Raw genomic sequence first — 144179 nt, 5'->3', positions numbered from 1 at the left:
TCTTTTAAAGAATGAGGAAAACCAGCCTAAAGCCGAGTCATGCATCCCATGTCCCCACAGGCGTCTGAGCGATGTATTGTGTGATACAGAGTCAAATGCAGCATTCAGGTCTAATCACAGCTGTGGACCAGCCATGGTTTAAAGTCTATATACAAAGGGCCTGATCCACAAAGGTAAACTGAGATGAACGTCTAACTTTACGACTTCCAGTATTCACAAAAGGCATTTACTACTCGCAAATGTCCTTTGTGAATACTGAAAGTCGTAACGTTAGACTTCCAGTATTCACAAAAGGCATTTACTACTTGTAAATGCCCTTTGTGAATACTGAAAGTCGTAAAGTCAGACTTCCAGTATTCACAAAAGGCATTTACTACTTGTAAAAGCCCTTTGTGAATACTGAAAGTCGTAAAGTCAGACTTCCAGTATTCACAAAAGGCATTTACTACTTGTAAAAGCCCTTTGTGAATACTGAAAGTCGTAAAGTCAGACTTTTGTCTAACTTCACCTTTGTGAATCGGGCCTATAGAGATTACCTCGCGCCACATTGGTTGAACATGATATTACCGGAACCTTGTCCCAGTGCCCCAGATGCCATAGTGCACAGGCAAGCCTTAGGTACACACTCTGGTATTCTGCAGACTTAGGAGGTGACTGGGCAGATATTATGGGTGAGCAGATTTTGGACATACAGAAGGATGTCTGGAGGGGTTTTTCCCAGGGCTAAAAAGAGTAAAAGTCCCAACAAAATGTATCGATGTAGCGGTATTGTTGGCTGAAAGAGCCAGAACTATGTGCTGGAAGTCCCAACAACCTCCCCAACTGTCAGCGTGCACTACACAAAGCACGAAGACAACCCATGACTGATCAACGAGATACACTAGTAGCCCACTGATAGAGCACTCAAAGAGAAGTATGAAGATGACACAAAGCCAACCTAAAGAGAATACTTGGAAAGAAATGGGGGAACACAGACTAAGAACTTCTTGAAACTAGATACAAATTTGATAATCTAGGGAATGTTACAGACATGACGCAATAAATGTGTAGGTGGGGATACTACACCATACTGAAACATCACATCATGAGTGTAGGAGAGTAGGATCTGCCTCTTATGGTTACCCCCACTTTTTTGCTGCTGTAACACTGTTTTTCGACTTTAGTCTGGCTGGGGACCTGCTATTCAGGACCCCAGCCTAGCTGCTTCCCCTCTAAATTGATTCCATGTACTTTAGGTACACCACAGATTGGATTCTGGGGTGCCCTTATAAGTCCCTAGTATATGGTATACTATGTACCCAGGGCATAGGTACCCCAGAGGCCTACCAGGGGCTGAAGCATGTATTATGCCAACCCTGGGAAGCCCTCCAAAATGACACCACAGGTCTGCTACTGCAGCCTGGGTAAGGTGGTTTATGTACCCCTTACAGAGATATAGGTTCACTATATGTCACCTATCACTGCACATAGACACCTATCAGTCACTCCTATGGCAGGCCTTATCAATCCTGAAGGCAGGGTGCTTGGTTATATGTGAGAGGGTGCCCAGGCATGAGCTGAGCTCCTCTGCAGCCTTCCGAATCCATCCTTCGGGGTTGTAAGTAGTTCAGCCTGACGATATACTTTTAAGTGCATTATAACCAAACGGTAAATGCTAACTTTGGACTGGGTGCACGGAAACATGTTGTGTTTGGTGTCAAACACCTTGGAATCATACTCCCACACCAGCAACAGGTGTGGGAGTATGATCCCACCCTTCTAGAGGGATAGACATGACAGCACCCGTATACCCGGTGCCAACTTAAAAGAGCCCTGGCAACCCAAAATGGATGCTGCAGCCACAGACACAGGTATGGCCTCCTGCTGCTGACCGACACTCCGCAGGGGAGGCCTGGACAATAGGTTTCCTGTCACAGGGAGGTGTAACCACCTCCCAACCAGGCTGATGTGTATTGGGGCTGGGTGGGAGCACTCTGAGTGTGCTTTGAAGTCCTGCACTGGGGGCACATTTGGGGTCCCTGTGCCTAGTCCAGCTCAAACCAGTTCAGGGGCTACAAGCTCCTGCTCTGGCACGGAACTGGAAAAAAGGAAATGGGTGTAGCCACCCCTCTTCCCAAACCCTCCCATAGGTGGGTCCCCTAAGTTAGTCCAACCCCTTTCTTAGGTATAAATAAGGAACCCCTGGCAACAGGACTTTAGATATCCCTGGACAAAACTCTGCAACTGAATCCTGGAACTTTGATGCTCTACTCAAGATTTGAGGACTTAAGAAATCTCCCTTGGGGTCAAGGAGTAACTCCCCTGCTTGGCAGGCACCAACAAAGCAATTGCTGGTCTGCATCTCCGAAGCTTCCGACGGACTCCGAAGTATCTGTAGCCCAGGAAGAGGAGTTTCAGACTTCTCAGAGGTCTACCCGAGTCCCCAGCAAAGCTGAGACCCGCAGCCCTCGTGAGTAACGTGGAACCGGAACTCCTGGTCACCGTGCACATTTGCAAATACATTGACTTCTTGACGTCTCTTGAAGTCATGCTTTGGGTTACATGTAGCCCAAGCCCCGAGCACAATTTGCACTGAAGATTGTGGGCCTACACTCCACGAGTGTTACGTGAGTCCGCTTCTTACATTTCCGCTTGAGGCTCCTTCGCGATCCCTGGTCCGTCGACTGGTGGGTCCCTATGAAGGCAACTCTGATTTTTCTTGGGCTTCTCTGATTGCTCCAGATGTGCCCTGACTCCCCACCACGTGGTGAGTCCCTCAGACCTTGCTGGTCTGCACCGAAGCATCTTTCTCCTTTCTGCGTGGGCTGCTGTTGCCAAGGCTTGTTGTGTCCAATCTGGGCACTGACGCTGCAGCACTTGACATCCTTTGTGGGACAGCATGAATCCAGCTCCTGGTCATCCTCGACACCTCCTAGTCCTCGTGGCTGAAGAGTCAAGCTTCACCTTTTTCAACTGATATCACCCGACATCGGTGGGCATTCGTCTATCGAGCCCCTGGTCACTGGCTAGTGACCCAGACTCTGTCCCCTCTGCTTTCAGGTTCTTTTCATCTTTGATCCAGGCTTGGATATCTTCGGACACTTCGCATCTTCCCGGCAGCAGCACTTCTTCGCCAGCTTCCATAGAAAATGACGACGCGACCCGACACCATTTAACACTTATGCATCCAGCTTCCCTGGGTGAGGTAACTCGAGTACTCCAGTGCTCCCGTGGGTGTTGACCCTAGAACTTCCTAAGTCCAAAAGGGTTTGGTCCTAGTTCATCTCTAAGTGTCCCTAGTCTTTAAAAATCTAACTGCAACTTTCCCCATAGAAGCTAACGGGAGCTCGCGGCTGTGTTCTCATACTGCACACGACCCCCGTGGGTCCCCTGTGTCACTACCTTGGGTGGTGTCTTGGGGTCCCAGCGATTCTACAGGCTCTAGGCCGTGTGTCTAGTTAAGTTGTGGTTCTTATACCACTATTTTAGTATATGGTTTGGCTCGTCCCTAGGGTCTAACATGTATTTGTGCTATTTTACTGTAATATTTGAAGTGTAACTTATGTGTTTGGACCTCTAGCCTCATAAAGAGACTAGTAGGGTGTGTTCAGTAATAAATACATATATTTTATATATATACGTGGTGTGGTTGCCTTTCATTTAGCCATTCAAGAGATTATAGACTGGTAAAACAAGCTGCTTTACATTCCTTCAAGACTTAGCCTGAAGGCTGCTCTCCATAGCTACCACTAGGATAGCTTTCAATAAAGGTTGTCTTTAACCTAGCATCAATAAGGGGTTGTTTGGACTGGTGCAAGGTGCCCACTATAACTAGTGGACAGCATATACCAGGCCAACTTCTCACTTTGGTGTGCAGCGTGTGGGATTCCAGCTTGCTATTGTTTTACCAGATAATCTCAATTGAGTGACTAACTGAAAACCATTAAAGGTACCTGAGGTACATATAATACGAGCTTTAGAATACAGTAAGACCTACTGAACTTAGAGTTGTGGGTTAAGGGCTTAGCACACCCTTTCTACAACTCAAGAGAGTTTAGTAGGCCACACTAGAGTAGGTAGTGCAATACACCACACCTCACTAGTAATGTCTTCAAGGCCAGGAACTAGTGGGTCCCTGCCAGAAGCCAGTGGGCTCCTAGCCTCCATGTATGACAAACTCCCATTCTTGGAATTGAGAGCATTGTGCAGTACTAGGAGACTGAAGACAGGCAAAAGTGTAACCACCCAACGCCTCATAGAGGTACTGCGATTGGATGATCTCAGAAGACCTATAGGATCTGAAGGGGTAGGCAGAGTGGGTGGGGTAGCAGATGAGGAAGGACCTGGGGTGAAATTCCCCATGACCAGACCTCTAATGCTGACCAGGAAGATGACAATGATCTTGACCTGGAAAATCCAGCTCCCCTAGAAGATGAGGGGGGGAGCCACAATGGTCCTCTCTTTGTCCTTTCTGGAAGAATTGGTGGTGGGCCTAGAAGGTCTAGATCTTCCTCAGTGGAGTCTAACAATTCTGGTTCATCTATAGGGACCTCTATCTCTGCTCAAAGGAGGGAAACCTCCCAGGAGAGGAGATAGAGACTGCTGAAGTATGAGGAAGCCCAGCTTAAGATCAAAAAGCAGCAGATAACCCTAGAAAGGGAGTCCCTAGAGCTCTACAGAGCTAGAAAAAAGATGGGACTAGAGTCCCATGATTGCAGCAACATCCCTAGTGATAGTGAAAGGTCTCATGACCATAGAAACCTAAACAAGATTGTCCCTCCCTACCAGAGTGGGGATGACATCCACAAATGGAGTACTGCGCTGGAAAGGGCCTGTAAAGTTTAAAGGGGCCCCCAGGAGCAGTGGGAGCAATCTTGTGACTCACCTTAGCAGACAAAAGTAGAGATAAGCTCCTCACTGTTAGAGAGGTGGATGCTGATGATATTCCAGTCTGAAAAGTGCATTGATTGAAGGGTTTGGCCTAACCACTGAACAATATAGGTTAAATTTCAGAGATACCCAAAAGGCCCAAAATCAAGACTGGGTGGACTTTGTAGATTGTGCTACTAAGGCTCTGGAGGGTTGGTTACTTGGCAGCACGGTGCATGACTTTCAAGGATTGTACAATTTAATTATGAGGGAGCAGATCCTTAATAATTGTCGAAATCAGCTGTTGCATCAGTACCTGGTGGACTCTGATCTGACCTCTCCCCAAGAATTGCGAAAGAAGGCAGACAAATTGGTCAGAACCAGGGTGAAGCAGAAGGTTCAGAACCAAGGTGGTGACCAGAAGAAGCAAGATTCTAAGAACTCTGACAAGGGTTAGGAGAAGGGTAAAGACCAGAAGTCTTCACAAGGTCCCCAAAAATCTTCTTCAGGGGGAATCCCGATCTAATAAAGGAAAAGGCCAAAAGAAACCATGGTGCAAGATCTGTAAGCAGAAGACTCACTGGACATGTGATTGCACCAAGTCCAAAGACTCAACTCCAACCACCATTGCCCCTAAGGAAACTGTTCCCCCTAGTGCAGCTACAATTGGTGGTGGTAATACTCACAATAAGGGTGTAGTAGGGTTAACCCTGGGTTCTGAGATGGACTCTGGCCTAGTCAGAGTTCCAACTCAGGCTGTCCTGATCTGTGATGGAGGCATGGATATGCCCTCCTTTGTGAGTCCCAGTAACTTGAGCAAATACAGACAGAAGCCTTTGATTAATGGAAAAGAGGCTTTGGCATTCAGGGACACAATGGTGACAAAAGATCTTGTGGATCCTGGGCAGATTTTACTTGGTGAAATGTACCAAGTGACCAATGCTAGTAATGTCAGAACAGACCATTCTCTGGCAGTTTTTAACATCTCCTGGGGAGGGGTAACTGACCTTAAGAAGGTTGTGGTAAGTGCAGACCTACCTGTTGAATGCTTGCTTGGCAATGATCTGGAAACTTCAGCTTGGGCTGAAGTGGAGCTCAGGACACATGCAGAAATGCTAGGGATCCCTGCTCATGACTTTGCTGTGACTAGGTCACAGGCCAAAATGTCTAACACTGGACAGGCCCTGGATTCTGGAAAAATTGACCAGGTGCCTCCCAAGAGGAGGGGCAGTAGGGTTAAGGAAGTGCCTTCCCCCATGACTCAGAATACAGATCAGCCTCCTGAGGGAGATGATCTTGAGCCTGAAGAAGGAACTGTCCCAGAGGAGATTGAACCTGACCAGGTTGAATTATTGGGGACAGGGGGCCCTTCCGGGTCTGATCTGAGCCAGGAGCAGAAAACCTGCCCCTCTCTTGAACCCCTCAGAAAGCAAGCTGCTGATGAGGCTACTGGGAATGCTAGTGGCACCCATGAAGTTTATTGGGATGATGGACTCCTTTACTAAGAGAGTAGAGACCCCAAGCCTGGTGCATCCAGGAGGTTGGTTATACCTTTGAAGTTTAGGGGTTTCCTATTGACACTAGCCCATGATATTCCCCTAGCAGGACACCTAGGCCAGAACAAGATTTGGGACAGAATTGTTCCTCACTTTCACTGGCCCCACATGTCTGAGGACACAAAGGAGTTTTGTCGCTCCCGTGTAACCTGTCAAGCCAGTGGCAAAGCAGGTGGCACTACAAAGGCCACCCTGATACCACTACCTTTGGTGGGGGTGCCCTTTGAAAGGGTAGGGATTGACATTGTTGGTCCCATGTGTAGGAGAGTAGGATCTGCTTCACATGGGTACCCCCACTTTTTGCTGGTGTTTTACTGTTTTTCGACCTTAGTCTGGCTGTGGCCCTGCTAATCAGGCCCACAGCCTAGCTCCTTCCTCTCTAAAACGGTTTGCATGTACATTAGGTACATATCTAATTGGATTCTGGAGTGCCTTATAAGCCCCTAGTATATGGTATACTATGTACCTAGGGCATAGGTACCTCAGAGGCCTACCAGGGGCTGAAACATGTATTATGCCACCCCTGGTAAGCACTCCAAAATGGCACCACAGGTCTGCTACTGCAGCCTGGGTAAGGGTGTGCTTGCACCCCTTACAGTGGTATAGGCTACCTATATCACTACCATTGCACACACATATACAAACTATAAGTCACTCCTATGGCAGGCCTTAACAATCCTGAAGGCAGAGTGCTTGGTTTTTATGCATGAGCAGAGCCCCTCTGCAGCGTTCGGAGTACCTCCTCTGATCCTGTTTGTGGTACAGCCTGACCATATACTCTTAAGTGCATAATAACCTTGCGGTAAATGCTAACTTTGGGATGGCTGCACGGAAACATGTTGTGTTTATTGTCAAACGCTTTGGAATACTATCCCCCCACCAGTTCTGGTGGCGGGGGTAGCATTCCACCCTTCTAGAGGGAGAGACATGTTCACGGTAGGACTTTCTAGAGCCCTGGGATCACAAAATGGATGCCTCTGCCACAGACACGGGTCTGGCCTTCTTCTGCTGACCGAAACTCCGGCAGGGGAGGCCTGGACAATAGGTGTCCTGTCCCAGGGAGGTGTAACCACCTCCCCAGACAGGCAGATGTGTATTGGGGCTGGGCGGGAGCACTCTCTGGTGCTTTGAATTCCTGCACTGGGGGCATACTTGGTGTCCCTGTGCATAGTCCAGTTCAAACCGGTTGCAGGGGCTACCTGCTCCTGCTCTGGTGCGAAACTGGACAAAGTAAATGGGTGTAACCACCCCTCTTTCCAAACCCTCCCATAGGTGGGTCCCTAGAGTATGTCCAACCCCCAAACTTAGTATAAGTATGGGAACCCAGTCCTTGCGACTTTAGATTACCCTGGCCGAAACTCTGCAATATATATCCTGGACCTTCGATGTTCTATCCTGACTAGAAGACTGAAGAAATCTCCCTTGGGGTCAAGGAGTGACTACCCTGCTTGGCAGGCACCAAAGAAGCAACTGTCCGGTCTGCAATTCCGATGCGCCCGTTGGACGCCGAAGTCTCTGCATCACCAGAAGTGGATTTCCTGACTTCCCCGAGGCTACCCTGAGTCCACAGCAAAGCTGAGGCCCGTGGCTATCGTGGGTGACGAGGAACCGTGACCCCTGGGCACCGCGTACTATTGCTGGTACATAGACTTCTTGTTTATCCTTGAAGTTCTGATTTGGGCTTCGAGTAGCCCCAGCCTTGAGCACTGACTGCACCGAAGATCTCTGGCCTCCACTCCACGAGTGGCCCGTGGGCCAGGTTCCAGTGCGACCGCTCGAGGCTCCTTCGCGATCGCTAGCCCGTTGGCTAGTGGGTCCCCGCGAAGGCAACTCCTCTTCTACTTGGGCTTCCCTGGTTGCGCCAGATGTGCCCTGACTTACCCTCGCTGGGTGAGTCCCTCAGACCTTGCTGGTCTGCACCGACGACCTTCTTCTCTTTCCACGAGACTTGCCGTTGCCAAGGCTTGTTGGGTCCAATCTGGTCGCCAACACCGCAGCACTTGGCAGACTTCATGGGACAACTCGAATCCAGCTCGTGGACATCGTCGACGCCTCCTGGACCTCGTGGCTGAAGAGTCAAGACACCCGTCAACTCACCTGAAGCACCCGACATCTGTGGGCATTGGTCCATCTTGCCCTCGGTCACTGGCAAGTGACCCAGACTCTGCCCCCTCTGCTTTCACGTTCCTTCCATCCTAGATCCAGGCTTGGATCTCTTCGGACACTTCTCCTCTTCACGGCAGCAGCAATTGTTCGCCAGCTTCCATTGTAATCGACGACGCGACCTGACACCAAAAGACACCTATGCACCCGGTTTCCCTGGGTGAGGTAACTCGAGTACTCCAGTGCTCTCATGGGTGCTAGCCCTAGAACCTCTTAAGTCCAAAAGGGTTTGGTCCTGACTCGATTCTAAGTGTCCCTAATCTTTAAATTTCCAACTGCAACATTGCCCATAAAAGCTAACGGGAACCCGCGGTTGTGTTTACACACTGCACACGGCCCCCGTGGGTCCCCTGTGTCACTAACTTGGGTGGTTCCTTGGGGTCCCAGTGATTCTACAGGCTCTAGGCCTTGTGTCTAGTTCAGTCGTGATTCTTATACCACTTTATTGGTATATGGTTTGGCACGCCCCTAGGGCCCAAACGTGTATTTGTGCTATTACTGTTGATTGCTAACTTGTAAATTAAGTACTTCGAACTCCAGTCTCATAGACTAGAGGGGTGTGTGTTATCCTAAATACATATATTTTAAATATATACCTGGTGTGGTTGTCCTTTCATTTGATCATTCAAGAGATTATAGACTGGTAAAACAAGCTGCTTTACATTCCTTCAAGACTTAGCCTGAAGGCTGATCTCCATAGCTACCACTAGGATAGCTTTCAATAAAGGTTGTCTTTAACCTATTCACCATAAGGTGTTGTTTGGACTGATACAAGGTGCCCACTAGAACTAGTGGACAGCATATATCAGGCCACCTTCTCACATGGATTACAGAGGATTGAATGCAGTCACAAAGACTGACGCTCACTTTATACCTAGAGCTGGTGAGCTCATTGATAGGTTAGGGGCTGCTAAGTACCTGAGTACTTTTGATTTGACTTCAGGTTACTGGCAGATTGCCCTCACTGATGGAGCAAAGGAGAGGTCAGCATTCTTCACACCAGAGGGGCATTATCAGTTCAAGGTAATGCCCTTTGGCTTAAAGAATGCACCTGCCACCTTCCAAAGGTTGGTTAACAGGGTCTTGTCTGGGTTGGAACAGTTCAGTGCAGCTTACCTGGATGGTATAGCTGTATGCAGTTCTACCTGGGGGGATCACTTATACCACCTAAGGGAAGTGCTTCAGGCCATGCAGCAAGCAGGCCTGACTATTAATGCATGGAAGTGCCAAATAGGGCAGAGTTCTGTGGTATACCTGGGCCACCTGGTAGGTGGGGGCCATGTACAGCCTCTCCAGGCGAAAATCCAAACTATTTTGGATTGGACAGCTCCTGTTACCGAGACTCGGGTCAGGGCATTCCTTGGCCTGAAAGGGTATTATAGAAGGTTTGTTCAAAATGATGGGATCATTGTGGGGCCCCCCAACAGAACTGACTTCTAAGAAGAGGCCCAAAAAGGTGTATTGGACCCCAGAGTGTCAGATGGCTTTTGACACTCTGAAAGCTGCTATGAGTTCAGCACCAGTACTGCTGGCCTCTGACTACACAAAAGAATTTGTGGTTCAGACAGATTTGATTTGAAAAAAGTTTTGTATAGCGCTGGCTAGACCCGGAGGTATCAAAGCGCTTTACATGAGGATCAGTGAGTTACAGGTTACAAAAATAATATTAGTTACAGTTACAAAAATTACATCAGTTACAGTTATAGGAAATTACATCAATTAAAGTTACAAGTATAGGCATAGGAGAACATGAGATTGCACAATAACAAAAGGTTATTAATGCTTAGTATAGCCTAGACAACATGCTTTATGAGGAATGGAAGGAAAAGGGGGAAAGGTAAACAGGGGATAGAGTCAGGTAGACCAGAAGGGGTAAAGTATTTAAGGGGAGACAAAGCAGTCAGAGCAAAAAAGAAACAGACAGACAAGACCGTGAGATGGTGGGATTAAGGAAGGTATGAGCAGATGCAGGGGGGAGAGTCTAAGTAAATTAGCCATCCTAGGGGTGTGTTTAGGCAGCTCTTACCTCCCTGCTGGAAAATCAGCCATTATGAATTTGGAAGATTTGATGCACTCTGGAAAAAAATAATGCCACACTCTACAGGATGTGGTCATATCTTTGAAGAGTTACCCTGCTCCCAATGGTCAGGAGTGACCTCCTGCCTGACCCAGAGAACTTGGAATAAGTATCTGAGAAAGGCAAAGCCTTTCAGATCTGCTGCTTTAAACTTACTGAAGCAAGACATTGCCAAGCTGAGAAGATTACTGTGCAAAGATTTCTAAGGCCTGATCTCCGAAGACTGAACCACCTGAAACTACAGCCCTGTCGATTATCTTGCTGAAAAAGAACTAAAGAGTGTACTCCCTGAAAGCTACAGGCTAAAAGAGCTTATCTGGAACATCAAAACGTAAATCTGCACCTTGAAGAACCACCAGTGGATGTGTAAGGGTTTTGTACCAGTGGATTGTGGGAACTGAAGTCCTCAACTTTCAAGGACCATCTTGGAGATTTCAGACACTTGGGGTGAGTTTGAGACACTTTGGGACCCTTTGGGGAACTTCAGGAAGAAGTTCAAGAAGTTTGGCGAACTTTGGAGCAACTTTGGAAAAAAGCTCCATACAGACCGACTAAACCTGGCCAGCCAAGTCGCCTGCCTTCAACCGCGAGCCAGCCAAGCCATCTAGGTTAGTCCCGCTAAAAGCTCAGTAGGTCTCACTTCCAGAGATTGACCGAGAGTGGAAGAAATCCAAGGCCGGTAAAACCTCACCGAATCCGGCCTGGTGAAGAGTATCGAGGGACCTCGCGAGAAAAAGCTCCGTAAAAGTTCTAATTCTCAATGAAGAAAAGGTGATCAGGAGCAACTGCGAAAGCCAGGCCGCCTTCCTTCAACCGCATGTCGGCCTGGATCCTGGGTTTGCCCCGCTCCGGAGGTCGGACTTCCATAAGTTTCACCGAGAGCTCATTGCAAGGCAATCCGGCGAACCCTCATCGATTCCGGACTGGCTGACAGCTTTGAGGGACCCCGGGAAGAAAAGCTCCAGAAAAGTTTCTAAGTCCGAAGGTAAAAACTGTAACTGGGACCTACCGCGAGGGGTAGCCGCTCAGGGCTCCATCGCGGTCGGCCTGAAGCTTTGACTTTGAGCCGGTCTATTGTGACCAGATATCCCAATAAGGTGCTATATGTTTCTAAGTGCTGTATAATGCTAAATCTTTGAAAATTCATATCTCCGGTTCCCTACATTGGATTTTTGTCATTTTGGTATCATTTTAAAGATAAAAAAAATTCCTATTATTATAAATTGGTGTTGGATTTTTATTATGTGTTGTATCTTAATTATTTACTGAATTGGTGTTTTTCAATGCTTTACATACCTGTCTTTGAAGTTGAGCCTGCCTGCTCGCAGCCAAGCTACCAAGGGTTGAGCATGGGAATAATTTTCTAAGACCTATGCTAAGTCCTATCATGTGTTAGTGGTCTTATTGCCAGTGGCAGACCTACATTTGCCCCTACCAATATTCCACTTTCCAACAATTAGAATATAACTGCTTAGGGATGCCTTGAGGCCAGGGGGGACTCATATGGTGCCACAAATTAGGAACAGCTCAGACAACTTACATACAGGTATTGTAAAGGATTGCTCCATTGCTTAAAATGATAATGAATTTTTATGGTGGCAAAGTTGTCCCATGTTTTGTAGGAAAGGTTGATTGTGTCAGACTAAATCCTAATAGATGTAATAGTGGTATGTGTTGTATTTAAAAAATAATATATTCACTGTATGGCAATGCAGAGTCTCATACTATGGAGTTAGCTGAATAATGGTTGTATTTTATATAAAATGTTGCCTGCGAATAAAATGCTGGACAAATAAAATGCTGGCCGATTAAGATGCTAACTTCAACCAGCGAATAAGATGCTGGCCGAATAAGATACTAACTTCAACCAGCGAATAGGATGCTGGCCGAATAAGAAGCTACCTTCAACCAGCGAATAAGATGCTGGCCGACTAAGATGCTAACTTCAACCAGCGAATAAGATGCTGGCCGACTAAGATGCAAACTTCAACCAGCGAATAAGATGCTGGCCGAATAAGATGCTAACTTCAACCAGTGAATAAGATGCTGGCCGAATAAGAAGCTAAGTTCAACCAGCGAATAAGATGCTGGCCGACTAAGATGCTAACTTCAACCAGCGAATAAGATGCTGGCCGACTAAGATGCTAACTTCAACCAGCGAATAAGATGCTGGCCGAATCAGAAGCTAACTTCAGCCTGCAAATAAGAAGCTGGACGAATAAGTTCCCTTCCATTTCTGGTGCTCTGCAGAAGTGTAAAGATCTTCTTAGAGTTTCTAGTTGCTCAAATGGGTGTAAGTTCTGATATTTATATATGTTTCTCTTGTCTTCATTGCTTGATTTTGCTCGCGAGAAAGTGTCACTCACAGTCCTTGAATATCACTCATAATTACACTGAAATTATGAAAATGTCACAAATAAGCAATCTGCAACCTTGGCAGCCATGTGGGTGTCGTTGTCATCCTGAATTTATCTGTAACATGTTAATGTGTAACTCCACCACGAGTGCCTATAAGTCATTTTACCTACTTCCATGCTACTCTCATCCCTTATGTAATTTACTTTGCTCTATTGTAAAGCGCTCTGACATCTCTGGGCAAAGATCGCGCTAAATAAAAATGCATTAATAAATATGTGTCCTTGTGCGGACAACACTCCGTCCATCATTTCTTTTGGTTTTGCTTTGTTCGCCATAAATTGGCAAGGTATGCTCAGACGTGAGTCCCTTGCTCACTTTGCCACTGGATTCAAACAAGCCTGGCTGAAGACGGCTGAAATGCCAGAAACCGGTCCTAGGAAGCTTGTTTCCGGTCCAGGGAAGACATGGCTTGGCAGTTCGGGCTGGACTGTTCCCATGAGGCACAGGGTCAGACTGATTTGCATATGGCCATGTCTGAACTGGGGTGGCAGAGTGGGCTAAAGAACGGTGATGGATTAAACCCAGATCAGTTGACTGGGGGTGAGTGCTTGCAATGTTCAACACTCCGTCCATCATTTCCTTTGGTTTTGCTTTGTTCGCCATAAGTTGGCAGGGTATGCTCAGACGTGAGACCCTTGCTCACTTTGCCACTGGATTCAAACAAGCCTGGCTGAAGACGGCTGAAATGCCAGAAACCAGTCCTAGGAAGCTTGTTACTGGTCCAGGGAAGACATGGCTTGGCAGTTCGGGCTGGACTGTTCCCATGAGGCACAGGGTCAGACTGATTTGCATATGGCCATGTCTGAACTGGGGTGGCAGAGTGGGCTAAAGAACGGTGATGGATTAAACCCAGATCAGTTGACTGGGGGTGAGTGCTTGCAATGTTCAACACTCCGTCCATCATTTCCTTTGGTTTTGCTTTGTTCGCCATAAATTGGCAGGGTATGCTCAGACGTGAGTCCCTTGCTCACTTTGCCACTGGATTCAAACAAGCCTGGCTGAAGACGGCTGAAATGCCAGAAACCGGTCCTAGGAAGCTTGTTTCCGGTCCAGGGAAGACGTGGCTTGGCAGTTCGGGCTGGACTGTTCCCATGAGGCACAGGGTCAGACTGATTTGCATATGGCCATGTCTGAACTGGGGAGGCAGAGTGGGCTAAAGAACGGTGATGGATTAAACCCAGATCAGTTGACTGGGGGTGAGTGCTTGCAATGTTCAACACTCCGTCCATCATTTCCTTTGGTTTAGCTTTGTCCTAGTGCGGATGCTGGAGCAGAGTTTTCTGTTGAAAATTTATCGAGTTTAAAGCTCCAGTTTTGTTTATATGTTATGACTAAAATCACTGATTTTAAAACTACTAATTATTAGGTTTTGTTAAGAGTCTTGACTAATCAACATTACTTATGAGAAGAGACTACACGTGGGAATGCATATATGTTGCTTAATAATAAATGTGCGGTTTAACTAAATAAGTATCGTAAAAGTGCTATTTGTTTTGTGTTTGTGCGTTTAAAATAACGTGTGCTAATGCTTTATTGCGTTGCAGAAGGCTAGATAAGTACATACACATAAGGGTATTAGTGGGGTTTAACACTGTACAATTATTATGATGTGGTAACGTTGTTTTGTGTTTCTTTTAATTAAGATGGTCCGTTCTGGCCTAAAACAAGATGGCTGCCATTTACAGCCTGCGCTCGAGTGATCGAATTTTGATGAGAGGCTTTGCTGAACATGGTCGAGAGTCACCTGACCACAGCTTCTGCCTGGGTGAAAGTTTTCCGTGAGGACAGCAGCTTTGGAAAGATTCCAACTGTCCTTGGACAAGGATAAAGCCACAATGAACAATGACCAGTCTGCGGTAGCTCTGCTAAGATATCAAGGAAGAGCATTTACGAAAGAAACATTTGCAAACTCGAGTTTCCTTCTTCCGTCTTTTTATTTTTGTGATTTTTCCTGAGCGGAGGTTTTCTAAATGTAACCAAGAGACTTCCTTTCCTGCTCGCTCTGCTCAGTGGCTCAACGGATATCTGACATTTGTTTGTAACTTTTTGTTTGTTATTTTTCCTATAAATATGTTAGACTAGAGAGGGTTCGTGTTCCATTGCGCTCATTACTTCCATTGCGTTCCTTGCGGTTCATCGCGTTTTGGACTTCTTCCTGAACTTATGCTGGGGACGGCGGCTCGAGAGACTTTACCGAGAGACCTGTCCTGACCCATTTAGCTAGAATAGGTAACTATGAGAATAATGATTTTGCTAATGATTGATTTTCCATTTGAATTAATTTTAGATAAACAAGCGTTTGTTTGAATTTCAGTGTCGGGTGTTTATTCCTTGTCATTTATTGAGTTTCAAATGTATTTCTTATGTTTAAAATCATGACTCAAGGCAATGTCATTAAGGTCGCATTGACCTCATTGTAGATGCAGATTGGTTCAGGTTTTCTCTCCTATATTCAGTGTGGATAGAGTAATAGTGTGAATTTAGTGTGTGATGGGCCCTAGTTTCCTGGTAGCAGTATGATGGTTTGATCATTGTCTTGATATGATTAGATTGCTTGTACAAAGGCTTTTGATTTATTGATTTATTGGATTAATGTTGGTATATGTACTAATACTATATGTTGAGGTCGTCGTGTTGAGTTCTATGTAGTGTGTACGGCTTCTGGAACTTGGGAGCTGGTGACGGTTCCGTAGTAGGGCAGAGGGAAGTAAGTGCTGCTCTCGGGAAAAACGGGATTGTTGGCCCTGTACGAATGCGGGGAAAAACGTGTGACAATTGAAGTTGCGCGTCACATTGTCTGGGTTCGGAATCAGTGACATCGTCGTGTGTTACTATTAGGGACATATTTTCGGTATAAAAGGAGTGTGTATGGTAGCGAAGGTTATCTGTGAAACTCTGGTCTTAAGTCCCAGGGATCCGTAAGGTTCGCCGTTAAAGCTTATCGCGGGAGTAGTAATAGGTATTCTCTGAGCTTGTCTGAAGGACTGTGCAGAGGTAAGCTGCTTGGTTAACGTGTGTTATAATCCTGTAGTGGGACAGACTGTTTGCTGTTCTTCGGGAAAGGCAGGATTCTGTGTGTATGTGCTATATGTTTCTGGTGTGAAAGTGCGTGGATGTATGAGCATTTAATTGATTGTAAGACTCTTTGGAGCAGTCCTAGAGGAAACAGTTATTGGATGCATGATAGAAGGGCAGAGTAGAGGGATGTGCTACTGTGTCAACGAAAGTAATTATTCCGTAGTGGAGCAGAGGTAAGCGCTGTTCTAGAGAGAAGCGGGATTCTTGTGAGAAAGATTTTCTTACTATTCTGTGGTTAGCGAGGCAGACAATGGAGATGTTTATATGTTGTAACTAATAGATTTTGTAGAATCTGAAACGAAGTCTACTGAGAAGGCTTTGTAAAGGAGGGGTAGACGAGTGACAGAAGACAGGAGCAGAAGCAACTGCAGCGACTGCTGACGTCATTCAGACCGCGCTGTGATTGGGTAGTGGATCAGAACAGTGCTCGCGCTAGGATTGGTGCGTTGGTGTGAGCCGCGCAGGGATTGGAAGGAGTACAGAGTGACGTAGACGCTCCAGGATTGGTGCGTTGGTGTGAGTCGCGCTGTTATTGGACAAAAATTTGTACAGTTGCGGAAGGGACTAGAGAATATTGGTAAACGTTAAAATGTATTACCAACCGGAGGAAAAAAAGAAAAAATCTTTGTTCGGTAAAATAAAGAGGTGGTTCGACAAGGATAAAAATGTAATAACTAGAGAGGGTGAATTGTTACCTCCGACGAGAACTCCTGCATCCTTCATGGTTGCGAAATATGGGTATCATACCTGTATATGGTTGGACAATTGGGCTAAGTATACTAAGGATGATGGTGTCTTAGCGTTCCCGGAACATGGTTCATTTAATCTGGCCGTGTTGAGAAATTTACGGGAAAAAATTATGTGTCTAGAGCCTAGACCAAGGCCGACACAGTTCGAGGCATTAGTGGAATGGGAAGATGAGGTGCATGAGCGAGAAAAGCAGAGGAGTGGAGGCAATTATAGGTACTTTTTTGGGAGGAAGTATGATCGTGAGACTCATCATGATCGAATGAGGAGATGGCGAGATGCTAGTATGTCAGAAGGATTATATCCTATGAGGACTGTTGAAGAAGCGGAAGGGAGGAAAGGTGCAGAAAAGGTGCCTGATACAGAAGTGAGAAGGTATGGAGTTACTGATTACGAGGATGAGGTCTTGGATGACATGATTTACAAGAGACCACCTCCGTATAGACCAGAACCAGAAGAGAGCACGCCAGTTTCTACTCCTGTAAGAGATACTTTGCGAATTATTAAAACTGAAGTTGTGACACCTGATCTGAAAAGTGGTAGCTCTTTCGTGGAAAGGGAGAGAGAGAGAGAGCGAGAGAGAGAGAATCGAGTCAGTGAAGAGAAAACAAGAGAATTAGCCAGAACAACATCTGAGCTGACTGAGAAAATCCGAGAGCTGACGAAAAATCTTGAAGCAGTTACAGTGCCTGTAACTATTGGTCCGGTTGTGCCTATTTTTGATAAACAAAGAATGGGTGAAAATAGTTTGACAGTTCCTTATGTTGGAAATGGTTTGGTTGGTACTTGTACTTTGGAGGAATCAAGAATGAGAACAGGAGGAAATGATTCGAGACAGTTGAGACATGACACATGTAGTGGAGGATTAGATGTGCAGCCTAATTCAGGATTGAATACTGGTTGTTTGGGAGGAACAATTTTGGAACCACAGAGGATGACAGAACAAGTGGGTGCAGTGAAAAAATCTACTGAAATAACAGCTGTAGATTTGAATGATTGGTTGAAAGTTCTTCAAAAAAGGGATAAAGATTCTCAGGCAATTGATGTAGCCAGGTTGCGCATAGAATTGGAGGAGCTAATTGCAGGGACAATTCCTACAGATATACTCAAAAACCGTTCTGATGGAGAGTTGTTATTTATGTGCAAAAGCATCACCTGGAGGGCTAAGAGTACACATGACAGGTTAAAGGCGATAGCGAATGAACAGGGAGTTGACATGGATAAAGTGAAAGCTTTGCAGAAGCCTTGCAGGGTGGATTTTACAGACAAAGATATTGAAAATCTAAATGGTGCTGGCAGAACAGGACAGATTAAGGAAATGATTGCCTTATTGAGAAAATGGGGTGATATAGAAAAGTGGAAGGATAGGTGGTACAAGAAAAGGGAAGATTCAGTGGACAGGACTTACTCAGCTTTCCCTGTGAGAGAAAAGGAGAAAACCGTAGATGCTTATCCTATGAGAGAGATTCCTGGAGGAGGATATGTACATGTCCCATGGACTAGACAGGATATTTTGTCATTTACGAATGATTTCCCTCGACTGAGAGAAAAGCCCGTTGAGTCGTATAGGCAGGTAGACAGGTTTGTGAAATTGTCAAAAGTGCTGTGGATTGACCTGAATAGTCTGTTTGATATAATTGTTCCAGCAGACTTGTGGGCTGAGTGTAAAATAGTTGTAGATTGGCCTGCTAAGGAGTATCCAAGAGATCCGAAAACAGGATCACCAGATCCAGAGGTTATGAAAAAATACGAGCAGGTAATTGTATTCCTGAAAAATAAAGTACCCCCGAATGAGACAGACTGGGTTAAGATAGATCGAACAACATCAGGAAGCAAAAGAATCAGTTCATGCTTTTTACGAAAGGCTGATACTGGCTTTCAAACAGTTCAGTGGAGATGAACACCTGGGTGATAAGGATTTGAGTCATTTTGTATACAGATTTGTATATGGCCTGAGACCTGAAATCAGTGAAAGGATACGTGAGCATACAGTTGACTGGCAGAGTAAAAAGATTGATGTAATCTTGAGACATGCAAAATACTTCAGTGATGAGAATGAGGCAAAACAGAGAAAGCTGAAAGAGAAAGCAATGTGGGCACAGGTGAAAGTTGCTGAAAGACAAGAAGCACAGTTGATGGAACAGGCAAATAATCCAGGAATTAGACCTAGATATGCGGGAAAAGGAAAGGGGAATTTAGAGGAGGCTAAGAAAAAGTTTCCTTGTCACAACTGTGGACAATTGGGGCATTGGAGATCCGAGTGTACCAATCCACCATTAGTGAGTAATGAAAATAAACCCTTAAATCAACAGGTGCAGAACGAGGGGTGTAATCAACAGCAGCAACAGCAGAAGGTTGTCAGACAGTAGAGTCAAAAGCCAAAAGCGCCCTTGCCGCAGAATAGAGGGTCCCAAAAGTATAACCAGGACTCAGGATTCTACAATGATGAGCAGGTAAACAAACCGAGACGTTCTAACCTAGTACAGCAGTACTGGTTAAAGAATGAGGGGAGTGAGTCTGAAAGTGACTATTGACGGTGCCGAAGAGAGGAGGAAGAGTGCATACTTGGTGCAACTCTAGAAATAGACCAGGCAGGACCATTTGTAGATGGGAAAATAAATGGGGAGAGTGTTACTTTTTTGGTAGACACAGGAGCGACGAGATCAACTGTCAGGTCAGCAGATATTAGAAATCTTCCTCTCTCGGACGAAGCAATCCAAGTAATTGGTGTAGCCAATACCCAGATTAAGACTCGTCTTACCGAACCAGTAAGGGTAAGAATAGGGAAATTTTCAGACATGCACAGATTCGTAGTCTGTGACACCAGTCCAGTGAACTTGTTAGGTAGGGACCTATTGTGCAAAATGAATTGTACAATTTTCTGTACTCCGGAAGGAATAGCTTTTGAGACACCAGATGAGGATGTTTTGTACCGGATGACTCTAGATAATAGAGAGAGTGAGATTGTTGGTACATATGCTGTGTTTAATCCAGATGATTTGCCTGAGGAGTTGAGACACACAGTGAAAACAGCAGTTTGGGATTTTACTGGAGAAGATGTGGGATTGATGAATAATGTAGATCCAGTGAAGTTTTCAGTGAAAGAGGGAATTGTTTATCCTAATATCCCACAGTACAGATTGACACCAGAAATAATTGAAGGAATAACTCCTATAATTGACAAGATGATTCAACAGGGTGTTTTGAGAGAGTTACTGAGTAGCCCGTGTAATTCACCGATAATGGGGCTGAAGAAACCTAATGGAAAGTTCAGGATTGTACAGGATTTGAGAAAAGTTAACAAAATTGTGGTGGTGAAGTACTGGGTATTTTAGACCCAGCGGTGCAGGGGCACACACCCTATGACTTCTGGGTTCACCCTGTTCCAGACCTACAGAAACACAGAGTCTTCTGGGTGAAGTCAAAGATTCGTTTATTGGCTGCAGACCAATTACAGGTATCCTAGAAGTACAACAGCGTGTATGTTCTCAGGAGACTGCTGACAATCATAGGAACGGACTTCATCTTAAATACCCTTTTTCTTGCCTCAAGCATACATTCCTAGGTTTTATGATACGGCCATTACATGTATACATTTCAAACGAAAAAAGCAGAGTCATGATGACCATCCCACATTCCAGTTCGGCCAGCCCATAATGATTTACACAGTAAGGTTCAGATCCCACCTTTGATACCAACTGACCCCCCAATAAACATGAGCATCTCCTGTTTTGGGAAACAAGTCATAAAGCAGGAACCAGCAGGTGTGAAAGAGATTAGCCGGAGGTTTGTGTAGAATGAAAGGGTTTTATGATGGGTCAAGCCCTGATGCTAATCACAGGTGGACGGAGGAAGGGGAGCTCGTGAGACCGGTTTGACCCGGGGCAGCAGAGCCAGCTGCCCAGGTCACCAAGAAGTCATGGGAAAGCACATGTACTGCGAGGCCCGTATTTGCTCCATTATAGCCTATGTGAGGGCAATGACAAGATGGCCACCGCTTCCAAAATGGAACCCGCGTAGTGAAGCAGAATAGCGTGTACACAGTGCATTCATAGCTAGAACGATATATAAAGCACTCGTACATGCCGCATTTACCATTTGCGGTTTGCTAATACCGAGATGGACAGGGGTAGGACCCTGTCCCCTACACGGTCCCGAATATTAAAGTACGACAGTGGCATGTTGTCCCATTGTGCCAAATCCTTCAGTGATTTTGTATCAGATTCCTCATGATGCTGAGTGGTGCACAGTGATTGATTTGTGTCATGCTTTCTTTTCAATTCCATTGCATCATGACAGCCAGCCGATTTTTGCATTCCGGTTTGGCCAGCGTATTTTAGCATGGTGTCGTATCCCACAGGGGTATACAGAGAGTCCTTCGATATTTAATCAGTTGTTGAAAAAGTCATTGGAGAGTTTGATCATGCCTGAAAGCTCAGTGCTAGTGCACTATATCGATGACTTACTTGTGGCATCGAAGACACGTGAAGCTTGTGAAGTGGATACTATAGCTTTACTGAATCATCTGGCAGATGGAGGGTTAAAGGTATCTCCAGCCAAATTGCAATTTTGCAAGAAAGAGGTGCATTATCTTGGACACAATATTGAAAAGGGTCTGAGAAAGGTGACTGATGACAGGATCAAAATTATCAGAGGAATGAGAGCCCCGATGACCCAGAGAGAAGTGAGGATGTTTCTGGGGATGCTGGGTTATTGTCGTCAGTGGATAAGTAATTTTTCCCTTATAGCGAAGCCACTGATTAAACTGACCAAAAGTGAGGTGAGAGATCCGTTGGAACTGGATGGAGAACAAATGGCGGCATTTGAAGAGTTGAAAAGCAGAATGTGTGAAGCTCCTGCTTTGGGAATGCCAGACTATGAGAAAGAGTTTGAGTTGTACTGTAGTGAGAGAAATGGATGTGCACTTTCAGTGTTAATTCAGAAGCATGGACAACTGAGAAGGCCGATTGCGTACTTCTCATCGACACTTGACCCTGTAGCTGTGGGTTTGCCAGGTTGTCTGAAAGCGGTAGCTGCTACATGCAGAAGCTTGGAACAGAGTGAGGGCATAATAATGGGATATCCTGTAAGGGTGTTCGTACCTCATGATGTGGCAATTCTTTTGACAAGAAGCAGGACTCAGTACATGTCACATAGTCGGCTGACTAAATATGAGAAAATCATTCTGGGAGCATCAAACGTGACTCTCGAGAGATGTGTGAATGTGAATCCAGCAACGTTGTTACCAGAGGCTGACAATGTGAATGTTGGAGATGATGTTGATCATGATTGTTTGGATGTGCTTGACTACTGCACGAAACCAAGACCAGACATAAGAGATTTACCGTTGCCTGAGAGTGATCATGTGTTGTTTGTGGATGGATCATGTCTGAGAACTGATGATGGTGTGCTAAGTGCAGCATATGCGGTGTGCAAGGTTTCAGAAGTTATGGAAGCTTCGCCTTTGAAAGGAGTAAGATCTGCTCAAGTGGCTGAATTGGTGGCATTGACAAAAGCTTGCAAGATTGGGAAGAATCTGAGTGACTATGATGACTGATAGTCAGTACGGATTTGGGGTCGTTCATGACTGTGGCCAGCTTTGGCTACAGAGAGGTTTCTTGACGTCGAGTGGGACTCCAATAAAGAATGCTGAGGTGATTGGAAAGTTGCTTGAGGCGATACAGCTGCCTAAAGAACTAGCAGTTGTGAAATGTGCTGCTCATGGACAAGGAGATGATTTTGTTACTCTTGGTAAGAGATTTGCCAACGACATAGCACAGTATTGTGCCAAAAACAATCATTCGATTAATAGGGCACGAGAGAGGGAAATGTCTTTTTGTTCTGTGATGTTTACTAATGTCCTGGAAACGTGGGATGAAGTGAAACAGTTGCAGGATGAGGCAGGAGATGAGGAAATGAGAGATTGGATCAAGGCAGGTTGTGCCCCGAGAGAAACAGACCATGTTTGGATCTATAGAGATGGTAGACCAGTCATGCCTAACTCAATGCTGTCGACAATGGCGAGAATGTATCATGGCCAAGTACATCTGGGGAGGGACGCAATGATTAGGTCTTTTAAACAGACCTGGTACAATGCAAAGTTAAGGTTGATTGCAGAGAGCATCTGTCAAAGATGTTTGATTTGTCAGCAGTTCAATACTGGGAAAAAGACAGTGGTGAGCCTAGGAACAATAGGCAGAGAAGGAGGTCCTTTTACCAGAATGCAAATAGATTTCATTGAAATGCCCCAAGTGAATAAATTGAGGTATGTTCTAGTGGTAGTCTGTTTGTTCTCAAGATGGGTCGAGGCCTATCCGACTAGGAGAAATGATGGAATAACAGTTGCAAAGTTACTGTTAAGAGAGTTGATTCCTAGGTACGGGTTCCCAGTGACCATTGAGTCTGATAGAGGTGGACACTTCTATAATGAGCTCATGGGTTTAATTTGTGAAGCATTGAGCATACAGCAGAAGCTACATTGTGCATACCGACCAGAGGCTTCTGGAGTCGTTGAACAGATGAACGGCACAATAAAAAATCGAATTGGTAAGATGTGTTTAGCCACTGGAATGAAATGGCCTGATGTCTTGCCTCTAGTGCTGATGACTATTAGGTCTACTCCAGATAGAACCACAGGTTTGAGTCCGCACGAAATCTTAATGGGACGTGCGATGAGTCATGCATTTGTGCCTGTCAACAAGTTGATGACAATAACTGAAGACATGATTTTGGATTACTGTAAAGGCCTGGCTGACACAGTTCATTCTGTGTTTCACCAGGTTGGAGAAGACGCTACCACACTTGAGAAGAAGCAAGCCCATGATCTGAGTCCAGGGGACTGGGTGAGGATTAAGGTACACAGGAGAAGAAATTGCTTGGTTCCAAGGTGGGGAAGGCCAAGACAAGTCATTCTGACTACTACGACTGCAGTAAAGTGTGCCGGTGTGAAAAACTGGGTGCATGCGAGTCATACTCTGAGAGTTCCAAATCCAAAAGATGGGACTGGTAAGGAGTATTTTGAAGAGTCAGATTCCAGTGATGATGCAGAAACTGAACCAGTGAGAAGGGGGAAAAATCCTGAAAGAGGTGAAGGAGAAAGAGAGTTGAGTGATTCTTTCCCTTTTTCAAGAGAGGCTTCAAGAGAAACGTTGGGAGTCGCAGAGGAGAGATCAGATTCTGTAAGAGTGCCTGAAGTTCCAACAAGCAGCAGAAGAGAAAGGAGTAATTCCACAAAAACTACACCTGAATCAGATGAAGAGGTTGAAAATCCACTTGAGATTACACCTGAAGAAGCAGGGTCAGTAGAAGATAGAGAGGGACAGATTGCGGAAGACCCCCGAGGAGGTGTAGGGAACACTTCTGATAAGCTAGGTGAAGGGACAAGTAGACAGCAAGAAGATTGCGTGTCGGAGACCCGAGGAGGGACAGAATTAGGGAAGTCTCAATCAGTGGTAAAAAATACTGTGGAGCGAAAGAAAATTGTTGAAGAACAAGAGGCAAATGAGACAGAATCGGATGAGAGTGAGAATGAGAAATCAGAAGGTCGAGTTCTGAGAAAGAGAACTTGGATCGGAGAAAGAAATAATAAGGAGGTGAGACCAAAAAGGATTGTAAGAGGAGATCTTTGGCCCAACAGAATAAAGAGACTGAGGTACAGACTGACACGAGCAAATTCATCAATAGCTGAACAGGTGAACGAGGTTTCAAGTCAGAATCAAACAAAGGGTAAAAAACAAAAGGTCTCAAAAGAACCAGAGGAGATCAAGAGAATCAGAAAACCTAACCAGAAGTATAGGTCACCGGAATGGACGTATGTGGCACTGTCTGAAGGTGAAGAGGCAGAAAGTCAAGGAAATCCAGAGGGGACCATACGAGAAGTGGTTGAGGAGAAAACTGTTGGAATTCTAAAAGTTATCCTGACTGACATTGGAGAAGAGTCGGATGCACAGGATGTTGTTGATGATCTAATACAATTTGATGTTGTTGAAGAAGGAGTGAAAAGTGATGAAAATCCAAATTGAATGAACAAAAAGGAGTCACTTGGAGAAGAGTGAAAAGAAGAGAGTCTGAAATTAGCTGTTTGAAATAATCTGGAGTTCTAAAACTCAGTAGTGGAGTAGAAGAGGCTAAGTCAAAAGACACTGCCAAAGTAGTAAAATGGCTAACACAGAGAATAATCAAAGTAGATGTGCCTTTGTGAAAAGATGGTGTAAAATGTGCTGCTGCTGTACTGGATTATTAATGCTATTATGGGGTGTATTAGCTTTATTAGTTACTTTTAGAGTTACAATAGACGCTTTTGGAATACATACTGAGAATGTGACCAGTGTAGAGAAGAGTTCACAAAAAGTAGTTCCAACTAGAATTAGTAACATTTACGTACATAAAGATAGGTCGATTAATGATTTTTCTAGCAATGTTTTTTCAAAGTTGTTGTACGAATACGTAAAGACAATGGAAGTTAGGGATTGCTACGTTTGTATGCAATTGCCTGCATCCGTTTCAGAAGGTGTTACTTATCACCATTTACCAGCTACGTATGGAATTTCATGTAGTGTGCTAAGTAGTGTTTTTTATTTGTTAAGGAAAATAGATTATGAGATGTCTAACAAAGATAACATTTTTGGGCAATTGCCTATGAACAAAAAGCTGAATCCAGCTAAAGAAGCTAACATTTTTGGTGAGATTTTTATTGAGAAAGAAGAATTAACCTTAGATTATGTTTTTAGAAACAATTTAACTTGCAGTCCGAAAGAAGAGGAGAAGGCTTTCTTAAACATGGTAGAGGAAAGAAGAATGAGCATGCATGAGAAGGCAGGGAAATATAAAGTGAGTGAGACAATTTGGGACATTGAGATGGGAAAGGAGTTGAAGAATGGGGCCAGTCCGACTTTGGCTTTAGATGCACCACAGAAGGGTAAACTATGCATTACCAGGAAGAAATCCCAATATGATACATATTTTGTTGGGACTAGTGAGTGTCATGATACATACTTCATTGCAACAGGATGGGGTTTTAAAGATGGTGAAGATCCAGTTTTCCCAGGAGTGTATTATGTTTGTGGGAACAAGGCTTATTACAAGTTGCCTGACGATTGGTATGGCACGTGTTATGTGGGCCTGGTCTTTCCAAAGATTTTTCATATAGATAGGATAGAAGATGTAGAACACATTAATTTACTAGCACGTTTTAAGAGAGAAACTTGGTCAGAGATAGTGGGTGACATTTTTGGTGCTTTAATTCCAGCAGTGGGAATTTCTCTGAATGCATATGGGATTCGGAAACTGTCAACAGTGGTGGATCGCTTATCGACAAGTACCGCTGGAGGGTTTCTTTTGGTGAATACGGAAATGATTGCCGTACGTGCCATGTCTATGCAAAATGGACTTGCCCTTGATATTCTATTAGCTAAAGAGGGTGGAGTCTGCGGAATGCTGAAAGTTCAACATTGTTGCACTTACATTCCTGATGAAAGCAAAGATCTAAAGGTCTATATCAAAAATATTACTGATTTGCATGAGGAATTAGTACCCCTGGAAGCTGAGAGTATCTGGACTAAAATAGCTAATGAGATAGTTGCTGATGAGAGTTTTATTGCTAAGAAAGGTAGTACCATTATTGGTAAAATATTGTTTCCTTTGACATGCATAATTGTTGCTTTATTGATACTAAGATTGGGGTGTTTGTGTTGTAAAAACAGGGGAGGGAAAAAGTGAATAATCAGAGGGAATGCTGAAAAGAAACAAAAGAGGTCAAGGAGAGACCCACAAGAAATAGAATTAGAAGAATTGAGGGAGAGTGTGTACTTGGAGTCGAAGAGGGATGATGTGAGAGAATCTGGTGTTTAATGTTGTGTCATAAAAGACATTTTCATTTTCTCCTAAAAATTGGGACTCATTTTTCTTTTTGGGTGGTTTTTGTGGTGATAAGATATCACCAAAGGGGGGGTTGCTGGAGCAGAGTTTTCTGTTGAAAATGTATCGCGTTTAAAGCTCCAGTTTTGTTTATATGTTATGACTAAAATCACTGATTTTAAAACTACTAATTATTAGGTTTTGTTAAGAGTCTTGACTAATCAACATTACTTATGAGAAGAGACTACACGTGGGAATGCATATATGCTGCTTAATAAGAAATGTGCGGTTTAACTAAATAAGTATCGTAAAAGTGCTATTTGTTTTGTGTTTGTGCGTTTAAAATAACGTGTGCTAATGCTTTATTGCGTTGCAGAAGGCTAGATAAGTACATACACATAAGGGTATTAGTGGGGTTTAACACTGTACAATCATTATGATGTGGTAACGTTGTTTTGTGTTTCTTTTAATTAAGATGGTCCGTTCTGGCCTAAAACAAGATGGCTGCCATTTACAGCCTGCGCTCGAGTGATCGAATTTTGATGAGAGGCTTTGCTGAACATGGTCGAGAGTCACCTGACCACAGCTTCTGCCTGGGTGAAAGTTTTCCGTGAGGACAGCAGCTTTGGAAAGATTCCAACTGTCCTTGGACAAGGATAAAGCCACAATGAACAATGACCAGTCTGCGGTGGCTCTGCTAAGATATCAAGGAAGAGCATTTACGAAAGAAACATTTGCAAACTCGAGTTTCCTTCTTCCGTCTTTTTATTTTTGTGATTTTTCCTGAGCGGAGGTTTTCTAAATGTAACCAAGAGACTTCCTTTCCTGCTCGCTCTGCTCAGTGGCTCAACGGATATCTGACATTTGTTTGTAACTTTTTGTTTGTTATTTTTCCTATAAATATGTTAGACTAGAGAGGGTTCGTGTTCCATTGCGCTCATTACTTCCATTGCGTTCCTTGCGGTTCATCGCGTTTTGGACTTCTTCCTGAACTTATGCTGGGGACGGCGGCTCGAGAGACTTTACCGAGAGACCTGTCCTGACCCATTTAGCTAGAATAGGTAACTATGAGAATAATGATTTTGCTAATGATTGATTTTCCATTTGAATTAATTTTAGATAAACAAGCGTTTGTTTGAATTTCAGTGTCGGGTGTTTATTCCTTGTCATTTATTGAGTTTCAAATGTATTTCTTATGTTTAAAATCATGACTCAAGGCAATGTCATTAAGGTCGCATTGACCTCATTGTAGATGCAGATTGGTTCAGGTTTTCTCTCCTATATTCTGTGTGGATAGAGTAATAGTGTGAATTTAGTGTGTGATGGGCCCTAGCGTATGATGTGTGACTGCGTGTGTGACTGTAGATTTACTCTGTCCGTGGAAGCAGGGAGAATTTATATGCGCCGATCTGCAGCACGGACAGTCACAGTCCAGCAGTGGGAGGTGCCCTGCAGTGGTGCTGCCCCTGGGTGTCCTTGTGATTGATTATGAGCTCTAGTGCTGTCAGTCTCAGTCCAGCAGGGGGTGGTGCTGCAGCTTCTCTTCATGGTGGTGATGCACGTCCACAGCACTGCTGCCAGGACATGCTCCAGTGAGCCGTGAAGCACAGGGGAGGCTCGTGCTCTGGGCCTGAGCAGCGCCTTGGATGGCTCTGCCTCACTTCTAGGCACACCAGGACTTACTGCTCCTGCTTCGCGTCCGATCAGTGCAGTATCCGATTCTGGGCACGCGCAGTATTAGGAATCTGTATCAACATTCTGGGCGTGCGCAGTGCAAGCGCTTTACAGTATCTCATGATCTGAGCATGCTCAGTACTAACTTGTCTGGGCACGGGCAGTGAGTGATGCGCTTTCTGGGCACGCGCACTGCAGTATCAGGCACCTGTACCAATATGCTGGGCTGCCCAGTTCAAGGGTTAAGTAGTGTCTCATGATCTAAGTGTGCGAAGTACGTAACTTTGGGCATGCGCAGTACGGCGGAGCTTGGTTCCTGTTTCGGGACGCTCCCTCGCTGCAGTCTCATGATCTGAGCATGCGTAGTACGTGATTTAGATTAAACTATCTTGTGGGCATGCGCAGTACAGCAGAGCCTGTTTCCGGAAGCTCCTCTGCAGCCCTCTCTCTGCTCGCGGGATCTGCACAGGATCCGCACGGGATCCGCCCTGGATCACAGCAAGAGAAGGGACCGGTTTTTAAAAACCATGAACCGGGGCTACATTAAATGCAGCTTTTGAGCCCAGCTTCATGCCGGGCAATGGCATTGCTGTAGGGTAAGAGCCGCGAACCCACCCAGCCCTGGATCACAGGCGCCTCCGTCTGGTCCCAATCCACCCTCTGACCCAGGGGCCTGCTGGATGCACTGACCCCTCCTAGGACAGCCGTGGAAACGTGCCTGGACCCCCCTGTGCAGGAGTCCTAAGGAGGGAAGGATCAGCCTGACTGAGAGCCTGGACCCCCCCCCCCCCCCTCCCAGTGCAGGAGTCCTGAGGGGGGAAGGATCAGCCTGACTGAGAGCCTGGACCCCCCAGTGCAGGAGTCCCACGGAGGGAAGAATCAGCCTGACTGAGAGCCTGGACTCCCCAGTGCAGGAGTCCCACGGAGGGAAGGATCAGCATCAGCCTGATTGAGAGCCTGGACCCCCCCAGTGCAGGAGTCCCACGGAGGGAAGGATCAGCCTGATTGAGAGCCTGGACCCCCCCAGTGCAGGAGTCCCACGGAGGGAAGGATCAGCCTGATTGAGAGCCTGGACTTCCCAGTGCAGGAGTCCCACGGAGGGAAGGATCAGCCTGACTGAGAGCTTGGACCCCCCCCCCCCCCCACCCAGTGCAGGAGTCCCACGGAGGGAAGGATCAGCCTGACTGAGAGCCTGGACCCCCCCCCCCCCCACCCAGTGCAGGAGTCCCACGGAGGGAAGGATCAGCCTGACTGAGAGCCTGGACCCCTGGACCCCCCCCCCAGTGCAGGAGTCCTGAGGAGGGAAGGATCAGCCTGACTGAGAGCCTGGACCCCCCAGTGCAGGAGTCATAAGGAGGGAAGGACCAGCATCACTGAGAGCCTGGAACCCCCAGTGCAGGAGTCCTAAGGAGGGAAGGATCAGCCTGACTGAGAGCCTGGACCCCCCCCCCCCCTACCCCAGTGCAGGAGTCATAAGGAGGGAAGGACCAGCATCACTGAGAGCCTGGAACCCCCAGTGCAGGAGTCCTGAGGAGGGAAGGATCAGCCTGACTGAGAGCCTGGACCCCCCCCCCCCTACCCCAGTGCAGGAGTCATAAGGAGGGAAGGACCAGCATCACTGAGAGCCTGAAACCCCCAGTGCAGGAGTCCTGAGGAGGGAAGGATCAGCCTGATTGAGAGCCTGGAACCCCCAGTGCAGGAGTCCTGAGGAGGGAAGGATCAGCCTGACTGAGAGCCTGGACCCCCCAGTGCAGGAGTCCTAAGGAGGGAAGGATCAGCATCACTGAGAGCCTGGACCCCCCAGTGCAGGAGTCCCACGTAGGGAAGGATCAGCATCACTGAGAGCCTGGACCCCCCAGTGCAGGAGTCCCACGGAGGGAAGGATCAGCATCACTGAGAGCCTGGACCCCCCCCCCCCCCCAGTGCAGGAGTCCTGAGGAGGGAAGGATCAGCATCACTGAGAGCTTGGACCCCCCAGTGCAGGAGTCCCACGGAGGGAAGGATCAGCATCACTGAGAGCCTGGACCCCCCAGTGCAGGAGTCCTGAGGAGGGGAGGATCAGCATCACTGAGAGCCTGGACCCCCCAGTGCAGGAGTCCTGAGGAGGGGAGGATCAGCATCACTGAGAGCCTGGACCCCCCAGTGCAGGAGTCCTAAGGAGGGAAGGATCAGCCTGACTGAGAGCCTGGACCCCCCCCCCCCCCCAGTGCAGGAGTCCTGAGGAGGGGAGGATCAGCATCACTGAGAGCCTGGGCCCCCCAGTGCCGGAGTCATAAGGAGGGAAGGATCAGCATCACTGAGAGCCTGGACCCCCCAGTGCAGGAGTCCCACGGAGGGAAGGATCAGCATCACTGAGAGCCTGGACCCCCCAGTGCAGGAGTCCCACGGAGGGAAGGATCAGCCTGACTGAGAGCCTGGACCCCCCAGTGCAGGAGTCCTAAGGAGGGAAGGATCAGCCTGATTGAGAGCCTGGACCCCCCAGTGCAGGAGTCCCACGGAGGGAAGGATCAGCCTGACTGAGAGCCTGGACCCCCCAGTGCAGGAGTCCCACGGAGGGAAGGATCAGCCTGACTGAGAGCCTGGACCCCCCAGTGCAGGAGTCCCACGGAGGGAAGGATCAGCATCACTGAGAACCTGGACCCCCCAGTGCAGGAGTCCCACGGAGGGAAGAATCAGCCTGACTGAGAGCCTGGACTCCCCAGTGCAGGAGTCCCACGGAGGGAAGGATCAGCATCACTGAGAGCCTGGACCCTCCAGTGCAGGAGTCCTAAGGAGGGAAGGATCAGCCTGACTGAGAGGAAGGCCGGAGAGACTCGGGGAGGTGAGTCCTGGAGGACTGGGGTCACATGGAGAACACGCACTGTGTTCAGGCAGGGCAGCGGTGTTCAGGGGCTCCTCCCCTCCTACTGCCCACCTGGTGCACACACACTGTCTTCAGGCAGGCCAGCCAGTGTTCAGGGGCTCCTCTAGGGTGACGAACTGTCATGGGTGCAAATTCAGGATGGTGAGTGTAAAAACTCAGGACAAAGAGTCAAAATTCAGGACAAAACTTCAGGACAAAAGGTAAGTTTTACAGACACATCAGAGGAGGTCGCGGAATAGTATATAAGTAAGCCCATCCATATCCAAACATATTCAACCATTTGCAAACCTATCCATCATGTATCTTTCCATCCATCATTTCATCCATCCCTCCATCCACCCTTTCACTCATCCATCCATCCACCCTTTCACCCTATCCATCTGTACACTCATCCATTCACTCTTCCACCCCTCCATCCATCTATTTACCCTTTCTCTTTTCCAGCCGTCCTTTCACTTACTCATTTATCCACCTAGTCACTCATCCTTCCACCCATCCACCCTTTCAGTCATCCATCCATCCATATTTCTCTCTTCATCGACCTTTTCACTTAGCCATCCATCCTTCCATTCATCCACCCACCCACCCATCCATCTACTCATCCACTCATGAATCCATCCATTGACCCTATCACTCATCCATCCTTTCTCTCATCCATCCGCCTTTCACTCATCTATCCATCCTTATGTCCATCTACCCTCCCTTTCATTCACTCATCCATCCTTACATCCACCCTTTCACTCATCTGTCCATTTATTCACCCTTTCACTTATCAATCCATCCATCGTTTCAGTCATCCATCCACCGATTCACTAGCCCATCATCCACTCTTTCCCTCATCCTTCCATCCTTTCACTTATCCATCCACCCTTTTACCCATCCATCTACCTTTCCACCCATATAATCTATTTACCTTTGCTCTCATCCATCCTTCCACTCACTCAACCATCCATTAATCCTTTCTTTCATTATCCATCCATTCACCCTTTCATTCATCCATTCACCAATTCACTAATCCATCCATCCCTTCACTTACTCACTCGCCCACCTTTTCATATTTATTATGAGCTGAGCCTTTGTCTGCAGAGTTGCAGACAGAAGAGGCCCATCAAGAATTTCACCCTGGCTGTAGTTCCTAAAGCAAGGGGTGGGGTGGGGGTAGGGTTCACTATGCCCCTGCTCATAGTCAATCTGAAAAAGTGGAAGGCATGAGTCATGCATGATGCACAGTGCCAGGACGTGATGTGACTGTAACATGGTGTTGTTTTCAGGGCTTTAAGTGGAATGAAAACACCTAAGCCAAAAATCTGTGCTTAGTATAGTGTGCCGCCCGACTGGTATTTTGCCTCTTCTGTCATTGTATCCAGATGTATAACACAACAAGTAACGTTACACCTACAACAAGCAAGAACTATTGACTCTGTCAATGGTTGTTAGTTGCATAAAATAAAAAAGCAGCAACCGTGGCTTTGTAGCATATAATATTGAAAATGCATCAGTTCTAAAATGATGAGACTGTGAAAGAACTCTAGCCCCTTCTTTTTAACTTGTTTCACCGTCTTCCATCTGACAGAATGCCCTGCCCTAGATCAAGGCTGGGGTAGGCCCACCACATGCTTTGCAGCCCAGACTGGCCAATTGTCATTCTGTATATGGCAATCAGCCACATACAGAAAGACAAAGGGCAGGATGGGGCTGCTCTTGTGCTCCACGGAGGAGTGCAAGGCGGCCCCATCAGGAAGTTGAGGCTTCATGCAAGGGAACATTGTTGTTCCCTGCAATGCCTAAAATTACAGACAAAAGCCGTCCGTAAAAAGGATCATCACAGACAACTGACGTGAGATCCAAATTACGGGCGGTCCATGAAATTTACGGACGGTTGGTCACCCTAGGCTCCTCCCCTCCTACTGCCCTCCTGAAGCATGCCCACTCTGTCCAGGCAGGGCAGCCAGTATTCAGGGGCTCCTCCCCTTCTACTGCCCACCCGGAGCATGCACACTGTGTCCAGGCAGGCCAGCTGGTGTTCAGGGGCTTCTCCCCTCCTACTGCCCAACTGCAGCATGCACACTGTGTCCAGGCAGGCCAGATGATGTTCAGGGGCTTCTCCCCTCCTACTGCCCACCTGCAGCATGCACACTGTGTCCAGGTAGGGCAGTCAGTGTTCAGGGACACCTCTCCTCCTACTGCCCACCTGCAGCATGCACACTGTGTCCAGGTAGGGCAGTCAGTGTTCAGGGACACCTCCTCTCCTACTGCCCAACTGCAGCATGCATACTGTGTCCAGGTAGAGCAGTCAGTGTTCAGGGGCACCTCCCCTCCTACTGCCCACCTTGAGCACACGCACTGTCTTCAGGCAGGGCAGCTAGTGTTCAGGGGCTCCTCCCCTCCTACTACCCACCTGGAGCACGCACACTGACTTCAGGCAGGGCAGCTAGTGTTTAGGGGCTCCTCCCCTCCTACTGCCCACCTGGAGCACGCACACTGTCTTCAGGCAGGTCAGCTGGTGTTCAGGGGCTCCTCCCCTTCTGCTGCCCACCTGGAGCACTCACACTATCTTGAGGCAGGGCAGCTGGTGTTCAGGGGCTCGTCCCCTCCTACTGCCCACCTGGAGCACGCACACTGTCTTCAGGCAGGTCAGCCGGTGTTCAGGGGCTCCTCCCCTCCTACTGTCCCTTCCCCTTCTAGCTGTGTCTGGCTGCTGCTCCAGTGCACAAATTCTGCCTCTGAACAAGCAAAGCAGAGACACAGAGTTTGTCTAGCCACTGCCCAAACAGCAGAAATCCTGTCCTGTGGGACGAGTGTTCTAACAAATAAACTTCACTCTTCACCCAGCCACTGACTGAGCTACCACCAGGCAGAGATCACTCCCTGTCACTGACCTGGCCTCTTCACAAGAATTACAGAATCTATGTCAGCATCTGGATAGGCAGCAGCTAGCTGTGACTATTTCTCTGGTAATAGTCAAATACTGAATAATCGTTGCTATTATCCGGGCTGCTATTTCCCGAGCTTCTATCCACAAATGTCATACTTTATGCAGTCTGCAGATTTCATCAACTTGCACAACATAACTTGCAATGTGAAGTATCCTTCAAAAAAAGATTTGTGTTTTTGAGAATTGTCTTCCAGAAAAGGGACCTTTCTTAGCTCTGTTCTCCAGCCATTCCTACATTTTTATTGATTTTCCCATTGCTTTTCTTTCTTAATACTTTGAAAACCTTGTGGAATTTGGTGGTCAGTCTTTACATCGCAGATAAGAACACCTTGAGTCATTATATAACAGCAACTACATCAGGAGTCGCTCCATCAGGTTTACATTTAGATCATGATTTGGCAGGTACTTTTTAAAATTATTATTACATATTTGTAAATATATGTGTGTTAGCACTGTAGACTTTGGAACAGGGCAACAAGGTTAGAATCCTGGCTTGGCTCAACGCCCTGTGATTCTTAGCAAATCACTTAATCTCCCTAAACACAGAATTAAAACATCTCTAATTTTGTAGCATATTCTGAGTCTGTTGTAAAATGCTCCAATTCCCTCCGGTCAACTTTGCACTATATAAAACTGTAAACAAAACAAGTGTGTGTGTGCGTGCGTGTGTGCGTGCGTGTGTGTGTGTGTGTGTGTGTATACAAATTTGGTGTAATTCCGTTCAGCAGTTCGGGCTGTAGTTATTCTAAATAGAATGTTGCGGATTTCCTATGGAAAATAGGTCCTAACTATAACTACCTACTGGCGACCGCCAGTAGGTAATATATATATATATTACCTACTGGCGGTCGCGGTTAGGACCTATTATCCATAGGAAATCCGCAACATTCTATTTGGAATAACTTTGGCCCCTGTTGACGAATCGTCGCGAAATTTTAAAAACTCGTGGCCCGCTCCTATCCTGAAAGTCTCGGGGTGATTCGTCAAGCGGGGGCTGAGAAAAAAGGGGGGTCCCAAAACGTGTTTTCCCCATGCAATTTTCCATAGGGACCTATAGTCGCAGCTACAGCCCGAACTGCTGAAAGGAATTACACCAAATTTGGCAGAAAGGTAGACCTTGGTTCAGAGTCGTGCCTTTTGCTTAAATGGTGTAAATCCGTTCAGTAGTTCCTGAGAAAATCAAAATCACATATATATCTATGGCCGCGCTGAATCCGCGCACCCTCAGCGCACCTTCACGATCACGAGCTGCATGCTAATTGGCTGTCAACTGTGAACTAGTGTGTAAAACTCATAAAGGGGGCAGGTTAGAAATACCCTGACCCTCTAGACCTGCTTAGGGGGCCCCACAAGGACCCCCAGGGCCGTAATGTTTTTGTTTTTTTTAAACGGCGAAATACACGCAGGGTGCGTGGATCATGCCGTAAAAAAAAAAAAAAACGAAGCGCAGGATTTAATAATTAGCCCCGTGGGGCCAAATCCCGGGAGCAGAAGATTTAAATTTTATGGGGGGCTCAGAGTGGCTCCCCAGTCCCGGGGACCGCCACCCCGGGCTACAACATAAATGGGTGGGGGGGGCTCAACCGCCACACCCCCAGCAAAATAGATGGGTGGGGGGCTCAAAGGCCCCCCCCAAGCCCCGGGGACCACCACCCCCGGGGCTTTGTAAGTTGTGGAGGGGGGCCGCACGGCCCCCCTCCTGGAGCCCTCGAGGGCCCTGGGGATCGCCACCCCCCCAGGGCTGGCTCCTGTAGTGTCCCGGGGGTGTTTGCTATGGCAGGGCGAGAGCCGAGGCTCCCGCCCTGTCATAGCAAACTTGGTTTGGATTTTGGGAAACCTGCTCTCTCTTTCAAAATGCAAACCATTTTGCTTTTCCACATAGGGAGCTGCATGTTAGCAGCTCACTGTGTGGAAAAACAATGCCGGGTCCCGAAGGATGCGGGGAGCCGGCTGGGACCGTGGGGGCATTGGGGCTCCCCCCGCGGTCCCGAACGTTATATACGAGTCCCGGGGATGGCTCCCCGGGTAGAATAGAAATTAGTGCTAGGTGCTATTTCTTTTTTACAGTAAAATTAGGAGTCGCGCACCCAGCGCGGCGCTCAGCGCTGCCCCCTGGTGTGCACGCGCTGGGTGCGCGACTCCTAACGCGTCGAGCACGTATATGACGTCGCGCAAGTGCACGAGCATCGCGTAAAGTAATACGTATGTGTCGCGTATGCGCCTGGAGTCTCGTACCGGTCGCATAGCAATCATGCAGTAAAATACGCAACCATCGCATACCCTACTCGGATCCTACACAACAGTCATAAAATGGTGACTAAGTTACGCGCAGTGATCGAGAAAGGTACGCTTTGGGTGTGCGAAAAATTTGAAAAAAAACCTAAAAAAATTATTAATATATTTTACAAAATATAAAATTAAAAAAAACAATATTAGAGTTTCAATATTTTTTAAAACATTTTTTTTCAATTCATTAAAAATATGTAATGTAATTTAAAAAATAAAATATATAACAATAAATAGTTGAAAAAATGTAGGAAAACAGTATCAAAAAACTAAATATAACAATTAACATATTTAAAAATTATCATTTAAAAAACTTTTGAAATTCACTGAAAAAACCATAGGTTTTAGATATGTTATAGTTAGGAATTAGCATTTAAAAAACCTTTGAAATTCACTGAGAAATCCATAGGTTTCAGGGGCGTTATAGTTAGGAATTAGCATTTAAAAAACCTTTGAAATTCATTGAAAAAACCATAGGTTTCAGGTATGTTATAGTTAGGAATTAGCATTTAGAATACCTTAGAAATTCACAGAAAAAAACATAGGTTTTAGGGGTGTTATAATTAGCTGGACATTTCACTTGTACAAAACCAGTGAAATTCCCCCGTTATAGTTAGTTCAGCTAACTATAACTTGCGCGCCCGCAATGCACTGCTGATGACGTCGCATATTACATCACTCATGACATGGTCAGTGACATCACTCACGACATCACTGATGACATCTCAAATGACATCACTGATGACATCATCCTTGTGATAGAGTGGCAGAACTCCTCTCACCCTAATATAACCTTTGATACACACACTCAAAAATAGAAATTAACATTTTCAAAACAATGGACATACCAATACCACTTACAACACACCTATGCAGTGATTCCAGGATCTACACACACATCCTCTCATTCACTAATAGTCCTATACAGTCACTCATACATGTACTCACTCATCATATGTACTCATACACCTATACATCCTGTTACACACCGACACTCATCCATAGAGTTACTCACACACATAGTCACGCATGCAAAGTATCAAACATCCATTTACCTGCATATACAGTTAGACACACACCACCACACTTACTTCTACAGAAACTTACACATACTCTCTTAAGCAATCATTTATAGAAACACATACTAATTTATACAGGAACTCTTCCAATCTCTCATTCTCACATATACTCCTTTATAGACACCAATACTCACATATACTAGTTTAAAACATATGTAGTTACTCATGAAGACACTAATTCACTCACTAACACACCCATAAACCCATACAGTCCTGCACACATGCTGTTTTCAACACATACAAACAGTCAGTCACTCATTCATGCATCTATGTACTACGTAATACCCCCCACGAACCATACAGACACTCAGACACTCATACTGATTCTCAAAAAACCAACTAATAACCTATATAGACACTCATGTAGCTATTCACCAACCCATTCAGCCACTTATACACAAAGTGAGAGACTGATACAGATATTTACATATTTAAACATTACTCACTAAGCCATGTATTCACTAAGATACACTCAATCAGTCAGTAATACAATCAATAAAAAAAAAAACCTCCATTTAGACACTTATATACCCATTTATTCTTCCATCGACCTTGAGATATACATATATAAAACATATTTAATTTTCAGAAAAACACACATTCACTGGATGATGTCATCAGTGATGTCATTTGAGATGTCATCAGTGATGTCACTGACCATGTTATGAGTGATGTAATATGTGACGTCTTATTAGAATAGCAATGGGGTAACCCAGTATCCCTCAGAACCTGGGCAGTTATGCAAAGACAACAATTGGTTCTGTCGGGTAAGAATAATTTCTTTAGATATTGAGTAACTTCTTTAGTTATTCAGAACAAGACAGCAATTTATAAAAATATACACACAATGAGACCATAAAGAATATAAACGATTTTATAAATTCCGTCATTTATAAATACTTGAATTGAATTATATGGCTGTCAAAAAACGAAAATGATTAAAGAATTATTGGTGACAAGGTGACATGTGGTGCTCAGTGAAATAGTGATAGTGCGTACTATATACAAAGTGATTATTAAAATTCGGACAATTTAAAGAGGCCAGAAAAACAGGTAATTGAATAGGTCTGCAACTAGGTTGAGTCAGTCTTTTAGCAGAGTCTTTCAACTGATCCAGTATTAGTCGACGTTTCAACCCTGAAGGCGCACAACTGGTTAGTCAAAGCGGGTCTTCATCAGGACATTACGGAGGGTGGGGGGTTGGGGTTGACAGCCTGTAGGATAGCAAAGTATAAGGTCAAATGTGTGTAAGTAGGGAGAAGGATGCTCGTAATATATCGGCATGCAAGGTGAAAACTCACCTAGTGTGGTCCGATATTTCTTAAAGGACTTGTTTCGAAATCTTCGACTGGCAAGTGTTCAAAGATCTCCTGAATCACACTAATTCTAAGAGAAAGGGGTGGGGAATAATCACGCATTGCCTATTGAGTGCTCTGTTGTAATCTAGTAGGTGTTGGTCGATACGTGAAATAAAACTCACCCAGTGTCTGTTTTGGGTCTTGCAATCGGGTTTCACATTAATCAAAAGCCAAGCGCAGGCATTCGTCCTGACTTCTCTGAGCGCATAAATCGCTCGTCTAGGAGGTTCTGTATGGAAGGGAATTCATTAGCCTTTCCAGTGCTTGTTAAATACTCTAATGTACTCTCGTGGGTGCTCGTCTATATTGGAATTAGCACTCACCCAGTATCAGTGTTATGTCTTGCAGTCAGGTTTCGCATTAGTTAGAAGCCGGGTGCAGACGTACGTCCGGATCCCTCTGAGCGCGTTAATCACTCGTCAGGAGGGTTCTGCATGAAAAGGGGGATTCGTTAGTTTTCCAGTACCGTCAGTAGTTCGATGACTGGACAAACCACGATATATTAAACGCTCACCTTAGTGTGATTCACGACTGGAAATTAGTTAGAGAGGGGCTCAGGCATACGTCCTGTCTCCCCACGGCCGAATCAGTGAGTGTTCATGAAGGCGGCCGATAGATATACAAGTAGCTGCGCGTGTACGTGGCGCCCGTCAGGTACAAACGCGTGGGCCACTAGTTGCTAGGTGACGCATCCGGCGCGCAACGCTACTGCGTCATGCATTTGGAGACGGTAGCTAGGCAACCAAGTGACAGGCCTTACGTAACTTGATGGGTGACGCGTTCAAAAAACCCCTACATCGCATACCAGCGATGTAGGGATATGAGCCAGAGCAAGTTCCCCCTGCGATCAGTTTTACATGCTCCTGCTGGTTACACAATGCAGAAGACCCTGACAGCATTCAGCACGCCGGTTTCAAAGTGGATAGAAGCAGATGCCAGTGATGAATGGTACTCTCCTCCCTGCAGGCATGGCAAATGGCTGTCCATGGTGCTCCTCGGATGATGCAGTAAGTTCCTTTGATTCTGCAACAGGTCCATGGCCGTCACTTGGCTTCTGATGCTTCATTCGGGGTTCCGAGTTCATGGGTCAAAACCTGGTGCTCTTAGTGGTCACACGCTGTACACGTTGATGGACCTCCCTCTTGCCAAATGGTGCCCAAGGGCAATGGCACTTGCTCTTCACCGTGGCCCCCGCTTGGCATACGGGGTCACTGAATTTTGGGGCTGCACATGTGTGGAAGGCACGATCGGTGCAGCTCCAAATATCTTCATAATCACCTCTCTGGCATCAGGGTCTCTGACATTGGTCAACACATGGACAGAGTGCCCAATCGGTGCAGCAGCAAGTATCTTCAAGGCGGCCCCCTCTGGTATGTGGGGCCTACCTATGGCCAGCACCCTGGTGCCCAATCGGTGCAGCAGCAAGTATCTTCAAGGCGGCCCCCTCTGGTATGTGGGGCCTACCTATGGCCAGCACCCTGGTGCCCAATCGGTGCAGCAGCAAGTATCTTCAAGGCGGCCCCCTCTGGTATGTGGGGCCTACCTATGGCCAGCACCCTGGTGGATAGCCAGATCAGTTCAGCAGCAGTTAGTGCTTCACAGCAGCCCCCCCTGTCATACCGGGTCGCTGACTTTGATCAGCGCAAGGGTGCAGCAGTTATCGCACACTTCTCTTCAGGGATTTCCTGCTGGCCCTTGCTCCCTCCAAGGACTCTCTTGCTCCCCCTTGGGTCCTCTGGTCTGGGCAGGCCATCGTATGATGGTGCTCCAGGCTCCAGGACAGGTGATCTTGGTTTTCCTGGGTGATGTCCCCTCACCCAGCTGGGAGACAGGGAAACATTGATCCCCAGTCCTCGTCACACAAGGCAGAAGTCTTGCTGAGCTCGCCACTTTGAGGTACAGCCACGGCTGACCGCTTGAGGGTTGACCATTTAGAAGACTCCAGCTCCCCTTTTCCTTATCCATTTCTTTACACTAGTTATTTAGTGTCTTAAGCTTCGAGGTTTGTCTTGCAAGGAGTGCCTCCTTTCAAGTGCTAACTCCTCTATCCTTTCACTTGCCCAGAAAGCAGCCTGTTACATCTGGAGTGACTCAAGCCCAGATAGCCCCACAACCACACGCCATGAGAATTACTCGTGTATCACACCAAAAGTGTGGATATGCAAATCTCCGACAAGCTCCGCCCATTTGCCTGTGCCCCTTCCACGCTAGTAGTAAGAAATGGTGCTGGCTCCAGGTGGGTTGCTCATAGGACCTAGCTGCGGCCCAGGCCCTGTTGCAAACTCCCTGCCATGCACAGTGTGGGGTTGGCTAACTGTGGGGGATCTGTGCGGGGCCTGGCCACTGGCCAGGCCCAGCGGAAAGCCCTTTGAAGCGACCGCATGGGATTGGCTGTACGCATGGCAATTAAATATTATTTTACGTTAAAAACACCCTAAAATTGACTGAAACTTTATAGTTGAGTCTGATAAAATGATATGTTTTCGTTTTAAAAAAAAACAACTTTTAATTCTACCAAAACAAATAAAGGTTAAAGTAACGTAATAGGTGAATATGTCAGTGACAACAATAATGTTTTCAGCTAAAAAAAGACACAGAAAATCACCAGGTATAGTTAGCAGTGCCAACTATAACTTGCGCCCACCATGCACTGCTTATGACCTCACATATTACATCCCTCGTGATGTGTTCCATGACATCATTTATTACATCACTCATGACATCTCAAATGACATAATTGATTACCTCACTGATGCCAAAGTGTGGATTTGGTAGTCAAAGGAAAGCTTAACAAGGATCAAAATGCCAACATTTTTGATTGGGGAGGAGGGGTTGGGTGAAGTTAGGCCCTTAACCCGTTCCCTTGTGGAAATATGGATTTTTCTGGTCAGTTATGTCCCCTATCTTGGACCCCAACGGTTCCATGTGCATGTCACAAGTACATGTATGTTTCCTCCAGTTCCAGTTATGAAGACGCAAATACATGTGCGTCCACCGTCAACATGTCCTCTGTCGGATCCGCCATGAATAGGCCGGATATTCCATTCCTAAATATGAAAGGCCACCGGCTTTATATGGTTCACTTATGCCATTTTACAGTCCAGGCAAGTAGGCCCTGATTCTGTCATCAAAACTCCTCTTGCCTTCTGCCTCTGAAAGCTCCAGTCTGAGCCTGCATCTGTGACCATGAACTTTGTCTCATTCTCTGCGCGGCTCACGAAGCCTGACATCAGCCTATTCTCTGCCAAGAACTGTATTTCACCTTCGAATTATCTGCTTCCCCCTCAGCCGATACATTCCTGCCTAGTAGTTTAAGTAAACATTCTTCCAGTTACCAAGCAAAAGGCCCGGCTTCTCTGTCCTCATGCAAGTAATTCATAGCCCTGTTACCATGGAATAATTCCTACCCCCTCGCATTCAGTGTAGACACTTAGACGCTTGTACACGCACGCACAGTCAGTATAGAATAGATTCTGTCCGAGAGTCCTTCTTTTGTGGATAACATAGTTCTTTAAACATAGGATGTTAGATATGATTTGGGATTAGGTTGACTTGACCCCCCCAGACTTTTCGTCTCCACATGTAGAGCTAATGTCAAGTCCCCTTCACCCCCTAGTTACACGTCAATTACACGTCATACTGCTGCGCGCGCATCTAGGCCAAGTATTATCTTATAGATCCACCTATATATGACATCATAACCAATTATGTTCCTTTTTACTCATTATTACACCCATTTTCGGTTACGCAGGTAAAACGTCAATTTCCTTATCAATTGTTACGCCTACTGTATTCGCTTCATTGTAATGTATGTACTATAAAAGTTACTTCTTGTCAATAAAGTATGTACTTCACTTCCTGAACCCCTGTGGTGATGGAACTTGGAGCATCCGATTATAATCGATCACTGGAATAAAGCCCATTCCGAACCTCTAATATCACGGATTCTGCCTCTCATTTTACTGAGCTATTTTATAATGTTTCTGTATCAAATTCAGTCCCGGTAAAGGAATTTTTATTTACCACATGATGGCGCCCGAACAGGGACACTTTCTCATCTCACGCGCCGGCGGTGAGTAGCAGGCCCGGTCTCCTGCCACAGCTGGACGGACAATAACGCGTACCAGCAGGATTTCCTGTATCTCCCTCCGGTCAAGCGGGGGCGACTGAGACTGCGATCAACACCCAGACGAGGCGGTGAGAAGTGCGAAGTATCCCGACCAGAGCCTAGCTGAGAGAGCAAGATCCGAGGTAAACAGAGACCCACCAGTTCGAAGCCAAGCCCAGTTTCCGACGAGTCGAGTCGAGTCCAGTCCGGTTCAAGTTCAAGTTACCGAGGCCTTCTGTTTCCGAAGCTACCCGGTGAGTACCATTACTGGGGAGGCATTTCTGACGTGCACATAGGTTGTGCCGGTCAAGACGGGTTTGGGTACACAAATCCGGTCTGCACTGTTTTAGCAGTGTATCTGTACTGTTTAGCAGTATATCAAGTATTCCGAAGTATCTAGTTAGTGTAAAGAATTATACTTGGTGATCAGTTATGCAGACGATCATCATTGTTGTTTATTTTAAAGGTTAAAAATGTTTAATGTTTAATGTTTAATGTGTTAAACGTCCTGCATATTGTGGTATGAATGGTTGTTCATTATTGTGCTTTTGTATTAAGTGTGTTCAAGATTAAGTATCGGATCAGTTGTCAATATGCCGCTCTTTTCGAAATTAAGACAGATCACTACTAGAAAAGGGGTACTCGAAGAAGCCGTCCCTATTCCTCCTAGGGATACTCCAGGGCACTTCATGTATCACAAACATGGCTTAGACGCTATATTATTTCTTGATTTATGGGTAGACTACACCAAGGGATTACCAGAAAGTCAGAGGTGGCCCGCAGCGGGGACCTGGGATGCGGAGTGCATCATGAAAGTCGAGGAAGAGTTATGGAAAAGGAAAGTCAGACAGTCACAGAAAGACGCCGTTGAGTTATGGCGTAAAGAATCTCATAGACGTACGGAAAAAGCACGTAGACAGGAAGAGAAGAGTAAAGAAAGTTCAAACAAAGTTCAAGAAAATCTATTAATTGAGGAAGGTATCCGAGTGAAATCAGAACAAGTAGACAGACAAAGAAATGCCCTTATGAATGGTATGTATCCCCTTCTAGCCGAAGGATTACCTAAGGCTACTCCAGAGATACCGAAAGACTTGCCACCCCCATTATTCCCAATCAAGGTACATCCTAAGGGGCATCCTAGAACCGCAGAAGATGTTTTTCTTTCCTCATATTTAGATGACGCAGCTCCCGAGTATGCTAATTCCGCCCCACATAGACCGCATACCAGGGAGGTCCAACGCCAAGACCCTGCACCCGTATCCCTACAGCAACAAATCGAGTCACAAGTTCGGGCAAGCACATCTGTTTCTGCATCTGTTCCTACAGGTACTTCTATAGCTGTGCCCACACCTATAGTTGCTGTGTCACGTTCGACGAATCCTTTCACACCCGACGCCCCAGATGGGGCCACGGGAGGTGCTACCAATATTTTTTCTACGCCACCTAGAATAAATAAACTTACTTTTCAAGAGTCAGCGCATTCACGTACACCCAAATTCGTAAGTGCCCGTGCGCTTAAAGAACTTCTTGTAGATTGTAGATATGACCCGGTGCCCGGTATAGAGGACGAAATGATCCTGGCATCATTGCGTATCAGACGAGCCGCAGTGTATTTAGCGAAGTTACCAGGAATGACTGCGCATCTAGATAATATATACCATTTTGTCCAAACAGGGCGAGATCCAGAATGTATTAACAGAGCTATGGAATACCAGAAAGTAGAGATACAGGGGGAACTGTTACGTTTCCTCATAAACTGTGTGATCAGAAATGTAGACCGACCGGGGGTAGACCCGGAAGCAATGCAAATTCTTACAAGGTGGAGCCAGAATATATCAGAAGGGAGACACGATAAGCAAAACTGTATAATAGCCATGTGCCGAAAGATCCGTAAAGAAATAGAACGCCTACACGAAGAGAGATTAGAGGCAGACGAGTTCGAACAAAGCGAGGAAGAAGGGTCAGGACTGCCCGCAGGACAGTCGGACACCATAGCCTATGTAGGTAGAGGAAGATCTTGTAATAGGAATCAGACTAGATGCCATACTGACTCAATACGTCCGATATGTCCAGATAATGACAGGAATTTCCAAATACCTATAATTAATATAAGGTCTAACGAGCATTCGTTCCAAACCGCCGACAAACTACTCCGAGAACGAAGGGGTTATCATTTTCTCGATTCTATGGATGAACAAGATTTAGCAAGGGCAGCTGTCCATTGGGTGGACAGTCCCGGAAAATATAGTGATGATACAGTAGTACGCACATTTTTGAATCTCACCCCAGATGAACAGAGGTTAGCTGGGATTTATATGATTCAACAACTCATTATACTATATCGGAGTCAGCATTCGGACCCTGGTCCCTTACCTGACACATTGACTGAATTACTTATGAATAAATGGAGAGGTCCAGGTACTAAATTAATTAAAGAAATTCTAGAGTCAAGAAAGCAGTATATTCTTTTTGTATGCTCAGAGCATGTCTCATTGCCCGTCAAGGAAAGAACCACGTATCACATGGATAGACAGAATCCCTTACGAGAAGTGCACCCAATAAAAGGCGAGGACAACGAGTTTAGGCGCGTATTTGTATATACGCCCATATCAAAAATAGAACTGTTACAAATGAAGAAAGTGGTACCCAGTCATGACAAAGATCCAGCGGGTTTTCACCGAGAAATTAAAGACATGTTACTCATGGGAGAGTATACCTACCCCGACATTATGACAATATTAAAGGTGTTGATGCCTGCTGGTATTTACGAGAAACTCAAGGAAAAAGAGTGGGAGGTAGGAGACCAAAAGATAGAATGGTCAGCATTAGAAGCAGAAGAAAAGGCCCGAGGTCCAGGTTCGGGGCTTGGGGACAAAACTAAAGCACTACCAGGTCTACTAGTACAGGTACTGCCACGTTTATTAACTACAAAAAAGGAAGATTGGGGTACAATTTCAGCCTGTAAACAGAAGCAAGATGAAGACACTAGTGATTACTATGCCCGATTCGAGAAATGTTTTGGTATAAATAGTGGCATAAAAGCAAGTAGCGAATCATACCCGCATCTGTTTGTAACAAAATTAGTGGAAAATGCCCTGCCCCCAGTAAAGAATAGAGTATTAAAATTCGAGAGTACCTGGCAAGGTAACACTCCATCACAAATGTTACAAATGTTACAGTACCATCACAATAGAATTAGAGAGGAACAAGAACATGAACACAGACGCATGAAAGACACGAAAATGAAAATGCTAGTTTCCCAGACAGTTCCAGCTGAAGGACATAAAAAGGGTATGACACATTCCGATTCAGCAGGACCTGTAAAAGGGACATGCAATTATTGTAAAAAGCCAGGTCATTACGTACACGATTGTCCAGTTTTAAAACATAATATCGCCATAGGTAAAACACAAGAAAGATCACGGCCACTAAGACAAGATCAGAATGAACAAGGAGCTATGCAGCATGCCCAGGCCATGCCAGCCGCACAACAGCCAATACAGTTTGTGCCAGCTGCACCACCGTTGCCTGTTGCTGCCGCACAGACAACAACACGGCAAATGTACCAGACTGCACAGTATGAATATCCTGAGTATCAGCGTTACGCATGAACTAGCCTAGAGAGGGAAGTTGACTTACCCCTTATCGAGATTCCTGTAGACCAAGAAGGACCTTATGTACATAGTGAATTATTAGGTCAAGATAGAAAATTTTTACTCGATACAGGGGCAAGTCGAACAACTATAAAACGTAGTGAAGTTCCAGGGGCACCCCTCTCAGGCTCTCAGAATATTTCCCTTGGTTTTTCAGGAAAACCTATTGTTAATGAAGTATCACAGCCTCTTCCACTTACGATAGGACCTCTGACCCGAACTACAGATTTATTGCTTACTAAATCATGTCCAGAAAACTTGTTAGGAATAAAAACGTTGAAAGCCCTAGGAGCCATAATATGTTGTTCCCCGGAAGGAGTAAGGTTGTTTTTACGTGATTTTAAAGGTCACTATGTGTCTAGAGACATGGATCCCCGACTGCAGACTTTACCTACACATCTATGGGCACAAGGCCCTACTGATGTTGGTTGCATGAATATTACACCATATCGAGTCACACTAAAGGCAGGAGTGGTGCTACCACGAATGCGACAATACAAGTTACCACCAGATGCTGTAGTGGCTTTACTACAAATCATTGACGAGCTTATTGCCCAAGGAGTAGTTGTAGAAACAGACTCCAATGTATGTAATTCACCGATAATTCCGGTTCTTAAACGAACAGATCCCACAGCCCCGCCGGTATATCGATTGGTTATTGATCTGCGCGAGTTAAACAAATGCATTGTGACACAATTTCCTGTGGTCCCAGATATCTCGTCATTATTGACAGCTATTGATTCCGAAGCAACATTCTTTACTGTAATTGATCTCAAGAATGCCTTTTTCAGCGTCCCAATAGATCCGGAAAGCCAATATTTGTTCGGATTTAGTTTAAATGGGCGTAGCTTTAAATTCTCACGCGCACCTCAAGGATTTACAGAAAGCCCCAGCATCTATAGCCAAGCACTGAAACGAGAACTAGACAGTATCCACATGCCAAAAAACACAAAAAACACAAAGGGTTCAGCGCTATATAATGTACATTTGTTATTCCAGGTTCATGTTTCCAATCAAAGAATAAATTATTCAAGAGTCTTCATTTCTTGATAAAATAAATTTCTTCTTTATTTTTCTTTTAAAATGTTTTCTTTATTTTCAAGAAGCCAGAGATCATAGCCAACGCGTTTCGTCTCACATCGAGACTTCTTCAGGGCTTGGCAGTACAATATTGCGTGATCCCGTCAATATATAATTGTTTCATGTGTTCTAGACTTCATCAGAGATTCAGAAACTCTATGCAGTACACAGTATCCCGAACGGCACGGTAGCCCAAGATGTATGTCCTTCGTGTTGTTGATGTGAGTATCCACATGCCAGTTAACACTGCCTTGCTTCAATACGTCGATGATCTGCTGATCACCGCGAGAAGCGAACCGGAATGTGAAACAGCATCACTGACAGTTTTACAATTTCTAGCCGAAAAGGGGCACAAGGTGTCCCCTTCTAAGCTGCAATTCTGTGTCCAGCGAGTTGTTTATCTTGGACACTCGCTGTCCAAGGAGGGAAGGCAGCTTACACCCGACCGCATTCAGTTGATAGCTAACATGTCAATACCCAAGACACAAAAGGAGGTACGAGCTTTCATAGGCCTCACTTCATATTGTAGGCAGTGGATCCCTCAGTACGCATTTCTAGCAAAACCACTTATTCAGTTAACCACACAGGAGGCAGCCACATCGACTGTTCTCCCTTGGACTCAGGAACACACACAAGCTTTTGAAAGCCTAAAGAAAGCTTTATGTCAAGCACCCGTTTTAGCAACGCCATGTTACAGAAAACAGTTTACACTCTTTGTTACAGAACGCGAAGGTACTGCCTTGTCAGTACTCACACAGGAACAAGCAGGAGCACACAAACCATGTGCTTATTTTTCTAGTACATTAGATCCCGTAGCTCAGGCTTTGCCTGCATGCCTAAAATCAGTAGCAGCGACAGCTTTAGCAATCAGACAAAGCGATGCCATAGTGTTAGGACATCCATTGACAGTTCAAGTACCACACGCAGTAGAGGTTCTTGTAAATAGAACGCAAACACAACACTTGACTATAGCGCGACTTACAGGGTACGAACTTACATTGTTTCAGCCACATATAGAAATCAGACGCTGTAACACATTGAATCCTGCCACACTTTTACCTGTAATCGGAACAGACCCACTAGCTCATGACTGTATTGAAGTTATTACAATAACGACAAAACCCAGACAAGACTTAACCGATGTCCCATTGTCAGATCCAGACCTGACATTGTATGTAGATGGTTCATGTATGAGAACAAGTACAGGAGAGTTAGTGGCTGCTTACGCAGTCACCACAGATACTGAAGTCATTGAAACTAATCGTATAAATACTTTGTCAGCTCAAGCCGCAGAGCTTATCGCTCTGACACAAGCCTGTATTCAAGCCACGAATAAAAAAGTCAACATATACACTGACTCACGTTATGCATTCGGAGTTGTACATGACTTCGGCGTGCTGTGGCGAGAGAGAGGTTATTTAACTTCCCACGGTGCCCACATTCAGCACGGACCCCTCATTCATGCCTTATTAGATGCAATACATCTACCCACTGCAATATCAATTATGAAATGTAAGGCTCATACGAAGGTTACTGATATCATTTCCCAAGGCAATGATCTAGCCGACAGAACAGCTAAACAGACTGCTCAAACTCAAACCCCCGACATGACAAAGACAATAGTCCCGACACCGACACATTGTATGATAGTTAAAGATCCTACTCTTGACGTAATTGACATACAGACACATGCTACACCAGACGAAATAAAGAAATGGACTGAATTAGGAGGGATCCAAACGGACCAAGGATGGATGATGAAGGAAAAGTCTGTATGGTTCCTTCCTGATTCAATGGTCCAAGTTATAATTAACACTATACATAGTCCAGCACATCTAGGAGAAAAAGCTATGCTAGACAGCATTCAACACATTTGGTTCAATAAACATTTACGAGCAGCAGCCAAACAAAAGGTCCGTACCTGTATGATCTGTTGTCAGTTCAACCCAGGAAAAAGCGTTCCCGTAGAACAGGGTGGATTTCATCCTCCTCATCATCCTTTTGAAGTACTCCAGATGGACTATATCCAGATGGAACGATGTCGAGGATTCAAATATGTTCTCGTAGTTGTTTGCGCTCTGTCCCGTTGGACAGAGGCATACCCGGTTTCAGATTACACTGCCCCGACTACTGCCAAACAGTTGGTTCGAGAATTCTTCCCACGATACGGTTTACCACGTGTTGTTCACTCAGATAACGGCCAGCCGTTCTCATCCGAATTAATGAAACACGTTTCACTTCTGTTAGGATATCAGTGGAAATTCCACTGTGTCCGACACCCCGAGGCAGCAGGTCTCGTAGAAAGACATAACCAGATACTGAAAATCAGAATGTCCAAAATATGCAGAGAGAAAGGTGTCGACTGGGTAGTAGCGTTACCAGTTGCACTCTTTTACATGAGAATGGTAGCACACTCTCGAACAGGGCTATCCCCGTATGAGGTGATCTTCGGCAGACCACCGAATATGTGGGGGACGCCTATACCACGCAAAATAACTGATATTGACTGTAATATGCTGACAGATTACTTGGCTTCCTTGATGTCTGCACTACAATCTTGTCGTTCACAGGTAGTTGCAGCCTTTCCCGACAACACTGAGGTGAAACCCCATGACGTTGTTCCGGGTGATCTTGTCTTTGTGAGGAATTTCGACCGAAAGACTCAGCTGGAGCCCAGGTGGAAATCACCCAAGTTGGTCCTGCTGACCACAAGAACAGCCGTGAAGATCGAGGGCCGCAAGGGCTGGATTCATTCAAGCCATATCAAGAAATTTCATGGACTATCCTCGGATATAGACATTGTGCCCTGCACTCCCTCACAGACTGATTCAAAACTTCCTTTGGTTGAAAAGACTGAAACCGAACTTTATAAAGTAAAATTGAGGCCTAGAACGTCAGACAATTTGATTGTTTAAGTCCTCTCCAAGGTGAAGCGGTTGAATTTGTCTCTGACATGTATCATCTAGACCTGAATCATGGACAGTCGCGGAAAATGTTGAAACGACAGGCGTATTGTAAATCACTGCGTAGCCACTGCATAGTGACATTATTAATTTTGTTTTTATTGAGTCTTTTAATAATTATTACAAGTATGTTGTTGCACATATATTACCCTATTTCTAGACATGTTTATAATGTTGCTGCTGAACATTCTTTTAGTGACTTACCTCCGCATGAATTGTCTTATAGACTTGCGCTGCGCAATAACACTTTCATTAGTATGTTACATCATTCCCATCAGACTAGTAATGCCACTAATTGTTGGGTGTGTGGCCGACTCCCTCCCTATCAGAATTATGAAGGAGTCCTGCCTTTCTTTCCACATCCATTTACACATAATGGCTCCTGTGGAGCATGGTTCAGTTTAATCAATTCCATAGACTCAGACACAGCAGTTTACCAAGATCATTGGGTATGGGGAAACCTGAACCTAGTTTTACTCAAGGTCTGCTACCCTGACAAGGAGGGTCGCCCCAAAAGAACAGGAACTGATCTAGAAAATGAAGTATATGGATTAGGTAATTTTACACCTAATCTCATGATTCTAAATGTCGTATCCGAAATTGAACTAGTCTTACCCACCATGTCAGTATTCCCAGCGAAGGGTGAATTGTGTGTAAGAAAGGTTAGTTCCATACATATGGGCCATAGTAAATGCACTACTATAGTAGAATTCAGTGATCAAGGCAAATCTTCATTTAGAGCTTCTCGCCACTCCTACTTTATATGTGGTCAGACTGCATATATGCGTCTACCTCTAGATTGGGATGGTACCTGCTACATTGCATTCCTTTTGCCACCTGTTTTCCTAGCTCCTCCTGATTATTACAGAAATATTCATTTAGTACACAACAGAGAGCGGAGAGATCTCCCCATTGTCGATTACACTGAGACGGCATGGGACAAGTATGTAGATTTTAATAAAGGCATCTTTCCCTATATAGGTACTGTTACTAATAGTAAGCTGATACGTAGATTAACTAGAACCCTTGAAGCAGTAGTGAATGAAACTATTTCCGCCTTAGGCAATTTAACGGAAGAGCAGTCTGCTATGCGGATTGTTGTGCTTCAAAATCGTCTTGTCCTTGACGTCATCCTGGCTGATAGGGGCGGAGCTTGTAGGGTCATCGGATCAAGCTGCTGCGTATTCATACCAGAAAATTCGCCATCTGTATATAAAGCCATCACTCGCCTTCATAAGATTGTAAACCAGATACACCAGAACCCAGGCACTTGGACTTGGTCCAGTTGGTTTTGGAATGTGGTATCAGCCTGGGGATGGAGAGTTTTATCCTTCCTAGGTATTGGCCTTCTCATACTATTCAGTTGCTGTCTATGTCTACAATGTGGACCAGCGATTTGTGGTCTGTGTGCCACATCGTGTATTCCACCACCAAGACTTCATTCGTCACGAAAGAAGAAAGAAGAACAAATGGTGCTATATGAACAGATCAATGGATTGATGAAGATTGATATCTCTTGAAGGGCAAGTAGGGGACAAGGAGGGAATGTGGAAATATGGATTTTTCTGGTCAGTTATGTCCCCTATCTTGGACCCCAACGGTTCCATGTGCATGTCACAAGTACATGTATGTTTCCTCCAGTTCCAGTTATGAAGACGCAAATACATGTGCGTCCACCGTCAACATGTCCTCTGTCAGATCCGCCATGAATAGGCCGGATATTCCATTCCTAAATATGAAAGGCCACCGGCTTTATATGGTTCACTTATGCCATTTTACAGTCCAGGCAAGTAGGCCCTGATTCTGTCATCAAAACTCCTCTTGCCTTCTGCCTCTGAAAGCTCCAGTCTGAGCCTGCATCTGTGACCATGAACTTTGTCTCATTCTCTGCGCGGCTCACGAAGCCTGACATCAGCCTATTCTCTGCCAAGAACTGTATTTCACCTTCGAATTATCTGCTTCCCCCTCAGCCGATACATTCCTGCCTAGTAGTTTAAGTAAACATTCTTCCAGTTACCAAGCAAAAGGCCCGGCTTCTCTGTCCTCATGCAAGTAATTCATAGCCCTGTTACCATGGAATAATTCCTACCCCCTCGCATTCAGTGTAGACACTTAGACGCTTGTACACGCACGCACAGTCAGTATAGAATAGATTCTGTCCGAGAGTCCTTCTTTTGTGGATAACATAGTTCTTTAAACATAGGATGTTAGATATGATTTGGGATTAGGTTGACTTGACCCCCCCAGACTTTTCGTCTCCACATGTAGAGCTAATGTCAAGTCCCCTTCACCCCCTAGTTACACGTCAATTACACGTCATACTGCTGCGCGCGCATCTAGGCCAAGTATTATCTTATAGATCCACCTATATATGACATCATAACCAATTATGTTCCTTTTTACTCATTATTACACCCATTTTCGGTTACGCAGGTAAAACGTCAATTTCCTTATCAATTGTTACGCCTACTGTATTCGCTTCATTGTAATGTATGTACTATAAAAGTTACTTCTTGTCAATAAAGTATGTACTTCACTTCCTGAACCCCCGTGGTGATGGAACTTGGAGCATCCGATTATAATCGATCACTGGAATAAAGCCCATTCCGAACCTCTAATATCACGGATTCTGCCTCTCATTTTACTGAGCTATTTTATAATGTTTCTGTATCAAATTCAGTCCCGGTAAAGGAATTTTTATTTACCACATGATGGCGCCCGAACAGGGACACTTTCTCATCTCACGCGCCGGCGGTGAGTAGCAGGCCCGGTCTCCTGCCACAGCTGGACGGACAATAACGCGTACCAGCAGGATTTCCTGTATCTCCCTCCGGTCAAGCGGGGGCGACTGAGACTGCGATCAACACCCAGACGAGGCGGTGAGAAGTGCGAAGTATCCCGACCAGAGCCTAGCTGAGAGAGCAAGATCCGAGGTAAACAGAGACCCACCAGTTCGAAGCCAAGCCCAGTTTCCGACGAGTCGAGTCGAGTCCAGTCCGGTTCAAGTTCAAGTTACCGAGGCCTTCTGTTTCCGAAGCTACCCGGTGAGTACCATTACTGGGGAGGCATTTCTGACGTGCACATAGGTTGTGCCGGTCAAGACGGGTTTGGGTACACAAATCCGGTCTGCACTGTTTTAGCAGTGTATCTGTACTGTTTAGCAGTATATCAAGTATTCCGAAGTATCTAGTTAGTGTAAAGAATTATACTTGGTGATCAGTTATGCAGACGATCATCATTGTTGTTTATTTTAAAGGTTAAAAATGTTTAATGTTTAATGTTTAATGTGTTAAACGTCCTGCATATTGTGGTATGAATGGTTGTTCATTATTGTGCTTTTGTATTAAGTGTGTTCAAGATTAAGTATCGGATCAGTTGTCAATATGCCGCTCTTTTCGAAATTAAGACAGATCACTACTAGAAAAGGGGTACTCGAAGAAGCCGTCCCTATTCCTCCTAGGGATACTCCAGGGCACTTCATGTATCACAAACATGGCTTAGACGCTATATTATTTCTTGATTTATGGGTAGACTACACCAAGGGATTACCAGAAAGTCAGAGGTGGCCCGCAGCGGGGACCTGGGATGCGGAGTGCATCATGAAAGTCGAGGAAGAGTTATGGAAAAGGAAAGTCAGACAGTCACAGAAAGACGCCGTTGAGTTATGGCGTAAAGAATCTCATAGACGTACGGAAAAAGCACGTAGACAGGAAGAGAAGAGTAAAGAAAGTTCAAACAAAGTTCAAGAAAATCTATTAATTGAGGAAGGTATCCGAGTGAAATCAGAACAAGTAGACAGACAAAGAAATGCCCTTATGAATGGTATGTATCCCCTTCTAGCCGAAGGATTACCTAAGGCTACTCCAGAGATACCGAAAGACTTGCCACCCCCATTATTCCCAATCAAGGTACATCCTAAGGGGCATCCTAGAACCGCAGAAGATGTTTTTCTTTCCTCATATTTAGATGACGCAGCTCCCGAGTATGCTAATTCCGCCCCACATAGACCGCATACCAGGGAGGTCCAACGCCAAGACCCTGCACCCGTATCCCTACAGCAACAAATCGAGTCACAAGTTCGGGCAAGCACATCTGTTTCTGCATCTGTTCCTACAGGTACTTCTATAGCTGTGCCCACACCTATAGTTGCTGTGTCACGTTCGACGAATCCTTTCACACCCGACGCCCCAGATGGGGCCACGGGAGGTGCTACCAATATTTTTTCTACGCCACCTAGAATAAATAAACTTACTTTTCAAGAGTCAGCGCATTCACGTACACCCAAATTCGTAAGTGCCCGTGCGCTTAAAGAACTTCTTGTAGATTGTAGATATGACCCGGTGCCCGGTATAGAGGACGAAATGATCCTGGCATCATTGCGTATCAGACGAGCCGCAGTGTATTTAGCGAAGTTACCAGGAATGACTGCGCATCTAGATAATATATACCATTTTGTCCAAACAGGGCGAGATCCAGAATGTATTAACAGAGCTATGGAATACCAGAAAGTAGAGATACAGGGGGAACTGTTACGTTTCCTCATAAACTGTGTGATCAGAAATGTAGACCGACCGGGGGTAGACCCGGAAGCAATGCAAATTCTTACAAGGTGGAGCCAGAATATATCAGAAGGGAGACACGATAAGCAAAACTGTATAATAGCCATGTGCCGAAAGATCCGTAAAGAAATAGAACGCCTACACGAAGAGAGATTAGAGGCAGACGAGTTCGAACAAAGCGAGGAAGAAGGGTCAGGACTGCCCGCAGGACAGTCGGACACCATAGCCTATGTAGGTAGAGGAAGATCTTGTAATAGGAATCAGACTAGATGCCATACTGACTCAATACGTCCGATATGTCCAGATAATGACAGGAATTTCCAAATACCTATAATTAATATAAGGTCTAACGAGCATTCGTTCCAAACCGCCGACAAACTACTCCGAGAACGAAGGGGTTATCATTTTCTCGATTCTATGGATGAACAAGATTTAGCAAGGGCAGCTGTCCATTGGGTGGACAGTCCCGGAAAATATAGTGATGATACAGTAGTACGCACATTTTTGAATCTCACCCCAGATGAACAGAGGTTAGCTGGGATTTATATGATTCAACAACTCATTATACTATATCGGAGTCAGCATTCGGACCCTGGTCCCTTACCTGACATATTGACTGAATTACTTATGAATAAATGGAGAGGTCCAGGTACTAAATTAATTAAAGAAATTCTAGAGTCAAGAAAGCAGTATATTCTTTTTGTATGCTCAGAGCATGTCTCATTGCCCGTCAAGGAAAGAACCACGTATCACATGGATAGACAGAATCCCTTACGAGAAGTGCACCCAATAAAAGGCGAGGACAACGAGTTTAGGCGCGTATTTGTATATACGCCCATATCAAAAATAGAACTGTTACAAATGAAGAAAGTGGTACCCAGTCATGACAAAGATCCAGCGGGTTTTCACCGAGAAATTAAAGACATGTTACTCATGGGAGAGTATACCTACCCCGACATTATGACAATATTAAAGGTGTTGATGCCTGCTGGTATTTACGAGAAACTCAAGGAAAAAGAGTGGGAGGTAGGAGACCAAAAGATAGAATGGTCAGCATTAGAAGCAGAAGAAAAGGCCCGAGGTCCAGGTTCGGGGCTTGGGGACAAAACTAAAGCACTACCAGGTCTACTAGTACAGGTACTGCCACGTTTATTAACTACGAAAAAGGAAGATTGGGGTACAATTTCAGCCTGTAAACAGAAGCAAGATGAAGACACTAGTGATTACTATGCCCGATTCGAGAAATGTTTTGGTATAAATAGTGGCATAAAAGCAAGTAGCGAATCATACCCGCATCTGTTTGTAACAAAATTAGTGGAAAATGCCCTGCCCCCAGTAAAGAATAGAGTATTAAAATTCGAGAGTACCTGGCAAGGTAACACTCCATCACAAATGTTACAAATGTTACAGTACCATCACAATAGAATTAGAGAGGAACAAGAACATGAACACAGACGCATGAAAGACACGAAAATGAAAATGCTAGTTTCCCAGACAGTTCCAGCTGAAGGACATAAAAAGGGTATGACACATTCCGATTCAGCAGGACCTGTAAAAGGGACATGCAATTATTGTAAAAAGCCAGGTCATTACGTACACGATTGTCCAGTTTTAAAACATAATATCGCCATAGGTAAAACACAAGAAAGATCACGGCCACTAAGACAAGATCAGAATGAACAAGGAGCTATGCAGCATGCCCAGGCCATGCCAGCCGCACAACAGCCAATACAGTTTGTGCCAGCTGCACCACCGTTGCCTGTTGCTGCCGCACAGACAACAACACGGCAAATGTACCAGACTGCACAGTATGAATATCCTGAGTATCAGCGTTACGCATGAACTAGCCTAGAGAGGGAAGTTGACTTACCCCTTATCGAGATTCCTGTAGACCAAGAAGGACCTTATGTACATAGTGAATTATTAGGTCAAGATAGAAAATTTTTACTCGATACAGGGGCAAGTCGAACAACTATAAAATGTAGTGAAGTTCCAGGGGCACCCCTCTCAGGCTCTCAGAATATTTCCCTTGGTTTTTCAGGAAAACCTATTGTTAATGAAGTATCACAGCCTCTTCCACTTACGATAGGACCTCTGACCCGAACTACAGATTTATTGCTTACTAAATCATGTCCAGAAAACTTGTTAGGAATAAAAACGTTGAAAGCCCTAGGAGCCATAATATGTTGTTCCCCGGAAGGAGTAAGGTTGTTTTTACGTGATTTTAAAGGTCACTATGTGTCTAGAGACATGGATCCCCGACTGCAGACTTTACCTACACATCTATGGGCACAAGGCCCTACTGATGTTGGTTGCATGAATATTACACCATATCGAGTCACACTAAAGGCAGGAGTGGTGCTACCACGAATGCGACAATACAAGTTACCACCAGATGCTGTAGTGGCTTTACTACAAATCATTGACAAGCTTATTGCCCAAGGAGTAGTTGTAGAAACAGACTCCAATGTATGTAATTCTCCGATAATTCCGGTTCTTAAACGAACAGATCCCACAGCCCCGCCGGTATATCGATTGGTTATTGATCTGCGCGAGTTAAACAAATGCATTGTGCCACAATTTCCTGTGGTCCCAGATATCTCGTCATTATTGACAGCTATTGATTCCGAAGCAACATTCTTTACTGTAATTGATCTCAAGAATGCCTTTTTCAGCGTCCCAATAGATCCGGAAAGCCAATATTTGTTCGGATTTAGTTTAAATGGGCGTAGCTTTAAATTCTCACGCGCACCTCAAGGATTTACAGAAAGCCCCAGCATCTATAGCCAAGCACTGAAACGAGAACTAGACAGTATCCACATGCCAAAAAACACAAAAAACACAAAGGGTTCAGCGCTATATAATGTACATTTGTTATTCCAGGTTCATGTTTCCAATCAAAGAATAAATTATTCAAGAGTCTTCATTTCTTGATAAAATAAATTTCTTCTTTATTTTTCTTTTAAAATGTTTTCTTTATTTTCAAGAAGCCAGAGATCATAGCCAACGCGTTTCGTCTCACATCGAGACTTCTTCAGGGCTTGGCAGTACAATATTGCGTGATCCCGTCAATATATAATTGTTTCATGTGTTCTAGACTTCATCAGAGATTCAGAAACTCTATGCAGTACACAGTATCCCGAACGGCACGGTAGCCCAAGATGTATGTCCTTCGTGTTGTTGATGTGAGTATCCACATGCCAGTTAACACTGCCTTGCTTCAATACGTCGATGATCTGCTGATCACCGCGAGAAGCGAACCGGAATGTGAAACAGCATCACTGACAGTTTTACAATTTCTAGCCGAAAAGGGGCACAAGGTGTCCCCTTCTAAGCTGCAATTCTGTGTCCAGCGAGTTGTTTATCTTGGACACTCGCTGTCCAAGGAGGGAAGGCAGCTTACACCCGACCGCATTCAGTTGATAGCTAACATGTCAATACCCAAGACACAAAAGGAGGTACGAGCTTTCATAGGCCTCACTTCATATTGTAGGCAGTGGATCCCTCAGTACGCATTTCTAGCAAAACCACTTATTCAGTTAACCACACAGGAGGCAGCCACATCGACTGTTCTCCCTTGGACTCAGGAACACACACAAGCTTTTGAAAGCCTAAAGAAAGCTTTATGTCAAGCACCCGTTTTAGCAACGCCATGTTACAGAAAACAGTTTACACTCTTTGTTACAGAACGCGAAGGTACTGCCTTGTCAGTACTCACACAGGAACAAGCAGGAGCACACAAACCATGTGCTTATTTTTCTAGTACATTAGATCCCGTAGCTCAGGCTTTGCCTGCATGCCTAAAATCAGTAGCAGCGACAGCTTTAGCAATCAGACAAAGCGATGCCATAGTGTTAGGACATCCATTGACAGTTCAAGTACCACACGCAGTAGAGGTTCTTGTAAATAGAACGCAAACACAACACTTGACTATAGCGCGACTTACAGGGTACGAACTTACATTGTTTCAGCCACATATAGAAATCAGACGCTGTAACACATTGAATCCTGCCACACTTTTACCTGTAATCGGAACAGACCCACTAGCTCATGACTGTATTGAAGTTATTACAATAACGACAAAACCCAGACAAGACTTAACCGATGTCCCATTGTCAGATCCAGACCTGACATTGTATGTAGATGGTTCATGTATGAGAACAAGTACAGGAGAGTTAGTGGCTGCTTACGCAGTCACCACAGATACTGAAGTCATTGAAACTAATCGTATAAATACTTTGTCAGCTCAAGCCGCAGAGCTTATCGCTCTGACACAAGCCTGTATTCAAGCCACGAATAAAAAAGTCAACATATACACTGACTCACGTTATGCATTCGGAGTTGTACATGACTTCGGCGTGCTGTGGCGAGAGAGAGGTTATTTAACTTCCCACGGTGCCCACATTCAGCACGGACCCCTCATTCATGCCTTATTAGATGCAATACATCTACCCACTGCAATATCAATTATGAAATGTAAGGCTCATACGAAGGTTACTGATATCATTTCCCAAGGCAATGATCTAGCCGACAGAACAGCTAAACAGACTGCTCAAACTCAAACCCCCGACATGACAAAGACAATAGTCCCGACACCGACACATTGTATGATAGTTAAAGATCCTACTCTTGACGTAATTGACATACAGACACATGCTACACCAGACGAAATAAAGAAATGGACTGAATTAGGAGGGATCCAAACGGACCAAGGATGGATGATGAAGGAAAAGTCTGTATGGTTCCTTCCTGATTCAATGGTCCAAGTTATAATTAACACTATACATAGTCCAGCACATCTAGGAGAAAAAGCTATGCTAGACAGCATTCAACACATTTGGTTCAATAAACATTTACGAGCAGCAGCCAAACAAAAGGTCCGTACCTGTATGATCTGTTGTCAGTTCAACCCAGGAAAAAGCGTTCCCGTAGAACAGGGTGGATTTCATCCTCCTCATCATCCTTTTGAAGTACTCCAGATGGACTATATCCAGATGGAACGATGTCGAGGATTCAAATATGTTCTCGTAGTTGTTTGCGCTCTGTCCCGTTGGACAGAGGCATACCCGGTTTCAGATTACACTGCCCCGACTACTGCCAAACAGTTGGTTCGAGAATTCTTCCCACGATACGGTTTACCACGTGTTGTTCACTCAGATAACGGCCAGCCGTTCTCATCCGAATTAATGAAACACGTTTCACTTCTGTTAGGATATCAGTGGAAATTCCACTGTGTCCGACACCCCGAGGCAGCAGGTCTCGTAGAAAGACATAACCAGATACTGAAAATCAGAATGTCCAAAATATGCAGAGAGAAAGGTGTCGACTGGGTAGTAGCGTTACCAGTTGCACTCTTTTACATGAGAATGGTAGCACACTCTCGAACAGGGCTATCCCCGTATGAGGTGATCTTCGGCAGACCACCGAATATGTGGGGGACGCCTATACCACGCAAAATAACTGATATTGACTGTAATATGCTGACAGATTACTTGGCTTCCTTGATGTCTGCACTACAATCTTGTCGTTCACAGGTAGTTGCAGCCTTTCCCGACAACACTGAGGTGAAACCCCATGACGTTGTTCCGGGTGATCTTGTCTTTGTGAGGAATTTCGACCGAAAGACTCAGCTGGAGCCCAGGTGGAAATCACCCAAGTTGGTCCTGCTGACCACAAGAACAGCCGTGAAGATCGAGGGCCGCAAGGGCTGGATTCATTCAAGCCATATCAAGAAATTTCATGGACTATCCTCGGATATAGACATTGTGCCCTGCACTCCCTCACAGACTGATTCAAAACTTCCTTTGGTTGAAAAGACTGAAACCGAACTTTATAAAGTAAAATTGAGGCCTAGAACGTCAGACAATTTGATTGTTTAAGTCCTCTCCAAGGTGAAGCGGTTGAATTTGTCTCTGACATGTATCATCTAGACCTGAATCATGGACAGTCGCGGAAAATGTTGAAACGACAGGCGTATTGTAAATCACTGCGTAGCCACTGCATAGTGACATTATTAATTTTGTTTTTATTGAGTCTTTTAATAATTATTACAAGTATGTTGTTGCACATATATTACCCTATTTCTAGACATGTTTATAATGTTGCTGCTGAACATTCTTTTAGTGACTTACCTCCGCATGAATTGTCTTATAGACTTGCGCTGCGCAATAACACTTTCATTAGTATGTTACATCATTCCCATCAGACTAGTAATGCCACTAATTGTTGGGTGTGTGGCCGACTCCCTCCCTATCAGAATTATGAAGGAGTCCTGCCTTTCTTTCCACATCCATTTACACATAATGGCTCCTGTGGAGCATGGTTCAGTTTAATCAATTCCATAGACTCAGACACAGCAGTTTACCAAGATCATTGGGTATGGGGAAACCTGAACCTAGTTTTACTCAAGGTCTGCTACCCTGACAAGGAGGGTCGCCCCAAAAGAACAGGAACTGATCTAGAAAATGAAGTATATGGATTAGGTAATTTTACACCTAATCTCATGATTCTAAATGTCGTATCCGAAATTGAACTAGTCTTACCCACCATGTCAGTATTCCCAGCGAAGGGTGAATTGTGTGTAAGAAAGGTTAGTTCCATACATATGGGCCATAGTAAATGCACTACTATAGTAGAATTCAGTGATCAAGGCAAATCTTCATTTAGAGCTTCTCGCCACTCCTACTTTATATGTGGTCAGACTGCATATATGCGTCTACCTCTAGATTGGGATGGTACCTGCTACATTGCATTCCTTTTGCCACCTGTTTTCCTAGCTCCTCCTGATTATTACAGAAATATTCATTTAGTACACAACAGAGAGCGGAGAGATCTCCCCATTGTCGATTACACTGAGACGGCATGGGACAAGTATGTAGATTTTAATAAAGGCATCTTTCCCTATATAGGTACTGTTACTAATAGTAAGCTGATACGTAGATTAACTAGAACCCTTGAAGCAGTAGTGAATGAAACTATTTCCGCCTTAGGCAATTTAACGGAAGAGCAGTCTGCTATGCGGATTGTTGTGCTTCAAAATCGTCTTGTCCTTGACGTCATCCTGGCTGATAGGGGCGGAGCTTGTAGGGTCATCGGATCAAGCTGCTGCGTATTCATACCAGAAAATTCGCCATCTGTATATAAAGCCATCACTCGCCTTCATAAGATTGTAAACCAGATACACCAGAACCCAGGCACTTGGACTTGGTCCAGTTGGTTTTGGAATGTGGTATCAGCCTGGGGATGGAGAGTTTTATCCTTCCTAGGTATTGGCCTTCTCATACTATTCAGTTGCTGTCTATGTCTACAATGTGGACCAGCGATTTGTGGTCTGTGTGCCACATCGTGTATTCCACCACCAAGACTTCATTCGTCACGAAAGAAGAAAGAAGAACAAATGGTGCTATATGAACAGATCAATGGATTGATGAAGATTGATATCTCTTGAAGGGCAAGTAGGGGACAAGGAGGGAATGTGGAAATATGGATTTTTCTGGTCAGTTATGTCCCCTATCTTGGACCCCAACGGTTCCATGTGCATGTCACAAGTACATGTATGTTTCCTCCAGTTCCAGTTATGAAGACGCAAATACATGTGCGTCCACCGTCAACATGTCCTCTGTCAGATCCGCCATGAATAGGCCGGATATTCCATTCCTAAATATGAAAGGCCACCGGCTTTATATGGTTCACTTATGCCATTTTACAGTCCAGGCAAGTAGGCCCTGATTCTGTCATCAAAACTCCTCTTGCCTTCTGCCTCTGAAAGCTCCAGTCTGAGCCTGCATCTGTGACCATGAACTTTGTCTCATTCTCTGCGCGGCTCACGAAGCCTGACATCAGCCTATTCTCTGCCAAGAACTGTATTTCACCTTCGAATTATCTGCTTCCCCCTCAGCCGATACATTCCTGCCTAGTAGTTTAAGTAAACATTCTTCCAGTTACCAAGCAAAAGGCCCGGCTTCTCTGTCCTCATGCAAGTAATTCATAGCCCTGTTACCATGGAATAATTCCTACCCCCTCGCATTCAGTGTAGACACTTAGACGCTTGTACACGCACGCACAGTCAGTATAGAATAGATTCTGTCCGAGAGTCCTTCTTTTGTGGATAACATAGTTCTTTAAACATAGGATGTTAGATATGATTTGGGATTAGGTTGACTTGACCCCCCCAGACTTTTCGTCTCCACATGTAGAGCTAATGTCAAGTCCCCTTCACCCCCTAGTTACACGTCAATTACACGTCATACTGCTGCGCGCGCATCTAGGCCAAGTATTATCTTATAGATCCACCTATATATGACATCATAACCAATTATGTTCCTTTTTACTCATTATTACACCCATTTTCGGTTACGCAGGTAAAACGTCAATTTCCTTATCAATTGTTACGCCTACTGTATTCGCTTCATTGTAATGTATGTACTATAAAAGTTACTTCTTGTCAATAAAGTATGTACTTCACTTCCTGAACCCCCGTGGTGATGGAACTTGGAGCATCCGATTATAATCGATCACTGGAATAAAGCCCATTCCGAACCTCTAATATCACGGATTCTGCCTCTCATTTTACTGAGCTATTTTATAATGTTTCTGTATCAAATTCAGTCCCGGTAAAGGAATTTTTATTTACCACACCCTGCTCATGACGGAACCACTCCGTCATGAGCCACGGGCGCCGTGTGCTCATGACGGAGTTGTTCCGTCATGCTGCCGCCTGTGCGGGCGATCAATGCAAGTGGGCGGAGTCATGACGGAACCACGCCGTCATGAGCACAGCTCGCCCGTGACTCATGACGGCGTGGTTCCGTCATGAGCATGGTGGCGCCGCGCTGACCCCAAACCCCCCCAGCGCCGCGGCGGAATTCGTGCCGCGGCGAAGGCGTTAAAGAGACCAGTCACTTGAAGGCCAAAACGTTGGTTCTCCCCCAACAAAAAGATAGTCTGCTTTTCCCTTGTTCGTTTTACGGTAGTTATCACCCACCCAGCTGCAAACTGCTATCATACAGTTGCTTAACTCATCACACATGACATCTGATTTCATATCAAAGGACGACAGAAGTTGAGTGTTTCAGTATATGATAGTACGTATAACCCATGGACCAGATGTCTTAAAGGTTTTTACCCATTTTGTGTCTATGAGAAATGTTTTAGTACGTATGGGCCCAAGTTCTCTGATGAGCTGTACCTGGAACTTCGAAGGTCGCAGTTTCAGGACTGAGTCTTTCTTTAGAGCAGCATTGCAAGAAAGATTGAATCTGTCCCAAGGACCAGTCAACATTTTGCTTGTGCCTGTAAGGATGGTCATGTGTTTAACAGGGTTCTGCTAGAGCTGCCACCATCATAGTTTATGGCTCAGAAGCCCACCAAGGCCCAGTGTTTCCAGATGTTGCACCAACCGTTTGACCAGATGTTGCTGTACGACCTTTGGAGGGGCTGGGTGCAATGTGATGGGTTGATAGAACTTCAACACAATTTAGGTAACCAGGTCAGTGCTTCATTTGTAAAATAAAAATGTACTGCCAGGGCTCTTGTCAGGTGGCCACTGCAGCTTGCACCACACCTTGCCCCTGCCACCCTGCAATGATAGTAACAACACAGCTACTGACCATCACATTCCTACAAGTGTGACAATTTGAACTATTCCAGGCCCTCAAAACTATAAGAATGGCTTGGGCTTCAACTAAAAGTCATTTTTTAATGTATATTTAATTGATAATTAACTGGTGTTCTGGTCATCTCTAAATTAGCCAGACAGCACCACCTTGTGGCAGGCTGTCACAAGCACCAGTGTTGACAATTAAGTGCTGATGCTGAGCACTAGAAACCACCAGCTCAAATTAGGCACTGAACCAGGGAGCACTCGTTCCTTGTTTACGCAAATCCGTTTCACAGCTCAAGCTATGGGAATCATTAGTAGCCTGAGATAAAAGAGGACCACGGCTGGCATCCACAGAGAGGGCGAGACTTAAGAAATAGTTAAAGCTGCATTGTGAAGCTCCCTCGAGCTTGTGACTGGAGAGGGCTTGCAGCATCATTACAAGCATGCACTGTTCCTAGCCCTGGATTTTTACTCGAGAAGCAGACAACAGGCTGTATACTGATTTGTTTGAATGCATCTGGCCTGAAACGTGTTTCCAGGAATCCTGGGAAATGGCAGATACTTCTATTTGTCTGGTGTCAACTAATTTATGCTGGTTGATCTTGTTTTTTATTTCTTTTTGGCCAGTGGTATTGCAATATTATATTAATTAATGTATAGGTACACTGCATGCATCAGATAATAGACCTTGGATTAGTTGCAACCAAGCCAGTGGAGCTCTTGTTCAGATATCGGGTCATTTTAACTTGTGATTTTACGTTGAATCTTACTTGTGCAATTCACATGCATGACCAGGTGATCCAATGCATGTACCACCAGCCAGTACCCCGAACAGTGTTTAGTTGTTTAAGGGGAGTAATTGCTTACTGCTTTCCATAATTTTAATTTGAGGGCTTTTAATGGTTGATTCTCCTGGCTAATCAAATTTAGTAGTACATGCTGTAAAGGACAGCACATTTAATTTGATCTGTTTTCATACTGTCCCATCTTTGCGGATTTTATCTTGTTTAGCAACTGACTCTTAGCTGCAACATTGAACTTGCATCATGGTCCTAGGGAATGAATGTCATTTCACTGGACAGGGTCACTTCACAATCTATAGTGTAGCAAGGCGTTGTGCTGTAGCCCCAAGGTGAACACAATGTAATTTTAATGGAAGACTTCTCTTCTTATATTTTAATATAGTATTTTTCAAGTAGTGGAAATTAGGTTGGTGAGCACCGTAACCTATGGCCAATTGTCACAAATAATTTGCTCTCTTTTTAGGTCGAGCCTTGGCAGTGTGCATGCGCTGTCTGAAAGACCTGCTTTAATCACTATACAGTAGTGTAATCCCGCATGCTGCTTACCATTGGTTCACTCCTCCGTCGGGCTTCTTTGGTGGCTCCTCATTGGTTGGCACTCCCGATCAATAACTTAAGTTTTTCACTTGTGAGCAACGGCCAACTACAGTTTCCTTGCGCTGTAGCTGTTTATTTGTTCCTTTGTAGACTACTTCAATAAAGCAGGTGTTGAAGCTTAAAACATGCGCCATAAAATGCAGGCTGTCTGTCGCTTCCTGACTCTCTGCTGCCTGAGACCAGCTCTGCTGGGGACGCTTCCTTATTCCCGCCTTTTCCAAAATGTTACCCCATGCTATTGAGCGCTTCCACTGTGATAAAGGTGACGGGTGCCTTTCTTACACTCCGCCGTCGGAAACATTTTTAAAAAAATGTTTCCACTGCAACATGCCACACTTTCAGTTTCATAAAGGTGGCACACGCCTTACTTGCACTCCACAGCTGGCACCACAAACACTTTGGTGCCACCATGCCATGCTGCGCTTTCACTTTTATAAAGGCGGCAGGCGCCTTACTTAGAGTCCACCGCCGGCACCTTAAAAGGGCTTAAGGCGGCAGGTGCCTTACTTCGACTTCGCTGTCAGTCCTGTCTGTGCTTCCTCGCTTTCTGCTGCCTGACAGCAGCTCTGCTGGGGACGCTGCCTCATCCAACCACCCCACCCTTTCCAAACTCATTGCTACTTTCCACCCATCGGTTTTGTATTAAATTGTTACTTTCCGGACGTCACTTTTTCCTGTGTTTATTTTTTTCTAAGGTTTTGTATAGCGCAGAATCACCCCAATGGTATTGGAGAGCTTTACACAAGCTCCAGTTACATTACCTGCCCCCTCACCAGAGCTGCTCTGTCGTCATTATTTAGATGAGCACCAGTTACATCACCCGCCCCCCCTTGCCACAGCTGCTTATGCCGTGTTTATTTATTTTTTGCACTTCTTTACAGCACGAAATCAACATGAAGGTATTGGAGCGCATTACACAAGCATCACTCACATTACCTGCCCTCCTCTGCAGAGCTGCTCTGTCGTCATTATTTACACAAGCACCAGTTTCACTACCCACCCTCTCGCCAGAGGTGCTCTGTTAGACCAGTCCTAAACTCCACGCAAAGCTGCTGTACTTGTCATAGACCAGAATGCCACGTCACTCGCATCTTCTCCCAACGCCTCAAGTCGGGGCACTTACGCGGCTTCAGGGCATTCCTAGGAAGGTAGTTTACTTCTGTTTTTTGCATCCAGTTTGGCGTGTTGTATAGCCTTGGCCTGCTGTGAGAAGTTGGCCTGGCATATGCTGTCCACTAGTTATAGTGGGCACCTTGTACCAGTCTAAACAACCCCTTAGAGGTGATAGGTTAAAGACAACCTTATTTGAAAGCTATCCTAGTGGTAGCTATGGAGAGCATCCTTCAGGCTAAGTCTTGAAGGAATGTAAAGCAGCGTGTTTTACCTGTCTATAATCTCTTGAATGGCTAAATGAAAGGAGAACCTGTAACGCCCTGAACGTCTCAGGATCGTTTAACAGACACGACAATGAGGACGCAACCACTTGTGAAGGGTTAGTTCTTTTAATGAAGGCAAATAAAATACAAAGAACAAACAAAAGTTATAGTCACTGGAATCCTCCAGGCTAAGTACGTTACCAGCCCACAGCACGGATGGTCCTAACCGTCCTCTGCATATACGCCGATCCCGGCGTATGCCAACAGAGGGCAGAAATGAAATGGCCGACAATGCCAATCGGTAGGCTGTGAGGGGCACGAAGAGTGTTGGGGAGAATCGAGGAGTCAGGGAAACACCCAGCCGGGGTCTCTACCTGAAGGGAGCAGCCGCTCAACCTCTTCCTCAGACTGCACCGGGACGCGGAGTCACCTCCTGGTGATGCGTCACCGATACCCCAATCACAAGCAAGAAGACTGAACCGAGAGCAGCCGCTCGATCGATCCTGTGGACTTCCGAGTCTGTAACGCGGCAAACACCTCCTGGTGTGCGTTACAGCTGGCAGTCCCTGTGTCTCTGGTCGGGCTGGGAGTTACGACTCCAACCAGCAAAAGCGCCACTGCGCTTGGACTCAGCCGAGTCAAAAAGCGAAGCTCAATGGTTGACCGGTAGAGCTTCCGGGTCCTTCACAGGTGACGATGGGGCAAGACACGGCCCAGGGAGTAACGACTCGACCTACCTCCGTTCTTGCCTTACTGGAGCACCACTCCGGAACACTGCTCTTCACGAAGCAGGTACGTCGGTGTAAACACAATATCCGACAGCCTTGTACCTCCCGGTTCCTCCCTTTATAGGGCGTGTTTTCCTTGAGTTATGTAACAGCTCTCCTGTTTACATAAGGGCGTGTTTCCCTTGAGCTATGTAACAGCTCTCCTGTTTACATAAGGGCGTGTTTCCCTTGAGTTATGTAACAGCTCTCCTGTTTACATAAGGGCGTGTTTCCCTTGAGTTATGTAACAGCTCTCCTGTTTACATAAGGGCGTGTTTCCCTTGAGTTATGTAACAGCTCTCCTGTTTACATAACCTCTCAACCGCTAAGCATCCTGGGAGATGTAGTCCGTTTTCGCTGGTTACCGTTTTCCTCCCCTCGTATGACAGGAATTCTTGACAGAACCATACCAGGTATATATATAAAATATATTTTCTAAACACACCCTACTAGTCTCTTAATGAGGCTAGAGGTCAAAGCACATACGTTACACTTAATATATCACAGTAAATTAGCACAATATACGTCAGGCCCTAGGGGCGAACCAAATCATATAATAAGAAAGTGGTATAAGAACCACGACTTGACTAGACACAAGGCCTAGAGCCTGTAGAATCGCTGGGACCGCGAGGAACCACCCAAGGTAGTGACACAGGGGACCCACGGGGGATGCGTGCAGTGTGAGAACACAGCCGCGAGACGCCTGTAGCTTCTATGGGGAAAGCCGCGGTTGGAAATTTAAAGATTAGGGACACTTAGGTGAGGACTTTGAGCAAACCCATTTAGACTTACGGGGTTCTAGGGCCAACACCCACGGGAGCACTGGAGTACTCGAGTTACCTCACCCAGGGATGCTGGGTGCATAGGTGTCTTTGGTGTCGGGAATCGTCGTTGATTTCAATGGCGATCTGCTTCAAAGTGCTGCTGCCGTTGAGAAGAGAAGTGTCCGGTGTGATCCAAGTCCGGATCGAAGATGAGAGGAACCTGAAAGCAGAGGGGACAGAGTCTGGGTCACTTGCCAGTGACCAGGGGCACGATAGACGAATGCCCATCGATGTCGGGTGATTTCAGGTGAAAAAGGTGAAGCTTGACTCTGCAGCCACGAGGACCAGGAGGCGTCGACGATGACCAGGAGCTGGATTCGAGCTGTCCCACGAAAAATGTCGAGCGTTGCGGCGTCGGTGTCTGGATTGGACCCAACAAGCCTTGGCAACAGCAACCTACGCAGAAAGAGAAAAGATGCTTCGGTGCGGACCAGCAAGGTTCGAGGGACTCACCAAGTGGTGGAGAGTCAGAGCACGTCTGGCGCAACCAGTGAAACCCAATGAAAGTCAAAGTTGCCTTTTCAGGGACTCACCAGTCGACGGACCAGGGATCGTGAAGGTACCTCGAGCGAAAACACAAAGGGCTGGTTCACGGAACACTCGTGGAGAGTAGGCCAGCAATCTTCGGTGGAAAAGGTGCTCCGGGTCTGGGCTACAAGTAACCCAATGCACAGCCTCAAGGAACGTCGAGAAGCTAATGCACTTGCAAATGTGCACGGTGTCCAGGGGTTCCGGTTCCACGGTACCCATGAAGGCCACAGGTTTCAGCTTTGCTGAGGACTCGGGTCGGCCTCGGAGAAGTTTGGAAATCCACCTCCTGTGTTGCAAATTGTCCGGCGGGAGCTTCGGAGATGCAAACTGGGTAGATGCGTCTTTGGTGCCTGCCAAGCAGGGGAGTAACTCCTTTACTCCAAGGGAGATTTTTCAGTCATCTAGTTGTGGAGATCGTCGAAGTTCCAGGATTTCTGTAGCAGAGTTTCGTCCAGGTGTAATCTCAGGTCCTGTAGTCAGGGGTTCCTTTCTTATACCCAAGGAAGGGGTTGGACATACTCTGCGGACCCACCTATGGGAGGGTTTGGAAAGAGGGGTGGCTACACCCATTTCCTTTGTCCAGTTTCGCGCCAGAGCAGGGGCTCGTAGCCCCTGCAACCGGTTTGAACTGGGCTATGCACAGGGATACCAAATGTACCCCCAGTGCTGACTTCAAAGCACTCTCAGAGTGCACCCACCCAGCCCCAATACACTAAAGTCTATCTGGGAGGTGGTTACACCTCCCTGTGACAGGTAACCTATTGTCCAGGCCTCCCCTGACGGAGTGTCATCCAGCAGCAGGAGGCCAGACGCGTGTGTGTGGCATCCATTTTGTGATGCTTGGGCGCTTTTAAACTGGTACCGGGTGTACCAGTGTGTACATGTCTCTCCCTCTAGAAGGGTGGAATCATAGCCCTGCCGCCAGGACTGGCAGGGGGTATGATTCCAAAGTGTTTGACACCAAACACAACATGTTTCCTTGCAGCCATTCCAAAGTTATCATTTACCGCGAGGTTATAATGCACTTAAGAATATATGGTCTGGCTGCATCACAGAACAGCCCCAGAGAATAGGTTCTGAAGGCTGCAGAGGGGCCCTGCTCATGCATGGGCACCCTCTCACACAAAACCCAGCACCCTGCCTTCAGGATTGATAAGGCCTGCCATAGGGGTGACTGATAGGTTTATATTGTAGTGATTTAAGGTAGATATAGGTAACCTATATCTAAGTAAGGGGTGCATGCACCACCTTACCCAGGCTGCAGTAGCAGTCCTGTAGTGTCATTTTGGAAGGCTTCCCAGGGGTGTCATAATACATGCTGCAGCCCCTGGTAGGCCGTAGGTACCTAAGGTACCATATATTAGGGACTCATAAGGGTACCCCAGTAACCAAACTGAAGTGTACCTAAAGTACTTGGAATCAATTTAGAGAGGAAGCAGCTAGGCTGGAGTCCTGGATAGCAGTATCTCAGCCAAACTAAGTCAAAAACCATCAAAACACCAAGAAAAAAGTGGGGGCAACCATGTAGTCAGATTCTAACTTCCTACACATGCATTTCTGCTTCTTTATAGCATTGCACCATGAGCACACAGCAAGGCCACAGGTCCTGGCCGGCTGTACATATGCATGCGTGTGCCACTCTCAGAGCTGCACTCCCACGGCAGCCCAGACAGCTTCCTTTGCATGTATGGGGCCCAGATACGCACACATATGCATGTTTCGCTTGTGGCCACATCCATATAGCAGCTAGCTCACAGTGCCACTAGAAACCCCTCTTAGAAAGGAGAGAATAGTTCTTGGCAACTATCGAACATGACCACCCTGGTCCCTCAGGATTGTGGAAACCGTGCAATACTTTTCGCTCAGTCACTCGTGCTCACTTTGTCTCAGAGAGATACACAGAATAAACGGTGGGGACGTTTTTCAATAATCATTTGTTCAACCAGCGTCATTCTAGTGTAAAATTGGTGTGCGAAACAACCATTAGACAGAAACCGATATAAATGATTGGAAGCATTAACAGAGTAAAAGGATGGTAGATTTTCTCATTCGTGACCCGGCTACGAACCTAAATCCCATCCTCCGGGAGTTTATTCGTTTCGCGGGACTGTCTGGTATCCATATCAACTGGGGGAAATCCACTATATTTCCGCTTACTGCGGCCGCCCAACCGTTCCCTCTGGACTACCCCCTGCGATGGGACATGGATGAGGTTCGCTATTTGGGCATACTTCTCTCTCGGGACTGCGAGGAGCTGATGCGGATGAATTATGGCCGCACGTTTGACCATGTCCAAGCATGCGTGACCAGATGGATCACGCTACCCCTCTCTTTTGCAGGCCGCTCTTCCCTCATCAAGATGGTGATTCTTCCGAAGCTCCTTTATCTTTTTCAGAATATCCCATATTACCCGGGCAAATCTTTTTTTCAACTTCTGAGGTCTGAGCTTATCCGTCTGGTCTGGGGAGGGAAGAAGCCGCGTCTTCGTTGGGAGGTATTGACCCGCCCGTTCGCGCAAGGCGGCTTTGACTTGCCAGACTTTGAGATGTACTATTATAGTGCACAAGCTCACTACGTCTATCATTGGATTCGCCCCACTCCCTTCCTACCACAGACGGCTGTGGAACACTGGCTGGTCAATCCTATCCCACTGGAGGGAGCAATATTGAGTACACCAGAGACGCGACCGGTATACCGCACCACGATCTCGAGTTCCATTCTAGCGTGGAGATACATTGCGAAGATAGCCCACGCTGCGCTGCTTTATTCTCCACTACTTCCCCTGGCATACCATCCCCGTCTGCCACTTTTGCAGGAACAATTGTTTAAGAACTTTATGGCTAAATTCCACATTAAGACATGGGGGGACCTCTATCAGGACGGACGCTTCCGCTCCTGGTCGCACATGTCTACCGGCCGTACTCCTACTACCATGGACACATTCCTCTATATCAGGCTTCGTAGTGGTATTCGAGCAGTGACGGGGGAATTTCCTGACGAGCCACCCACGCTGGAGCCCCTGCATCGTTTACTCAAGGCTAACACCCCGGCGCACGCAGTCTCTCTCCTATACCACTCTCTACGTACTACACCAGATTCCCTGCCTTGCAGGGCACGCACCAAATGGGAGGAGGAGCTGGGCCTGCCCATAGATGATGATCTCTGGAGATATTGTTGCTTACAAACCGAACAAATCTCCTCCAGCAGCAGGTTCAGGGTAATCCATTATAGGTTTTTACATAGGCTCTATTGCACTCCGGCTCATATGCATAGGGTGGGCCTTAGGGAGGGTGATCTCTGCTGGCGCTGTAGGGCTCCGGCGGCGGATTTCCTTCACATGGCATGGGGGTGCCGGGAAATAGCCAACTACTGGCAAAAAGTGTACTCCGGGCTTTCGGAAATGATAGATGTGCAATTGTCACCCTCTCCAACGCAGGCACTCCTGGGCTACACCAAAACTATAAAAACACCGGTCCGTAGATTTGCCACGGTCGCCCTTCTCATGGCAAAAAGACAGATAGCCTGTAGATGGGGGAGGGGCAGAGCTCCTAAGTTTAAGGACTGGATCAGGGACATGATACACTGTCAAGATACATTGCTTCGCTATGCAGAACTCCTGCCCTCCGCCTCTAGACCGACTGACATCTGGGGACCCCTTCAGACATATCTATTAGCGCACCCACAGATGTAACAAACCTACCTGTTCACTTAACCCCTAGTCTTCTAGGGCACTACTGCTACGATGTCAACCCAACTGTTGGGACGGGAGCGGGAGTTGGGTCGACGGGGGTTGGGATGAACATCCTCTATTGTTGTGTCACCCGGGGTGGGACTCCTCCTGCCCCCTTGCTGGGCACTATGATGGGATGAGGGATGTGAAGGCCACTGCACGTGACTATAGGCTGCCTTGCTACAAGTAGGCATATTCATGTGGGTAGATCATTCAATGCAAAATGTTCAGTTGGTGATGAGATATGGTCTTTTCATGCTGTTGTACTGTCTTTATTCTTCCTACGCCGCAGCCGGCCCCTTGAGGGTTGTAGGCAGGCAGCTGTGTTCACGTTCACTTTCAGTTTCGTACCAAGCCGCCGGCCACAGGTTGGTTGTAGGCGTGGGGCTGTGTGTCTCGTGTTCATGCTGAATAAAGGTTTTTGAAAAACTAAAAAAAAAAAAAAAAAAAAGGATGGTAGATTTCTACCATCAGGCTAAAACAATGAATACAGGCAAGTATATAAAACACATGACAGTAATAAATGTGTACTCCTACCATGCGTCCCTAACTAGATGTACCTCAGTGTACCTAGCATGTATGTAGGTGTAAATCTAAGAAACCCTCTAGGATAAAGTCAACCCCATTATCTGAAGTGAAAAACTGTGGGACCCCGTCTTGGTCTTGAGATGGACACCCCGCAAGGGATGTCAGACCACTGCGAGCTGGAGTGTCTGCGTGCAGGAACCTCAGCATCTCGGGTCAGTGTGTCAGCGTGGAAGTCCTTTTTAGGTCTCGCCTAGCTATTGCGTTTACGCAATTGCTATGCGAGACTCTAGTAAGAGGGGCATTTCAAAGTGCTCCCAAAAGTGGATTGCATGGCGAGCACGCGCACACGTGCATTGTGCCGCCATGCAATCCGTTTGGGGAAGCGCTTCAGCCCACTGGCGTCCTCGGCATCATACTTCAAAGGGTCCACTCCCCCGCCTGGAATGCGTTCCCTTGCCCCGCCAAGCGAGCGCGCTTGCTTTCACTTTTGCGTGGCGGCAGTCACGTGCTTTCGCTTCGCTTTTGGTTGTTATCTGCTAATGACATTTATGGCCTTTCCAGATGCTGCCACCCTTGGTTAACCTAGTATCCTGCTACTAATTGATTTCCGCCACAATCTGAGCTTAATCATGGCGTCTCGGCTTCTGCACTGTGTGATTTTAGGCAAGTTGAACTGCACAATGCACGAGTTTGGAAAGCTCTGAAATGCGCCTACATGTTACAGAAATGCATTCTTTTAACTTTAAAGACATTTGATCATGTATTAAATACGAGCTTAATCACGGCGTCTCAGCTTCCGCACTGTGTAATTTTGGGCAAATTCTTTTTCACAAAGCCGCTTTTGTGCACATCACAAATGACCGCACCTTCAAATGCGCGAGTTCGGAAAGCTCTGAAATGCGCCTACATGTTACAGAAATGCATTTGTTTAACTTTAAAGACATTTGATCATGTATTTGTTTGTGTCACAGAAACACGTACACTGAAAATCTATGCATAGCATAGTGTGCCACCTGACTGGTATTTTGCTGCTTTTGTCACTGTATCCAGATATAGAATACCACAAGTAAACAAGCATTGGCATAGCCAATAGGTCTCGCTTTTGGGACATTATAAGTATTTAGTTATGCAGCACAATATCCTTGGTGCAACAACATCCACTGTTGCATGACTAAACACTTATAAGGTCCCAAAAGCAAGACCTTTTGGCTATGCCAATGCTTGTTTAATGTAGCAGGACTTTTGGGATCGCCATGCTATAAACAAGTGGTTGGCGCTGTGAAACTAGAGGCATGTAGTGCCTTGGTTGGTACAGAGTCTGTTGGTGTTAAGAGCCTATTAAAGTTTGAGCTATTGGTGTTGCATTATTTAGCAATGCCAATAGCTCAAACTTTAATAATGCGAGACCTATTGCATTGCAAATGCTTGTTCTCCTCTGTACATGCACTTCTAAAATACGCAGATAATTTAATAAGCAAAAATGCTAAATAATGCTAAAATTCTAGTACAAGCTGTAGAAGTCTCTTGAAGAAGTCACTAAAAATATGTTCATATATATGGTCCGAAGAACTATGAGAGCCTGAAAGCCATGCTGTACTAAAAAAGAGTCTATTGGTTAATATTTACAAATTTAGGTTGTTCTGAAAAAGGCACATTTTTCCCAGCACACGATGAGCCAAATGTTTGTGTTCTGGCTGGTAAACGCAGCATCACTGTTGCTTGCCAACGCAGATGACGATCCATGCAACACCTCCCAGATTAGGTCAGTCGAGCACAGATGATCTTCTGCAGTGATCACAGCCGATGCTGGGGAATCCTGTATAGTCTCCATGACTTGGGTGCCTGTAGACGTTTTGGTCTCCGTTCCAACAGGAGCTGAAGCATCCCATGGTGGCTCTAAGAATGCCAACATCAACGTGGGACTATGCTGAGGACACAACAGTACATGGGCCTTTAGCGGGTCTAGTAAAGCATCCACGTCGGGTGGCGCAACCAATGGAAGTGTTAGACATTGATCCAACAAGCATTGTTTTCCTGCAGAATAGACAGCTGAGGACAGGCAGAACACAGTCAATCCAGACTGAAAGGATCCAAGATTTGCTTAGTTTTCGAAGGCGAGGTGTGCCCAGATGGAGTACCATGCGATCACGGTATTGGCTCTCCAAGAGCATTTTTTTCATCTCCTTGGTGACTGGCACGTCCATTGCTTAGCAGAAAAATGACAAGCAAGATTCCTGCTATTAGGAACAGGATCAGCGGAAGTCCTCCAAAAATGCTTCCAAACACGGAGTTTATGAAGTTGGGAATAACTCTGAAGATTGTCTGAAAGGTGCTTAACAGTCCAGAACCTATGGTCTTAAATACGTGTACTATACCCGTTGTATCAGACATGTTTGCACTAGTGCCAGTATCTCAGCTGAGGACCTTGCGACCTGAAAATCATAAGTTTTTCGGGCGGAGGTTGAGGGCACAGTTTTCTGTAAAAGCATGGCTTTTGTTCGGCTCAAATTATCAAACCGTATAAAGGAAACATTCAACGTAGGCCATAACTGCGCCTCCCTGACTGTATGGGTCAGTGGAAACAGTACTTGCATACATCCGGTAACCCTGGAGCTTACAGTGACAACATGTGCGATGCACGGGAGCATCCCACAACAACCTTGATCATTCAGCATCAAGTAACTCCCATTCGAAAGCAACTTGAACACTGAATTTATCACCGCAGCTGGGGACCCTTTCAAGTGACAGGATAAGTTAACAACTGAACCATTACAGGCCAGTTCCCAAGATACCTTAATAAATTCCCTATCCATCGCTTCATATCTGCCCGCCTATTGTTCTAGGCAGTACTGAAACTGGAAAGTTGTGACCGGTAAAGTTATATGGCCATGGATTAACCATTCTGTAGATGGTGACTCTGCCACAGTAAAAGGCATTTGGTCCAGTTTTTCAATACGCAGCATTGTATATTTTGCTCCCTTTGTGCCATCGTAATCTGCTTCTCAGTCAGGTTGTATGCAGAAAATAAGGACGTACTGTTGATAAATCGCCAAGTCACATAACCATCGCGCAATGATTGCAGCGTCCAGCTTAATAACATAATATAACGTCGTTGAAATTGTCCGTGTTGTAGTATGGACAAGTCCTGTTCTAGTAAATCTATAGCAGAAGATACAATGTTGCCCAGTGAATAAATCCTGGATGTCAATGTAGTCATGCCATTGTCAACTACAGCTAAGGCCTTTTCTAGGTTTATTCTATTTCACGAAGTCTCTCTGCAGCTTTTTGTTGAGAGATCTTCCAGATTTCATTATAGACAGCATATAAGAAACGTTTCTGACATGGCTTTCGGGGACCTAATACAAAAATCCCTTAGATCCACCTCATCTGAGAGTGAGGATAAGTGCTGTTTCACCTGGGACAGTGTCAAGGTTTTTGAGCCAATCGAGACACAACTTCCCCACACTGTATGATATCACCAGCCCCGGTTGTTCTCTTTGTACATATTGTTAGTCCGGCCTATGGATACTAAACCCTTCGGTTGTACCCTTGAATCATGATTGACATCTGTTTGTGCCTGTGGGCCAAACTAACCATCCCTTCAAATTGAGGTCTGAAGTATTTTACTGCATGATATCATCTATTGTATCCCCTCCACGTGATGTAAAATTGATGTGCGAAGGTGTTGGAATCCGAGGTGTGTTAAAATCCTTGTTCTTGGCTCATCCAAGACAGGAAGTCTGTTGCACAGTATCATTCAGAAATATTATGTGCTGTGGAATGAGGCACACTCTAAATAGTGCGTCTGTTCACTGAACTTGCCATTCCTTTGAACCCCAGACTGATTTTATGTCTATAGTGTCCTTCCATAAGTCGGAACCCTGTTCAGGCAGTTGAGAAATAAAGGATGCAGAATATATCTGTTTGGTGTTAGTCAGCATATTGTTCTGTGCAGGTGTAGGTGCAACCCTATAGTAATATGAGGTTGGGTCAGAAGTGTTAAACCCTGAAAAATAAGAAAATGTCTGTGCAAATGTTTTTGAACTACCTTTTGGTGGTGTTGGGCAATGTTCCCATTAGTGGTATGTGTGTGAAAAACATTCGTGGGATACTGGGTTTGTGTAAAAAGTGATGACCATTATGATGGTAACACTACATAGTATTAAAATCAGATGTGTCCTCTAACATTTCAGTGCTTGTAAATGCAGCGGATTGTTCTAAATCAGACAACATATTATTTACAGTTTCAAAATCACAATCGTCAGAAAATGTCCTCGAGGTAATGATATCATTTAGAGAAGTTTTAAAATAAATGTGGTATTTTCAAAAGTTCAGTGGGAGCAAATACATCATAATCAAACTTGTCCCAAACTATATCATCAGGAATTGGAACAGCTGTAATGTTCACGAAAAACAGGTCTCTTAGTTCATGATAAGATGATGTATGAGGATTCAGGACCAAGATCACATTTGATACTGCAGTGCGTTCTGGGAGATATTGTCCATTCATGAGTAAGCAAAAAACAATCACTAGGCCAATCTAGAACAGAAAAAACAATATTACAGTTATTATCCAGAGCTGGAGATAGGTGATAATAAGTATGTTTTTTTCAGGAAAGTGTAGAAATCATAAATGTGTTGCTTACAGGAAACTGGAGCTGACGTTGTCTCAGGTTCACTGGGATCAAGAGACAAGCTATCAAAATCGATGAAGTAGCCAGATGCAGTTCGATCAATCTTTGGTAGGTCAGGATTTGTTGATCTGTCAGGCGTCTCATGTTGAAGCATATTGATTGATGTAGACATCGGTGTTAGGCCGAATTGATATTTGTCTTTCAATTGTGTTTTGAAGTTCTGCTTCAAGAGGAACGAGTGCCATTTCATTCTTGGAAATGCCATCATTTTGTATTGGTGAGTCTTCAAATGTAATGAGGCTTTCTGTCTGAACTTCCTGTATGGTAGCAAGAGGAGATCATTGGCTACCCAGGAGCCCACGAGACCTACTATTCAATGTCGGCCACATAGTGTGGTTTGATCAGATCAATGGAGACAAATCTCTTCTTTTTTTACCGGCAAGAGGCGGAAGAAGTACTGTTCTTGTTCCTTCGACAGCCAGGATGGGTACAGGATTTCTATATGATGGACCAAATTCTTTTTTTATCCTCAATCTTTTCTCTGACCAGATCCCTGACTTTTGGGATCTTGGCGTGACTGACTTGACTTTCCCAGTGGCGGCGAGTTTTACTTGCACGTTGCTTAGTAGTGCCTGGGATTCATTCAGATCCTCTAAAACAGCCAAACGTTTATTAATGTCAAATGGTTTTTCATCCGCCACTGTCGAGATCAGGTTCCCACATTTTCGTCCCAAATGGGACCTCGTAAGGAGTGACACCTCCTAGGGAACTTCTTGGCATATTATTAAGGGCTTGTTGGACCCCGTATAAGTGATTGACCCAACTTCCAACCAAACCTAATACCCTGATTGCTTTAAGTCTCGGTTTTTCTTCTCCAGAACCGAATTTCCCTCTGGATGGTACAGAGAGGAGTACCACAATGCTACACCCAAACTTCCCATGGCTTCCTTGTAAGCCGTAGAGCTAAACGCGAGGCCCTGGTCCGAATGTAATGTGCCAACTGCGTATGTCCCTATAAAGACTCACAAATCTTTTATAACAGATCGAGCATCAGCCGAGCACTGAGGCCATACCCATAGGAATTTAGAGCATGAATCCTCTGCCACCAAGATTTACTTGTAAGCCCCATCCGATTGTAGGGGGCCGCAGTGGTCCAAATAGACACACACGAGTAGTCTGTCTCATATTAGTAAAGGTGTCTGAGCTGGACGCACCACGGTGGAACCCTTCATCTGCTGGCATATGTCGCAATTTAGGACAAAATTCTTTGTTTGTTTAGTTAACCCTGGCCACCAATAGCGCTGTTTCAATAATGAAACTGACACGGTAATCCCTGCGTGTGCAGAACCTAGACCGTCGTGTGCAGCTAGAATTAATTAAACCTAATCTGTGATCCCTTGTTAGGTATTACTCTATCCCCCACTCCTGGAATTTGAGTATATGGAATGTTATTTGCATCTAACTTGTAGGAGTACTTGAGTGGAAAGCCTTTAGGTAAGGCTGGGCTGTTTTTGCGTGAAGAAATGACAGCTATCATTATCTGTCCGCCAATTCTCGTTTTTAAATGAGTGATTGCAGCTATGGCAGCAGTTTGTTCTGCCCCCTTCGTGTCTTCATCAGCCAATGAATTCCCTTCCACGTGAACACCATCAAGTTGATGACTCAGCCTGTGTATTACGTGAGCTCTTGGTAGTTCCTTTTCAACTCAGCTACCTGTTCCCATAGCATTTTATGCTTAATTGTGCCATCTTTTGAGTCTCTAAACCTATTTTGACCCCAGTACAGAGATAAGATATTCGTTGTATCACTGGACACAATAAAAAGAATCGCACATAATCATTATGGGGAATATTCAATCCGTTTTTTTTAGGGCCAGTAACAGGGCTTTCAATTCTGCTAGCTGTGCCGTGCAGTCTCCTAGTTACTGTCTTTGTACTGCTGAGATGGAACTTGCCATCTTGCATAAGGCCCTTCACAGTCACACACGCAGCACTGTATTACTGTTTACTTTCTATGGCCGGCTGAGCAGATCCGTCAGTGTAAATGATATATTCATATTGATATAGAGGCATTATTTCATTTGGTAGAGGATATTCGTGTTCATAGTGCAGAAATGCTTGTGTTTTTAGACTAGGGTCATATCTATATTCTATATTGGTTGCAGTGAGAGAATTAGCCCATTGTATCCATCTTGGATGTAAGGCTTTAGCATTATGAACGCTTGCCTTTGTAGCAGCCTCTAAGGCTGGTACCGGATTTACGACAATTATTTGTTTCCCCTGAGCCATTGCTCTTTCTCTTACTACAGCCGTCTGCAGTACTGTTTGTATTTTGTTTGTAGAAGCAAAGCGCATTTCAGTGTTTGCGTACAAGTGTGATTTGTATGCTCTGGGTACCGTTTCTCCTTCATTGAATGTTAGGTAAGTGTACCCAGATTGACCCGCTATAACACGGATTACCAAGTTGTGGACATTTACGCGTGTCTGCAAGTGATTTGAAGCTATCATGTCAGTTTGTAGGGCACAAAGGATATCTGTGTGTTCCTGTGTCCAATGCCTAGCTGAAAAAGCAGGTCTTATTAAGTCGTAGAAAGGTTTTGCTTTTTCTGCATAATGTAAAATGTATGTTCTGCCAAAATTTAAAAATCCCAATATGGATTATAAATTCTTCAAAGATTTGGGAGGTTGGAGCAGTGCACACTTTTCTAGAAATTTAGCTGCCAGGCTTTTTCCTTCACTTGATAGCTCATATCACAAAAATAGGACATTGAGGTGGGCTATTTTTGATTTTTTTAAAGTTGAATTTGTAGCCCTCAGAGGCAAACCCCAAAATAATGTTGCTCGCCCTGGTCAAGTGATCCTTTAAATCATCATCTGTCAGATAAATATCATATACATAGGAAAATGCCTCTTCATCCAAATTCTGAAGTAACTCTGTTACCCTAGCGGAGAGCAACCCAGGGCTATTCGTATACCCTTGATGGAGTCAACAAAATTGACGCTGGGAACCTAGCGCTGAGAATGGTGTCAAATACCAGCTCTCAGGTGCTGTATTTTGGCAGAAAAATCCATTTGAGATATCTAGTTTTGTTTTGTATTTTTTACGCACAATGTTATTCATTAATGTGGCACTGTGGGCATTCTGTACTGCAAATGTCTTAGTGCATGTGTTCAGGTGTCTTTAGTGTAAAACTAGACAGTATGAATTATCGGGTTTCATTATGGGAAACAAAGGGTTATTCATTGGAGAGGTGCAAATTTTGATTACACCTTGGTTTTCAAGTTGATCTAAGATCTCCCTGACCTGTTTTTTCGCTTCTTGTTTTATTGGGTACTGTCTCTGTGGAGTTGGAGTAGTTTTTACTGGGATTGTATGGTGAGGTGACTTAGCATCCCACCCAACATGGTTGCGATATAAGGCTGGAGCAAGGGCTACCGCCCACTCCTGCGCATACATGTGTTTTAAGTATATTGGAACGAGGTTGGAAAAAGCAGGTAAAATAACTTTTCTCCCTTTGGGCAATCCATAAAAATTTCTCAGCTAAAAGGATGTCATAACCTTAAGTCAGGTTCTCCCAAAATTTTTCTGGTTTTGTCCCACTCCATTTGGAGTTTTATCTCATATAACCGATGTGGAACACTTACCCTTGTATCAGGTGTTTCCACTGTGATATGTTCATTCAACTCCGCTGTCACCAGAAATTTCACCAGATTCTAGCGAGCTATTGTTACTTCTGCTGCGCTGTCTAGCATCGTCACAGCCCATTCCCCAGTCAGTAGTTGAGTCCTCAGAATTCTGGGTATGTCTAACTTTAAGACCTGCTACTTACTTTTTTTTAATTGAGGTTTTGATTTTGGCTTGTCTTCTTTTTTGGAAGTATAGTCTGAAGCGCGTTGCATGTCACTGGACTTTGTACGCTCTTGTTGTCTGTGTTCTGACCGTCCTTCCCTTTTGGAGTTTCTTGGTGAACCCTGAAAGGAACAGGAGGTACATGTATCAGTATCCTGATACCTGTCAGGGTTTTTAATGTTATCTCTATTCCTAAGGTTGTATCTCCTTTCGGAGGGCTCCTCTTGAGGAGACCCACTCCTGGATTGAGATCTGTTATTTTGTTTTTATTAATATTATATAATTTCTTCTTGGAAGAATCGGGTGCTTGCTTGGTGTTATCCTTTACAGGACCACCCATGAATTGAGGTTTTATTGCTCTAGCTCCCAAACTATCTCTACCTAATTCAGCATAGGTGTCTACGATAATTTTATGTAATTCACGTTCCTGTTGTAAAGGAGTAAAATCCCTCAGGCTTTGGCGTATTGCCACTTCTGCTGCCTCCCCTTTAATGTTAGCTGATATAATAGCTGATACCTGGGCAAACTTTCCTAATAGTTTTATCCCTAAGTTCAGAGCAGGTTCTGCTCCATACTCATTCTGTATTTGTCTTAATACATCTGGTATTACTGCTAATGACAGGATACCATGAATTCTGATATATATGGCTGCGAAAACTGTACCCCAAGAGGTACAATTCTCTATCTGGGGAGGTATCCCCATTGGCAAGCAAATTGTTAACATTCTGTGTTTTTCTTGAGGGCTGGTATGTGGAAATACTGCCTCTAGCTGTGTTATTTTCTGAGCTATCCAGAATGTCATTTGCTCACGTCTAGTGGGCATTTTACCCATAACGGCGTGTAGCGTTTGTGGTGTAAATCTGTAGATTCCTGAATTTGTACTGTTTGTGTAGCCCTTGTTGGCTGAAGTGTGAGTGTTCTCATCACAAACTGTGTCAGGTTTCTGTAAAGTTTTATTATTTCTTTATGAAGTGGACGTAACTCTTAAAGGTTAAAAATAAATGTTCCATTTGGATAAGAACTATCAGAGATGATTTATAATAGATATCCGACCACATTCATACTAGACACAATCAGCTTTCCACTCAAGATGTATGAGGCACTTATATTCCAGAACATGTGGTAGAAATCTGCGTCCTGTGATTGGCATCTGGGGCAAAGAAACTGCGTGTCTGGATAGAATTGCTGAAGGCGTGCTGGTGTCAGATACGCTCTATGGAGTATGTAGAATTGTATATTTTTAAAGCGTGCATTTCTAGATACCTTCATGGGGTATTCCAGGGCCTTCTCCCATTCCTTTTCATGGAGTGGGCGTCCAATTTCATCCTCCCAGGCGGTTCGTAAGGTCACTAATGGTTTATTAGTAAGTTCTCGTATGGCTTTATAGAGCCAAGTGGTTAAGTGTCGCCCCATTCCCATATGTAAAATCGTGTGGATGACGGGATGTGTGCTTGGTTCCCCTAGCGAGAGATCATGGTACGGTCGGTAACTTTCAAGAAGTTGATGGTGGAGCAGGAACTGGCCTGGGGGAAGACCGTAGTCATCCATAAGGCTTTGGAGCGGGTTCACAAATTACCTTTCGGTCAACCCTTCTTTCTATGATTAGTGATATACGGTGGCTTGAGCTGTAATATGCAATTCAATGGATTGTATCTTTTTCCTGTTATTTGTCACGATAACCTATCAAAGTCAATAAAAATATGTTACAAAAAAAAAAAAGTAGATATGTATAAAAAATCCTTTTAATAAATTCAAAAGTACAAATTTTAAGTCCACATGGACATTTTCATAAAAACTTTAAAAACACAATGATTCCTAGATGAGATTTTTCATGTATCTCAGAAGGAGAATTAATTTAGACAGTTACATTTGTCTTACACATGGTAATTTGGACACAAAATAGACAGCACAAAGCATAGATGTAAATTCCGGTCTAAGATTAGTTGCTGACTTTGCCAAATTTAACACCAAAAAACATTGGGCGTTGACGCGTTTGGGTGGTGTAATTACAATGGGACCACCTTCTTCAGGACAAAACTACTTTCCCCTTAGTCAATGGATCTCATATCGATCAATAATCACACCTATTGTAAAATAAAATAAAATAATATACATATCACTTTTAAAAAATGGATTATCATAGGCAAGCAAACATTCTTACGTTCCTACTATTTACAATAGTACTATACCTTTATATAGCATCACAATTTAAACAAATTACATTTATAAGTTTAAGCCTATAAGTGCTCCAATCATCCCCTGTTGGGGTCCGTCTAAGACGGACAACATCAGTCCGCTCGCACACCATATATTCAGCACCGCTCATCATCAAACATTCTTCATCTCTATTTGCTATTTCAACTCACCGGTGCAACTGCACTCAGGTGGATGTTTCTCCAGATCAAAGGGAGTAAATCGATGGTGCTTCAAGGATAACTACAATGAAAAAAGGGACCTATCATTTAAAGGCATACCCTGTTGTATTGTTTCTACTACTCGCTGAGACATTTAAAGTAACACCAACTATAGTTACCTTTAACAGATTTTAGTAGAATTTAAGGTAATCTTTTTGGAGTGTATCTGGGGTTCGATGAGGATTCAATCTCTCTTGTCCCTGTATAATAGTGGAGATTGTAACATATAATGACCCCATCATTCTTTTGTATAAAGTTACATAGACACACCTATATTTATAAGGTATCACCATGTTGTCTATGGAATATATTTTTGTATTATCTCACCTTCAGAGTGATTTCTGACTAAGGGTCACTCCTATGCTTTTGATCTTCAGTAAGAACCGGAAAACATATTGGTCCCTACAACTTAAGATATGTTCAATAAGTTGAGATTCATAAAGAGACAATCAGATTCCCATTATTATTAGTACTAAAGATAGACCTCACCTCATATATTGTAGGTTACGGATCTTAATGTCCCCTGTATTTTTGGCACCCAGGATCACGTATCCGTGGCTAAATGTAACAAGATATAAACCAGTAAGTGGGGGTATATAGATACAGATATTTTTAATATTCATTTTATGCACAGCTTTCTCAATTCTATCTCACATTGTGCAGACCTCGTTAGGCGATATTATTGTTGGAATATTATTTATTGGCAATGGGATAGTGAAACCCCTTTGGGCGCCACTCCTGATCTTAATTGATAAACACCCAAGGGTTTTTGCCCGCTGCCATGGTCTATTCACCTTTGTGGCTGCATCCTATTTCCCGAAACATAAAAAAGTTTATGTGATGCTGACTATCATGTCTATCGATAAGGCGTGTCCGTCTATGCAAGCCCTCCCGATTCTAAGGGTGCAAGATCCAATCAAAATCCAAATCAAAACCAGGGCAGGGGCCAATACCAGAGAAACCAACCCCAGGAGTATCTCAAAACGCAAAACCGGAGACACTGGCGCCAGCTCAATCAACAGACCAAAAATTTCCCATTATAAATCTCTCATCACACGATTTAACAGAACTGGAAACTGAGGTTTTAGAAAGAGGATTTACCTTTGCCCCTACAGCCAATGTGAACAAATTCATGCAAAAAAAAGACCTGAAGGCATTTTTTCGTAAAATTAGATTAAATAGATTTTTTGAAAACAAAGAGTATACAGGACCAGAAAACATCTCTGGGTTAAAGGATAAATCTACATTTACACCATCTATTACACAGGTCTGTAAAAATGTTGAAATGTTTAAACACGTAGTAGAATCTAAAGTAAGAAAAATCATTAGAGAGGCACACCCTGATGTGAACAGCATGTCAAAAGACCATAGGATTGCCATGACTACACTAAAAAATGATTTGAGTCTGACTATCAAGCCCGCGGATAAAGGGGGCGGAGGTATAGTCTTCAATGCTGACGATTATGACAGGAGAATGGGGGCACTCCTTGAGGTTAGAGAACACTATGTCAGAGTTCCTAACACTAAAATGGAAACATTGAATAATCAAGTAGAAAGGGCCATCAAAAGAGCTAGCGATAACAATTGGATATGCTAGGCAAAATTTTACTTTTTAAATAATAACAATGCCATCATCCCAGCGATTTATGGGCTTCCAAAGATCCATAAAAATTAAACAGATCTACCAATGAGGCCCATTGTTAGCTGTATAGGGTCTTTATTAGAACCCCTCAGTCAATATGTTGATACTTTCTTAAAACCTTTAGTTCACAAACAAAGATCCTATGTACGTGATTCAGCACAAATTATCTCTTCGATCGAGGGAACTCTGTTTGACACCAATAATCAGATGTTGGTGACCCTCGACATAGAGGCATTGTATACAAACATTCCCCAGGATGATACATCCAAGGTCATCAATGATATTTTAACGGATGAAGACCTTAGAGAAGCTAGTAGAGAGTTCATAATGAACTGTATTACTCTAGTACTTAAAAACAATATGTTTTTGTTTAAGGTAGACTTGTACCTTGCTCCCACCGCATGCCCGAAGCGGATGTTTGCTTGGCGCCTGCCCCCCAACGCGCTCTGCGACTCGGTGTTCTGTGCCGAAATCCAAACTGTAATAGAAAACAATTTTTAACTTAATACCGGCTCGGTGGACTCCCCCTCTACACTTTGGGAAGGCTTCAAGGTGGTGGTTAGGGGTGAATACATCTCTAAACAGTTGAGTGTCCTGCGCTCTATCCATGGCACTCTTGAGCGCCTGGAGGGAGAAATCAAGGCCCTTGACTCTCAGCCTTTGGTCAGCACCCACCTCGACACCCTTGCACAGCTCCGAGGTAAATTCTCGAATTCGAACAAGAAGCTGATCGGGAGCTCTCATTTTTGGGTAGGGAGGCGAGGGCGCATCGTTACGGCGAGGGTGTCCGTTCCGGTAAGACCCTAGCCAATCTTCTACGATGGCCTCATGCTGCCTCAATCCCAGCACTGCGGAATGGGTGTCTGGAACGCACAACCTTTCCCGCTGAGGTCATTTCACGAGTCACCACCTTTTACACTCAACTTTATACCGCCGGGCCTGCTCCCTCGCGCGACCTCCTGGACCAGTACTTCGATACTCTTAAGCTCCTCTGGCTGAGCAACAGTCATCGAGAATACCTCGATGAACCCTTCTCTAAGGATGAGATTCTGGCTGCCTTCAATAGTCTGCCCGGGGACAAGGCGCCCGGCTCCAACGGCCTGCCCGCCTCTTTCTATAAAGCATTTGCGCCCGTCCTCATCCTTCATCTTGCCACCAGGTATAATGACTCCTTCGAATCGGGCCATTTCCCCTCCTCGCTTCGAGAGGCCTTGTTGACGCTGCTTTTAAAACCAGACAATCCCCCTGAACTTTTGGACTCCTATCGCCCCCTGTCACTTATTAATACTGACAATAAGATCTTCTCCAAGCTCCTGACCTCCCGCCTCCTGCCCCTCATGCCCCTGATCGCTCGCCCGGATCAGTCCGGATTCATCCCCGGGTGCGCTACGTCACATAACCTCTGCACGATCCTTTCTGTACTTCATCAGATCAAACCCGCTCTAACGGCCGTGGCGGCTTTTTTAGATGCCACCAACGCATTTGATACTCTCGAATGTCCCTTCCTTTTTTTATCTCCTTCCCCGTCTTGGCTTCAGCCCGTTTTTTCTGCGCAAAGTTAATCTTCTCTACATCATCCCGGTAGCCCGTCTCCAGATCAATGGTCAGACATCAGATCCCATCTGAGTCTCAAGGGGCACTAGGCAGGGGTGCGCACTCTCGCCTATGCTTTTTGCTGTGGCCATGGAGCCCCTTGTGGCCCGGCTCAGACAGCACCGCACTCAGAGGGGCCTAGGCTTCACGTCTTGAGTTCTGGTCGTCTCAATGTATGCGGACGATGTCAGGCTCTATGTCCGCCATCCGCAAGAGAACCTCGGTCCCATAGTCCGTGAGGTGGTGCGATTCGGGGGTCTTTCCTGCGTCCAGGTCAATTGGAGCAAGTCTATTCTATTCCCCTTGATGGATGCCACTATCCCCTTCACCCTTTCGTGTGGGCATCGGGGCCTACCAGATACTTTGGCGTCTGGCTCAGTCAGAATGTGGATGAACTTTGGAGAGCAAATGTTGGCCGGGCGGTTGATTGGCTGGAGACCACGATTCCCCTTTTGTGGCGCCTACCTCTGGAGGTGGAATTGTTCACCAAACCCACCAACAAAAACACATTGCTCCACTATAGGAGCTACCATCCACAATCCCAAAGAGATAATATTCAGTTTGGACAGTTCCTCCGTCTCAGGAGGAACTGTTCAGCTCTGTATGGTTTTTATAAACATTCTAAGTTCTTAAAAAATAAACTAGCAGACAGGGGATACCCTAAAAAACGTATTAAACATGCATTCAAACATGCTCGTTCCTATAACCGAGACAGTATGTTGAACCTAATTTAGCGGGTAGAAAGAATAAGAAAGACACCACAGAGAACAAATAAGTATTTGTGAGTCAATTCTCAAACATTATTAACAACTTGAAAAATGTAGTAAATTCGAACTGGAGTATCTTGAATGAGTGTAATGAGGTACAATTATCTAAACCTCTATTTGCCTTTAAACTGAATGACAACATACGTAAAAGTATGGTGACCACATATAGGGAAGTCAGGCCCATGATGCAGGCACCCTCCAGGGAGGGAGAGCTCTGGGCAACAACAAATGCGGAAACTGTTTTGTATGTGATAACTGTGTAGTCTCTAAATCACTTACTTACAATGACTACACAATTGCCTCTAAAAGTTTGAACAACTGTAGAAGCAGCAATGTGGTATACCTACTAAGATGCCCATGTGGGTTGGCATATGTAGGGGAAACAGGCAGAGAATTGAGACTCAGATTGTTAGCATATAGGTCAGCTTTAAAAACAAACAAGCCCAACGCCCTATTAGTAGATCATTACAATGCGTTGAGGCATAAACACACAGAATTTGACTGGTTCATTATAGAGAAAATAACATTAACTAGGAGAGGAGGCAACTCAGAAAAAATAGAGAGCAGTGGTATATTTCCACTTTGGATACTATCCAAAGGGGATTGAATACCAAAGAAGATTGGATGAAACTTGTGTCATAAATGTACTCGATAGATCTGCATTCAGGAGTTAGGGGATTAGTCATTTCAGAAATCCCACTGTAAAATAATACAATTTCTCTGATAAATATTTCTCTTAAATTGGAACCATCCTTGTATGTAGATACCATGATGGAATTCTGAGTGGTACAGATTAGAAAACACAAATTAAGGATTTTTAAATCTGATGGTATCATGAATAGATTACACTAGCCGAAACACTGTGGAAATAAGTACTAACACCCTATGATACAGGAAAATAGCAATTTAAAGATGGCGCTCTTTTTCTGAAAACAGAAGTCACGTGATTAGAAAACATAGGATTAGCTAGTGGAGAGTTTTTCGACGCAGGGAATACACACATAGATGCAAACAACAGTTTAAGATAAATAGTGTTCTTTCTGAAGATAGTATGCCAAGTTCATAAATAGATAGCCAAAATAGAGTGCAGGTATACTTAAAAAGTGTATAAATACGTCCCATTATAACCATCATCAGTAGGAATACAAAGATGGTGCCACCTACATCGATGCGTACATATTACGTCATTAAATCACACCCGGACGGGTGCACAAATGGTTCAATTCAGGAACTTGAAAATGGCATCACGTACTCGTCAACGTAACATAGGCGTTGCCAGGACACAAACTTTATGAGATTAAATAGAGACACTCTGCGTCGGCTCATTTATTCACGAAGCACTACGACTGAGAGCCAGCACCGGGAGTAGCAGATTCCGTGAGAATAAAAGGGTGAGTGTAGTAAGAGTTACGAGAGTTAGATCTTAATCCTTTATCGTAATGGCACTTAGAAACGGGAGGGCTTGCATAGACGCACTCGCCTTATCGATAGACATGATAGTCAGCATCACATAAACTTTTTTATGTTTGGGGAAATAGGATGCAGCCACAAAGGTGAATAGACCATGGCAGTGGGCAAAAACCCTTGGGTGTTCATCAATTAAGATTGGGAGTGGCGCCCAAAGGGGTTTCACTATCCCATTGCCAATAAATAATATTTCAACAATATTATCGCCTAACGAGCTCTGCACAATGTGAGATAGAATTGAGAAAGCTGTGCATAAAATGAATATTAAAAATATCTGTATCTATATACCCCCACTTACTGGTTTATATCTTGTTACATCTGATTGTCTCTTTATGAATCTCAACTTATTGAACATATCTTAAGTTGTAGGGACCAAGATGTTTTCCGGTTCTTACTGAAGATCAAAAGCATAGGAGTGACCCTTAATCAGAAATCCCTCTGAATGTGAGATAATACGAAAATATATTCCATAGACAACATGGTGATACCTCATAAATATAGGTGTGTCTATATAACTTTATACAAGAGAATGGTGGTGTCATTATATGTTACAATCTCCACTATTATACAGGGACAAGAGAGATTGAATCCTCATCGAACCCCAGATACACTCCAAAGAGATTACCTTAAATTCTACTAAAATCTGTTAAAGGTAACTATAGTTGGTGTTACTTTAACCCCTTGTGTGCCCTTGACGGAACCACGCCGTCATGAGCCACGGGCACCATGTGCTCATGACGGCGTGGTTCCGTCATGGAGCGGCCGCTCCTCCCACGCGGCTCGAATTCCCCGCCTGTGCGGGCGAATTAGAGAGTGGGCGGAGTCGTGACGGAACCACGCCGTCATGAGCACAGCTCGCCCGTGACTCATGACGGCGCGGTTCCGTCATGAGCACCGCGCCACCGTGCTGCCCCCAAACCCCCCCAGCGCTGCGGCGGAATTCGCGCCGCAGCGAAGGGGTTAAATGTCTCAGCGAGTAGTAGAAACGATACAACATGGTATGCCGTTAAATGATAGGTCCCTTTAATCATTGTAGTTATCCTTGAAGCACCATCGATTTACTCCCTTTGATCTGGAGAAACATCCACCTGAGTGCAGTTGCACCGGTGAGTTGAAATAGCGAATAGAGATGAAGAATGTTTGATGATGAGCGGTGCTGAATAAATGATGTGCGAGCGGAATGATGTTGTCTGTTTTAGACGGACCCCCAACAGGGGATGATTGGAGCACTTATAGGCCTAAACTTATAAATGTAATTTGTTTAAATAGTGATGCTATATAAAGGTATAGTACTATTGTAAATAGTAGGAACGTAAGAATTTTTGCTTGCCTATGATAATCCATTTTTTTGAAGTGATATGTATATTCTTTTATTTTATTTTACAATAGATGTGATTATTGAACGATATGAGATCCATTGACTATGGAGAAAGTAGTTTTGTCCTGACGATGGTGGTCCCATAGTAATTATACAACCGAAACGCGTCGACGCCCAGTGTTTTTGGTGTTAAATTTGGCAAAGTCAGCAACTAATCTTAGACCGGAATTTACATCTATGCTTTGTGCTGTCTATTTTGTGTCCAAATTAACATGTGTAAGACAAATTTAACTGTCTAAATTAATTCTCCTTCTTAGATACATGAAAAATCTCATCTAGGCATCATTGTGGTTTTAAAGTTTTTACGAAAATATCCATGTGGACTTAAAATTTGTACTTTTGTATTTATTAAAAGTATTTTTATACATATCTACTTGTGTGAATATAAATGCCTCAAACATCTTGAGTAGAAAGCTGATTGTTTCTAGTATGAATGTGGTCGGATATCTATTATAAATCATCTCTGGTAGTTCTTATCGAAAGGGAACATTTATTTTTAACCTTTAAGTTACTGGCAGCTCCATCCCTTTGGGTGTCAGAGCCCCTCTCCTTGGTTTCAAGGTGGTTGTAAGTCTGCCATTGAGACAATATCTGGATGTGGTGTGTAAGCCGCAAGGACTGGTCAAGTGGTTCCATCTCTTCAGAGCGGCCCTAGTCTTACTGTGTCTTTTGTGCGGGGGAGGACGCCTTTAAACCAGTTTATGTGCTCCTGGTAGGTGAGCGGAATTCAATGTCCTCATATGGACAGTATTCATCTGGTGTTTCATCTTCAGTGTAAGAATGAAATGTATTTGATTGTGCATCTGCTTGTGGGAATTTAAACTATGAATAGAATACCTCTGTTCTGTGTGACTCGTGAGCCTCAATCATGAAAGTTACTGTCCCGCCCCTAGGTGTGACTCCATAGTCTGCTAGTTTTAGGGTAGGGGCAGTTCTAACATTTTCTGAAATGTTAATTTCCCCTTCCTGTGCTTCCTCCCTTACTGCGGTTGCACGTTTGGCTGGTGCAGCTGCGTCTTCATCAGCCGTTGTTTTGAAGAAGAAAAGGTTTCAAGGAAACTGATATAAGGTTTTATGCACAAAAGGGACTGTTTGTCCTTCAAGCTTGATAAACCTACAGCCAATATGTAGGCTATGCCTACTCAGCTGTGGCGAATAGTTCCCTTCTCACTCCAGATGTCTCTGGGAAAATGTGAGTAGGGGTCTCTGAGCACAGCACGACTGAACTACTCAGATTTGACTGTTAAATAAGCACCAAACCAACGTTGGCAGCGCCATGTCATGTAGTTTCTATAAACATATGTAGGACCTGCATTTAGACAACATACCCTGTAGGATTGATGTCCGGATTTATTCTAGACACCCTCACCGTGTATGTTAGCCTGTATACCAGCTAGCTCACAGTGCCACTAGAAACCCCTCTTATCAAGTAGAGAATAGTTCTTGGCAACTATCGAATATGACAAACCTGATCCCTCAGGATCGTGGAAACAGTGCGATACATTATGCTCAGTCACTTGTGAGATAAACAGAATAATCCCTCTAGGATAAAGTCAACCCCATTACCTGAAATGAGAGACTGTGGGACGGCGTCTTGGTCTCAAGATAGACACCCCGCAAGGGATGTCAGACCACTGCGAGCTGGCGTATCTGCGTGCAGGAACATCAGCGTCTCGCGTCAGTGTGTCAGCATAGAAGTCCTTTTTCTCCCCTCCTGCCTCAGCAAAGATATGTTCTTTATATACACAATGTGGTACCCCCTTGCTGTGTCATGTCGGTCTATGATGACGGAAGGAATGACCCTTATACATAGTTATTATGCAGGAGATGGTAGTCCTGCTGTGATTCCAAGTATCCTCATGCATAATGAATGAGGCTAGTTTTCAGAGAAAACCCCATGTCATTTAGGCATTACCGTAACTAGGTAAAACGTCAGTGCCAAGAACCGTTATGTAGTGTAATGGCAGGGAAAATATAGGTGAAAGGTCGGGTTGCTACCTGAGCCTATATTGGGCACCTGTATGAAACATAACACAATCACCCCAACACTTTTCCATAACACACTACAAGCGACTCACCTTCTACACCCCCAACCGTCAGCTCCGCTCCACTGACCTCGCCCTCACCACCGTTCCGCGCATCCACTAAACAAAACCACCAACGGCAGATCCTTCTCCCACCTCCCCGCCAAGACATGGATCACCCTCCCCATCCACCTACGACAGACCCAGGCCAGGACCTTCAGGAGACTCCTCAAGACCTGGCTCTTCGACCAGTCGCAGCAGCGCCCCCCCCCCCTCCCCCAGCGCCTTGAGACCCTCACGGGTGAGTAGCGCGCTTTACAAATGTTTGATTGATTGATTGATTGAATTCAACCAGAAACCACATAATACAAATCAACAGCACAATTACATAATACACCGCATACATAAAAATCCACACCACACAATTCCGCATCACACCACAAAAAATTAAACAGCACACCACATATTTAAACTCCACTACATAACACTTAACACTCCACCACAATACCATACCACATAATTACTTTCCACAACACGCAATCCCACTATACATAATTTATATACACTAAATGCCACATAATTTCTATCCACATAATTCCACTGCACAACATACCACATAAATCCACTACAAACCACATACATCCACTTCAAAGCACATAAGTAAAAAAATCCACATTTACAACGCCAATCCCTCCAACTCTTGCAAATGCAAGACCTTTTGCACTGCAAATGCTTGTTTAATTTCTATTCCAGATAAAAAAAATTGATTTTGGGTTTTCAGCTGGAGAGTTTGAGAAAACGTTGTTTATCAGTGGATTGCTTTAACCCCTTCTGTGCCCATGACGTGCTGGACTCGTCATGGAGCACAGTCGCGCTGTGCCCATGACGAGTCCAGCACGTCATGAGGCATTCCCTGGGGAATCCCTCTGGTGAGGGCACCAGAGGGATTCCCTTTTGCTGAAAATAGCCTCGGGAGCTGGGGAAGAGCTTCCCCAGCTCCCGAGCCCCCCCCCTGCTTTCAGTGTAATGACGATCGGCGTGCACGTCGCGCCGACGTCATTACACTGAAAGTGAAACTGAAAAGGGGAGGGTGATCTCCTAGCAGGGATCCTCCCACTAGACACCAGGGAGGGGGGAGCGGCCCCTTGGGCAAGGGCCTTTGCTCCCCCCAAATAATTGTGGCATAATTTAGTCTTTTTGGTCCCCCTCGTTCCCCCGGGTCTCCCGATAAAAACGGTGCCTCACTCGTGTGGGCGGCCCAAGTACCCGCGACAGGCAAGGGTCCAAAACGTAGTGCGCCTCAACAGGCAAGGGTCCTAAACGTAGTGCGCCTCACTACGTTTTGGGCCCTTGCCTGTCGCAGGTACTTGGGCCTCCCACACGAGTGAGGCACCGTTTTTATCGGGAGACCCGGGGGAACGCTGGGTGGTAGGAAATTTGTGTCAGCCCGGTGATGCCACAACTTTCCCACACAAAAATGTGTGAAAAAGGTGATTTTTTCAGCTACATTTGAGGTTTGCAGGGCATTCTGGGTAAGGAAACGTTGGGGGATCCACGCAAGCCATACCTCCCTGGAATCCCCTGGGTGTCTAGTATTCAGAAATGTGTGGGTTTGGTAGGTTCCCCTAGGTGGCCACCGAGCACCGGGCCAAAAACCCAGGTGACCCCCCCTTGCAAAACCAGGTCGTTTTGAGGTAGGCAATTATCATGTCGCCTCAATACGTTTTGGGCCCTTGCCTGTCGCGGGTACTTGGGCCTCCCACACGAGTGAGGCACCCTTTTTATCGGGAGACCCGGGGGAACGCTGGGTGGTAGGAAATTTGTGTCAGCCCGGTGATGCCACAACTTTCCCACACAAAAATGTGTGAAAAATGTGTTTTTTTCAGCTAAATTTGAGGTTTGCAGGGCATTCTGGGCAAGGAAACGTTGGGGGATCCACGCAAGCCATACCTCCCTGGAATCCCCCGGGTGTCTAATGTTCAGAAATGTGTGGGTTTGGTGGGTTTCCCTCGGTGCCAGCAGGGCTAGGGTTCAAAAACTACAGCTAGGCACTTTGCCAAAAAAGGTTCATTTTTCACTGCGAAATTGAGGTGTGTCCACGATGCGTTTTGCGCTGTTTCCTGTCGCGGGCACTAGGCCGACCCACACAAGTGAGGTACCATTTTTATCGGAAGACTTTGGGGAACACGGGGTGGGTGGAAATTTGTGGATCCACGCAGATTCCAGAACTTTCCACCACAGAAATGTGGGGGAAATGTGTTTTTTTGGTAATTTTTTAGGTTTGCAAGGGATTCTGGGTAGCAGAACCTGGTGGGAGGCAGTCAAGTCACCCCATCCTGGATTCCCCTGGGTGTCTAGTTTTCACAAATGTATAGGTTTGTTAGGTGCCCTAGGTGCCGGCAGAGCTATGTTTAAAAAACTACAGCTAGGCACTTTGCCAAAAAAGGGTCATTTTTCACAGCGAAATTCAGGTGTGTCCACGTTGTGTTTTGCGCCGTTCCTGTCGCGGGCACTAGGCCGACCTACACAAGTGTGGTACCATTTTTCTTGGAAGACTTTGGGGAACGCGGGGTGGGTGGAAATTTGTGGATGCACGCAGATTCCAGAACTTTCCACCAGAGAAATGTGGAGAAAATTTGTTTTTTTTGGCAATTTTTTAGGTTTAACCTGGTGGGAGGCAGTCAAGTCAGCCCATCCTGGATTCCCCTGGGTGTCTAGTTTTCAAAAATGTATAGGTTTGCTAGGTTTCCCTAGGTTCCGGCAGAGCTATGGTTCAAAAACTACAGCTAGGCACTTTGCCTAAAAAGGGTCCTTTTTCGCTACAAAATTGAGGTGTGTCCACGTTATGTTTTGCGCCATTTCCTGTCGCGGGCACTAGGCTGACCCACACAAGTGAGGTACCATTTTTCTCGGAATACTTTGGGGAACGCGGGGAGGTTGGAAATTTGTGGATCCACGCAGATTCCAGAACTTTCCACCGGAGAAATGTGGGGAAAATGCGTTTATTTGGCAATTTTTTAGGTTTGCAAGGGATTCTGGGTAACAGACCCTGGTGGGAGGTAGTCAAGTCATCCCATTCTGGATTCCCCTGGGTGTCTAGTTTTAAAAAATGTATAGGTTTGCTAGGTTTCCCTAGGTGCCGGCAGAGCTATGGTTCAAAAACTACAGCTAGGCACTTTGCCAAAAAAGGGTCATTTTTCGCTACGAAATTGAGGTGTGTCCACCTTACGTTTTGCGCCGTTTCCTGTCGCGGGCACTAGGCTGACCCACACAAGTGAGGTACCATTTTTCTCGGAAGACTTTGGGGAACACGGGGTGGGTGGAAATTTGTGAATCCATGCAGATTTCAGAACTTTCCACCAGAGAAATCTGGGGAAAAAGTGTTTTTTTGGGCAATGTTTTAGGTTTACAAGGGATTCTGGGTAACAGAACCTGGTGGGAGGCAGTCAAGTCACCCCATCCTGGATTCCCCTGGGTGTCTAGTTTTAAAAAATGTATAGGTTTGCTAGGTTTCCCTAGGTGCCGGCAGAGCTAGGGTTAAAAAACTACAGCTAGGCACTTTGCTAAAAAAGGGTAATTTTGCATTGTGAAAATGAAGTGTGTTCACGTTGGGTTTTGAGCCATTTCCTGTCGTGGGCACTATGCCTACCCCTACAAGTGAGGTACCATTTTTATCAGGAGACTTAGCGCAATTCAGATTTGTAAAGGAACTGTTATTACCTATTGACTTTTGATGCTTTTCTGCCTTCCAAATGAAAGACATTGTGTAAAAAAGAAGTCATTCTAAAAAATGACTGATAATTCTCATGCTAGTATGAGTATCTCAATTTCGGAAATGTGCAAATATATACTGTTTCTAAACTCTATATTTTGTTCCCATTTCAGAAATACATAGGTGTCTTTCATACCGATTTTTCCATGTACACATTTTTACAGAATAATTACTATATACCCGGTACATAATAAAAAACCATTGCAAGTTGCTGCTCAGTTTTTGGCTCTGGGTTCGTCGGGTTCTTGGTGAACCTACAAGTCCTATATATCCCCACAACCAGTAATGTCCAGCGGATGTAACGGTATATTGCTTTCAAAGAGCTGTCAAAATTAGAAGAAGTTACAGGTGAAAACGTTGACACAAAAGGTGCTATTTTTCAACAAATTTTCAATTTATCCTATATTTAACTGTTAGTTTCTATAAAGAAACCTTGATGGATCTACATAAATGACCCCTTGCTGAATTCAGAATTTTGTCTACTTCTCGGAAATGTATAGCTTTCCAGGATCCATTGTTGCTTTTGTACCCATTTGTACCATTAACTGGAAGGAGGGTGAAAGCACAAAAAATAGCAAAAATAGGCTATGTCCCAGAAAAATGCCAAAACTGTGTAAAAATTTTGGGTTTCTGACAAAAGTCTGGTATCCCCTAAAAGCTGGGAAAATTGTGATTTCAGTCCCACAAACCCTTTTTTGATAACATTTGCAGGGAAAAACCCAGATGCTTTCATTTGCAGCCTGTTTTTCCCATTTTCCCCCCAAAAAACTAAATTATGCTGTATTTTGGCTCATTTCTGTGACCCCTCCAGGGGAATCCACAAACCCTGAGTACCTTCAGAATCCCCATGATGTTGGAAGAAAAGGACGCAAATTTGGCGTGGATACCTTATGTGGTCAAAAAGTTACAGGGGCCTCAGCGCGCACTACCCCAAATAGCCAAAAAAGGGCGTGGCACAGGAGGGGGAAAAGGCCTGACAGCGAAGGGGTTAAGTGAAAGAAACCCATACCAGGGAGTTACAAATACTTAAAAAATTGTTAATTTTAATATCCATTTGTAACAGGGTATTGTAATGAAAACAGAAGTAACGAAAAGCTTTATGGTGCGCTTTAAACCCAACCGTTAATAATCGATGAGCAAAAGGTTTGAGATTTTGAAATAAGACACCCATACATTTTGGACCTTTATAAGTAGTAATGAAGAAAGCTGTGAACGTTGCAAGTTTTATCTCTCCTCTTATTACCCCCATACAAGTGCTGTATTCTTCTAACAAAGTAATAGAAAGTAACTTGAATGCTCACATAAATCTGCTAGTAACTCTCACAACAAATTGGTGGAATAATTATAGTGGAACCAAAGCTGCGACTAAAGGGTCTGCAATTTTCTTTTTTTTAAAGTACATAAGGAATTGTACACCCACCTTCTGTCGCCCTTCTATTGAAAAAATAGTTTGGAAGACAAGCAATATCTGGCCCCTTGTAGGTTCAATATTATATCCCACGTATAATGGCTCTTTTACACTCGGGGTGACAAATGCAAAAGGGACTATTGACGGACAGAATACAGAACAATGTCATACATTCACCCCAGTACAGAGATCTGGGCCTAAATCCATTGTTTTTTTGCTCACCATGCCATTCCAGTTTGGACCCAGCCATATGCAAATCAGTCTTGACCCTGTGCCCAATGGGAACAGTCCAGCCCGAACTGCCAAGCAAGGGCCTCCCTGGACTGGAAACAAGCATCCTAGGACCGGTTTCGGGGTTTCACCCCTCTTCAGCCAGGATTGTTTGATTCGATTGATTTGATTTGATTTTGGGTTTTGTAGAGCGCACAGCTACCCTTAGGCATCCCGGCGCTAGTGAACACAGTCCTGTAGGGTGGGAAGTCATGTGGGGGAGTGCTCAGGGGAAGAGTAGGGTCTTCAGTCTTTTCCTAAATCTGAGGTGGTTTTGTTCCTGCCTCAGGGAGAGTGGGAGGGCATTCCATAGTCTGGGGGCATTGTACGAAAACAGGCGACCACCTGTTCTGGCCTTCCTAATTCTGGGGACTTTTGCCAGGGAGAGGGAGTTGGATCTAAGTTGTCTGCTTGATTGTTGATGGGACACAAGAGGCCTGAGGATGGGAGGGCCTTCATTGTGCAGTATTCTATGGGCAATGCACAGGGTCTTGAAGTTGACCCGTTCCTTGACTGGCAGCCAGTGCAGACTTCTGAGGGCTGGCTTGGCCGAGTTCCTTGCTGCGGTTCCTGTGAGTATTCTTGCCGCCGCATTTTGTGCGCATTGAAGTCTGTGGGCTACAGAGACTGGGGCCCCCAGATATAGGACATTCCCATAGTCCAATCTGGAGTTCACCAGCCCCTGCATCAAGAGCTTCCTGGATTGAGAGGGGAGTAGATGGAGGATCTTTCGTGCCATCTTCATAAGGCCGAAGCACGTTCCCGCAGTTTTCCTCGCTTGTGTTTTAAAACTGAGATCCTGGTCCAGCCATATCCCTAGGCTTTTTACTTCGGATTTTGGGGATGGTGGAGATCCCATGCATGGTGGCCAGGGAAGAGGTGTGGGGATTTTATTTGGGTTTCCTAGGAGGAGTATTTCTGATTTTTCCCCGTTCAGTTTCAACCGGGACTCGCACATCCATTGGTGCACTTTTTCCAGACAGCTAAATAAATTGGTGAGGGCGTTGTCTGATTGGTTGAGGGAAACGATGAGCTGAGTGTCATCGGCGTACATTATTGATTTAATCCCAAAAGGTTTGACAACATCCTCAAGGGGAGCCATGTACACGTTAAAAAGTGTGGGGCTCAGGGAGGACCCCTGGGGCACCCCACACTTGAGTGCCTGAGCCTTGGAGATGGAGTGCCCATCTGTCACTTGAAAAGACCTGTCTTCAAGGAAGGATGAGATCCAGGCTAAAGCGGAGTCCGCCACTCCTATCAGTTCAAGACGGTGAACAAGGGTTGCGTGGTCCACCGTGTCGAAGGCGGCACTCAGGTCGAGGAGGATCACTGCCACTGATCCTCCTATGTCTAGTATGCCCCTAGCTTCTTCGACTACGGCTAACAATGCGGTATCCGTCCCTTGTCCTGGTCTGAAACCTGTCTGGGTTTGGCGGAGGAGATGGTTGGTCTCTAGGAACTCAGAAAGGTGTTGATTCGCTACTCTCTCGACGATTTTGCTCATCGCCGGTAGCAGTGAGATCGGTCTAAAGTTTGATGGGTCTGTGGGGTCAAGATGCCGTTTTTTTATGAGAGCCTTCACAGTGGCTTTTTTCCAGTTTGCTGGGACTGTGCCATGTTCGAAAGAGGCGTTGATCAGGTTGGTGAGAGGAGGGGCTATAGTGGAAGCAACTTGCTTCAATTTACTGATCGGAGCTGGATCTGACGGGGCGCCGCTTTTGACTTTGTGCAGGACGTTGAGAAACGTTTCGGTGGTGATTTGGGGAAAGGAGAGCAACCTCGGGGTGTCTTGGGAGGCCGGGTGGTAAGGGCCTCTTAGTGCAGTTGGCGCCGCCGGGAGGGAGTTGAGGATTTTTTCGATTTTTTTCGAAAAAAATTCGGCCATCTGGTTGCATTTTGTGCCATCCAGGTCTGGCGGTGGAGGGGCTTCCTGTATTTTGGAGAGGAGTTTGACTATCCGATAGGTCTCTTTTGCGGAGTTGGTCGCGGCTGCTATTTGATCCTCAAAATAGGCAGCCTGTGCCGCTTTTAATGCATTTTTGTAGAGCCTAATGTGGGCTTTGTATCCACTTCTGCCTTCTGTGTTCCAGTGCTTTCTCCATTGGCGTTCAAGCCTTTTGCCTTTCCGTCTTAATTCACGTAGTTCCTCAGTGAACCACGGTAGTTTGGAGGATTTCCTGTTGGGAGGGAGGGCTTTGAGTGGCAGAACTGTATTGAGAGAGTCGCTAATCCAATTATGTAATTGAATTTCGGCTTTGGAGGGGTCGGGGTCGATTGTGGGTAGAGTGGAGGACAGAGAGCGTTCCCATAGGCTAGTGTCTAGTTTTTTCCATGGGCGTGACGGGGCCCGGGGGCGAGGAGTATCCGAGATCTGCCCTGGAAGTTGGAATTTGAGAGGAACCAAGAAGTGGTCAGACCAGGGGAGAGGGAGAGGAGTTTGAACAGAGAGTTTGGAGAGGTTAGAGAAGATGGGATCCAATAGGTGTCCTCTCATGTGGGTGGGATCATTACTGAGTAGTTGTAGATTCAGGGAATTTAGATCAGTTTTTAAGTCTGTGGCAAGTTTATTGCCTTGATCATCGAAGTGGAGATTTAAGTCCCCGAGGATTGTAAAGTTTGGCGTCCCGCACGCCAGGTAGGAGATGGCATCAATGAGTGAGTTTATGAAACTCCCTACCTGTCCTGGCGGACGGTAGATTAACACCCCAGTTAGTGTAGTAGAAGGTGGCAGGTGTAAAGAAAAGAGGACATTTTCACTGTCGAGAATGGGGCTGTCTTTGAATTGACATGCGAGGTTGTCACGATAGATAATCGCGATGCCCCCTCCCGTTCCTGTCGGTCTATTGAGGGTTTTAATGAGGTACCCAGGAGGTAGTGCTTGGATGATTCCAGTGGCATGGAGTGCACGGGACCCAGGTCTGAGCATACCCGTCCCACTCGAAGTGACAAATGCAAAAAGAACTACTGATGGTCTAAACTGGGGTGGCATGGTGAGCAAAAGAATGATGGATTTAACCCAGATATCTTGACTGGGGGTGTATGTTTTGATTTGTTCTGCATTCCGTCCATCAATTGTGTGTCTTTTTCTTTTACAGTGTTTGCCAATTATAAGCTTTTATCCCTTCTTGATTTAGAGAACATTTGCAAAATTACTGTTGAAAGTATTGCAATCATGTTTAAAAGCCACACGTTTTTTACCACTTTGTGAAACTGGTTCCGTAATGGAAATTGGCCACAGATAATATTGTTGCAACATCAATACTTGTACATAAAGTGTTGTGCAGAAGAACATTGTATATGTACAGTACATAACCTATGTTTGTGGTATTTCTGTAGCATACCGATAAGTTCAAGTGAAGAGATGCACTCCTTGTTATCCCAAACGTACTCTTTTCTTTGCCATAGTGATTTTAACGGCGTGCAATAACCTGCTTCGCCCTTCGTCTCAATGCGCTGTGGCAATATAACGTTTCCAGAGGGAACCCCTTAGTGATTCCACCAGGCTGCTCTGCCACACTTGTAAGTTTGAATCAAATGAATCAATTTTTCTGCTTTACTCGTGTTTTTTCTTCATTATTTACTCCTTCATTGTAGTCCTTTACTCTTAATTTATGTTCAATTCATTTTACTCAATCTTGTTATAGGCGTGTATGTTACACAAAGCTCAGGAGTCCATATTGGGTTCCACATACCATGACATTTATAAAAACGACCCAATGCATTTCGGGAAGTAAATTCCCTTCTTCAGGGGCATCTACAAATACAGAAATTACATTTTTTTAGCTGACATGTTCAACTGCTAACAGCACTTCATTACATTTAAGAAACCGAATTCATCTGTTACACAATGTAAACAATTTCAAGAACCATTTATGGAGTAATTTTAACCCGTATTTGGAAATTATTTAATTCCCTCCTCGGTCTCGCAAATTATATTCCGCACCTTATATCCCAATACTTTTTCTCCACTGTGTGCTACATAATGCTACGATATTATCCTTGGCGTACAAACATATAATCTTGTGCGCTTACCATGGCTAGCGAGTCCCCATATTAGTTAAAATAAAACAAGACATTCCTTCCTTCCTTCCCAGCGTGTAAAAACGCTTCTGGTGCAAGTGATTTTACAAACTGCAAAACACCTTCCCGTTTTATTCCCGTCCATACTCAGCGTCAGCAGTTAATTCCTTACACATAGGTGCCTCCAAAAACTGTGCGGGAACATTGACAAAGGACTGCCCTAATTCTAAATCATCAGACACTACAACTCCCAGAATGCCATATAAATCCCCCTCCGTGTCCTTTTTAAATGCGGTACTCGCGTTGATATTTTTTTGTTCCTTTACAAATAAGTCTTTTCATGGCCTTTATATTAAAAACAGTTCTTTTTAAAAAAAAAAAGCTTTTTAGGTCTCGGCTGCGAAGGCTGCGCTTTCGCAGTCTAGCTCCGAGATTTAATGACTTGGAGAAGAGGGGCTTGAACCCGCCCCTCTTCTCCCCTGTTCTCCATTGGCTGGCCTCTTGAATGCTGGCCAGCCATTGGAGAAGAGGTCAGTCATTCCGATTAGGCCCCGTCCTTTTCGGATCGGGGGGCGTGTTTTTTGCAAGAAGTCTCATTCTCTCCTCCAGCCAATGGCTGGAGGAAAGAAAAGACAAACACGAATGTCGCTGCCTTTCTCCGAGGCATTTCTGCAGTGGTGTGCCTTTTGCTCTGCCTTGTTATTATTCTGGCAATAGCGACAGAGCCATACACGTAGAAGCCTTCCTCCTTCTTCGCAAGCTTCGCTCGTCTCTGGCCTCTGCGCTCGTTTCAAGATGCGCTCGATTGCCGCCTTGTAGTTGCGGAGTCCTTGTAGCAGGGAGTGCCGGGCCGGCATCTGGTGTGTTTGATGTATGCTCCGAGCCCCCACGAAGATGCTTGGTGCCAGCGCATCTCGAGGCAGGGGGCCGGGGCGCTTTTACTTGAGTCGAGCGCTATGAGGTCACCGTGCTGCGCTCAAATACCCGGTCAGCGAAGCATTCTTGAAAGCATTAGCGAACTGCACGTGTGCCAAAGAGCTCGGCAGCAGTGTGTGGCAGACTTAAGGCTTATCAAGACGTGAGTGATGAATGTAGCATAGCAGAGTTCAGCGCTGAATCCCGCAGTGACCCCCTACAACCACCCGATAGTAGCTTTTATCCTGTGCTGCTGGAAGAAGTGGGACCTGTTTAAAACGGACGCGCATGCGCTTCCCTTCCAGGCTCTTGCTACTTCCTGGGTTCTAATCCGGGGACCGCGTGTGTTTGGAGATGGTGTTGAGAGCAGGACATTGCTCACACCAGCTGCACCTCGCAGCCGCACCACCGCCAGGCCCCGTCGTATCTAAAGTCAGTTGTATATGCGGAATGTTTAGAAGAAATTCTCCAGGATAGCAAATTCGCATCTGAAAGACTCTTGCCCGGTGGTTTTTGGCCGTGACTGACATACGTTTACTACTTTTCCTTCTGAATCCGGGTTTCACACCGGCAGTACTAAGCATTTAAAACACTGTTCACGTTTTTACCCAATGTGTTTTTTCATGACGGTCCGTTTGGAGTCTACATGGATAGCAATGAAAGGCACGCTTTTTTTTTTTACGTTCTTTTATCTTAATTTGACCCCTACCCTATAAGTGGAGCCACTTGCGGAAACATTTTCCCTAACACTAGAACTGCCGGATAGTTTACTCATTGTACTATCGAGGAAGGCCACCACCGTTTGCAAAACGTAAATCGCAATTCTGCCAGAAGGCTGACCTCTGGAAACTGCAGAGACACCAGTTAGAAAATGTTAGTATTGGGGTCGCAAGTTGTCAGGTTTGTACCCTGTTCAAGTAGGGACCCTTCATTCTAGTCAGGGTAAGGAGGCTCGTACTTCTAAAATAACCCCTGCTCAACCCCTCGAGCTTGGCACGAGCAGACAGGCTTATCTCAGAGGCAATGTGTAAAGCATTTTTACATAACCACACAGTAAAACAGTAAACACTACAGATGGACACCACACCAGTTTAGAACAAGCATTTACAATGCAACGGTCTCGGCATTGTTCAAGTTAGAGCTATTGGCATTCCTCATGACAATGCAGTTTCTTTTACCCCTTCGCTGCGGCGGGAATTCCGCCGCAGCGCGGGGGGGGGGTGCGGGGGGCAGCGTGGTGGCGCTGTGCTCATGACGGAGCCACTCCGTCATGAGCCACGGTTGAGCTGTGCTCATGACGGAGCGGTTCCGTCATGACTCCGCCCAGTTGCGTTGTCCCCCCGCACAGGCGGGGAAACAGCGCCGCGTGGGCGGAGCGGCCGCCAACGGTCGTGGCATGACGGAACCGCTCCGTCATGAGCACATGGCAACCGTGGCTCATGACGGAGCGGTTCCGTCATGAGCGGGGAAGGGGTTAAATGTTTTAAAAACAAAAACATAAACAAAAATAATGTCATGAGCAATGCCAATAGCTCTAACGCTACCAATGCCGAGACCATTGCATTGTAAATGCTTGTTGATTGTTTTTGTAGAATGAAGTGCTTCTCTCAATCTGATAATCCAACATGGGAGAGAACCCGGGTCCTGTGCTGTTCGCCGTTTGTACCGTTTACTTTTAATCATTTTCTCGATATTCCTCACAGTCATCGTATTTTCTTGTATTCACTGTTGTAATCATGGGTGCAATCTCAGTGTGAGACGAAAATAATCATACTGATAAGTTCAAGGGAAGAGATGCACTCCTTGTCATCCCGAATGTACTCTTTTCTTTGCCATAGTGATTTTAACGGCTTGCAATAACCTGCTTCGCGCTTCATCTCAATGCGCTGTGAGTGTAGTAGCAGTATGCGGATAACACATCTCTTCTAGTTTTAATCATGACCGGTTTGCAACATCTTAGTAATCAATCAATAAACAAAATATGATGGTGACTAACCCCTCAAAGAAATGAAACATTGTTTTTTGGAAAGAGGAAAGTAAAGTTGAACAGGTAAGTCCCAGGAATCAAAGTGGAAAGAACTGTGAGGATGCGCTGACCTTGTACTCGAATCCAGCAGGCGCAATAAACTCTTATGCCTTGAACTGCCCTCTCCAGTGCCCACATACAAAGGAATATGAAGGCCAGTGATGGAAACAGAAAAAGGGGAGCAGGATAAGAGAGAAAAGAGTGACACAGGACTCCACTACTCTGACTCAGCACATCTGCTCGAATGTCAGTGATGACTGTAGGAAATAGTGGATGTCTAACGAGAAAAAGATATCTTTAGTAACTTGCCCTGTAAGTTCTACATTTAACTGAAACAGTGAATTGATAATAGTTTGGCTTTAACTCTCTGTAACCTCTTCTCTGTACTTGGGAATGGAACTTGATATTCTGGAATTGCAAGTAGTGAGCACCTTAAATATATGTTCACTAAACACGTCTTCCCGTGAATAGGAGAACTACCTTTAGAGTCTGTACTTGAATGAAGTAGCACTGCAAGGTAATCAGTATACTTTAAATACTCTTATATCAATTCTCTAGCAGTTCTTGTAAACAAACTAGAACTCTAATACCTAATGCATTACTACTTATACATAGCATCAGTATGTAGTTCAGAGTAGCATAAGAGTTTGCATTAATGTTCAAAATAGTTCATTATTTGTTTTTCCGTGGCAACACATCGCTCAGAAATACCGCTTTGTATTGCCAATGTCTTTCAATAATGTCCTTGGATGTAGATAGCTTTTAGCAAAGAAAATCCTAGAACATCATAGCAGGAACCCAGCTACAGCAGTATTGTATCACGATTGCCCATCAAAAACTCCTTAGGTCACAAGTGAAGTTATGCAAAAATGTCCAAGATGGTCATCGTGTCCTCAAACTATGTGAGTGCTCATGGAATGCTGGGAAATGCAGTTTATTGCATAGTGCCTTCTCTATACAATATGAAGCCTTGGACCAGACAACACTGTCACTCTACTGGGACAACAAGCCCTTCCTTTCCTTTCCAGGGAAAGACTTAACACAAGCAGGTTAGGAGGACACCGGTTTCCAAATAATAAGCAATCTCATTATTCATGTCAAGAATCAAGCAATATAATGAACTGAGAATACCTAATAACTTAATTGTTCTCATGGAAGCTGCATATGAAAAGCATACATTCATATTTTAATACAGCACATCAACACCTTAGAGCAGATTGGCAACTCAATCTCTCTATACCAGAAGATGGGTATAGCCCTACCAGACTTCCACTGGTATTACAGGGCAACAATTGAAATCCGATTAGCTGAAGTCGTTAACTCTTAACTGGTTGGTCAGATTCACACCTTCATCTGTCTACCTTTACCGATCTTGTTCGTATCAATCACCACTTCAGATTTAATCACCCAAAAGACTTAAAATAAGTTAGACTGTAGTACACTTGCTCTAACTATGACTTGGGAAGACGTTTCACATACCTTAGGAGTCCAGTGATTACATTTGACTCCCCCATTTGGTACAACTCTAATCTCCTCCTCTATCATTAGCTCACCGTTTGCAACAGCAAGGTTTAAATATATTGCCCAAATCATGTGCTTGAATCATCTGATAACATTAAAAGGAGTTACACCACCTATATGGTCTCCCCTGCAACCTAATCTTGAAATTCATCCAGTTGAAACATTCTGAAATCACATTTCTCCATTGCCTTAGCCTGAACCTCACTCAGTAGTTAAGGTATTGATATGTGTCCAAATTATAGCATTTAGATATTTGTAATACATGGGATTCTGCAATCCCTGCATAAATGCCTGTTTCCAATTTCTTTATAATCGACAGGTTGTGACGCACTGAGTCTCCTATTATAAAGAAAAGACTTTAGAATGCGACTGTAATAACTTATTGCAGTTGAGTTCTGATGCCACAGTGCCTGCTGCCAGAGCCACTGGCCAAGGTGGAAGTCAGGTCACAGAGCAGCTGCCTTTAGCTGAAATGTTGCTTTTTTACTGCTCTAATGTTCCAGCTATAAATGACTAGCAGAAAGAACATGATAATTTCTTTATTTCTTAGATAATTGTAGAAAAGTAGGAATCTTTCTACATGTTTCTACATATTCTGAACATCTGCAGCTTTTTTTAACTGGCTTGTATTGAACTGTTTCTAATATCGTTTTGCAGATGTGTTTAATTTTGCATTAAAGGTTCTATTTTTATTCTTCATGTTTCCAAAAATGCACTCTATTTCATATGAATGTTCTACGCATCAAGGTTTTAAGTGCTTTGTGGAAAAGGTGATGTGTGACCATGAATTATATGGGATAAATTGCCCCCTGCCGTACAGGATGAGGATATTGCAAGTCACCTCGGAGTTCCATAACCTTATAAAGGAACTCAGCCTTTGGCCTCATACATTTATATGGTTCTGGAACTCCTCAGTGACTTGCAATATCCTTGTACTGTATGGCAGGGGGTACGTTATCCCTTCTATATTATGTACATCAATTATACAGCATTTATATATTTATATTATATGCATCTCTTCGAGATAACACATGTTCGCCTATGAGTAAATTAGCTCCTAACTTATCTGCAGATCTCAATGCACTTGTATCTGGCGCAGCCAGAGCCTAGCCTTTGTGAACTGTGTGTGTTATGTGTGGGTTATGTTAAGCAGTTTAATCTCTTAATGCAGCTATACTTTACACTAAATAAAATTTATAATAGTCTGAGGTGGTTCTGAGATGGTTTGAGGTTCTTTTCTTCTTGTCTTAGGTGTGACATTCTTGATGCCAATTTCTCATATGTGTAGCTGATTGTCCTTCTAGCCAAACCTTCTGGGAGGATTTCTTTCATGAGATTTATTCACTCAGCCAATCAGCTGCATATATTGTCTTTAGTCTTTATCTCAATACCAAAACTCCACTACAGCATTGGGTCATTCTGGTCAATTCCATAGTTGTGATCCATCATCTTCTTGCCAGGGGATGGTTAGGCAAAGGCTCCACTCACCATTGTAGGTATTCTCAGGAATTTTCCTTGGACAAACTATTACTAGGGCTAAAACACCTTTTTATTGTTTTGCAATCCAGTGTTCCCCCGCTTGACTCTGTTGTGTTGGCATTGCCTTAACTGATATGTCTTTTCTTTGTCTCCCTTCCTTGTTGGTATTAAGATATATATCCTGTACTGAATCTCTGGTACATATGAGCCTTTATAATATTCTATTGCTCCATTCCTGTACTTTGTGTTCCGCGGCTGGCATTTAATATTATTTAAATTACCCTACTCCCATTCCCCCCCCAAAAAAGAAAGAAAAAAGACCAAGAAAAATTCAATGATAAACTTGCTTTCATTTGTAATAGCTAAGTTCTATTGGAAGCTCTCTAGTCCGACTGTGGAACCACTTTTGAAAGTTTTTGCCACTAAAACGATCTCAACTCTAAAGTATGGGTCAAGTGTGTTCATAGGAAAACTGCATTGCTTTCTGGATACAAAATCTTGTAGTGGTTTACTTCTGATATTTGTTCTGCGCAGCTGCATAAGAGGTTAGAAATTGGCATGAGATGATTTTCAATGGAAGTGGTTTTGCCTTTTTTGTGTATAGTTTTAGACTCCGCACCTCACCTGTAAGAAGGACTAATGCAATTTGTCCTATCACAGCTGTACAAATTGTCTTTTACATCCTCAGTGTTTTCTTGAATGTTGCTTTAAACCTCTTTCAGATAGTGCAGCCTGATCAGATTCTGAAATCCATCATGTCCCGTTTAAAAAGGTTGGTTGTAGTCGTGGTCTCCAACTGTCGTAGACCTGAGACTCTTAGAGTAGCATAGATTTTAAATATTCCCAGGCAGCACATGAAAAGTTATCTTCACAGATCTATCAGTCTCTCCCCCTGTTGATAATTGGAGAAACAAATAACATTTTCATCTTTTACTACATCCAATAAAGGAATTTAAAATAGAAGGTATCTTCAATTATATGAAGTACTCTATGAGGCTGATGATTTATTACACCTTTGTTCTTGTCCAGTTATGGCAGGTGCTCATTGCTGATGTCTTTATCATTCTTGTAACATATATCCAGTTCTTACTCATTATTAAGTGATTCTTTATGAACAAAACGAATCAGTTGTACAATAAACTCATGAAATATTGGGATTGTCTATTAAATATTCTAAATAAATCATCAGATTGTATTCTGACAATTAGTCCATAAGTGACTAATTCATCCAAGTTTTGTTAGTGAATACTGGGCCAGAACAATGTGAACACATTATTGTTTGTTGTCATGGTTGTATTCCCACAAACTTTCATTTTGCATTATATTATAACCATATAGGTAGGCCTTGGTCGTGGTGATCACTCTCCCACTGACTCCTGCATCACCCTTGTCTGGTGAAGGTAACTTGGGCACCAAGAGACTGCAGCGAATGTATCCACCAAGGGACCCCATAGAATTCATCTACCATCTCCTTGGACCTAGCTTGTGCTAGACCTTCCAATCTTGAGTCTCACTGAGTTTTTTTCTCATCTCTTGTCCATCCCATCCCTTGCTTGGACGTTCCAGGAGGAAATCCTTATTCGCCTAGCCCAGTCTGCACATTAAATACTGCAACTCCACAGGAGTACCTGTAGGCATCTCCCCTGCACTTTCTTTCACTTTCAACCTCACACCTAAGTCTACATGTCTAGAGCACTCACACTGCTGTCATGCTCAGACACTCTTCTGCATACACACCTTGTCATTCACCTGCAAGAAGTGTAGCTAAGGCCAGACTCAGCCCAGGCATACGCAGGGACTCACTCTTCCTGACACGGAAAGAAAGTGTGCAGGGATCTCAAATCTGTCTGCAGTAACTTTTCCTCAAACGCTAGCACTCATCAAACCTGTGCCCAGTTTTGTCAAGTTGCTGATGTGTATAGCACAACAAAGTCCTTTAATTCTAAGACAAAAGCAATTCAAATGGTTGCCATTCTCCCTTCTCACAATTCTATCATTTTGCATTAAATCAGTTCATAAATGTTATTCATCTGTGCCAATTTCTGTCCATTAACAATATCTGATATCAATCCTGCAGATGACTGAAGAATGGGCAGCAAGGCAACATGGTAATTTACTAATATGCAACACAAAGTCAACACTGCAAAAATGTTTTTGAAGAGGTGAAGATGTCTCAGAGCGTGAACAAGGAAACAATGACTAGGAGAGCCAGGATTGATGAGCAACTGGGAATTCGCAACTACTGAAAACTACTGAATGCAAACCTTGTTTTTTCTAATTCCATACTTTACATTCAACATTAACAAAGCTCCTAAGTGAAAGTATCCAAAACAATTTACAGGTTTGAGCTCTTTGCACTAAATAGCCTCAGAAATGTAAAAGGAACACATGTAAAATGAGAGCTCAGTGCAAGTACTAGTTGTACGAATATTTTCACTCCAAAGAGAAATCTTGAGATGCATACAATAATGCAAAGTAATGAAAGCTGAGCACAGTGCACTTGAGAATAACTTCTGTTATAACTTCAAACAGATGGTACTAGAAGAATGCAGCACAGAAACTAATCATCATCATATCCTCGCACAGAAAGTGGGAGCTTTTGTTAGAAATATCATCACCCTCGATATGACAAAACAAGCTTTATTTGCAGGTTCCATCCTATTTAAGATGATAGAACTAAAGCAGTGCAAAAAATAAACTCGTAAAGATCTTTCACGGACCTCAGCAAAGCAAAGACAGCAGAGCACAACATTTAGCGTAAAAGATACCCACCGCAACCTCTGTCTCTGTGGTTGATCAACTTCTTTATAACTACTTAGAACCTTCACAATTAATGACTTTCCTGGTGTGATCTTTGTCTCATTGGGAAACGGAAAGGTAAAAGGGAGTGAATGCTATTATCCTTGAAATGCCTATTTCCTACCTTGACCCGAATGTAAAATCCTATCCGTCGTACTAACACCAAACACATGTCAAATTCCTTGTGAGTGCTTTATAGAATTCTAAATATGTATATGTGTGTAAAACTAAAGTTTCAACATGTTAAGATTTCTGTATGAGAGAACGTACACGGATATACGTTGTAGACATCCTCATAGGTGCAATGGGACAGCTCAGTAAGTTTATAGGATAACTTAGGATAGCTCTAGAGGTGACAACATATGCACTACATGGCATCTGTGCGAGAGAAAACCCAGTTTGGAGACATTAACTCCAGAAATACATTTTATACGTGTACTGAATGCGAGAGCAGCTTTAGTTGTCAATTCTATCTCAATCAAAATGAGACCACACACAGTGGGAAGAAAGCTTTTCAGTGCTTTAAATGCCAGAAAAACTTTATTCAGAAAAGCAGCCTCACTAACCAGGAAAAAACAGACACTGGGGAAAGGAATTACGAGTGCTTTGAATGCCAGAAAAGCTTTAATCAGAAAATCCATCTGACTGAATATGAGAGAGAACACAGTGAGGTAGAACCATACCTGTGCTCTGAATGCAAGAAAAGCTTCAGTCATAGATGCACTCTTATTCAACACAAGAGAAGTCACACTGAGCATAAAATGTATGAGTGCTCAGAATGCCCCAAAATCTTCCATCAGAGAAGCAGTCTTACTGAACATGAGAGAACACACACTGGGGAAAAACCTTACAAGTGCTTTGAGTGCCAGAAAGGCTTCCGTCGTAAAACTAGTCTCAAACGTCATGAAAGAACACACACCGGGGAAAAAGCTTATCAGTGCACTGAATGCCAAAAAAGCTTCAGTCAGAAGTCCAGTCTCACTCTCCATGAAAGAACACATACTGATGAAAAACCTTATCAGTGCTCTGAATGCCTAAAGAGATATCATCATAAATGTAACCTCACTCAACATGAGAGAGCACACACTGGGGAAAAACCTTATAAGTGCTCTGAGTGCCAGAAAGGCTTCATTCATAAAACTAGTCTCAATCACCATGAAAGAACACACACTGGGGAAAAACCTTATCAGTGCTCTGAATGCCAAAAAAGCTTCCATCACAAATGTATCCTCATTCAACATGAGAGAACACACACTGGGGAAAAACCTTATAAGTGCTCTGAGTGCCAGAAAGGCTTCAGTCATAAAGCCAGTCTCAATCACCATGAAAGAACACACACTGGGGAAAAGCCGTATCAGTGCCCTGAATGCCATAAACGCTTCAGTCAGAAAACCAGTCTCATTCACCATGAAAGAACACATACTGGGGAAAAGCCGCACCAGTGCTCTAAATGCCAGAAAAGCTTCAGTCAGAAAACCCATCTCACTTACCATGAAAGAACACATACTGAAGAAAAGGCTTATCAGTGCCCTGAATGCCAGAAAAGCTTCAGTCAGAAAATTAGTCTTACTTACCATGAAAGAACACATACTGGGGAAAAGCCTTATCAGTGCCCTGAATGCCAGAAAAGCTTCAGTCAGAAAACCAGTCTCACTCATCATGAAAGAACACATACCGGGGAAAAGCCTTATCAGTGCCCTGAATGCAGCAAAAGTTTCACTTGGAAAACCCATCTCACTCGACATGAGAGAACCCACACTGGGGAAAAACCTTATCAGTGCTCCGAATGCCAGAAAAGCTTCAGTCAGAAATATAATTTTATTCAACATGAGAGAACACACACTGAGCGAAAAATGTATGAGTGCTCAGAATGCCCCAAAAGATTCCATCAGAGTGATGGTCTCACTCAATGTGAGATAACATACATGGGGGAAAAACCATGTCAGTGCGCCGAACATCGGAAAATCTTTAATTATAAATTTGGTCTTACTCAAATTGAGATAACACACATTGAACAAAATACTTATGTGTGCTCTGAATACACGTAAAGGCTTTAGTCAGAGAGCCAGTCTAACTATTCATGAGAGAATCCACCCTGAGGAAAAACGTTTTCAGAGATCTGTATGCCAAAAAAGCTTTAGTGTGAAATCTAACCTCACACAACATCAGAAAACATACAGGAAAAAAGACATTTCAGTGTTTTGAATGCTAGAAAAGCTTCAGTTACAACCCCACTTCTCACTCAACATAAGAAAACCCACACTGGACAAAATCTTTATCGGTCTGCCGGCTGTCCTAATTATTACAGTTGTAAATACAAACTTACACAACATGAGAGAATCCAAACGGGTGAAATACCTTATCAGTGCTCTGAGTACCAGAAAATTTTATTTGGAAAACTCATCTTGCTTGCAGTGAGAGAACCCATTCTGGCCAAAAGTGTTATCAGTTGTCTGAATGCACGAAAGTCTACAATTCAGAACCCTATGTTACTAAAAATAAGACAACACATTGGAGAATGCCAAAATAACTTCTGACACTGAATCATGAGACACCCCATACTGACTATAAAAGACATAGGTGAATGTGCAGCGGGTACACACACATGGCTAAGAGAATACAAATCAGCAAAGACTACTACAGAAATGTAAAACCAAACTCTGAATAGATTTTTAGCTCTGATAAGGTCAATTCCCAGTTTGTAAATATAAGCTATAAATTAGCTTGTAGCTGTTCTGTCTGATAACTTCAGGCTCATAGACTAGTTACAACTCGAAATGAACCAACTGAGTGAAAACAAAGAAATTGCTTCATATCTATTCCTATTATTGAAAACTTCAGTCACAATCACCGTATGCTATCCTGTCACTCATTTAATCATTTTCTTCTGCAGAGAACCCTGTCACGAGTCCCTCTTGAAGTATGTTTTTCATGCTGTTTTACCCAAGCAGAGATCTAGACTGTGCTGGGTTGTAGGAGCACACGCAAAGTGGGTGACGTCTATCCCAGTGACCACACTATTACATGTCAATAAGGTGCAGCGGATTTGTAACGGTGGGGCAGGCGATGCCTAAATCGTCCCCATAAATTGTAGAAAACCGTGGACCACACCCATTTATCATGAAATTGCTAAGTTTTCAAGGTAAAGAACACATTTCACAAAATGTGCGAGAAAAACAGTTGTTTTGAACGGGAAGAGAATAATCTTTAATCATCTAAGCAAAGACACTGTAGACCAAGGAAAGTTGCAAGAGTAGATGCTTGAATATTTCAGGTCATGTCCAGGAGCTTACGTTTTCATTGACTTTCTTAATACAGAATATTTTGTTTGACACTATGCACCAATGAAGCTGTTGTTTTCTCCTTTATCAAAAAATAATTCTGTTATATTTTAGTGCTTCCTTTATTTACTTGTTTCACAGTATGTTTAGATTAAGGGAAGTGGGTAGATAACCAGAGATGACCGTCAGCTGTGAATAATGAAATGTAAGAGAAGAAGGTAGATATATGAGGTGTTTAAGATACGTTTGATAATGAGTTTTTTTTTAATTGTATGCTTTATTAAAAAGAAAATGTCTAAATGTGTTACATATTTTGTTTAATTGCTTTAAATGGGATTGCAAAAACAAAATGAAGTTAGGCAAACGAGAAACAAAATTTCAGCTGTATCTTAAAATAAAGGCGCTGGAAGTCATGATGGTTCCTGTTAAAGTTCTTACAGAGTGGTTAAAAAATATTTTTAAATAGCTAAATTTGCCTTGCTCATGAATGCAAAGTTGAGTGAAGTGTAAAGAGACTGTCTAGTTGGAAAAGATGGTGTGAATCAATCATCGAGGGGATGCATGGCACACAGCTATCAACCTGCTGATTCTGCAGCGTAATATTAGATGGTTTATATGGATCAGTGATGCAACGTCAGCCATCAAATATCGAGAAACACTAATATCAGAAATTTATGATGAAACACAATAATATCGACTCCATAACTATAAAAGTCATTAATATCGAGCACAAAAATATAATTAATAAAAAGATTGTTTTTTTTACATATATCGATAACAAAACTATCGGAAACACAAATATTGCTACCTTTAAATAAACATATACTTTGTCAAAAACTATGCTCAACATAACTAATAAAAAACACCAAAAAGCTAATTTTCACATAAACCAATCACTTCTAATAGAAAAAATACTACACCTATAAAATGTTTAAAAAAATGCATCTACAACATTATTTTTGACTATAAACATTTAAATACAAATAACAATATAAAATATTTTATCAATACAAATTAATTCATAGTTAAATAAATACAATTATATATAATGCTTCTAAAAGACAACATAAATTTGCATTTACCAAACAAAGACCTAATTGATAAAAAAAATCAAATTAAACTAAAGCAACCAATACAATCACACTATAAACAACTTCAACCAATAAAAGTACTTAAACAATTAAACGATAAAGAATGTCATTTGCTCAAGTCTAGTGGGCATTTAACCCATAACGGCGTGTAGCGTTTGTGGTGTAAATTTGATGTAGATTCCTAAATTTGTCCTGTTTGTGTAGCCCTTGTTGGCTGAAGTGTGACTGTTCTCACCACAAATTGTGTCAGGTTTCTGTAAAGTTTTATTATGTCTTTATGAAGTGTATATAAGTCTTAAAGGTTAAAAATAAATGATCCCTTTGGATAAGAACTACCAGAGATGATTTATAATAGATATCCAACCACATTCATACTAGACACAATCAGCTTTCTACTCAAGATGTTTCAGGCACTTATATTCACACAAGTAGATATGTATCAAAAAATCCTTTTAATAAATTGAAAAGTGCAAATTTTAAGACCACATGAACATTTTCATAAAATCTTTAAAAACACAGTGATGCCTAGATGCGATTTTTCATGTATCCAAGAAGGAGAATTTATTTAGACAGTTAAATTTGTCTTACACATGTTAATTTATACACAAAATAGACAGCACAAAGCATAGATGTAAATTCCCTGTCTAAGATCAGTTGCTGACTTTGCCAAATTTAACACCAAAAAACACTGGACGTTGACGCGTTTCGGTGGTCTAATTACAATGGGACCACCTTCTTCAGGACAAAAACTACTTTCCCTTAGTCAATGGATCTCATATCGATCAATAATCAAGCCTATTGTAAAATAAAATAAAATAATATAAATATCACTTAAAAAAAAATGGATTATCATAGGCAAGCAAAACATTCTTACGTTCCTACTATTTACAATAGTACTATACCTTTATATAGCATCACAGTTTAAACAAATTACATTCATAAGTTTAAGCCTATAAGTGCTCTAATCATCCCCTGTTGAGAGTCCGTCTAAAACAGACAACATCAGTCCGCTCGCACATCATTTATTCAGCACCGCTCATCATCAAACATTCTTCATCTCTATTCGCTATTTCAACTCACCGGTGCAACTGCACTCAGGTGGATGTTTCTCCAGATCAAAGGGAGTAAATCGATGGTGCTCCAAGGATAACTACAATGATAAAAGGGACCTATCATTTAAAGGCATACCCTGTTGTATCGTTTCTACTACTCGCTGAGACATTTAAAGTAACACCAACTATAGTTACCTTTAACAGATTTTAGTAGAATTTAAGGTCATCTTTTTGGAGTGTATCTGGGGTTTGATGAGGATTCAATCTCTCTTGTCCCTGTATAATAGTGGAGAATGTAACATATAATGATCCCACCATTCTTTTGTATAAAGTTATATAGACACAACTATATTTATAAGGTATCACCATGTTGTCTATGGAATATATTTTTTTATAATCTCACCTTCAGAGGGATTTCTGATTAATTGTCACTCCTATGCTTTTGATCTTCAGTAAGAACCAGAGCCCATCTCGGTCTCTACACCTTAAGATATGATCAATAAGTTGAGATTCATAAAGAGACAATCAGATTCCCATTATTATTAGTACTAAAGATGGACCTCACCTCACATATTGTAGGTTACAGATCTTAATGTCCCCTGTATTTTTGGCACCCAGGATCACGTATCCGTAGCTAAATGTAACAAGATATAAACCAGTAAGTGGGGGTATATAGATACAGATATTTTTATTATTCATTTTTTGCACAGCTTTTTCAATGCTATCTCACATTGTGCAGATCTCGTTAGGTGATATTATTGTTGGAATATTATTTATTGGCAATGGGATAGTGAAACCCATTTGGGCGCCACTCCCGATCTTAATTGATGAATACCCAAGGGTTTTTGCCCGCTGCCATGGTCTATTCACCTTTGTGGCTGCATCCTATTTCCCCATACATAAAAAAGTTTACGTGATGCTGACTATCATGTCTATCGATAAGGCGTGTCCGTCTATGCAAGCCCTCCCGATTCTAAGGGTGCCAGATCCAATCAAAATCCAAATCAAAACCAGGGCAGGGGCCAATACCAGAGAAACCAACCCCAGGAGTATCTCAAAATGCAAAACCGGAGATACTGGCGCTAGCTCAACCAACAGACCAAAAATTTCCCATCATAAATCTCTCATCACACGACTTAACGGAACTGGAAATTGAGGTTTTAGAAAGAGGATTTACCTTTGCCCCTACGGCCAATGTGAACAAATTCATGCAAGAATAAGACCTGAAGGCATTTTTTCGTAAAATTTGATTAAATAGATTTTTTAAAAATAAAGAGTATACAGGACCAGAAAACATCTCTGGGTTAAAGTATAAATTTACCTTTACACCATCCACACAGATCTGTAAAAATGTTGAAACGTTTGATCGCGTAGTAGAATCTAAAGTAAGAAAAATCATGAGAGGCACACCCTGATGTGAACAACATGTCAAAAGACCATAGGATTGCCATGACTACACTAAAAAATTATTTGAGTCTGACTATCAAGCCCGCGGATAAAGGGTATAGTCTTCAATGCTGACGATTATGACAGGAGAATGGGGGCACTCCTTTAGATTAGAGAACACTATGTCAGAGTTCCTAACACTAAAATGGAAAAATTGAATAATCAAGTAGAAAGGGCCATCAAAAGAGCTAGCGATAACAAATGGATATGCTAGGCAAAATTTAACTTTTTAAATAATAACAATGCCATCATCCAAAGATCCATAAAAATTAAACAGATCCACCAATGAGGCCCATTGTTAGCTGTATAGGGTCTTTATTAGAACCCCTCAGTCAATATGTTGATACTTTCTTAAAACCTTTAGTTCACAAACAAAGATCCTATGTACGTGATTCAGCACACATTATCTCTATGATCGAGGGAACTATGTTTGACACCAACAATCAGATGTTGGTGACCCTCGACATAGAGGCATTGTATACAAACATTCCCCAGGAAGATACAATCAAGGTCATCAATGATATTTTAAGACCTTAGTGGAGCTAGTAGAGAGTTCATAATGGACTGTATTACTCTAGTACTTAAAAAAAATATGTTTTTGTTTAAGGTAGACTTGTACCTAGCTCCCCCTATATGCCTGAAGCGGATGTTTGCTTGGCGCCTGCCCCCCAACGTGCTCTGCGACTCGGTGTTCTGCGCCGAAATCCAAACTGTAATAGAAAACAATTTTTAACTTAATGCCGGCTCGGTGGACTCTCCCTCTACACTTTGGGAAGGATTCAAGGTGGTGGTTAGGGGTGAATGCATCTCTAAACAGTTGAGTGTCCTGCGCTCTATCCATGGCACTCTTGAGCTCCTGGAGGGAGAAATCAAGGCCCTTGACACTCAGCATTCGGTCAGCCCCCACCCCGACACCCTTGCACAGCTCCGAGGTAAACTCTCAGAATTCGAACAAGAAGCCGTTCGGGAGCTCTCATTTTTGGGTAGGGAGGCGAGGGCGCGTCGTTACGGCGCGGGTGACCGTTCCGGTAAGACCCTAGCCAATCTTCTACGACGGCCTAATGCTACCTCCTTCATCACGGCACTGCGGAATGGGGGTCTGGAATGCACAACCTTTCCCGCTGAGGTCATTTCACGAGTCACCACCGTTTACACTCAACTTTATACCTCCGGGCCTGCTCCCTCGCGCGACCAATACTTGAGCTCCTCTGGCTGAGCAACGGTCATCGAGAATACCTCGATGAACCCTTCTCTAAGGAAGAGATCCTGGCTGCCATCAATAGTCTGCCTGGGGGCAAGGCGCCCGGCTCCAACGGCCTGCCCGCCTCTTTCTGTAAAGCATTTGCGACCGTCCTCATCCCTCATCTTGCCACCATGTATAATGACTCCTTCGAATCGGGCCATTTCCCCACCTAGCTTCGAGAGGCACTGTTGACGATGCTTTTAAAACCAGACAATCCCCCTGAACATCTGGACTCCTATCGCCCCCTGTCACTTATTAATACCGGCAATAAGATCTTCGCCAAGCTCCTGGCCTCCTTCCCCTCATGCCCCTGATCGCTCACCCGGATCAGTCCGGATTCATCCCCGGGTTCACTACGTCACATAACCTCCGCATGATCTTTGGTGTACTTCATCAGATCAACCCTGCTCTAACGGCCGTGGCGGCTCTTTTAGTTGCCACCAAGGCATTTGATACTTTCGAATGGCCCTTCATTTTTTATCTCCTTCCCCGTCTTGGTTTCAGCCCATTTTTTCTGCGCAAAGTTAATCTTCTCTACACCCTCCCGGTCGCCCGTCTCCGGATCAACGGTCAGATATCAGATCCCATCCGAGTCTCGAGGGGCACTAGGCAGGGGTGCACACTCTCGCCTATGCTTTTTGCTGTGGCCATGGAGCCCCTTGCGGCCCGGCTCAGACAGCACCACACTCAGAGGGGCCTAGGCTTCGCGGCCTGAGCTCTGGTCGTCTCAATGTATGCGGACGATGTCACGCTCTATGTCCGCCATCCGCAAGAGAACCTCGGTCCCATGGTCCGTGAGGTGGTGCGATTCGGGGGTCTTTCCGGCGTCCAGGTCAATTGGAGCAAGTCTATTCTATTCCCCTTGATGGATGCCACTATCCCCTTCACCCTTTCGTGTGGGCATTGGGGCCCACCAGATACTCTGGCGTCTGGCTCAGTTAGAATGTGGATGAACTTTGGAGATCAAATTTTGGCCGGGCGGTTGATTGGCTGGAGACCAAGATTCCCCTTTGGCGACGCCTACCTCTATCCCTGGTGGGGCGTATCGCCATCGCTAAGATTGTAGTGCTTCTGAAATTTCTGTATTTGTTTTTGAATGTGCCTGTCCCTCTCACAGCTCAATTGTTTCGCACTCTCCATTCCCTCATCATCTCCCCTGTTTGGGCCGGTCGTCAGCCTAGAATCGCGTATGATATCCTCACGCTTCCCCTTGCGTGCCATGGGATGGGTTCCCATTTTAACTTATACGCTCTCAGTGCCCAGGCCAATTTCCTTAATTTTTGGCTACATCCGACGCTGTTTCAGCCTCACGTGGCGGTCGAAGCTGACCTGGCTGCCCCCTTGCCCCTACAGACTGCGATCTTCGCCCCTGCCAAGCCATTGCGTGGAGAAATCGACACAGTGGAGACCCTGCGCTGGGCTTGGGACGATCTTCGCAAATATTCAGGCTCGGGCTTGCTTTCCGCTGGTGCCATGCCTGTTGCATACCACCCGGCTTTCCTCTCACTACACACAGCTGTAATGACAAAACGGGCGGCTGGCATAGGGTCTGACCACCCTATCTGACCTCTACCCCAACAGCAATTTTCTTTCGCTACCAGACGGGTCTGGCCCTATGGACACATTGCTATATTACCAACTTAGAGCTTCCTGTCGGGATTTGCATTCAATGTTCCCGCAGCCCCCTCCTTTGATGGCTGCCCTCGACCTGACATATACTTCTCCCTCTCCTCCTAGACTGTTTTCTAGGCACTACGCTACCACGTTAGCAGCCTCCTCTATCTCTGCAGATCCCGCCCGCATGGCCTGGAGCGAGGACATGGGCATTGATCTTTCACAGGAGGACTGGCTGTACTGTTGTAAGCAGACTAAACGATTGTCTCCTAACAACCACCTGTGGCTGATCCATTTTAAATACTTACACCGGCTGTACCGCTCCCCTGCCCAGTTATTCAGAATGGGGCTCGTCCCTAGTGATAGATGTCTCGGGTGTTCACCCCCGTGGCGGACTTCTCTCATCTAGCTTGACAGTGTCCTATGAGCTCTACATTTTGGCGCGATGTGTGCACCATTATTACAGAGATAACATCCTCGCCTGTTTTGCTAGATCCCCTGCCCTGCCTACTCGGCTTCGTGAGACGATGCCCTGATGCCTCCTGCCGTCTCACGGCCAGGCTCCTCGTTCTCGCACGCCGTAGAGTTCCTATACATTGGGGTCGGAGGTCCGCACCCAAGGCAAGTGCATGGCTCTAAGATGCTGCACAGTGTCAGGCGCTTCTTTCAGAATTTTGGGAACTAACGCCAGCTGCTGGTCGGCCGCGCGATATATGGGGCTCTCTCGTTGTGTACCTCCTCTCCCGAAATGCCTCCCCCTCTGCGTCCTCTCCCGCGCTCCCTGCCGGCACCCCGACCACGGCCGCTGCCGGTGCTGGTCCATAGGTATCCCCCTCCTTCCCCTGCCCGCTGCTGTCCTCCTGCGGCCCCCACGCCCACATTCCGTCCCACCTGCTGCCTCTTGCTGCCCTAACATGCTCAATGATTTTCAATAAAGGTCTTTGAAAATAAAAAAATAAAAAAAGGTAGACTTGTACCAGGGGACCAGCATGGGAGCCACTTGTGTCCCAAGGTTGGCATGTCTGTATGTTGGTAATTTTGAGGACAAGCATGTCTTCAATGTACCAGCACTTTTTTTGAGAACATCCTGATATGACGTTGCTTCATTGACAACATCTTCTTTATCTGGGAAGGGGCTAAATCTTGGTGACCACATACTGAAATTTATGGCATATTACAATAATAGTTCAGTCAATTTTGTAGACATTACGATCAAGAGCAGAGAGGGCACACTGGAGGTGGAATTGTTCACCAAACCCACCAACAAAAATATATTCCTCCACTATAGGAGCTACCGTCCACAATCCCAAAGAGATAATATTCAGTTTGGACAGTTCCTCCGTCTCAGGAGGAACTGTTCAGCTCTGTATGGTTTTTATAAACATTCTAAGTTCTTAAAAAATAAACTAGCAGACAGGGGATACCCTAAAAAACGTATTAAACATGCATTCAAACATGCTCGTTCCTATAACCGAGACAGTATGTTGAACCTAATTTAGCGGGTAGAAAGAATAAGAAAGACACCACAGAGAACAAATAAGTATTTGTGAGTCAATTCTCAAACATTATTAACAACTTGAAAAATGTAGTAAATTCGAACTGGAGTATCTTGAATGAGTGTAATGAGGTACAATTATCTAAACCTCTATTTGCCTTTAAACTGAATGACAACATACGTAAAAGTATGGTGACCACATATAGGGAAGTCAGGCCCATGATGCAGGCACCCTCCAGGGAGGGAGAGCTCTGGGCAACAACAAATGCGGAAACTGTTTTGTATGTGATAACTGTGTAGTCTCTAAATCACTTACTTACAATGACTACACAATTGCCTCTAAAAGTTTGAACAACTGTAGAAGCAGCAATGTGGTATACCTACTAAGATGCCCATGTGGGTTGGCATATGTAGGGGAAACAGGCAGAGAATTGAGACTCAGATTGTTAGCATATAGGTCAGCTTTAAAAACAAACAAGCCCAACGCCCTATTAGTAGATCATTACAATGCGTTGAGGCATAAACACACAGAATTTGACTGGTTCATTATAGAGAAAATAACATTAACTAGGAGAGGAGGCAACTCAGAAAAAATAGAGAGCAGTGGTATATTTCCACTTTGGATACTATCCAAAGGGGATTGAATACCAAAGAAGATTGGATGAAACTTGTGTCATAAATGTACTCGATAGATCTGCATTCAGGAGTTAGGGGATTAGTCATTTCAGAAATCCCACTGTAAAATAATACAATTTCTCTGATAAATATTTCTCTTAAATTGGAACCATCCTTGTATGTAGATACCATGATGGAATTCTGAGTGGTACAGATTAGAAAACACAAATTAAGGATTTTTAAATCTGATGGTATCATGAATAGATTAGACTAGCCGAAACACTGTGGAAATAAGTACTAACACCCTATGATACAGGAAAATAGCAATTTAAAGATGGCGCTCTTTTTCTGAAAACAGAAGTCACGTGATTAGAAAACATAGGATTAGCTAGTGGAGAGTTTTTCGACGCAGGGAATACACACATAGATGCAAACAACAGTTTAAGATAAATAGTGTTCTTTCTGAAGATAGTATGCCAAGTTCATAAATAGATAGCCAAAATAGAGTGCAGGTATACTTAAAAAGTGTATAAATACGTCCCATTATAACCATCATCAGTAGGAATACAAAGATGGTGCCACCTACATCGATGCGTACATATTACGTCATTAAATCACACCCGGACGGGTGCACAAATGGTTCAATTCAGGAACTTGAAAATGGCATCACGTACTCGTCAACGTAACATAGGCGTTGCCAGGACACAAACTTTATGAGATTAAATAGAGACACTCTGCGTCGGCTCATTTATTCACGAAGCACTACGACTGAGAGCCAGCACCGGGAGTAGCAGATTCCGTGAGAATAAAAGGGTGAGTGTAGTAAGAGTTACGAGAGTTAGATCTTAATCCTTTATCGTAATGGCACTTAGAAACGGGAGGGCTTGCATAGACGCACTCGCCTTATCGATAGACATGATAGTCAGCATCACATAAACTTTTTTATGTTTGGGGAAATAGGATGCAGCCACAAAGGTGAATAGACCATGGCAGTGGGCAAAAACCCTTGGGTGTTCATCAATTAAGATTGGGAGTGGCGCCCAAAGGGGTTTCACTATCCCATTGCCAATAAATAATATTTCAACAATAATATCGCCTAACGAGCTCTGCACAATGTGAGATAGAATTGAGAAAGCTGTGCATAAAATGAATATTAAAAATATCTGTATCTATATACCCCCACTTACTGGTTTATATCTTGTTACATCTGATTGTCTCTTTATGAATCTCAACTTATTGAACATATCTTAAGTTGTAGGGACCAAGATGTTTTCCGGTTCTTACTGAAGATCAAAAGCATAGGAGTGACCCTTAATCAGAAATCCCTCTGAATGTGAGATAATACGAAAATATATTCCATAGACAACATGGTGATACCTCATAAATATAGGTGTGTCTATATAACTTTATACAAGAGAATGGTGGTGTCATTATATGTTACAATCTCCACTATTATACAGGGACAAGAGAGATTGAATCCTCATCGAACCCCAGATACACTCCAAAGAGATTACCTTAAATTCTACTAAAATCTGTTAAAGGTAACTATAGTTGGTGTTACTTTAACCCCTTGTGTGCCCTTGACGGAACCACGCCGTCATGAGCCACGGGCACCATGTGCTCATGACGGCGTGGTTCCGTCATGGAGCGGCCGCTCCTCCCACGCGGCTCGAATTCCCCGCCTGTGCGGGCGAATTAGAGAGTGGGCGGAGTCGTGACGGAACCACGCCGTCATGAGCACAGCTCGCCCGTGACTCATGACGGCGCGGTTCCGTCATGAGCACCGCGCCACCGTGCTGCCCCCAAACCCCCCCAGCGCTGCGGCGGAATTCGCGCCGCAGCGAAGGGGTTAAATGTCTCAGCGAGTAGTAGAAACGATACAACATGGTATGCCGTTAAATGATAGGTCCCTTTAATCATTGTAGTTATCCTTGAAGCACCATCGATTTACTCCCTTTGATCTGGAGAAACATCCACCTGAGTGCAGTTGCACCGGTGAGTTGAAATAGCGAATAGAGATGAAGAATGTTTGATGATGAGCGGTGCTGAATAAATGATGTGCGAGCGGAATGATGTTGTCTGTTTTAGACGGACCCCCAACAGGGGATGATTGGAGCACTTATAGGCCTAAACTTATAAATGTAATTTGTTTAAATAGTGATGCTATATAAAGGTATAGTACTATTGTAAATAGTAGGAACGTAAGAATTTTTGCTTGCCTATGATAATCCATTTTTTTGAAGTGATATGTATATTCTTTTATTTTATTTTACAATAGATGTGATTATTGAACGATATGAGATCCATTGACTATGGAGAAAGTAGTTTTGTCCTGACGATGGTGGTCCCATAGTAATTATACAACCGAAACGCGTCGACGCCCAGTGTTTTTGGTGTTAAATTTGGCAAAGTCAGCAACTAATCTTAGACCGGAATTTACATCTATGCTTTGTGCTGTCTATTTTGTGTCCAAATTAACATGTGTAAGACAAATTTAACTGTCTAAATTAATTCTCCTTCTTAGATACATGAAAAATCTCATCTAGGCATCATTGTGGTTTTAAAGTTTTTACGAAAATATCCATGTGGACTTAAAATTTGTACTTTTGTATTTATTAAAAGTATTTTTATACATATCTACTTGTGTGAATATAAATGCCTCAAACATCTTGAGTAGAAAGCTGATTGTTTCTAGTATGAATGTGGTCGGATATCTATTATAAATCATCTCTGGTAGTTCTTATCGAAAGGGAACATTTATTTTTAACCTTTAAGTTACTGGCAGCTCCATCCCTTTGGGTGTCAGAGCCCCTCTCCTTGGTTTCAAGGTGGTTGTAAGTCTGCCATTGAGACAATATCTGGATGTGGTGTGTAAGCCGCAAGGACTGGTCAAGTGGTTCCATCTCTTCAGAGCGGCCCTAGTCTTACTGTGTCTTTTGTGCGGGGGAGGACGCCTTTAAACCAGTTTATGTGCTCCTGGTAGGTGAGCGGAATTCAATGTCCTCATATGGACAGTATTCATCTGGTGTTTCATCTTCAGTGTAAGAATGAAATGTATTTGATTGTGCATCTGCTTGTGGGAATTTAAACTATGAATAGAATACCTCTGTTCTGTGTGACTCGTGAGCCTCAATCATGAAAGTTACTGTCCCGCCCCTAGGTGTGACTCCATAGTCTGCTAGTTTTAGGGTAGGGGCAGTTCTAACATTTTCTGAAATGTTAATTTCCCCTTCCTGTGCTTCCTCCCTTACTGCGGTTGCACGTTTGGCTGGTGCAGCTGCGTCTTCATCAGCCGTTGTTTTGAAGAAGAAAAGGTTTCAAGGAAACTGATATAAGGTTTTATGCACAAAAGGGACTGTTTGTCCTTCAAGCTTGATAAACCTACAGCCAATATGTAGGCTATGCCTACTCAGCTGTGGCGAATAGTTCCCTTCTCACTCCAGATGTCTCTGGGAAAATGTGAGTAGGGGTCTCTGAGCACAGCACGACTGAACTACTCAGATTTGACTGTTAAATAAGCACCAAACCAACGTTGGCAGCGCCATGTCATGTAGTTTCTATAAACATATGTAGGACCTGCATTTAGACAACATACCCTGTAGGATTGATGTCCGGATTTATTCTAGACACCCTCACCGTGTATGTTAGCCTGTATACCAGCTAGCTCACAGTGCCACTAGAAACCCCTCTTATCAAGTAGAGAATAGTTCTTGGCAACTATCGAATATGACAAACCTGATCCCTCAGGATCGTGGAAACAGTGCGATACATTATGCTCAGTCACTTGTGAGATAAACAGAATAATCCCTCTAGGATAAAGTCAACCCCATTACCTGAAATGAGAGACTGTGGGACGGCGTCTTGGTCTCAAGATAGACACCCCGCAAGGGATGTCAGACCACTGCGAGCTGGCGTATCTGCGTGCAGGAACATCAGCGTCTCGCGTCAGTGTGTCAGCATAGAAGTCCTTTTTCTCCCCTCCTGCCTCAGCAAAGATATGTTCTTTATATACACAATGTGGTACCCCCTTGCTGTGTCATGTCGGTCTATGATGACGGAAGGAATGACCCTTATACATAGTTATTATGCAGGAGATGGTAGTCCTGCTGTGATTCCAAGTATCCTCATGCATAATGAATGAGGCTAGTTTTCAGAGAAAACCCCATGTCATTTAGGCATTACCGTAACTAGGTAAAACGTCAGTGCCAAGAACCGTTATGTAGTGTAATGGCAGGGAAAATATAGGTGAAAGGTCGGGTTGCTACCTGAGCCTATATTGGGCACCTGTATGAAACATAACACAATCACCCCAACACTTTTCCATAACACACTACAAGCGACTCACCTTCTACACCCCCAACCGTCAGCTCCGCTCCACTGACCTCGCCCTCACCACCGTTCCGCGCATCCACTAAACAAAACCACCAACGGCAGATCCTTCTCCCACCTCCCCGCCAAGACATGGATCACCCTCCCCATCCACCTACGACAGACCCAGGCCAGGACCTTCAGGAGACTCCTCAAGACCTGGCTCTTCGACCAGTCGCAGCAGCGCCCCCCCCCCTCCCCCAGCGCCTTGAGACCCTCACGGGTGAGTAGCGCGCTTTACAAATGTTTGATTGATTGATTGATTGAATTCAACCAGAAACCACATAATACAAATCAACAGCACAATTACATAATACACCGCATACATAAAAATCCACACCACACAATTCCGCATCACACCACAAAAAATTAAACAGCACACCACATATTTAAACTCCACTACATAACACTTAACACTCCACCACAATACCATACCACATAATTACTTTCCACAACACGCAATCCCACTATACATAATTTATATACACTAAATGCCACATAATTTCTATCCACATAATTCCACTGCACAACATACCACATAAATCCACTACAAACCACATACATCCACTTCAAAGCACATAAGTAAAAAAATCCACATTTACAACGCCAATCCCTCCAACTCTTGCAAATGCAAGACCTTTTGCACTGCAAATGCTTGTTTAATTTCTATTCCAGATAAAAAAAATTGATTTTGGGTTTTCAGCTGGAGAGTTTGAGAAAACGTTGTTTATCAGTGGATTGCTTTAACCCCTTCTGTGCCCATGACGTGCTGGACTCGTCATGGAGCACAGTCGCGCTGTGCCCATGACGAGTCCAGCACGTCATGAGGCATTCCCTGGGGAATCCCTCTGGTGAGGGCACCAGAGGGATTCCCTTTTGCTGAAAATAGCCTCGGGAGCTGGGGAAGAGCTTCCCCAGCTCCCGAGCCCCCCCCCTGCTTTCAGTGTAATGACGATCGGCGTGCACGTCGCGCCGACGTCATTACACTGAAAGTGAAACTGAAAAGGGGAGGGTGATCTCCTAGCAGGGATCCTCCCACTAGACACCAGGGAGGGGGGAGCGGCCCCTTGGGCAAGGGCCTTTGCTCCCCCCAAATAATTGTGGCATAATTTAGTCTTTTTGGTCCCCCTCGTTCCCCCGGGTCTCCCGATAAAAACGGTGCCTCACTCGTGTGGGCGGCCCAAGTACCCGCGACAGGCAAGGGTCCAAAACGTAGTGCGCCTCAACAGGCAAGGGTCCTAAACGTAGTGCGCCTCACTACGTTTTGGGCCCTTGCCTGTCGCAGGTACTTGGGCCTCCCACACGAGTGAGGCACCGTTTTTATCGGGAGACCCGGGGGAACGCTGGGTGGTAGGAAATTTGTGTCAGCCCGGTGATGCCACAACTTTCCCACACAAAAATGTGTGAAAAAGGTGATTTTTTCAGCTACATTTGAGGTTTGCAGGGCATTCTGGGTAAGGAAACGTTGGGGGATCCACGCAAGCCATACCTCCCTGGAATCCCCTGGGTGTCTAGTATTCAGAAATGTGTGGGTTTGGTAGGTTCCCCTAGGTGGCCACCGAGCACCGGGCCAAAAACCCAGGTGACCCCCCCTTGCAAAACCAGGTCGTTTTGAGGTAGGCAATTATCATGTCGCCTCAATACGTTTTGGGCCCTTGCCTGTCGCGGGTACTTGGGCCTCCCACACGAGTGAGGCACCCTTTTTATCGGGAGACCCGGGGGAACGCTGGGTGGTAGGAAATTTGTGTCAGCCCGGTGATGCCACAACTTTCCCACACAAAAATGTGTGAAAAATGTGTTTTTTTCAGCTAAATTTGAGGTTTGCAGGGCATTCTGGGCAAGGAAACGTTGGGGGATCCACGCAAGCCATACCTCCCTGGAATCCCCCGGGTGTCTAATGTTCAGAAATGTGTGGGTTTGGTGGGTTTCCCTCGGTGCCAGCAGGGCTAGGGTTCAAAAACTACAGCTAGGCACTTTGCCAAAAAAGGTTCATTTTTCACTGCGAAATTGAGGTGTGTCCACGATGCGTTTTGCGCTGTTTCCTGTCGCGGGCACTAGGCCGACCCACACAAGTGAGGTACCATTTTTATCGGAAGACTTTGGGGAACACGGGGTGGGTGGAAATTTGTGGATCCACGCAGATTCCAGAACTTTCCACCACAGAAATGTGGGGGAAATGTGTTTTTTTGGTAATTTTTTAGGTTTGCAAGGGATTCTGGGTAGCAGAACCTGGTGGGAGGCAGTCAAGTCACCCCATCCTGGATTCCCCTGGGTGTCTAGTTTTCACAAATGTATAGGTTTGTTAGGTGCCCTAGGTGCCGGCAGAGCTATGTTTAAAAAACTACAGCTAGGCACTTTGCCAAAAAAGGGTCATTTTTCACAGCGAAATTCAGGTGTGTCCACGTTGTGTTTTGCGCCGTTCCTGTCGCGGGCACTAGGCCGACCTACACAAGTGTGGTACCATTTTTCTTGGAAGACTTTGGGGAACGCGGGGTGGGTGGAAATTTGTGGATGCACGCAGATTCCAGAACTTTCCACCAGAGAAATGTGGAGAAAATTTGTTTTTTTTGGCAATTTTTTAGGTTTACAAGGGATTCTGGGTAACAGAACCTGGTGGGAGGCAGTCAAGTCAGCCCATCCTGGATTCCCCTGGGTGTCTAGTTTTCAAAAATGTATAGGTTTGCTAGGTTTCCCTAGGTTCCGGCAGAGCTATGGTTCAAAAACTACAGCTAGGCACTTTGCCTAAAAAGGGTCCTTTTTCGCTACAAAATTGAGGTGTGTCCACGTTATGTTTTGCGCCATTTCCTGTCGCGGGCACTAGGCTGACCCACACAAGTGAGGTACCATTTTTCTCGGAATACTTTGGGGAACGCGGGGAGGTTGGAAATTTGTGGATCCACGCAGATTCCAGAACTTTCCACCGGAGAAATGTGGGGAAAATGCGTTTATTTGGCAATTTTTTAGGTTTGCAAGGGATTCTGGGTAACAGACCCTGGTGGGAGGTAGTCAAGTCATCCCATTCTGGATTCCCCTGGGTGTCTAGTTTTAAAAAATGTATAGGTTTGCTAGGTTTCCCTAGGTGCCGGCAGAGCTATGGTTCAAAAACTACAGCTAGGCACTTTGCCAAAAAAGGGTCATTTTTCGCTACGAAATTGAGGTGTGTCCACCTTACGTTTTGCGCCGTTTCCTGTCGCGGGCACTAGGCTGACCCACACAAGTGAGGTACCATTTTTCTCGGAAGACTTTGGGGAACACGGGGTGGGTGGAAATTTGTGAATCCATGCAGATTTCAGAACTTTCCACCAGAGAAATGTGGGGAAAAAGTGTTTTTTTGGGCAATGTTTTAGGTTTACAAGGGATTCTGGGTAACAGAACCTGGTGGGAGGCAGTCAAGTCACCCCATCCTGGATTCCCCTGGGTGTCTAGTTTTAAAAAATGTATAGGTTTGCTAGGTTTCCCTAGGTGCCGGCAGAGCTAGGGTTAAAAAACTACAGCTAGGCACTTTGCTAAAAAAGGGTAATTTTGCATTGTGAAAATGAAGTGTGTTCACGTTGGGTTTTGAGCCATTTCCTGTCGTGGGCACTATGCCTACCCCTACAAGTGAGGTACCATTTTTATCAGGAGACTTAGCGCAATTCAGATTTGTAAAGGAACTGTTATTACCTATTGACTTTTGATGCTTTTCTGCCTTCCAAATGAAAGACATTGTGTAAAAAAGAAGTCATTCTAAAAAATGACTGATAATTCTCATGCTAGTATGAGTATCTCAATTTCGGAAATGTGCAAATATATACTGTTTCTAAACTCTATATTTTGTTCCCATTTCAGAAATACATAGGTGTCTTTCATACCGATTTTTCCATGTACACATTTTTACAGAATAATTACTATATACCCGGTACATAATAAAAAACCATTGCAAGTTGCTGCTCAGTTTTTGGCTCTGGGTTCGTCGGGTTCTTGGTGAACCTACAAGTCCTATATATCCCCACAACCAGTAATGTCCAGCGGATGTAACGGTATATTGCTTTCAAAGAGCTGTCAAAATTAGAAGAAGTTACAGGTGAAAACGTTGACACAAAAGGTGCTATTTTTCAACAAATTTTCAATTTATCCTATATTTAACTGTTAGTTTCTATAAAGAAACCTTGATGGATCTACATAAATGACCCCTTGCTGAATTCAGAATTTTGTCTACTTCTCGGAAATGTATAGCTTTCCAGGATCCATTGTTGCTTTTGTACCCATTTGTACCATTAACTGGAAGGAGGGTGAAAGCACAAAAAATAGCAAAAATAGGCTATGTCCCAGAAAAATGCCAAAACTGTGTAAAAATTTTGGGTTTCTGACAAAAGTCTGGTATCCCCTAAAAGCTGGGAAAATTGTGATTTCAGTCCCACAAACCCTTTTTTGATAACATTTGCAGGGAAAAACCCAGATGCTTTCATTTGCAGCCTGTTTTTCCCATTTTCCCCCCAAAAAACTAAATTATGCTGTATTTTGGCTCATTTCTGTGACCCCTCCAGGGGAATCCACAAACCCTGAGTACCTTCAGAATCCCCATGATGTTGGAAGAAAAGGACGCAAATTTGGCGTGGATACCTTATGTGGTCAAAAAGTTACAGGGGCCTCAGCGCGCACTACCCCAAATAGCCAAAAAAGGGCGTGGCACAGGAGGGGGAAAAGGCCTGACAGCGAAGGGGTTAAGTGAAAGAAACCCATACCAGGGAGTTACAAATACTTAAAAAATTGTTAATTTTAATATCCATTTGTAACAGGGTATTGTAATGAAAACAGAAGTAACGAAAAGCTTTATGGTGCGCTTTAAACCCAACCGTTAATAATCGATGAGCAAAAGGTTTGAGATTTTGAAATAAGACACCCATACATTTTGGACCTTTATAAGTAGTAATGAAGAAAGCTGTGAACGTTGCAAGTTTTATCTCTCCTCTTATTACCCCCATACAAGTGCTGTATTCTTCTAACAAAGTAATAGAAAGTAACTTGAATGCTCACATAAATCTGCTAGTAACTCTCACAACAAATTGGTGGAATAATTATAGTGGAACCAAAGCTGCGACTAAAGGGTCTGCAATTTTCTTTTTTTTAAAGTACATAAGGAATTGTACACCCACCTTCTGTCGCCCTTCTATTGAAAAAATAGTTTGGAAGACAAGCAATATCTGGCCCCTTGTAGGTTCAATATTATATCCCACGTATAATGGCTCTTTTACACTCGGGGTGACAAATGCAAAAGGGACTATTGACGGACAGAATACAGAACAATGTCATACATTCACCCCAGTACAGAGATCTGGGCCTAAATCCATTGTTTTTTTGCTCACCATGCCATTCCAGTTTGGACCCAGCCATATGCAAATCAGTCTTGACCCTGTGCCCAATGGGAACAGTCCAGCCCGAACTGCCAAGCAAGGGCCTCCCTGGACTGGAAACAAGCATCCTAGGACCGGTTTCGGGGTTTCACCCCTCTTCAGCCAGGATTGTTTGATTCGATTGATTTGATTTGATTTTGGGTTTTGTAGAGCGCACAGCTACCCTTAGGCATCCCGGCGCTAGTGAACACAGTCCTGTAGGGTGGGAAGTCATGTGGGGGAGTGCTCAGGGGAAGAGTAGGGTCTTCAGTCTTTTCCTAAATCTGAGGTGGTTTTGTTCCTGCCTCAGGGAGAGTGGGAGGGCATTCCATAGTCTGGGGGCATTGTACGAAAACAGGCGACCACCTGTTCTGGCCTTCCTAATTCTGGGGACTTTTGCCAGGGAGAGGGAGTTGGATCTAAGTTGTCTGCTTGATTGTTGATGGGACACAAGAGGCCTGAGGATGGGAGGGCCTTCATTGTGCAGTATTCTATGGGCAATGCACAGGGTCTTGAAGTTGACCCGTTCCTTGACTGGCAGCCAGTGCAGACTTCTGAGGGCTGGCTTGGCCGAGTTCCTTGCTGCGGTTCCTGTGAGTATTCTTGCCGCCGCATTTTGTGCGCATTGAAGTCTGTGGGCTACAGAGACTGGGGCCCCCAGATATAGGACATTCCCATAGTCCAATCTGGAGTTCACCAGCCCCTGCATCAAGAGCTTCCTGGATTGAGAGGGGAGTAGATGGAGGATCTTTCGTGCCATCTTCATAAGGCCGAAGCACGTTCCCGCAGTTTTCCTCGCTTGTGTTTTAAAACTGAGATCCTGGTCCAGCCATATCCCTAGGCTTTTTACTTCGGATTTTGGGGATGGTGGAGATCCCATGCATGGTGGCCAGGGAAGAGGTGTGGGGATTTTATTTGGGTTTCCTAGGAGGAGTATTTCTGATTTTTCCCCGTTCAGTTTCAACCGGGACTCGCACATCCATTGGTGCACTTTTTCCAGACAGCTAAATAAATTGGTGAGGGCGTTGTCTGATTGGTTGAGGGAAACGATGAGCTGAGTGTCATCGGCGTACATTATTGATTTAATCCCAAAAGGTTTGACAACATCCTCAAGGGGAGCCATGTACACGTTAAAAAGTGTGGGGCTCAGGGAGGACCCCTGGGGCACCCCACACTTGAGTGCCTGAGCCTTGGAGATGGAGTGCCCATCTGTCACTTGAAAAGACCTGTCTTCAAGGAAGGATGAGATCCAGGCTAAAGCGGAGTCCGCCACTCCTATCAGTTCAAGACGGTGAACAAGGGTTGCGTGGTCCACCGTGTCGAAGGCGGCACTCAGGTCGAGGAGGATCACTGCCACTGATCCTCCTATGTCTAGTATGCCCCTAGCTTCTTCGACTACGGCTAACAATGCGGTATCCGTCCCTTGTCCTGGTCTGAAACCTGTCTGGGTTTGGCGGAGGAGATGGTTGGTCTCTAGGAACTCAGAAAGGTGTTGATTCGCTACTCTCTCGACGATTTTGCTCATCGCCGGTAGCAGTGAGATCGGTCTAAAGTTTGATGGGTCTGTGGGGTCAAGATGCCGTTTTTTTATGAGAGCCTTCACAGTGGCTTTTTTCCAGTTTGCTGGGACTGTGCCATGTTCGAAAGAGGCGTTGATCAGGTTGGTGAGAGGAGGGGCTATAGTGGAAGCAACTTGCTTCAATTTACTGATCGGAGCTGGATCTGACGGGGCGCCGCTTTTGACTTTGTGCAGGACGTTGAGAAACGTTTCGGTGGTGATTTGGGGAAAGGAGAGCAACCTCGGGGTGTCTTGGGAGGCCGGGTGGTAAGGGCCTCTTAGTGCAGTTGGCGCCGCCGGGAGGGAGTTGAGGATTTTTTCGATTTTTTTCGAAAAAAATTCGGCCATCTGGTTGCATTTTGTGCCATCCAGGTCTGGCGGTGGAGGGGCTTCCTGTATTTTGGAGAGGAGTTTGACTATCCGATAGGTCTCTTTTGCGGAGTTGGTCGCGGCTGCTATTTGATCCTCAAAATAGGCAGCCTGTGCCGCTTTTAATGCATTTTTGTAGAGCCTAATGTGGGCTTTGTATCCACTTCTGCCTTCTGTGTTCCAGTGCTTTCTCCATTGGCGTTCAAGCCTTTTGCCTTTCCGTCTTAATTCACGTAGTTCCTCAGTGAACCACGGTAGTTTGGAGGATTTCCTGTTGGGAGGGAGGGCTTTGAGTGGCAGAACTGTATTGAGAGAGTCGCTAATCCAATTATGTAATTGAATTTCGGCTTTGGAGGGGTCGGGGTCGATTGTGGGTAGAGTGGAGGACAGAGAGCGTTCCCATAGGCTAGTGTCTAGTTTTTTCCATGGGCGTGACGGGGCCCGGGGGCGAGGAGTATCCGAGATCTTCCCTGGAAGTTGGAATTTGAGAGGAACCAAGAAGTGGTCAGACCAGGGGAGAGGGAGAGGAGTTTGAACAGAGAGTTTGGAGAGGTTAGAGAAGATGGGATCCAATAGGTGTCCTCTCATGTGGGTGGGATCATTACTGAGTAGTTGTAGATTCAGGGAATTTAGATCAGTTTTTAAGTCTGTGGCAAGTTTATTGCCTTGATCATCGAAGTGGAGATTTAAGTCCCCGAGGATTGTAAAGTTTGGCGTCCCGCACGCCAGGTAGGAGATGGCATCAATGAGTGAGTTTATGAAACTCCCTACCTGTCCTGGCGGACGGTAGATTAACACCCCAGTTAGTGTAGTAGAAGGTGGCAGGTGTAAAGAAAAGAGGACATTTTCACTGTCGAGAATGGGGCTGTCTTTGAATTGACATGCGAGGTTGTCACGATAGATAATCGCGATGCCCCCTCCCGTTCCTGTCGGTCTATTGAGGGTTTTAATGAGGTACCCAGGAGGTAGTGCTTGGATGATTCCAGTGGCATGGAGTGCACGGGACCCACGTCTGAGCATACCCGTCCCACTCGAAGTGACAAATGCAAAAAGAACTACTGATGGTCTAAACTGGGGTGGCATGGTGAGCAAAAGAATGATGGATTTAACCCAGATATCTTGACTGGGGGTGTATGTTTTGATTTGTTCTGCATTCCGTCCATCAATTGTGTGTCTTTTTCTTTTACAGTGTTTGCCAATTATAAGCTTTTATCCCTTCTTGATTTAGAGAACATTTGCAAAATTACTGTTGAAAGTATTGCAATCATGTTTAAAAGCCACACGTTTTTTACCACTTTGTGAAACTGGTTCCGTAATGGAAATTGGCCACAGATAATATTGTTGCAACATCAATACTTGTACATAAAGTGTTGTGCAGAAGAACATTGTATATGTACAGTACATAACCTATGTTTGTGGTATTTCTGTAGCATACCGATAAGTTCAAGTGAAGAGATGCACTCCTTGTTATCCCAAACGTACTCTTTTCTTTGCCATAGTGATTTTAACGGCGTGCAATAACCTGCTTCGCCCTTCGTCTCAATGCGCTGTGGCAATATAACGTTTCCAGAGGGAACCCCTTAGTGATTCCACCAGGCTGCTCTGCCACACTTGTAAGTTTGAATCAAATGAATCAATTTTTCGGCTTTACTCGTGTTTTTTCTTCATTATTTACTCCTTCATTGTAGTCCTTTACTCTTAATTTATGTTCAATTCATTTTACTCAATCTTGTTATAGGCGTGTATGTTACACAAAGCTCAGGAGTCCATATTGGGTTCCACATACCATGACATTTATAAAAACGACCCAATGCATTTCGGGAAGTAAATTCCCTTCTTCAGGGGCATCTACAAATACAGAAATTACATTTTTTTAGCTGACATGTTCAACTGCTAACAGCACTTCATTACATTTAAGAAACCGAATTCATCTGTTACACAATGTAAACAATTTCAAGAACCATTTATGGAGTAATTTTAACCCGTATTTGGAAATTATTTAATTCCCTCCTCGGTCTCGCAAATTATATTCCGCACCTTATATCCCAATACTTTTTCTCCACTGTGTGCTACATAATGCTACGATATTATCCTTGGCGTACAAACATATAATCTTGTGCGCTTACCATGGCTAGCGAGTCCCCATATTAGTTAAAATAAAACAAGACATTCCTTCCTTCCTTCCCAGCGTGTAAAAACGCTTCTGGTGCAAGTGATTTTACAAACTGCAAAACACCTTCCCGTTTTATTCCCGTCCATACTCAGCGTCAGCAGTTAATTCCTTACACATAGGTGCCTCCAAAAACTGTGCGGGAACATTGACAAAGGACTGCCCTAATTCTAAATCATCAGACACTACAACTCCCAGAATGCCATATAAATCCCCCTCCGTGTCCTTTTTAAATGCGGTACTCGCGTTGATATTTTTTTGTTCCTTTACAAATAAGTCTTTTCATGGCCTTTATATTAAAAACAGTTCTTTTTAAAAAAAAAAAGCTTTTTAGGTCTCGGCTGCGAAGGCTGCGCTTTCGCAGTCTAGCTCCGAGATTTAATGACTTGGAGAAGAGGGGCTTGAACCCGCCCCTCTTCTCCCCTGTTCTCCATTGGCTGGCCTCTTGAATGCTGGCCAGCCATTGGAGAAGAGGTCAGTCATTCCGATTAGGCCCCGTCCTTTTCGGATCGGGGGGCGTGTTTTTTGCAAGAAGTCTCATTCTCTCCTCCAGCCAATGGCTGGAGGAAAGAAAAGACAAACACGAATGTCGCTGCCTTTCTCCGAGGCATTTCTGCAGTGGTGTGCCTTTTGCTCTGCCTTGTTATTATTCTGGCAATAGCGACAGAGCCATACACGTAGAAGCCTTCCTCCTTCTTCGCAAGCTTCGCTCGTCTCTGGCCTCTGCGCTCGTTTCAAGATGCGCTCGATTGCCGCCTTGTAGTTGCGGAGTCCTTGTAGCAGGGAGTGCCGGGCCGGCATCTGGTGTGTTTGATGTATGCTCCGAGCCCCCACGAAGATGCTTGGTGCCAGCGCATCTCGAGGCAGGGGGCCGGGGCGCTTTTACTTGAGTCGAGCGCTATGAGGTCACCGTGCTGCGCTCAAATACCCGGTCAGCGAAGCATTCTTGAAAGCATTAGCGAACTGCACGTGTGCCAAAGAGCTCGGCAGCAGTGTGTGGCAGACTTAAGGCTTATCAAGACGTGAGTGATGAATGTAGCGTAGCAGAGTTCAGCGCTGAATCCCGCAGTGACCCCCTACAACCACCCGATAGTAGCTTTTATCCTGTGCTGCTGGAAGAAGTGGGACCTGTTTAAAACGGACGCGCATGCGCTTCCCTTCCAGGCTCTTGCTACTTCCTGGGTTCTAATCCGGGGACCGCGTGTGTTTGGAGATGGTGTTGAGAGCAGGACATTGCTCACACCAGCTGCACCTCGCAGCCGCACCACCGCCAGGCCCCGTCGTATCTAAAGTCAGTTGTATATGCGGAATGTTTAGAAGAAATTCTCCAGGATAGCAAATTCGCATCTGAAAGACTCTTGCCCGGTGGTTTTTGGCCGTGACTGACATACGTTTACTACTTTTCCTTCTGAATCCGGGTTTCACACCGGCAGTACTAAGCATTTAAAACACTGTTCACGTTTTTACCCAATGTGTTTTTTCATGACGGTCCGTTTGGAGTCTACATGGATAGCAATGAAAGGCACGCTTTTTTTTTTTACGTTCTTTTATCTTAATTTGACCCCTACCCTATAAGTGGAGCCACTTGCGGAAACATTTTCCCTAACACTAGAACTGCCGGATAGTTTACTCATTGTACTATCGAGGAAGGCCACCACCGTTTGCAAAACGTAAATCGCAATTCTGCCAGAAGGCTGACCTCTGGAAACTGCAGAGACACCAGTTAGAAAATGTTAGTATTGGGGTCGCAAGTTGTCAGGTTTGTACCCTGTTCAAGTAGGGACCCTTCATTCTAGTCAGGGTAAGGAGGCTCGTACTTCTAAAATAACCCCTGCTCAACCCCTCGAGCTTGGCACGAGCAGACAGGCTTATCTCAGAGGCAATGTGTAAAGCATTTTTACATAACCACACAGTAAAACAGTAAACACTACAGATGGACACCACACCAGTTTAGAACAAGCATTTACAATGCAACGGTCTCGGCATTGTTCAAGTTAGAGCTATTGGCATTCCTCATGACAATGCCGTTTCTTTTACCCCTTCGCTGCGGCGGGAATTCCGCCGCAGCGCGGGGGGGGTGCGGGGGGCAGCGTGGTGGCGCTGTGCTCATGACGGAGCCACTCCGTCATGAGCCACGGTTGAGCTGTGCTCATGACGGAGCGGTTCCGTCATGACTCCGCCCAGTTGCGTTGTCCCCCCGCACAGGCGGGGAAACAGCGCCGCGTGGGCGGAGCGGCCGCCAACGGTCGTGGCATGACGGAACCGCTCCGTCATGAGCACATGGCAACCGTGGCTCATGACGGAGCGGTTCCGTCATGAGCGGGGAAGGGGTTAAATGTTTTAAAAACAAAAACATAAACAAAAATAATGTCATGAGCAATGCCAATAGCTCTAACGCTACCAATGCCGAGACCATTGCATTGTAAATGCTTGTTGATTGTTTTTGTAGAATGAAGTGCTTCTCTCAATCTGATAATCCAACATGGGAGAGAACCCGGGTCCTGTGCTGTTCGCCGTTTGTACCGTTTACTTTTAATCATTTTCTCGATATTCCTCGCAGTCATCGTATTTTCTTGTATTCACTGTTGTAATCATGGGTGCAATCTCAGTGTGAGACGAAAATAATCATACTGATAAGTTCAAGGGAAGAGATGCACTCCTTGTCATCCCGAATGTACTCTTTTCTTTGCCATAGTGATTTTAACGGCTTGCAATAACCTGCTTCGCGCTTCATCTCAATGCGCTGTGAGTGTAGTAGCAGTATGCGGATAACACATCTCTTCTAGTTTTAATCATGACCGGTTTGCAACATCTTAGTAATCAATCAATAAACAAAATATGATGGTGACTAACCCCTCAAAGAAATGAAACATTGTTTTTTGGAAAGAGGAAAGTAAAGTTGAACAGGTAAGTCCCAGGAATCAAAGTGGAAAGAACTGTGAGGATGCGCTGACCTTGTACTCGAATCCAGCAGGCGCAATAAACTCTTATGCCTTGAACTGCCCTCTCCAGTGCCCACATACAAAGGAATATGAAGGCCAGTGATGGAAACAGAAAAAGGGGAGCAGGATAAGAGAGAAAAGAGTGACACAGGACTCCACTACTCTGACTCAGCACATCTGCTCGAATGTCAGTGATGACTGTAGGAAATAGTGGATGTCTAACGAGAAAAAGATATCTTTAGTAACTTGCCCTGTAAGTTCTACATTTAACTGAAACAGTGAATTGATAATAGTTTGGCTTTAACTCTCTGTAACCTCTTCTCTGTACTTGGGAATGGAACTTGATATTCTGGAATTGCAAGTAGTGAGCACCTTAAATATATGTTCACTAAACACGTCTTCCCGTGAATAGGAGAACTACCTTTAGAGTCTGTACTTGAATGAAGTAGCACTGCAAGGTAATCAGTATACTTTAAATACTCTTATATCAATTCTCTAGCAGTTCTTGTAAACAAACTAGAACTCTAATACCTAATGCATTACTACTTATACATAGCATCAGTATGTAGTTCAGAGTAGCATAAGAGTTTGCATTAATGTTCAAAATAGTTCATTATTTGTTTTTCCGTGGCAACACATCGCTCAGAAATACCGCTTTGTATTGCCAATGTCTTTCAATAATGTCCTTGGATGTAGATAGCTTTTAGCAAAGAAAATCCTAGAACATCATAGCAGGAACCCAGCTACAGCAGTATTGTATCACGATTGCCCATCAAAAACTCCTTAGGTCACAAGTGAAGTTATGCAAAAATGTCCAAGATGGTCATCGTGTCCTCAAACTATGTGAGTGCTCATGGAATGCTGGGAAATGCAGTTTATTGCATAGTGCCTTCTCTATACAATATGAAGCCTTGGACCAGACAACACTGTCACTCTACTGGGACAACAAGCCCTTCCTTTCCTTTCCAGGGAAAGACTTAACACAAGCAGGTTAGGAGGACACCGGTTTCCAAATAATAAGCAATCTCATTATTCATGTCAAGAATCAAGCAATATAATGAACTGAGAATACCTAATAACTTAATTGTTCTCATGGAAGCTGCATATGAAAAGCATACATTCATATTTTAATACAGCACATCAACACCTTAGAGCAGATTGGCAACTCAATCTCTCTATACCAGAAGATGGGTATAGCCCTACCAGACTTCCACTGGTATTACAGGGCAACAATTGAAATCCGATTAGCTGAAGTCGTTAACTCTTAACTGGTTGGTCAGATTCACACCTTCATCTGTCTACCTTTACCGATCTTGTTCGTATCAATCACCACTTCAGATTTAATCACCCAAAAGACTTAAAATAAGTTAGACTGTAGTACACTTGCTCTAACTATGACTTGGGAAGACGTTTCACATACCTTAGGAGTCCAGTGATTACATTTGACTCCCCCATTTGGTACAACTCTATTCTCCTCCTCTATCATTAGCTCACCGTTTGCAACAGCAAGGTTTAAATATATTGCCCAAATCATGTGCTTGAATCATCTGATAACATTAAAAGGAGTTACACCACCTATATGGTCTCCCCTGCAACCTAATCTTGAAATTCATCCAGTTGAAACATTCTGAAATCACATTTCTCCATTGCCTTAGCCTGAACCTCACTCAGTAGTTAAGGTATTGATATGTGTCCAAATTATAGCATTTAGATATTTGTAATACATGGGATTCTGCAATCCCTGCATAAATGCCTGTTTCCAATTTCTTTATAATCGACAGGTTGTGACGCACTGAGTCTCCTATTATAAAGAAAAGACTTTAGAATGCGACTGTAATAACTTATTGCAGTTGAGTTCTGATGCCACAGTGCCTGCTGCCAGAGCCACTGGCCAAGGTGGAAGTCAGGTCACAGAGCAGCTGCCTTTAGCTGAAATGTTGCTTTTTTACTGCTCTAATGTTCCAGCTATAAATGACTAGCAGAAAGAACATGATAATTTCTTTATTTCTTAGATAATTGTAGAAAAGTAGGAATCTTTCTACATGTTTCTACATATTCTGAACATCTGCAGCTTTTTTTAACTGGCTTGTATTGAACTGTTTCTAATATCGTTTTGCAGATGTGTTTAATTTTGCATTAAAGGTTCTATTTTTATTCTTCATGTTTCCAAAAATGCACTCTATTTCATATGAATGTTCTACGCATCAAGGTTTTAAGTGCTTTGTGGAAAAGGTGATGTGTGACCATGAATTATATGGGATAAATTGCCCCCTGCCGTACAGGATGAGGATATTGCAAGTCACCTCGGAGTTCCATAACCTTATAAAGGAACTCAGCCTTTGGCCTCATACATTTATATGGTTCTGGAACTCCTCAGTGACTTGCAATATCCTTGTACTGTATGGCAGGGGGTACGTTATCCCTTCTATATTATGTACATCAATTATACAGCATTTATATATTTATATTATATGCATCTCTTCGAGATAACACATGTTCGCCTATGAGTAAATTAGCTCCTAACTTATCTGCAGATCTCAATGCACTTGTATCTGGCGCAGCCAGAGCCTAGCCTTTGTGAACTGTGTGTGTTATGTGTGGGTTATGTTAAGCAGTTTAATCTCTTAATGCAGCTATACTTTACACTAAATAAAATTTATAATAGTCTGAGGTGGTTCTGAGATGGTTTGAGGTTCTTTTCTTCTTGTCTTAGGTGTGACATTCTTGATGCCAATTTCTCATATGTGTAGCTGATTGTCCTTCTAGCCAAACCTTCTGGGAGGATTTCTTTCATGAGATTTATTCACTCAGCCAATCAGCTGCATATATTGTCTTTAGTCTTTATCTCAATACCAAAACTCCACTACAGCATTGGGTCATTCTGGTCAATTCCATAGTTGTGATCCATCATCTTCTTGCCAGGGGATGGTTAGGCAAAGGCTCCACTCACCATTGTAGGTATTCTCAGGAATTTTCCTTGGACAAACTATTACTAGGGCTAAAACACCTTTTTATTGTTTTGCAATCCAGTGTTCCCCCGCTTGACTCTGTTGTGTTGGCATTGCCTTAACTGATATGTCTTTTCTTTGTCTCCCTTCCTTGTTGGTATTAAGATATATATCCTGTACTGAATCTCTGGTACATATGAGCCTTTATAATATTCTATTGCTCCATTCCTGTACTTTGTGTTCCGCGGCTGGCATTTAATATTATTTAAATTACCCTACTCCCATTCCCCCCCCAAAAAAGAAAGAAAAAAGACCAAGAAAAATTCAATGATAAACTTGCTTTCATTTGTAATAGCTAAGTTCTATTGGAAGCTCTCTAGTCCGACTGTGGAACCACTTTTGAAAGTTTTTGCCACTAAAACGATCTCAACTCTAAAGTATGGGTCAAGTGTGTTCATAGGAAAACTGCATTGCTTTCTGGATACAAAATCTTGTAGTGGTTTACTTCTGATATTTGTTCTGCGCAGCTGCATAAGAGGTTAGAAATTGGCATGAGATGATTTTCAATGGAAGTGGTTTT

General features: G+C 44.5%; 1 protein-coding gene across 2 annotated transcripts; it reads left to right on the top strand.

Annotated features, from left to right (window-relative positions):
* The first annotated feature begins 30752 nt into the window (after window positions 1-30752).
* Window positions 30753-115722, top strand: LOC146839102 (uncharacterized). Of its 2 annotated transcripts, none has more exons than XM_085603108.1 (2): window positions 30753-31420; window positions 111314-115722. In XM_085603108.1, the coding sequence occupies exon 2, from the start codon at window positions 112398-112400 to the stop codon at window positions 114081-114083; it is 1686 nt and encodes a 561-aa protein (XP_085459234.1). In that variant the 5' UTR covers window positions 30753-31420; window positions 111314-112397; the 3' UTR covers window positions 114084-115722. The 2 variants fall into 2 exon arrangements, with proteins under 2 accessions (XP_085459234.1, XP_085459233.1); XM_085603107.1 differs by having other exon boundaries at window positions 30753-31479.
* Window positions 115723-144179: the final 28457 nt, after the last annotated feature.

The sequence above is a fragment of the Triturus cristatus genome, chromosome 4_2 (assembly GCF_964204655.1).
Source record: "Triturus cristatus chromosome 4_2, aTriCri1.1, whole genome shotgun sequence".
Lineage (NCBI taxonomy): Eukaryota > Metazoa > Chordata > Amphibia > Caudata > Salamandridae > Triturus > Triturus cristatus.
The sequence above is the reverse complement of the archived record's forward strand: the minus strand, read 5'-3'. Positions and strand labels throughout refer to the sequence as shown.

Excerpts from the sequence above, each read along its gene's own strand:
- LOC146839102 (XM_085603108.1), top strand. The coding sequence starts at position 112,398 with ATGCACTACATGGCATCTGTGCGAGAGAAAACCCAGTTTGGAGACATT.